General features: G+C 47.3%; 8 protein-coding genes across 17 annotated transcripts; 1 reads left to right on the forward strand and 7 right to left on the reverse strand.

The window, feature by feature from the left end:
* Positions 1-4,964: 4,964 nt before the first annotated feature.
* Eif3i (eukaryotic translation initiation factor 3 subunit I) lies at positions 4,965-13,495 on the reverse strand. The gene is made up of 11 exons (XM_075944943.1): positions 13,357-13,495; positions 13,157-13,249; positions 11,238-11,325; positions 9,707-9,772; positions 8,875-9,024; positions 8,668-8,795; positions 6,546-6,656; positions 6,351-6,440; positions 6,005-6,078; positions 5,247-5,339; positions 4,965-5,127 (listed from the first exon to the last, which is right to left on the reverse strand). Exons 1-11 carry the CDS (start codon positions 13,357-13,359, stop codon positions 5,046-5,048), a joined length of 978 nt encoding a protein of 325 aa, XP_075801058.1. The 5' UTR covers positions 13,360-13,495; the 3' UTR covers positions 4,965-5,045.
* On the forward strand, positions 13,434-18,966 carry Tmem234 (transmembrane protein 234). Of its 3 annotated transcripts, none has more exons than XM_075944945.1 (5): positions 13,434-13,492; positions 13,741-13,892; positions 15,660-15,726; positions 17,883-17,975; positions 18,172-18,966. In XM_075944945.1, the coding sequence occupies exons 1-5, from the start codon at positions 13,477-13,479 to the stop codon at positions 18,255-18,257; spliced, it is 414 nt and encodes a 137-aa protein (XP_075801060.1). In that variant the 5' UTR covers positions 13,434-13,476; the 3' UTR covers positions 18,258-18,966. The 3 variants fall into 3 exon arrangements, with proteins under 3 accessions (XP_075801060.1, XP_075801061.1, XP_075801062.1); XM_075944946.1 differs by lacking the exon at positions 13,434-13,492 and adding an exon at positions 17,181-17,379 and having other exon boundaries at positions 13,499-13,892; XM_075944947.1 differs by lacking the exons at positions 13,434-13,492; positions 13,741-13,892 and adding exons at positions 13,980-14,014; positions 17,181-17,379.
* Positions 18,967-19,000: 34 nt separating this feature from the next.
* Dcdc2b (doublecortin domain containing 2B) lies at positions 19,001-24,777 on the reverse strand. The gene is given in 7 exon segments (XM_075944944.1): positions 19,001-19,635; positions 20,021-20,156; positions 20,604-20,643; positions 20,753-20,899; positions 21,171-21,338; positions 22,633-22,637; positions 24,277-24,777. Coding segments are annotated over 7 exon segments (888 nt in total). The 5' UTR covers positions 24,532-24,777; the 3' UTR covers positions 19,001-19,498.
* Positions 24,778-25,054: 277 nt separating this feature from the next.
* Positions 25,055-28,292, reverse strand: Iqcc (IQ motif containing C). 3 transcript variants are annotated; one of them, XM_075947036.1, is made up of 5 exons: positions 28,191-28,292; positions 27,319-27,462; positions 26,861-27,110; positions 26,202-26,311; positions 25,055-26,106 (listed from the first exon to the last, which is right to left on the reverse strand). In XM_075947036.1, exons 1-5 carry the CDS (start codon positions 28,230-28,232, stop codon positions 25,381-25,383), a joined length of 1,272 nt encoding a protein of 423 aa, XP_075803151.1. In that variant the 5' UTR covers positions 28,233-28,292; the 3' UTR covers positions 25,055-25,380. The 3 variants fall into 3 exon arrangements, with proteins under 3 accessions (XP_075803151.1, XP_075803153.1, XP_075803152.1); XM_075947038.1 differs by having other exon boundaries at positions 27,319-27,497; positions 27,682-28,257; XM_075947037.1 differs by lacking the exon at positions 27,319-27,462 and having other exon boundaries at positions 25,235-26,106; positions 28,191-28,277.
* A 173-nt stretch (positions 28,293-28,465) lies between these two features.
* On the reverse strand, positions 28,466-32,762 carry Ccdc28b (coiled-coil domain containing 28B). 3 transcript variants are annotated; one of them, XM_075947043.1, is made up of 7 exons: positions 32,627-32,712; positions 32,286-32,352; positions 31,491-31,678; positions 29,612-29,778; positions 29,311-29,504; positions 29,082-29,104; positions 28,466-28,656 (listed from the first exon to the last, which is right to left on the reverse strand). In XM_075947043.1, the coding sequence occupies exons 3-7, from the start codon at positions 31,652-31,654 to the stop codon at positions 28,602-28,604; spliced, it is 603 nt and encodes a 200-aa protein (XP_075803158.1). In that variant the 5' UTR covers positions 31,655-31,678; positions 32,286-32,352; positions 32,627-32,712; the 3' UTR covers positions 28,466-28,601. The 3 variants fall into 3 exon arrangements, with proteins under 3 accessions (XP_075803158.1, XP_075803155.1, XP_075803156.1); XM_075947040.1 differs by lacking the exon at positions 32,286-32,352 and having other exon boundaries at positions 32,627-32,762; XM_075947041.1 differs by lacking the exons at positions 32,286-32,352; positions 32,627-32,712 and adding an exon at positions 32,118-32,241.
* A 2,496-nt stretch (positions 32,763-35,258) lies between these two features.
* Txlna (taxilin alpha) lies at positions 35,259-53,024 on the reverse strand. The gene is made up of 12 exons (XM_075947039.1): positions 52,950-53,024; positions 52,209-52,380; positions 50,805-51,143; positions 48,942-49,033; positions 46,128-46,298; positions 42,309-42,503; positions 41,810-41,929; positions 41,496-41,570; positions 40,164-40,256; positions 39,152-39,247; positions 37,552-38,669; positions 35,259-37,355 (listed from the first exon to the last, which is right to left on the reverse strand). Exons 2-11 carry the CDS (start codon positions 52,372-52,374, stop codon positions 38,343-38,345), a joined length of 1,674 nt encoding a protein of 557 aa, XP_075803154.1. The 5' UTR covers positions 52,375-52,380; positions 52,950-53,024; the 3' UTR covers positions 35,259-37,355; positions 37,552-38,342.
* Positions 53,025-62,378: 9,354 nt separating this feature from the next.
* Positions 62,379-93,652, reverse strand: Kpna6 (karyopherin subunit alpha 6). Of its 3 annotated transcripts, none has more exons than XM_075947034.1 (14): positions 93,472-93,652; positions 80,006-80,139; positions 77,204-77,296; positions 76,761-76,860; positions 74,799-74,893; positions 73,499-73,630; positions 71,495-71,583; positions 70,778-70,877; positions 70,331-70,494; positions 69,939-70,017; positions 68,098-68,223; positions 67,533-67,660; positions 65,819-65,997; positions 62,379-64,178 (listed from the first exon to the last, which is right to left on the reverse strand). In XM_075947034.1, exons 1-14 carry the CDS (start codon positions 93,473-93,475, stop codon positions 63,991-63,993), a joined length of 1,611 nt encoding a protein of 536 aa, XP_075803149.1. In that variant the 5' UTR covers positions 93,476-93,652; the 3' UTR covers positions 62,379-63,990. The 3 variants fall into 3 exon arrangements, with proteins under 3 accessions (XP_075803149.1, XP_075803147.1, XP_075803150.1); XM_075947032.1 differs by lacking the exon at positions 93,472-93,652 and adding an exon at positions 93,345-93,463; XM_075947035.1 differs by lacking the exon at positions 93,472-93,652 and adding an exon at positions 92,702-93,230.
* Positions 93,653-97,066: 3,414 nt separating this feature from the next.
* Tmem39b (transmembrane protein 39B) lies at positions 97,067-120,079 on the reverse strand. Of its 2 annotated transcripts, XM_075945398.1 has the most exons (10): positions 119,945-120,079; positions 116,216-116,342; positions 115,506-115,725; positions 115,042-115,124; positions 114,841-114,924; positions 114,371-114,525; positions 106,104-106,440; positions 103,387-103,574; positions 99,111-99,231; positions 97,067-97,516 (listed from the first exon to the last, which is right to left on the reverse strand). In XM_075945398.1, exons 4-10 carry the CDS (start codon positions 115,045-115,047, stop codon positions 97,274-97,276), a joined length of 1,134 nt encoding a protein of 377 aa, XP_075801513.1. In that variant the 5' UTR covers positions 115,048-115,124; positions 115,506-115,725; positions 116,216-116,342; positions 119,945-120,079; the 3' UTR covers positions 97,067-97,273. The 2 variants fall into 2 exon arrangements, with proteins under 2 accessions (XP_075801513.1, XP_075801512.1); XM_075945397.1 differs by lacking the exon at positions 115,042-115,124 and having other exon boundaries at positions 119,945-120,065.
* Positions 120,080-134,776: the final 14,697 nt, after the last annotated feature.

A 134,776-nucleotide genomic window follows, 5' to 3' on the forward strand; every position in this document is an offset into this window, starting at 1 on the left:
TCCTGCAATAAACCTCTTTCTCTACTGCACGTGGTGTGTTTGCTTAGTGGCATAGCTTGGCAGGGCCCGCCGAAAGGTACCCACTTCGCCTTCCTTTTTTTATCTTTACACCTAGGATATCCTAGGTGTATCCATGGAGCCCTGAACCCAGCTGCAAACTGGGAGTGGTCTTGGGGACCTCTGAGGAACAAAAGGACAGAGAGACGCAGAACAGAGCACTCAGTAAGGTGCCCTAGACCTGAGACCTGGCTTTGATTCTCTCCGAATGAGGCAGAGAGAGAATGAAGTCAGGTGAGGCAGAACTTCGGCTTGTGCCTCCAGTACCCTGAGCGTTGCCCAGGCAACTCTCAGTCCCACCCCGCCCCAGCACACCACTCCCCAGTTTCCAGTCCCTAGGTCTTTATTATTGGCCCTTTTTAATCCTTGCTTGGCTAATTCCTGCTTGACCTCGTCCGTGTCATCCTCCCCGCCTCCCGAAATTTTGTCCCTTTGTCAACCCAAGGCAGATGCTTGGTCTACTCACTGTGGCTTTTTGATTCCCACCACAATCCTCCCTTACAGACGCTATTTCCAATCCTCACCTGCCAATCTCTGCCAGTTCCTCTGTGTAGACCTAAGACCTCTCCAAGCCCAGTTCTTGAAACCAGGCCTAGGGCCCTGTCCTCAAGTTCTACAACTTTAGACAGCCTGCTTAGAGCTGTTGCTGGCCGAGCTCACCTTGGAATCCAGGACTTCATGGATACATGATTGGCCTAGTGTAAGGATAAAAAAAGACAGGCGAAGTGGGTACCTTTTGACGGTCCCTGCCAAGGTATGCCACTAAGCAAACACACCATGTGGAATAGAGCAAGAGGTTTATCGGGGGATAGGGAGGCTGAAAGGCCGCGTCTGAGTGGGGACATGAGAGAAGCAGACAGGCAGACAGATAAATGGAGGGAACAGGGAAGAGATGAGAAGAGAGGCGAGAGGGGAGAAAGGGGCAAGAGGATAAGGGGTGCACATTCACATAGCTGATGATGGAAAGGCACCTGGCCACAGGTGATGACGTTACTGCTTTGGCGGCAGAGGTAGGCTGCCGCTGGGCGGAGCTAACACTAGGTACTAATCATGCCTGAATCAATGCTTCCTGTCCTGTCTGAAAGTGGTTGGACCAGCTCTTTGCTGTAAGACCCTTCGTGGATGAATGAGGAGGGAGGAAAGGCCTGCCAGGATGCCCGCTTCCAAACTCTGTACATTGCACCCCTGCACGGAGAGGAAAAGCATCTTCACGCTCAACTGAAGTTGATCTTCTGTCAGGTCACACACACACCCCTCTGAATGCCTGGCCCGACCAGATAGATGTGTGCTTGCTCCCTGTCTTCATTCAGGTCAAGTCGGTGCCAAGAAAAGGTCCAGAGGGAGGTTCTGTGCTTGGGGGAGAGTAAGATGCTTTCCTATCCAACACACAAACCTCTACTTACTTATTTATCCGTGAGCACTGAAGCTGCCTTGGTAGACGGCTCAGTTTGACAGGGGCTGAGAGGCAGGTGAGGCTAGCACACATCACTTTCCTCTTGCCATTCAAAGGAAGTTTCCCAGGGAAATGGGGTGATTTCTAAGACCCAAAGAAGGAAAAGGAAGTAACTAGGAGGATGATGGATGTCACCAGGGAGCTGGGGACTGCAGACCCTCAGACCCTGAATTCTCTATGACCCCTTCCCTGCCGGAGTAAACAACTTGTTTTTCCGTGTTTGCAGCTGCTCTGAGCATGAGATTTATGAGTTCCTGATGGCAGGGGACTGGTTTCTGGTGGGCTTGCAGCTGAAAAGATCTGAGAGCTAGGGTGTGGCCATTAGTCAAGGAGAAGCCCTATATAAGCTGCCCTGGAACGCAATAAAAGGGGCATTCTTGTTTCAAGGATGACCCGTGTCTGTGTGTTTCAATCTCCAGCCCCTTGCCCAACTCGCAAACCATCCCATGGTAGGCAGGCAGGACTGTACACCAGGGGAACAGCAGACGCAGGTGCAGAGGGAGCCTGGCTTTAGTCTTGTCTGGAGAACTGCAGTGATTCTGGGAGGTAGGAAAGCAGGTGAGAATAAAGGAAAGAAAACAGAAGTGTTGGGTGGTCTTCACTGTAAGCCTTAACTTTTCCTGACAGACTGAAGTCACTGAGGGTGGCCCAAAGTCCTGGCAGACACTGGTGACCTGGAGCAGGGTAGTTCCTAGAAAGTAGGAGCAGATGCTGACCCCAAAGACATTGTTCCTTCTAGCAGATTGGGGCTTTTAGGACATTCTATGTCCCATGGAACCAAGGTACCCCTTCCCCAAAAGGAAGATCACCCCAGGGTGTTTCTTATCAGAATGAGGAGTCCCCAAGGAAACTGAGTTATTCTCATCACTTGGGGGTTCCTTTTTTTTTTTTTTTTGGAGGGCTCTTTGGGATGGGCTCACCAGGGAAAGAACAGGTTTTTATTTGACTAGGATGTGTAGGATAGGACACTTCCAGGAGGCCGCTGTGTGCCTAGGGGAGGTTAGAGACAAAAGTGGCGCACAGAAAGCTGTCTTAGTTGACTAAACTTAGTTGACTGCCTAGCAGCCCAAATCTATGAGATAAGGTTCCTATCTTCTGAGACTGAGGGTTGGGTGTGGCTTTCGGCCCTGGCACAAAACCGTGACTTGGTACAAACACACACACACGTATTTATATCTAAGTATATATATAGTCTAGAACTCAGCCTATTTTATTTTTGACCTGGCCACCCAGGCCAGGGAAGACTCCACTGTTGATGAGCCTTGGGCACACAGGGGAGGGGCCTGTGTCCTGGCACACGAGGCTAACAGTAGACAGTGGCTTGCTTGTGACTTTACTGAATCAGCTCATCTCGGGCCCCTTGAGCCAAACCAGGGCAGGGTTCCAGTTAAGAGGGCAGAATGGATCCAGGTCACTGGGCAACTATCCAGAAACCCTTTCCTGGTCCCAGTAGCTTCTCCCTGGGCCTAGACTGGCCACCCCTTCCAGCTCTTATGCCTACTTGGCCGTCTCCCATGCCCACTGCAAATACAGGGCAACCATCTTTCTCTTAACTGCAGGGGGCAGTTCGGTTTCCAGTTCCTGTGGCTGGTAGTGTAGGGAGGGGCTACTGTGGGCACTGCCTGAACACACCCATTGTTCCTCCTTTGGCACCCTCCTCTTCAACAGTGGAGACGCCAGCTTGGAGGAGGGGACCAGGGAAAAGCAGGAAATGACAGATGCCCACTATCCGCGCCTCACTTTCCTTTCCCAAGAGCTCCCTGTGTCATGTCAGAAAGACGGTCCAAAGCGTACTCTACCTAGCCAAGAACAAGTCACCTTAGAAATACTGAGCACAGCCGGGCAGTGGTGGCACACGCCTTTAATCCCAGCACTCGGGAGGCAGAGGCAGGTGGATCTCTGTGAGTTCGAGACCAGCCTGGTCTAGGAGAACTAGTTCCAGGACAGGCTCCAAAGCCACAGAGAAACCCTGTCTCGAAAAACCAAAAAAAAAAAAAAAAAAAAAAAAAGAAAGAAAGAAATACTGAGCACAGGGCTGGGAGGCAGCCAACAGGTGTGCTAGTTTGAATGGGGACCCCACAGGCTCATACATTTGGATGCTTTGTCACCCGGGAATGGCACTATTTAAAGATTAGGTGTGACTGTGCTGGAGTTAGTGTCACTGCGAGTGGGCTTTGAAAAAGGGCTTTCAAAAAGCTTACTGCTTGCGTCTGTGTCTGTCTGCATGCCACCATGCCATGATAATGGGCTAAACCTCTGAAGCTGTACGCAATTAATGCTTTCTTTTCTAGAAATTACTGTGTTCGTGTTTAGCACTACAACTCTGGTACAGGCTAGAGGGCTCGCCTAGCACAAAGCTCAGACTCCATCTCCAGGACCACAATAAAACCATTTTTAGTCAGATGCGGTAATGTACACTCCCACCACTTGGGGGGCAGAGGCAGGCAGAGCTTGAGGCCAGACTGGTCTACATAGTGAGTTCCAGGATAGCCTGGGCTACATAGAGACCCTGTCTCGAAACAAACACCCAAGGAAATAACATTTAGGGATTGCGGAGAGTCCAGTGTTTGAGCAGTTCCTGCTCTTGCAGAAGACCTGGGTTTGGTTTTCAGAACCCACAACTGTCTGTGACTCAAGTTCCAAGACATCTGATACCCTCTCTGGCCTTCATAGGCACCATGCATGAACACATCATAGTGTGTGGTGTGTGTACAGACGCACATGTCATGGGACGTGAGGGTCAGTACAGCTGCTCTCCCCACCCTCCAAGACAGGTTTCTCTAGAAACAGTCCTGGCTGTCCTGGAACGGGCTCTGTGGACCTGGCTGGCCTCGAACTCCCGAGTGCTAGAATGAAAGGTATGTGCCACCACATAGACAGCTTTAAGGTATGATACCTGTGTACTGTACAGGCACACGTACATGGCATGCGAGGGTCAGCAGATAGCTCTCAGGTGCTGGTTCTCTTCCACACTGTGAGTCCAGGGATTAAACTCAGGTTACCAGGCTCATGTGGTTATAGGCAGTTCTGAGCTGCCCAACATGGGTGCTGGAACTGAGAGTCACCTACTCTGTATCCTTAATTCCTTAGCCATGTAGCTTGTGGATCTCCAGAACCCGAGCCTATCGTGAGGTAATCCCCAACTATTTCCCCAGAATTCTTTCCCTGTGGGGGGCTTCCTTATCTTTCTGTCTGGGTTTTCCATGCTGGCCCTGCCCACCTACCTGAGGCATCAAATAGAAAAGGAAGAGGAAAGGTTCTGGACCACAGCATCAGCCTGAGCCCCTCTAAGCCCTGGCTTCTTGAATGTGGTGGAGTGGTTCTAAAGCCAGAGCAAAGCCAAGTCTGAGTGCAGAGAGAAGGCCTCAAGAACAAAGTACTCATGACTATCAGCCTGCCGGGGCCAGCAAAGGGGGAGAACCAAACAGGCTGTATAAAATCTCTGACCAGGAACTATTTTTAACAAACTAATTTATTTCTCAGAGTCTAAAACCCTCTTGAGCAGCTTCCCTGGTGTGCACTGAGATCCAGCTTCTTATGCTTCAAACTCAAACTCAAAGTACTGTGGGTCGAAGTAATGGATGCGGACGTAACCGTCTTCACCACCGCTGCTGTAGCTGGAAAGAGACGGACAGGGACGGTCAGATGCTGCTGAGGGGACACCTGGGCAGCCAGACACAGCAAATGGGCAGAGACCCTCTGGCCGCTGAGCGCATGCTCTCCAGTGGGGCCATACCTCTTGCCATCAGGATGGAAGGCAACACTGTTGATAGGTCCAAAGTGTCCCTTGACTCGCCCAAACTCCTCTTCAAAAGCCAGATGGAAGAACCTGGAGGGGAGGGGAGGTAGGAGACCAGCTATTCAGTCTCCATCTCCTTCCAAAACACACCTGAAGCAGCAGTCTACACAATGAAGGCTGCTGAGGCAGTATTCTGTGTAACAAAGTCAATGAAGTAATAGGATACAGGGAAGAAAAAAGTGAAGTCATAGGGAGACCACCTAAATGTCTGCTTCAGCATACAGCAAATACCAGGCACTACCATGAGCTGTGCGGTGCTCTAAAGTGAAATATTAATGCATTTACTTAATCTGCACACATCTCTGAGGTGCGGATACTACCCTTGTCCTGTTAAACCGTCTAAAGTCCCAGGCACAGAGGGAAATACAGCATCACCTAGGCCCTTGGAGATGGCTGTAGAGACGAGGCCCTGCATAGCCCAGAGGAACTAGGAGGTGGCTGAGGCCAAGGATGACCTTGAACTCATGGTCTTTCACCTCTGGAGTAACTGGAACTGTATTACAGACTTGGGGCTACCACCCATTGGTAGTGCCAGGGACACAACCTAGAGTGCTGGCAGGCACGTTAGCCAGCTCTCTGCCCAGCTGACCTCTGACCTCATCTGCTGTACCAGACACCTGTCAGTCACACTCCCTGTGATCCTTTGTGTTCATGTCTGTGTGGTTTCAATGTAGAAGGGCTTGTTTCCACTTTACCTGGCTTCAAACTTGCCAATCCTGGTGGAGGTTGTGGTTACATCCATGGCTTCCTGGCCACCTCCCAGCACCACCTAAAGAAAAGAAAGTGGAGGTGCAGCCAAGACTTACTTACCAGCCTCCGTGCTCTGCTAAGGCCTCCCACCTACAGTGGGAGGATCCTCAGGGAGGGGATCAGCAGCCGGTACAGGTACCCCTACATACTTCCCATCCATCACTCAGAAGTGTTACAACGCCAGGAGTCCCCTCCCTGTATGAAGCCATTTCCCCCAACATTTACAGCGTAATTGTTGGGAAAACATGCAGACTCCAAAAGCAGGAAGCCCGAGTGGGGTGAATGACTTACGTGGTCATAGTTGGGAGAGAGGGCAGCTGAGTTGACAGGACGTTCTGTTCGGAAAGTCTTCTGATGTTCAAGACTCGTGGAATCAAAGAGCTGGGGCGAGAAAGGGCGGGCAGAATTTGTGATTGGGCAGGTCAGACTGGTTGACCGTGCATCAGAAGCCTGCAAAGCTCCACCAGACTCCTCCCCCAGGCTCACCTTAGCTGTGTTGTCCTTGGATGCAGTGACAAACATGGTCATGTCTCTAGACAACTGGATGTCATTGATCTGCCGGGAGTGTTCCTTAACATTCACCAACACCTCCCCAGACTGGAAAAGGAGGAAGAGTTAGACTGACTTGCTGGAGTCCCAAGCCACTGCTCCTCAGAAACCTGAGAGAAGCTGGACAATTTTAATAATTAGTTAATTAATTTTTTTTGAGACAGGGTTCCTCTGTGTAGCTTTAGAGCCTGCCCTAGAACCCACTCTGTAGACCAGGCTGGCCTTGACCTAACAGAGATCAGCCTGCCTCTGCTGGGATTAAAAGTATGTACCACCACTGCCTAGTATCAAGGTAGACTTTTTCCTTTAAACCTTCCTTACCTCCTCAATCTAATCTCTCACCCCTAACCTCCTCCCCCAAGTCTTATTTTTGGTACTGGATGGACTGACTGACCCTAAGTACTCTATCATTGAGCAGTGATAGCACATGCCTTTAACCCCAGTACTCAGGAGGCAGAGGCAGGTGGATCTCTTGAGTTCAAGGCCAGCCTGGTCTACAGAGTGAGTTCCACAACAGCCAAGGCTACACAGAGAAACCCTGTCTCAAAAAAAAAAAGCCCAAATAGAAACAAAACAAAAATTTATGTGTACGGCTATGTGCCTTCTTACGCATATGTCAGTGCCCATAAGTCAGAGGACATCTAATCTCCCTAGAACCCGAGTCACAGCAGCTGTGAACTGCCTGATGTGGGTGCTGGGAGCTCAGGTCCTCTGCAAGAGCAGCAAGTATTCTTAACCACTGAGCCATTCTCCCCACTGAGTTGTCTAAGGTTGGCCCTGAACTCACTCTGTAGCCCGGGCACACCTGAAACCTTTGATTTCTTTTTTGAGACAACTTTTTTCTTTTTTTCACCATATATGGCCGGCCCGAAACTGGTTCTGTAGACCCCAAACTTAGATCTACCTGCCTTTGCCTCCCAAGTAAAGGTGTGTGCCACTTCAGCTTGTTCAAGCCTGGAACTTTTGATCCTCCTGTTTCACTGGTCCCATCTGTCACTAGGTGGATATAGGTCTAGACTACCACACCTACCTGGAAATATATTATTTTTTCCTTTTCATTATCACATCTCCCATTCTTTTTGTTTTATTTTCAAGACAGGGTTGCTCTGTGCAGCTCTGGCTGTCCTAGAACTAGCTCTGTAGACCAGGCTGGCCTCGAACTCACAGAGATCCACCTGCATCTGCCTCCTGAGAGCTTGTTTTAAGGGCAAGTACCACCACCGCCCAGCTGTCCAGTTCTTTTTATTCAGGATCACTCTACCTTAGCTTCCCAAGAAACTGACCTACAGGTGCATACCCCTCTGCCTATCACCTAGGCATTGTGGGATGTCTAGAACTCCACATCCTCATGCACACCAACTTGTTCAGCTCCATAAGCCTTCTAAATGGCAAATATAATAAACAACCCACTGCCCAGAGAAGAACGGCTCCTCACCTGACATACAAAGACGTTTACTCTCTAGCGCCCTCCACTTTCCAGAGGCCACAGTCAGGCTTCTGCTGTACCTCCAGTCCCCAATACTGGGGATTGAACTCAGAGCCTCATGCTGGGCAACTGCCCTTCCCCTGGGCTACACTATAGACCTTTGCTTCCGCTATTCCTCTTAACTATGGAAAACTATCTTGCTAGAAGCTTTTTTAAAAAACATTTATTCATTTTTATTTTATGTGTCATGAGTATTTTGTGTACGCGTGCATGTGTGTTTTTACCATGTTCATGCCCAGTAGTCAAGGAGACAGAAGATATCAGATTCCCTGGACCTGGAATTAAGGACAGCTGGGAGCTTTTTCATGAGTCCACACACACGCCACCTCCTCTGTGACAAGAGTACACTCTGGATTTAGCTGAAATCCAGCGTGGCGTAAATACAGCATGATCCAGGTACTGGCGATTTTGAAGTTGGTCTCTGATTCTCATTGTTTTTCTAGGACTCTCACCCAGGGCCTAACACTCTCTAGTGACAGGGAAAAGCTTATCTGTGACCACCGTAACTTGCCCTGAGTAGCTGGTGACACTCTTCCCAACACCTAATGTCACCTGGTAACACCGGCCCCTTACCTTGGCACTGTACTGGTTGAGCTCTCCACTCTCATGGCCTGCGATGATGCACTCCCCCAAGGGTCCCCAAACGGCACTGGTGATCTTGGAGTCGTTGCAGGGGATCTTCATGTAGGGCTCGTTGCTGTCTGTGCACAGCAGCACAGGTCAGGCCCTGGGGTCTGAAGCCATATCCTCCACCTCTGCCCCCCTGGTCCTAGCCCTCACCGATCTGGCTTGGATCCCGTAGATCAAAGAAGCTCACGAAACACTGGTACCCCATCTGCTTGTCTGTGGAGAACATGATGATGTTGCCCCCAAAGTCAAAGCCACAGGTGCGCACAGCTGAGTTGGTCTTCAGTAGAGCCAGCTGCTTCCCTGGGGAGAGGCGGGGTCTAGGTTACTCTGGGCTAACATAGCAGGGAGCAGGACTGCAGGCCAGAACTCCCCCTCCCCACTGCTGCTCCCCAGCCCCACCCTGCAGCACTTCCTCCCATCCCCACCACCACCACTTATATCCCCATCAATCCATCTCCCAGGTCTGTGACTCCTACTTTTGTTTTGTGACCCAGTTTAAGCAGGGCCACCCGTGTGACCACTAGAACCTGTTGGGATCACAAGTGAAGGCAATGACTTCCGTGCTCCCTGAATCTGGAACTAAGTTCTCTGCTTCCACAATAAAGGCTTCTCTGGCCTCAGCCTTCAGTTTCATCTAAACTTTCCATTCTCCTGCCTCAGCGTCTGTGTGCTGTCACACACAGCTTGTCCCAGCCCTTTACCTGGACACTCCTTGCTTTCCCTCCAGCTTGTGCCTCCCTGCTCACACCTTCCAAGGCCACGCACTCCCACTCCAGAGGTCCACTGTCCCTCTCTGGCCTTCCTGAACATGTCCTACTATCTAATGTGACGTTTCTTCCCCAGCTAACTCCTTGCTGTTTGTCTGTTGTCTCTTCATCAGCAGACTGGAAACCATCTAGCTCTAGTCCTTCAGAACACATTTGCTTGGACAGGTACATGAAGTTGGTAACTTCTTGCTGAAAAGCGAATGGCCCAGGCTTACCTGTTTCACAATCCCAGAGACGACAGCTGTTGTCAGCTGAGCCAGTGAGGACATGCTTGGTGTCCCCTGAACAAGGCGTTAAGAAACATGATTCGTGCTCAAGAAATGGCCCAGAAGTTAGGGGCACTGGCTGATCCAGAGGTCCCAGGCTAGATTCCCAGGACCTATATGGTGGCTCACGATTCCAATTCCAGGGAATTTAAGGCCCTCTTATGGCCTCTAGGGACACCACACACACACACACACACACACACACACACACACACACACACACACACACACACACACGTAGGAAAATCATTCTTAGGGTTGGAGAGACAATTCACTGGAAGAAGTCCTTGCTATGCAACCATGAGGAGCTCAGTTAGAATCCCAGGTGTGCCAGCAGTCCAGTGCTGAGAGGTAAAGTCAGAAAGTTCAGTGATTAGAGAGCCATGCCTACCTACCTAATCCGTGAATTCCAGATTTAGTGACAGGTCCGATTTTTGCCTCAAAAAAGAGCAGCAGTGGTGGTACACACCTTTAATCACAGCGTTCAAGAGGCAGAGGCAGGCATATCTCTGAATTCAAGGCCAACCTGGTCTATAGAGCAAGTTTCAGGACAACCAGTACATAGGGGTAGTTGGCGGGATTGGGAGGCTGAAGAGATGGCTCGGTGATCGCTCTTCTAGAAGACCCAAGTTAGTCTTCCAGCACCTACAGGGTGGCTAAAGCCATGTGTAATTCCTGTTCTAAGGAATTACCCTCTGCTGACACTGCATACGAGGTACACAGGAAGACACACATGTAGGATACTGCACACAAGAAGACACACATACAGGATACTGCACACAAGAAGACATACATGCAGGAAAAACATCCTTATAAATAAAACTACATCCTTCAGAAAGGAAGGAAGGTTGAAGAGCAACTAAGGAGAACAGCTGATGCTGACTTCTGGTCTGCATACACAGATTCACCACAGACACAGATATGCATACACCTGGCCTGCACACACAGATTCACCACAGGAATGGATATACATACACCTGGTCCACATACACAGATACACCACAGGCATAGATATACATACACCTGGTCCGCACACACAGATACACCACAGGCATGGATATACATACACCTGGTCCGCACACACATTCATCACAGACACAGATATGCATACACCTGGTCCACATACACAGATTCACCACAGTCACAGATATACATACTCCTGATCCACATACACAGATTCACCACAGACACAGATATGCATACACCTGGCCTGCACACACAGATTCACCACAGACAAAGATATACATACACACAACCTGAGCCCATGTTCTCTTGGAAGTCATCCAAAGCGTCTTCCAGTTTAGTCCCAAAGAGCCTACCTCACTCTCTTACCTCAGAGTGTTCCAACCTTCTTCTGTCTCCCCCACCGATGAAGCGACTGGGAGTAGGGGACCCTATTCTCCAGAGCGCCATAGCTTGTCAAACTCCCAACCTCATAGCCAGCATCTCAGGGCTGACTGACTCACAGCCAAAAGGATACAGTCAGCATCCACACACCACACAGCGCCAGTGTGGCCCATGTAGGTGCCCAGCCTCTCGCCATTCACCGAGTACCACACATTGACGATCTGGAAGAGTAGAATGACAGGCTGGGTCACATCCCAGAAAAAGCAACAGCTTACTTGGCCCAACAAACCCTCTGTAGACTCTAGCCAAGCCCAGTCTGCCTTCTGCTCCTTTATTAGAGGAGCACTATAAAAGCAGACCAGCTCCTGGGTTTTCTTCTTCCTAAAGGTAAGCACTATTGAAACAGTCAAAGGGCAAGGTGAGTTCCAGTCTGGGGAAAAAAACAACAACAAAAAACATTTGGTGTAGCGGGGTGGTGGTGGCACACGCCTTTAATCCCAGCACTCGGAAGGCAGAGACAGGCGGATCTCTGTGAGTTCGAGGCCAGCCTGGTCTATAAGAGCTAGTTCCATCCAGGACAGGAACCAAAAAGCAACGGAGAAACCCTGTCTCGAAAAAAAAAAAAAATCCAAAAAAACCATTTGGTGTCCTGTCTAACTGGGACAGATGGCAGTAAGGACGTATGGGCTCCAGTGCTACTTTGTCACCTCCCTCTGAACTTTGTCCTTTTTTTTTTTTTGAAACTGGGTTTCCCTGTGTAGCCCTAGCTCTCCTGAAATTCACTCTGTAGACCAGGCTGCCCTCAAATTCAAAAATTCGCCTGCCTCTGCCTCCCAAGTGTTAGGATTAAAAGCGCGTGCCACCACTGCCCAGCTAACTCTGTCATCTTTAAAAGGGCTAGAGAGATGGCTCAGAGGTCAAAGAGCACAGGCGGCTCTTCCAGATGACCTGGGTTTGATTCCCAGTACCCATGTGATAGCTCCAACCGTCTGTAAATCCAGTTCCAGGGGATCTGATAACCTCTTCTGGCCACCTCAGGCACCAGGTATACACATGCACATACAATGCAGGCAAAACACGCATGCCCATAAAATCAACAAACTCATTATATATAAATATACATATTAAACAGCAAGCTGTGTGTGGTAGCACACACCTATATTCCCAGCACTGGGAGGCTGAGGCAGGAGGATGGGGAGGCACAGGTCAGCTTGGAAAGACAACCCATCCTTGCCAACATCTTTCCTCAAAGGGCGGCTGTGAAGTTCCAATAAAATAAATGTCTGAGAAACATAAAATGGAAGTGACTCCCATACGCTGGGTGCAGTGAGAAAGCATTTAATGACCTCATTTTGTTGAGAGAGGTACTTGAAGTTCCATGTTTTATTAAAAGGGAAAATTGTAATTTAGAAAGGCATAATGTCAGGTTCCAAGTCACGCTGCTAGCAGGTGCAGAGGTTAGGACTCACGTCAAGCTCTGACTTCAGACTACCCACTGATAGCATCAGTTAACTGTCTCTTCGTACAAATGCCTCAAAAGGCAGTACCCAAAGAGACGGAGCACTGAGTATCAACACGGACTGAACAGACTAAGCTATGGACAGCCTCACTAAATTCCACGTCTCTTTCCTCTTTCCCTTTCTGGTGCTAGGGATCCAACCCAGAGCTAGGTGCACACGTTAATCACTGGAGTCTGAACTACAACCCCAAGACCCCCATAATGGCACGGCTCACGGATCAACTTTATCCTCCAGATTGTAGAGGCTGCGCGTTCTGGTTCTTCCCATCCTCGAGCCACTAGGGCTGATCCCCTCCCTCCAGACCCCCCACCACACAGTCTTATTTCTCTTCTTCCTGGGTACTCGTTCCTACCGACCATCAACTTATCTTAGGTCTCCCAAGTAGAATGCTGTTGCTAGCCTACCTGCTTTTCAAAAGAATTCCCCTCAGAAGGCAAGGCTTGTTCACCCACCACCCGAGGGTGCGAATTCGTCCCTCCGGGTGCCCCGCCCTCCCGCGCTCTCTCCCTCCCTCCCTCCCGCCGCCGCTCACAGGGTCTTTGGCCACGGTGAAGAGGAGGTCTCCTTCGCGGTTGTACTTGATTTGAGTGATGGACCGCTCATGGCCCTGCAGCAGGATGGGCTTCTGCGGGGACAGAGCGGGAGTGTCAGCGCCAGGAATCCCGTCCCATCCCGACTGCGGCCCCACAACCACAGCACCCCACGCGGCAGCACCATATGCCCGGCACTCACCATCCCGGCGCTGACGCGAGGAGAGGCAATGTGAGTAGGACCGGACGTGGACTAGAGGCAACTTCCTGCTGCGGGGACTCCGCCCCTTGACTCCCGGAAGTAGAAGGGCCTGGCGTTACCATGGCGGCGTCTCTGGGTGGGTAGCTGGCCCCGCCCCTCCGCGGACACTGACTCCGGCTTGGGTCTCCTATCTCACTCCCCCCGGCACCCGTGAACCCCAGCCCTGCTAAGCCCGGGACGGACTCACTTCCCCCCACTGTCGGTGCGGGACCTCCCGGCCTAGCGCAGCCCAGCGCGGAGAGCTCGGGAGGAAGATGGAGCCGGTCAGCGGAGCCGGAGGAGGACGGGGAGGACCTGGGTGACTCTCTGCTCCTTTGCTTTCAGGGCAGGTCCTCGCTCTGGTGCTGGTGGCCGCCCTGTGGGGTGGCACGCAGCCGCTGCTGAAGCGGGCCTCCGCCGGCCTGCAGCAAGTGCATGAGCAGACGTGGGCCCGGCAGCTGCTGCAGGAGATGAAGACTCTCTTCTTGAATACTGAGGTGCGTCTGTGGACTGGCGCTCCCTCGCAGGAGCCGCTGAGCCAGCATCCCAGCCCACCTCCTCCTCACTAGAAGCTCCGGGAGGAGTCACTTATTCCTTGTGATCCTCGGCGTTATCTTTGGTAAAAATGGAAACTATATGATGACCAATGTGTAGGGCAGATGTGATAGTTGAGGGAACGGGGCGGTGGTGGTAGTGCATGCCTTCGGGAAGCAAAGGCGATCTCTGAAAGTTCGCAGCTAGCCTGGTCTACATAGCAAGTTTCAGACAGTCAGGACTACACAGAGAAACCTTGTCTCGAAAAACTAAACAACAACAACAAAAGAATTGAGGTAAGACACATAAAACACTTAGCATTGGGCCTATTACAGCATATATATTCTGTCCATGGCTGGCATTATTGTTATTGCTACTTCACCAATTATAGAACTACTGTGAGCCTTTTCAAAAGCTTTCTTTGGGCTCAGTTTGCCCTGGCGAAGAACATAAGGAAGGGCATCGAGGAATTGCCTCCAGCTCAGGGCTGCCCAGGTATGCAGCCAGCTAGATCTGCAGGACTCTCTGGGCCAAGGGGAAGAAGGGAAGAAGAGATGGAGTCCTGTGAGTTCCGAGGAGAGGGATGGAGCTGCAGGACCGGGAGTGGACTTCTTGGAAGTAGTGAACTGGCACTCAAGGCCATACAGGCTTAGGGAAGATGGGAACTGGCCAAGTTGAGGGAGAGGGCATTTACAGCAAGAGTATACATTGAATTTTTTTTCTCTGTGCCCTAAAAGGGTCCTCAAGTAGGTGAGTCTTTCTGGGAATTTATTTATAAATGTAATTATTTGTATTAGATATGTTGTTGAAATAAAAATTGTTTATTATATATAATAATAAACATGGGCATTTATTTATCCCTCCCCTTTTGGGGAAAAGCCTGTGTAAGAACAGCAGTTCTAGCCGGGCGGTGGTGGCGCATACCTTTAATCCCAGCACTCGGGAGGCAGAGGCAGGCGGATCTCTGTGAGTTCGAGACCAGCCTGGTCTACAGAGCTAGTTCCAGGACAGGCTCCAAAACCACAGAGAAACCCTGTCTCGAAAAAAAAAAAAAAAAAGAACAGCAGTTCTCAACCTGTGAGTCATGACACCTTAGGATTGGATATCAGATATTTACATTACAATTAATAGTGGAGGCACTGGGGAGATGGGTCTGCCATTAACAGCATTAGCTGCTCTCATGGAAGACTCAGGTTCAATTCCCAGCACCCACATGGCAGCTCACAACTGTCTGTAAATCCAGTTGTTCCAGGGACTCTGACACCATCTTCTGGCCTTAGAAGGTACTGTCTGCACTTGGTGCATAGCCGGTTATGCAGAGAATAAAATAAGTAAAATGAGGGGGCTGGAGAGATGGCTCACTGGTTAAGAACACACTGGCTGTTCTTCCAGAGATACTGAGTTCAATTCCTAGCAACCACATGGTGGCTCACAACCATCTGTAACAAGATCTGGTGCCTTCTTTTGGCATGCGAGCATACGTGGAAGCAGAATGTTGTATACATAATAAATAAATAAATCTTTAAAAAAATAAGTAAAATGATTTAGAACAGCGACAAAAATACAGTTATGAAGTAGCAATGAACCAATTGTATGCCTGGGGGTCTCCAGGATACGAGGAACTGTGTTAAGGAGTTGCAGCGCTGGGAAGGCTGAGAACCACTGTGCTAGCAGGTCAGATGATGATGTTGCGTGAGCAGGCAATATTGACAGACTTTTCCTCTTTCCAGTATCTGATGCCCTTTCTCCTCAACCAGAGTGGCTCCCTTCTCTACTACCTGACCTTGGCATCAACAGGTGGGTCTCTGGCTTGAAAGTCCTCCGCGGTGGAGGCCATATTTTATGAAGGGAACCAGAAATACCTTGTGCCTATCAGTGAGGGAGAACATCTATTTCTAATCCCCCTCCGGGTCCCAGGGGCAGTGAGGTGGGTGTGAATGTGGCCAGGCACTAAGGCTGGCCTGGCCGTCTCGTGCAGCAGCAGGAGAGGGAAGGTTCATTTTTCTGTCGTAAGTGCTGACTTGTTTTCTTTATTTTGGGAGGGGGGACTTATTGTGTGGGAGATAGTTTTTCTTTTTGCTCGGTACTTTTATTTTTTCATTGCATTTATTTTCTCTCTGTGTGTGTACACGTGCGTGCATGCGTGTGTGTGTGTGTCGAGGACAAGATTTGGGAAGAGGCTCTCTCCTTTTACCTTGTAGGTGCTCTGATGAGCTCAGATCCTCAGTCTCGATGGCAGGTGCCTTCACCACTGAGCATCCTCCTGGCCCTTGTTGGCTGTTTTTGAGACAGAGTCGCACTGTGTAACTCAGTCTAGTTCCAAAATCATGATCTTCATGCCTCTGTATCCCGAGTGCTAGGATTAGAGGTGTGTTCACCAGTCACCCGTGTAAGCGAGGCTCTGATGACTTTGATTCCACTGTGCACTGCTTTCTTAGCCTAAAATAAGCCCCTTATTTAAATCTTGGTTTTAGATAGTGGGCCTCATAGCATTGTGAAGAAGATTGATTCAGTGTGTCTAACAGAGTGCCTGACATACAGTAGAGGCTCAATAAATATAAATTTTCTTTCTCCAAATGTTTCTTAACTGTTCCTAATACATCAGATTACATATTCATATCATGACCTTCGGAGACAAACATGCTTAACTTCATAAATTATAATATTGGGGAATTTACCATGCTTGCCTTAATCCCAACAGAATGCTAGTGCAAAGGGATTTGAAATTGTATATTAATGGCTATAAGCTGCGCCAGGGATGTAGCTCATTTGGTAGAGAGCTTACCCAGCCTGCACAAAGCTCTGGGTCCATCCTCAGCACCAAATAAACCCTTAGTGGTGGTTAACCACCCTAATTCTAGTACTTAGGAGGTGGAAGCAGGAGGAGCAGAAATTTAGGGTCATCCTCAGAAAATCTTCCTTGTAACCCTTGCTGGCCTGGGTAGGATTCAGTATATAGACCAGGTTGTCCTTGAACCTGAAGCAGTCCGCTTTTCTCCTGTATGCTAGGAGCACAGCTGTGCACACGCTGCGTGGCCTTGTTTCTAGTCATGTGTGTGGCTTACAGGGGTGCATGCTTGTGCTTGGGTGTGGAAGCTGAGTTGATGCTGGGTGTCTTTCAGAATCACCCTCCACTGTGGTGTTTGAGACAGGGTCTCTGTCTGGCGCCAGAGCTCACTGGTTGCCCATCTGAGCTGGCCAGCTGGCTCAGGGCCCCACCCATCTCTGCCCATCCTGTCTCCCCCACTCAGGTTACAGACACAGTCCACCTGGCCCAGCTTTTCAGAGCTGGAATGATCCAGACTCAGACCTCTGTGCTTTCATGGCAGGCACTGACTGACTGGGCATCTCCCCGACCACCCCCACCTTTAATAGAGTTGTGCTGTGTGCCCCAAGCTGGCCTCGAACTGGATATCCTCCTGCCTCAGCCTCCTGGTCACTGGGATCATGGTATGTTCCCAGTATCTGCCTCATGATGCTCAGTTTTCTTTATTTTTGAGACAGAATCTTATTGTGTAGCCCAAACTGTCCTGAAACTCCCATGAACTCACAGAGCTCCGCCTGCTTCTGCCTGAGCTCTCAGCTGTGCTGTGTAGTCACTGGTGTCAGCTTTCTGCATTTTCTCTATGTGGCGCTTAGTGCTATGACATTTCCCTTAGAACTGCTTTCACAGTGCTGTTTTTGTTTTTCTTTCTTTGTTTTTGCCTGTTTTTTTTTTTTTTTGAGGTAGCCTGTATCCCTGGTTGTCCTGGAACTCAGAGATCCTCCTGCCTCTGTCTCCTAAATACTGGGATTAAAGGTGTGGCCCCCAGAGTGATTAAGTTTACTACCATGTCTGTGTTGTGCTACTTTTGTAAAGGTGGTGATGGTGGTGATGGTGGTGATGATGATAGGACTTTGTCTCTAGAAAGGCATCTTTGCCTCTAGGGATTTTTCTTGTTCTCACTTCCCAGATCTGACTTTAGCTGTACCCATCTGTAACTCTCTGGCCATGGTCTTCACGCTGATTGTTGGGAAGATCCTTGGAGAAGATGTTGGTGGAAAACGTAAGTCAGGCTGCTGCCTGTAAGGATAGCTGCTTGGACCTTGACGTATGTGAGCATTTCCCCCGAGTCTGTCTCCCGTGGGTGGGAGAGGAGAGGCCTTCCCTGATCTTGCCCTGGGGTAGGAATCGGGACCAGGCCCCGTCAGTCTTCCTTGGCCCAGCTCACCCCCAGCCCCTTGATGTTTTCTTTATCTCAGAGGCAGTGGCTGGCATGGTACTCGCCATCACGGGGGTCACGCTTTGCATCACAAGCTCGGTGACCAAGACCCAGGGCCAGCCCTGACCTTCAGTTCTGCTGTGCTCTGCTGTGTTCAGCAGACTCCAGGCACCAAGGTGCACCGGGGGATACACCAGCTTGGCTCACTAAGCTTAGCCTCCTCATCTCTCGGATCACATCTACCTCAGGGTCCAGAATTCCACGACAGCCAAGGAAGGCTACATGGAGAAACCCTGTCTCAAAAAACCAAAAAGAAAAAAAAAAAAGAAAAGAAAAAATATAAGAAAAAAGGAAAAAGGACCAAGGACCAGCCCTGGGATGGTTTTGTAATCTCTGGTGGGTTCAGCTATTGAGATTTAGCACTGGAGCCAGGAGTAGTGGCATGTGCCTTTAATCCCATCACTCAGAAGGCAGCTACACAGAGAAGCCTTGCATGAGAGAGAAGGAGAAGAGATTTCACACTGGAGACTTTTACACACATACCCCCAGCAGCCCTGCCCAGCAGCCCCTGCCCAGCAGCTGTCTGTTACTGGCCTGCTGGCCTGCTCCAGTCCACATATCCTCGACTGTGTAAAGGGTTGGCTGCAGTCTCTGAACCGCAGCTCCACAGCCTCATCACTGGGCATTACTCAGGGAGAGTGGTTACATGGCAGATGGAAGAAAAATGAGCTCAACTTCCAGTTCCTCGAGTAAGGAGACAGCTGTGCCCGAGCAGCACCTCGCCGCTGCAAACACCTGGCCAGCAGCAGCTTTTAATAAATCTGCAGCAAACAAAGCTTAGCAAGTATTACTTTATTGTGACAAGCCTGCTCCTAAACCCAGTCTGCGGTGCCTTTATCTGTCAGGGAATCACACAAGGAAGTGGCCTCCACAGAATTTGTGGGCTTATGAATGGGGAGGGGCTGAGGAGGCCATACCTACTGCGAGCCCAGTGAGGCCCGGCTTCTCGGGAGCAGGCTGCTGAAAGCTGGGGTGGTTTGGAGTGGTTGTCCTCAGCTTCTGACTGGCGTTCCTGGCACTTAAGATGGTGGCACACGCATTGGCTGAACATGAGGCTGTCTCTCCCGGGCCAGGCAGATGTTGAGGGACAAGGCCTCTTCCCCTGTCTCTGCTGCCCTCTGGTGGACATGTGGAAACATACAGAGCCATACAGATGTCCAGCTTGCCTCCACTGCCAGAAGTCCCCATCCCAGGAAAGGAGACTGGGAATGAGAAAGCCTCAGTAATTAAGAAACAGGAGGGCAGGCTTTCGGTCACCAGGAAGATGTGTCCTGGGAGCCCAGACTTTGGCTCAGACCTCTGCCATCTCAGGGTAAGGCTTCCCAATCTGATGGGCTCACCTGACCCACAGGCTCCTCTATGCAGGTGTTCTCGTCTTCATCCACTTCCTGAGCCCCAGCTGTCTCCTTCCTTGGGTAGGAAGCTCCATAAACTCCCTTAACTCCTAATAAGGAGGCAACATTGGTTGACGCCCAGGCTAAGAGGGTCCTACGCCTTCACTGCCTTCACCTGCTACACCAGTTCCTTCCCCTGAGCCTGGTCCCACGTTCTCCAGTGCCTCCTAGGAGGGCAGGGAAGTTGGAGGCTTGCCTTTAGCTCCCAGCTGCCATTCTACCTCTGGACCTCTTGACTTTAAGCAATGTCTTTTCTGTGTGGTTTTTACATATGTCCCTATGAAAGAATCAGTGACTTGGAGGTGGAAGACTGGCACTCAGCTCTGCTGAAGTCCCCTGCAGACACCTCCAGCATGTGGTGGACCTGACCTGAGCTGGCCTGCTTCCCAGAGTGGAAGCAGGAGGGAATGATGTGAAGGGCCCGCCCCTCCTCACCTGATGGAAGTGAGAGGGGAGAGAGCCTGTTTCCTGGCCTAGTGGACTGCTGGGATCTGGCATAGAAAGCAGATGGCTCAGTTTGTCTCGGTTCCTCTGGAGAAGGCCGAGCCGCCTGAGCCTGGTGGCCCTGGGCCTACAGGAGGGACACCGAGTTAGAATCCATTTGTTGACTGTTCTTACCTCCCCTGCTGCCCAGCGTTCCCTGCTGCCTACAGGCTTGTGAGGGCCATGTCCCATAGAGTCTGCGTCCTTCCCGCCCGCATTTGCCCCTCTCTGGCTGTCCACCCAGGAATAGTGCGCTTGATACCAGCATCCAAAGATGCCCAGGGAAAACAGGCTGCTTTCTACTCTGGTACCACATGCTCACTGGTTCATCTGGGAGGATGGAGGCCTGGAATGGGGTGGTGAGTGGAGGTTCCATTGGGCCCTGCTATGCCAAGTAGCCAGTTCCAACAGCCAGCCTAGGGGGAGGCATTTGGCATGCCATGTGCCACTCTATAACTCCTAGCCCAAGGAGGGGGAATCACTACTTCATAGGAACCCTCAGCCAGTCATTCCCCTGCGTCCCACTCTTGCCTACCCCCTGCCTGTGGGACTTCTGCTTCCGGCCTGGAGGATACCTGCAGTGAGAGACAGGTTTGTAGTGGACAGAGGAGCACAGTCGTAGCTCCCAGGCAGGGGGCACTTCCTCTGCTGTGACCTGTGACCCTCCACCTCAAACAAGCATACCAGCAGCCCTTGGACAGAGAGGGGCTGGGCACCAACAGCTCCATGTAGGGGAGGGCTTTGAACTCCTCTTCTCCGACAGCCACGTAGTGACGGCCACTCACCAGAGCTGTGCCTGCTGACAGTGGGATCCCCCTGAGGGTGCAGAGTCTGGGGGGAGAAGTGATGAGGGCTGCTGGGTAACAGGCTACTCTCCGCCAGCAGATGCTGAGGTAGGGACAGCTCCTGGGGGATCCTCTGACTTTGGTCCTCTGGGCAGTGTTAACCTAGGTTCTGGCCTGATTTGAAGGGCTGGGTTAGGGAGCTCGTCCCGAGGCACAAAAGAAAGCCCTGCTGGAGAGAACATGCCTTTCCATGCCCTTCCCAACTTAAGAGCAGCAGGGCTCTTGGGAGCCTGCCCCCCCCCAGTCCCCATACTCACTGGTGCACAGCCCCATTCTGTAACCTGGCCTTCTCCGTCAGCAGCTTCAGTACCGTTTCCCAGTCCTGGACGGCAGTCTGGGACAGCTTCAGACCAAAGGGGGGACTTAGGAGGTCCCCATTCCTGAACACACTGAGACAAAGAACAGCCAGGTAAGGGGATGTGTCCCTGAGACGCCACATGTGAAAGGGGCACAGGAACCAAGTGACCCAAGAAGCACTTTACATGTTCCAGTTTTAATTTCCCCATGTGTAATGGGGCTCCTGGAAAAACCTACTGACACAGAAATCCAAACCCCCAGCCCCAGGGCCGGCACTCACAGGATATAGCAGGGGGTGTCTGCTGGCAGCCACTGTCCAGAGGCCCCGTCACATGGGGGGTGAGACATGAGAGGCTCCTGAAACCCAAGCCAGGGAAAGTCCAAGACTTCGCTTGGGACTGGATGGTTCTAAGAACATGGGGTGAGCAGGCAGGAAGCAAAATTGTGCAGAAGAGCGAGTGAGTAGGGACAAGTGCTCACACCTTTCTGAGAGGTGCACCTGTAGTCCCTGAGTCACATGACTCCTGCCCTTGCCGTGGGTTTTACAACTGACTCGTTCTTTGGCGTGGCCTGGAGATTAGGTAAAAGGCAGGGACTGAGCAGGGGCTGGAGTGAGCATGGCACATTTGTCCCCTGGACTGGACACCTCCTGCTGTTTCCAGGACTTCCACCCACCAAACTGGAGCAGTCCTAGGAGGAGGGATGGGACGAGAAAGGCTGCAGTCTCCCTGGACTTACGTGTTGTCGGCCGCTTTTCCCGCCTGGGTGTTTCCTTCCAGGAGGCAAAGAGCTGAAAGGACAAGTAGGCAGAGGCAGGTGGATCTCAATGAGTTCAGTACCAATCTGGAATATAGAGTGATTCCAGGACAGCCAGGGCTAGGAGCCAATACAGATCTAGTACTCCAAAGTAGACTGAGACGGGAGGATGGAGTCCCTCAAGTGGGTCAGTCTACTCTGTGTGACTCAAGATGAGTTTCAACTTCTGAGCCTCCGACTACCACCTCCCAGGTGGTTACTAGTCTGACTCCAAAATCTCTCATTTGATCTCCTGCCCCTCCCCCAATCATCTCTCCTTTCTTTCTCCTGCTGTAGCTAAGCATCTCAGACTCTCCCTTAGGCTAGGATGAGGCCATCTTTCAGTAGCTGCCCAGCACCCTAAGTGTCCCTCCTCACTGGAGCACTCTGCCTTTTCTGGGCCAGGAACATGTGGACATTTGAACTTGCTGCAGGATCCCAGAGAACTGAGTCAGGCTATAAATCCATGTGGCTTTTAGGTGTTGAAGGCTGGGGGAAGCCATAAGTATCTTACTGTAGTCCAGAAATTCCCCACTCATGAGGTGACAGTCAAAGATGTGGCTTGTTCAGAATTCCACAGGAAGTGTCCAGACACCATGTTCCTTCCCTATAATAAACTTAAACTACCCCAGCTCAGTGTTCAGAGCAGGGTTAGGAGCTAGGCCTGCGTGGGAAGCTCAAGTCATTTGTGTGTGTGTGTGTGTGTGTGTGTGTGTGTGTGTGTGTGTGTGTATGTGTGTGTGTAGTTTTTGAGACAAGGTTTCTCTGTGTAGTCCTGTCCTGGCTGTCCTAGAACTAGCACTGTAGACTAGACTGGCCTTGAATTCACAGAGATCCGCCTGCCTCTGCCTCCTGAGTGCTGGGATTATTATCTACCACCTGACCCTCATCTTGCTGAAAGAGATGTCCCTACTCTAGCAGGAGTTTCAGACGCTTAAGCGCAGCAGGGAGGAAGTGGACAGTTTTAGGGTTTGGTGGTGATGGCATGGATTTAATCAACAGCTCTTAGGAGTAGAGAAATGTCTTAGCAAGCAAAGGCATTTTGCTGCCAAAGTCCTTAGAGCCCACATGGAGGAAGGAAAGAACTGGCAAGTTGTTCCCTGACCTGCATGACAAACACGCAAGATGAAAAAGGCTGGAGAAAGCCGGGCAGTGGTGGCGCACACCTTTAATCCCAGCACTCAGGAGGCAAAGGCAGGTGGATCTCTGTAAGTTTGAGGCCAGCCTGATCTACAGAGTGAGTTCCAGGACAGGCTCCAAAGCTACACAGAAAATCCTGTCTCAAAAAACAAAAAGCTGGAGAGAGGGCTCAGCAGTCCAGAGCCCTCTGCTTTTACTGAGGACCTGGGTTGAGCTCCTGGTACTCACACAGTGGCTCACAACCATCCTTAAGTCTAGGTCCAGGGGATTTGGCATCCCACTTCTGTCCTCTGAGGGCACCAGGCATAACAAAGAATTTATATGCAGGCAAAACCCTCGGACAGAAAATAAATCCTTGGCCAGGTATGGCAACCAGGTCTTTAATCCCTGCACTTGGGATGCAGAGGCAGGCAGATCTCTTAGTTTGAGGCCATCTTGATCTGGAAAGTGATTTCCAGCTGGGTGGTTGTGGCGCAGGCCTTTAATCCCAGCACTCAGATGACAGAGGGCACAGGTAGATCTCTGTGAGTTTGAGGCCAACCTGGTCTATAGAGCAAGTTCCAGGACAGGCTCCAAAGCTATAGAGAAACCCTGTCTTTTTTTTTTTTTTTTGGTTTTTCGAGACAAGATTTCTCTGTGGTTTTGGAGCCTGTCCTGGAACTAGCTCTTGTAGACCAGGCTGGTCTCGAACTCACAGAGATCCGCCTGCCTCTGCCTCCCGAGTGCTGGGATTAAAGGTGTGTGCCACCACCGCCCACCGAGAAACCCTGTCTTAAACAACAACAACCACAAAAAGTTCCAGGACAGCCAGGGCTACACAGAGAAACCATCTCAGAAGGCAGGCAGCAGTTGGGGGGAAAGTAATTCCTAAACAAAGTTCCACTTGAGAATTGTCCCCATGGGCTGGTCCTGGTTGTGGCGGGCACTAGCTTTAGTAACAGAATGCAATCTGAGTCACAGCTCACTTATTAGTTGATCATGTAGACTCATGCCGGGTTCTCTCACCGCGCTGCTCTTCCAGCACAGCCTGCCCCAGGCTCCAGGAGAACCAGCCGGCTGACTTGGAGCTGAGTACTGGACACACTGCTGCTCCCATGGCCCTCCCCAGGCACTTGGCCAGCCCCCACCCACTCACTGGAGCTTGTGGAATCCTTCAAGGCCAGCAGCCACGTACTGTCCTCCATTCTGCAAGTCAGCCAGCTCCGTGACGGGGTGGCCATCGCAAAGTCTGTAGAGGGCACGGATAGCCAGTGGGGCCTGCACCACTGACGTCACCTCAGAGAGGAAAGCCTCCATGGTGGGGTAGCGGCGTTGGGTCACCACCAGCTGGCGGCCTGGGAAAAAGGGGTCCCCGTTGCGATACACCAGTACTCTCTTGGCTGCCATAGTATGTCCTCGCTCACAGACACAGAGCGGTGACCAAGCAACTAAGCCAGGGCTGGGAGCTATGCCAAAGGTGGAGTCCTGCCTTCTTATTCAGGAAGGCTTCAGGCACCTTGGACAAGTGCATTCTTCTGAATGCAGGGTCTCAGATCTGCCCTTGATGGGCCTCACATGTGCAGGGTAGATACGATCATATTTTTTCATTTGCTTGCAGAGCTGGGACCAAACCCTGGCCCTTCTATGCTAGGTGAACACTAGTACTGAGCTGTCTTGTACAGCCCAGTCTGCTCACATTACAAAAGGAAGACCTGGGGCTCAGCGGGAGGAAGACAGAGATTCCCACACACATCCAATCTTCTCCAGGGCTTGGGCTCCTTCAAATTGAGATCAAGCGTAATCAGTCTGGGGGCTGCTCCCCAAGGAGGATGCTAGCTGGCTTTGGGGATGCTGTGCTGTGTGAGTGGGAGATGACCCAGGTGGCCCAGAATCAGTCCTGGTCAGATGCATGAGATAAAAGCAGACAAGCTTATAACCAAGAAAAACTTTTATTCTCCACAATCCTCCCACCTTCCTTACCCCAAGGGAAGGTAAAATTTGGATGAAGTCACAGGCAGAGGCTAAAAGGGCATGCCCTTCTTTCCCCTACTGTGCCAGCACAATCCTGCAGCTTGGCCTGACAGCTACGAATGGCCAGGAGCAAGGGCAGAAGACAGAGGTGGAACCAGGTCCCTTAACGCCTTTTCATAGCATCCTCTTTGGGAACCTACTCTCCTGGATCCTCGGGTCTTGCCTGATGGTCCTGTTTTCGTGGACTGCTCGTCCACTGATCCTCTCTTGGGGAAGACAAGATCTTCATCTCCACAGCAGAGTCCTCTGGTTTTCCCACCCTTCCTCACTGGTAGTTCCATGGCTGGAACTCCTAGCACTGGGGTGCTGGCTCTTGCGTGGCTTAGTTCTTCTGAGATCCAGGCTACTATGTTCCAGCTCTGCCGATGTCCCATCCCAAATCATGTGACCTTCTGAGGTGCTCAAATCATGTGGCCTAGCTCTTTGGCAGTCAGCCTCTCTGTAGCTTGGCTTTCCGGGGTATGTGTCCACAGTATTTGGATGTCCACAGAGGGGGGGCAGCTGTGTCATGGCCTTTGCAGAACAAGGACTCCAAGACTTGGGGTCCCCAAGGGTCTGATCCTCTAGGCAGGTTTCATGAAAGGCCTGTCCTCTATGATCTGGCCCTTTGGTGGCCCTGTCCCCTCCGGCCTGGCTGTCTATTGCTGCAGGCAGCTGTGGTCCAGCCTTCCTGTAGCACAGTTCCCTGCCCTTAGCCCCCACTGTGTCTTTGCCTGTACTGGCTAGTCTGTACAGGGGTTTCTGGGGCTGCGATCTGCCCTTGCGGCAGGAGTCATCTGCAGAGTGTGGCTCTCCTACGGTCCTGTCTCTACACAACTGGTCCTTAAGGAGGCAGCTGGATTGCAGCCAGGTCTTCCCACAGGTCTGTCCCCTGTGGTCCAGGCACACGTCAGGCTTGTCTCTGGTCTGGCTTGCTTCTGGGGATCTCAGTGTTTGCTTGAGAATGAGGTACTGTTCGGAAAGAACAGGAACAAGCTTGCTCAGGAATGGCAGAAGGCCCCTCCCCACCCTTGACCTGTTTAGAAAGGTTCTCAGTTAGTGCCTACCTCCTTCCGGCTGTTGATGGCCTGTTGCAGCCACAGCAGCTCCATGGCCAAATGGTTGCGCTGGTCCTGGAGCTCATGTTGTCTCTGGGACAGTCTCAGATCTGTGACTTCTTTGAAGAAAGGAGGAAAAGAAGAATGCCTTGAGGGGTAGACACTGGGAACTAGTCCAGTCCTAGATCCTGGCAGCCTCCATGTTCATCAGGCAGGGGGAAGGGGTGAGGAAGGGCAGCAACAGCCCTCCATGTTCATCAGGCAGGGGGAAGGGGTGAGGAAGGGCGGTAACAGCCCTCCATGTTCATCAGGCAGGGGGAAGGGGTGAGGAAGGGAGGTAACAGCCCTCCATGTTCATCAGGCAGGCAGGGGGAAGGGGTGAGGAAGGGCGGTAACAGCCCTCCATGTTCATCAGGCAGGGGGAAGGGGTGAGGAAGGGAGGTAACAGCCCTCCATGTTCATCAGGCAGGCAGGGGGAAGGGGTGAGGAAGGGCAGCAACAGCCCTCCATGTTCATTAGTTCATTAGTCAGGGGGAAGGGGTGAGGAAGGGCGGTAACAGCCCTTCATGTTCATCAGGCAGGCAGGGGGAAGGGGTGAGGAAGGGCAGCAACTTATCCTGCACTCCTGTGTTTCCGCTGGGAGGCAGAGGCGGCAAAGCGGTACTTACCTGCATTGTCCACCTCGGACACGGAGATATCTCTGGTCTTCTCCTGGCTGGCTCTCCTGCCCTGCTCAGTTTGAAGCCAGGAGCCGTCATCTTGGCAAAGACTTCCTGGTTTTGCTGGGCTCCCTCCTGTCTTCAACACCATCTCCTCCAAGATGACATCTTTCTCAGAGTCTTTACATGAGAAATGGCTCCAGAGTTTCTGCTCTGGGTTTGGTATTTTCTCTGCTTTCCAGGAGCAATGAGATTTTGCCTTGTGAAAAATCAGAGAGGTATGAGAATCAAAGGGTTAAACCCCCTCAGATGTCTGGAAACCAGTCTAGTAGGCTAAGAGGTAGGGCGAAGGATTGAAGTGTGAGTGATTCTGGCCTTGGGGGCACAAGGCAGACACATAGTATAGACCATTTCCCAGAACCCTGTACCAGGTTCTCCTTCTCTCTTACCCCTGGGGTATATACTACCTCTGGGAGAAATATGGGCTTGGGAATCCAGCCCCCAGTCCACCGAAGTGTGCTGAGGTCACCCTCGATCTCCTGTACAGTTGCTTCATACTCAGCTCGAAGGCTCTGGAATTGACGCCGGACCAAGAAGCCCCGGATACAAGCCTAATGTGGAGAAGCGGGGAAAATGCCTCTGAACACTTTTACAGGCCGGGCGATGGTGGCGCACGCCTTTAATCCCAGCACTTGGGAGGCAGAGGCAGGCGGATCTCTGTGAGTTTGAGACCAGCCTGGTCTACAGAGCGAGTTCCAGGACAGGCTCCAAAGCCACAGAGAAACCCTGTCTCAAAAAACCAAAAAACAAAACCAAAAAAAAAAAAACACTTTTACAAAAGGGGCATCTTGAGCCGGGCGGTGGTGGCGCAAGCCTTTAACCCCAGCACACACACACAAAAGAAAGAAAAGAAAGGAGAAAGAGAAAGAAAAGAAGGAAGGAAGGAAAAGAAAAAAGGTATCTTGGCAAACACGCTCGATTTTGTGGTTATTGGCGGCTGGAGAATCGAACCCAGGACCTTGAACATGCTAGTCAAGCGCTCTACTTCTGAACTACACCCCTAGCTCAAAAGAGAGATGTTTCTTGGAGAGGTCATGGCGGGGCGGGGCGCCAGAGAAAACACAGTTATGGGGAAGGGACAGGCAATCACGGTTTGGAGCTCTGGGAGGCGGAAAGTGCTGGGCTGGACCCTCCCCCTCGTTTTAAGGTTCTTCTAGATCTTCCGACCCCGCCCCTGCAGGGCATTCTTCAGTGCCGCGCGGTAAGGGACGCCACGTGACAGCTTCATCTTGCCGAAGGTCCCGGTCCCTGACCCGAGGTGCACTTGCTCTATCACGACCTGCAGTGCCGACACCTTCTGAAGAATCAGGCCGGAGTCCATTTCGTCTCCAACCGCCCTGTGCTGTGCATCCTCCGCATGCGTGCGCTTGCGCAGTGCACCTTTAGGCTACGCCCCTCTTGAGCAGGCGCACACACAGGGCCCCGCCCGTCGTTTCCAGGGTCACGCACACGGCTTCTTCCGACCCAACTATGCACCCCTTCCGGTCCCGCCCCGAGCCTTTCTTCTCAACCCAGTGTGCGGCACGGTAAAAGCAAGAAGGACACCGAAAAGGAGCGGCTTTTCCGTTTGTTTAATTCCATCCAGTGCCCCCCACTTCATAGCACCTGGGGGGCTGTGGAACCCTCCCGAGTCCGTAAAAAGTCACAGTTTGAAGGGAAGGAGAGAAGCAGCTAGGCCTGGGTCCAACACCTACGACGCTGGCTGCTCCTCAGGCTCAGGGTTCTCTGCCAAGTGCAGCTTCTGTCTGTGCCCGTCAAGGACTGTAACGCTTTGGACCCCAGTGTTTCCACCTACCTTCCTCCCCATCCTGCACAGGCTGTGTGTGTGTCCAGTGCCACCACACCAGGCCACAGGCTAAGTAAGGATGATTATGAAAAGCTTCAAGGGGAGGAGAACGTCAGTTTCCGAGATTGTAATCGTGCCAGGGCTTGCCTCTGCTTTCTGAAGGAGGGCTAGGTTAGTTTTGTGCACCACCCGTGATGTCATTTTCTCTTAGCAGTCAGGAAATTCTACATTCCTTCTCTCAAATGCGGAGAGTTTGTGGCTAACTCTGAGCCAGGATTGCAGGAGATGGGAACATTTGCTATGTGTGCATACGCCGAGAGGGAGGCAGGATTTCTCCCTCTGCTGAGAGACACACGACCCTACCAAGCCCCTTGGAAAGGATACATGGAATTGCTAAGATCTTCTAGCTGTCAATAGAGAGAAAAGGAGGTTTCTGTCAGGAGGGGACCCAGAACAAACTCGGATACTCAGGGGAAGCCCTATTAGTGGATCTGGAGGAACTCACAGATCTTGGGTTCATGTACCCCCAGACTTTCACTGGGAGAGTTGGGAACCTGTGCCCTCTCCACCCTTGGTACCCCCAGGATCCCAAACAGTCAGTTTTATGACCCACATTGCTAAGCAGCTGGTCCAGGTTTCGGTCAGCCATTGTCTTCTTCTGCTCCTCAGGCAAGCCCTCTGTGACCCCATCGTCTTCCTCTTCCTCGTCCTCCTCCTCCCCACACACGTCCAGGCTGAAGTGTAGTCTGGCCAACTTCTCCTGCATCTCCCGCACGTGCTCCAGCTGCTCGAAGGAGCATTCCTTCCCTGGACAACTCCTGAGTTTAGGAGCCAGCCTGGGACCCTAGCCCCAGGAGGTCCCCAGACTAGGACCTCCAGCCCCATCCACAGAACTCCCCTGCCCCTGGACTTACCAAAGGCCTGCAGGCGACCCGAATGAAAGTCGTTGAGCAGGTTCAGCAGCCCCCCCTCCATCTCGTAGACATCAGTCACTTCAGTCAGGAAGGAGTGCTGCAGGGGCGTGCCTGCAGAGCCGCCCCCACCTCCAGCCAGCACCGGGCGGCATTTCTCCTTGCCTACTCTGGGTGAAGTGGACATGACCATGGTCATGGGTGTTGGGAACGGCCAGGCACGCCCAGATCTCTGGTGCCATGTCTCTCTGTACTACTTCATCTGCCCAGCCCACTCACCAACACAAATGGATGTTTGTTCTGAGGTCTTGCCCTGAGCAGTGGGATGGGGAGAGGGAAAGGAGCTAAGGAAGGGGAGGAAGGAAGAGGACAGAAAGTCTGTTTCCATGGTGCTGCAGCAGGAGCTGTGCCTGCAAGGAGATGGACCCAGCCTCCTGTCTGAGAACCCACTTAGCTCCTAGGACTCTGGGTGGGTCACTCGGCCTTGGCCTTCCTTTTTTACTGCCAGCAAAGCACCTCCCACCAAAAGGTTTTCCTGCTCTCGTTCCAAAAATGTTGTGAATTTTCCATCTCCTTGCAGGCGTGGCTCTGGCTGCAGCAGGGTAATACATTCTGCTCCCCAGAGTAACAGTGAACACTCCAGTCAGCCAGGCCTGCCTTCCTCTCCTGCTGCATCCCCTACTATTCAAGTAGCCCTGAGCTTCAGCTACAGCTTTGATAGCCACCCTGGCCCATGCTGGACGGGCAGATGGTACAGACGTCCACAGGAGCACGGCTTTTATAGAATGCTAGGGAAAGGAACACACCACACCGTATTCACGGGAACAAACGGGGACAACTATACTGTAGGATCCAAATTCTTTTTTTGTTTTGTTCTTTTCAGTCAGGGTCTCACTATGCAGCCTTGGCTGGTCGGGAATTCACTGTGTGGACCAGGCTGTCCTCATAGAGATCTACCAGCATCTGCCACCCAGTGCGAGGATTCAAGGTATGTGCCACCATGACGGGTGTGGTGGCACATGCTTTTAATTCTCGCACTTGGGAGGCAGAAGCCAGATCTCTCTGAGTTTGAGGCCAGACTGGACTACAAAGCAAGTTCCAGGACAGCCAGGGCTACAAAAAGAAACCTTGTCTCAAAAAGAATAATAATAGCTGGGTGATGGTGGCGCATGCCTTTAATCCCAGCACTCGAGAGGCAGAGGCAGGTGGATCTCTGTGAGTTCGAGACCAGCCTGGTCTACAAGAGCTAGTTCCAGGACAGGCTCCAAAACCACAGAGAAACCCTGTCTCGAAAAACCAAAAAAAAAAAAAAAAAAAAGAATAATAATAATAACATAAAAAGAATTGAGCAGAAAACTTAAATAGGCTAGGGAGGTCGCTCCATGGTAGAGTGCTTGCTTCGCATGCCCAATATCTTGAGGTCAATTCCCCAGCATCGCTAAGATGAAATAAAAGGGGACAAATGGCCAGGCAGTGGTGGTGCACGCCTTTAGTCCCAGCACTTGGGAGGCAGAGGCAGGTGGATCTCTGTGAGTTTGAGGCCGATAGGGGGACAAATCTTTGCGGAGGGGAGGCGTTTATTCAGCACTCCTGGAGCCTTCCAGCAATGTCTTTGTTTTCATGCCCTGCAAGCTTTTCAGCTCTGAATGTTCTTCCCTGTCAGGGAGTCCAGCAACTTCCTCTGCAGAGATACAGCCCCACTCTGTGTGGTCCAGTGTCTCCTGCTTTCTGTGCATCCCCACCCCACCCCCGGGAACGTGGAGCCAGTACACACGAAGGCATCAATTACCGCGTGGCAGCTAATGTCTGGGGTCCTCCTTCCCATAGTGCTCAGCCCATAGCCGAGGTCCTGCATTCTTGGCGAACACCCTCTTGTACTCACCTCTTGAACTTGGTTCGCTGCTTGGGTGATGGCAGATGAGGGAGTCCCAGGGCTAAGGAGCCACTGTGGCTGGTGGGCACAGGAACTCTCCGCAGTGTGCCTGAGGCCTGGGCTGGTTGGGCCAGGCAAGGCTTAGGACTCCTCTTCTTCTTTTTGTCGTCCATTGGGTGCTTGATTGGACCTCAGGCCTGGGAAGGAAGATAAGGAGAGGGCCAAACCGCCCCTTCACTCAGCAGCTCTTCAGAACTGACAAGAACTTGTTCCTGTCCAGCAGTCAGGAGCTCTGTCCTTTTGTCTGTACAGGGCCCAATGCCAGCCTATTGCTGGACAGTGGCTATGCATCTGAAGGACCTTCCAAGGCTACTCAACGCCCTTTCCTTCCCAAGAACCCCATGGGCCTGCCTGAGAGGGCTGGAGTGGACCCCTCTTGCTGTTTTCCTGCCACTGCAGCGTACAAGCCTGGGGCTGGAGAGGTGGCCGTGACTAGGGGAGCCAACTGAGGATCGGGTGTCTTAACGAGGCCCCGCTCTGTAGGAGATATGACCAAGGTAAGGTGGGGCACCGGGGAAGGCTCCAGTGTCAACCTGTCCACCACAGTGACTAGGAATGACTGACTCACAGCCTCACCTCCCTTAGATACCGGCATTTCTCTTCCACTTCAACTGCCTAGGAGGTCCCTGGGACAGCTTCTAGCCTTTTCCAGTGAGAGTCTCTGGGGCTGGCTCTCCACCGATGTCTCCAACTATGGCCGGCACAGTTTAGCCTCGCTCTCATGCAGCCCTACCGCCTAGGCACCTGGTCTGCTGGGGCCTCTCCATGGGGTCCCGGTCCAAGATGCTGTCAAAAAGCTGTTGCTTCACTCCTGAGATGGCGATGATGGAGTAGGAGCATACACATTTACGTCAGCAGCATAGAATAGCTGGGTAGCATCAGTGGGGCTGGGGCGGGGCAGAAGGGAGACAACTTCTGTCTCCCCATGCAACAGTGTGAGCCAGTAAGTGACCACGCTCAGCTTGGGAGGCTGTGTCCAAGGAATCATGCAATTCTGAACCTTGGCTTCAAAAGAGAGCATCAGGTGCGTTACCCTACCCCCTTCTGCATCACTCCCTTCCCACATCCCTTGGGGAGCCACTGACCTGGAGGCTTGGGGTCTGGAGTGGGGGAACGGTGTTTCTCTGTAATCTCCCTCTTCGCGGCCGGGAACTAGAGCTGGTGGGAGCTAAGCTGGCTGGCTGGAGGTGATTTGCATTTAAAGAGAAAGTAGCCCTCTTCGGTTCACTGGGAGATGAACCGGGAGGAGTCCCCATGTTGACTCTCACCGTATGAACTAAGCATACTCTCTTAGATATGTATTTAAAATACTGTTTCTCGTCACGTTTGGAGGGAACCCCTTACAAAATGGTGGTGGCTTTGTGTGCAGGATGGGGGTGATGGGAATAAATGAATGCGTGGGTATAGGCAACATATAAAAATTAGGCAGCAGCCTCCAGAAGAAATAAAGACAGCCAAGTATCCAAGTGCCCTGTTGACTTTTATGTACATTTAATCTTTATAGTTCTAAAATATAATTGCTATTCCAACTTTATTGAAAATAACTAATCGTCACTCATTCCTGGGCCACATAGCATCCAGACAGTCCTAGCTGGTAAGTGTTGAAGAACCAACGGGGTCTCTTCTCACCTATGTAGGGAGAACCAGACAAGTAGGAGACTTGGCCACCTGAGCTCCTGAAAGAGCCTGACCCAGAAGTGTTGATTGATCGTAGTGCTGGCCAGGAGGGAGGCTCCATCACTGCGGCGCTATTTATAGAACTGGCAGAGGTCCTGGCTCAGTCCTCCAGAGCAGCATCCAACGCCACAGGAGAGTAGCATCCTAGCCAGGCTGCCCAAACCTAGGAAACACATCCATCTTCCCCTTTTCCTGAGATAACAGCAGGCTGTCCTGACCTGGGCCACTGGCTGCTGGGGACCCAGGCATGTTGTTTCTGCCAACACTGATATAGAAATGTTTCCCAGGTAATTTAGACACCCAAACCACTTTAGGAAGGGACAGTATTTCCAGACTTCTGAACACCGAGGGCAAGAGAGAGAGGGACAATGGAGATGGAGAGGTTTCAGGCCCCTCACAGTGGCAGAGGATCAGAAGCACCTCTGCGGTCCCCACCTTCAGCCCCCTCCCGAGGGGCCAGAAGCTTCAGCCGAGCTGCTTTGCTTGGAAGAACGGGAGGATCTTTGGGATCAATGGGGCGTACACGGAGTATTACCCATGTACTGGCTAACGAAGCCCCTATAGTGCCAGGATGCTGAGCATCTCCATCTTTTCTGCCTAAACCTAGAGAGGAAAGATGCTGGGTGATGCCACATATAGGTTCTCTCCTACAGGAAAGCAGCTGAATTTAGGAACCCAGAAGCCCTTATGCATTCCCCTGATGAAGGCCAATGTCACAGTAGGCAGTCAATGGTATAGACCTTACTCAGCTGTTTTAAACCTTCCTTCAGTAGGCCTGGTTCAAACTTCCTAAGGTGACACCTAAACCCCAGGCATAAAGCTCACCTCTTCCCCCATCCTCTTGAGCACCTTGGAAAACATTCACAGGGAATCCTTTTTACTTTTTTTTTTTTTTGGTTTTTCGAGACAGGGTTTCTCTTTAGCTTTTTGTGCCTGTCCCAGAACTAGCTCTTGTAGACCAGGCTGGCCGCGAACTCAGAGATCCGCCTGCCTCTGCCTCCTGAGTGCTGGGATTAAAGGCGTGCGCCACCACCACCCGGCTCCCTTTTTACTTTTCTGAGACAAGGTCTCATTAGCCGGGGCTGGGCTGAAACTTAGTATCCGTAGACCAAGTTGGCCTTGAACTCAACAAGATTTATCTGCCTGCCCCTTCTCTGGGATTAAAGACACAACTAACAATTTTTTTTTTTTGGTTTTTTGAGACAGGGGTTTCAAAAAAAACAGACAGCCCTGGCTATTCTGGAACTCATTTTGTAGACCAGGCTAGCCTTGAACTCAGATCTGCCTGCCTCTGTCTCCCAAGTGCTGGGATTAAAGTTATGCACCACCATTGCCCAGTTTTTCTTTTGGGGTTCAACTGTTATAAATATGGTCATTAAACCTGTCCTTTTCAATGCTTTCCCTACTTAAAAAAACCCCACCCCTTTACTACCAATTACTTAAAAAAAGTGACATGTATGCATTATATGCAAGCATGTGTGAAGCTGTGCTTTGGGAGCAAAGGATATCGTGAAGAACTTTCTCTCCGTGTGGGTCCTAGTGAGCCATCCGGCACCTATCCCTCACCCCTTTTTCTGTGAGACAAGGTATCCTGTGAGAGATATCTGTGAGACATGGCACCCTGAAATACTGCATAGACACTCCTGCCTTTCCCTTCAAAGTGTTGTGACTAAGGGCACACCCATCTCTTGAGACAGTTTCAGTATATAACCCTAAGTGATGTAGCCCAAGGTAGCTTGGAATTCACAGCAATCATGCCTTTTCCATGATGGGCTTACAGGTGTGCACCAAACCTTATTGAAATTTTTTTTTTTTTTTACTTAAAAGTCCTTTGATGTTCTTTCTATGCCAAGAGCAAACACAGTTCAAGCAATCTGTCAGGGTCCTAAACTTGTGGCCAGTAGAAGACAGGACATTCTGGAATATGCAGGATGCCAGGACACTGTTATGGCCACTTGGCTGATCCAGACAAGTCCATAACAACAGAGAGGACTAGGTGGATCCAGAAACATCAAATGATCCAATCAGCAGAGATACAAATAAGGCAACAGACTATTTAATGTGGTGTAAAATACATCAATATCAAGTCCCTGGCTGTTGTGAATACGAAAAGTAGACTTGGAAGGAAAAAAAATCTACGAAAAAAAGAAAAACCTGTCAGCACAACCTCAAACAAGTGTGGGTAGCAGAGGAAAGCAATTATGGGGACAGAGGTGGCCCTCTTATCCCAAGCTGGTCAAGAGGGGCAACCAGGTGCCTGGTGACCCACCCATGCTAAGGCGGGAGGGCTGGGGCAGCACTCAGCAGGCCTCAGCCTCCCTGCAGACACCCAGGCAGCTCCACTGGCCTCTGGTCAGCCCTCAGTAGAGCTAACAAGGTGGGGACCAGGGAGAGTTAAATAACCATCTTTACAGAAACAACATTCTCACACAAAGTGCCTGAGCTCTGCCCATGGTCCAAAAACCAAATGGAAAACAAAGATTAAAAAAAAAAAAGTGCTTCTGACATGGCATACATGAAGATCTCAGCTGGACAAGGACCTAAATATCGGCATAGCCAAGGGCCCTGGGCTCTAAGTCTTACCCGCTGTGGTCCTCTAGAAAAAAGCTAACAATCTTATAAACCAACACAGATCTTGGTCCTAAAATGAGGTCACGTGCACGGGACTCACCCACGTGAGGAGGTACTGGCCTCACTCACAGACAGGCCACCTCCCTGCAGCTGGCCCAGGCTCCTGGGCTGACTTTGGAAAGCAGAGCAGCTGTAGTGACTGTTAAGGTTTGGTCAGCGGAGGGGAGGGAAGAAGTGATTACCATCTAGATATTGTCCTGGGTGCCTAGAAATGGAGCCAACAGCCAAGGTTCTACAGACACATTATGGCCTCTTAGCCTACCACGCTGAGACCCGACAGCTGGAACCCCTGCATGGGCTGTAAGAGGTAGCTGAAGTGAGGCAGGCCAATTCTATGGGCCACAGGAAGGAGGCTGGGCAAGCCCCATGGACCAACAGCTCAGATCTTGGCCTGACACAAGAGCTGTGAGGCCTTACAGGTGCAGGGAGAATACTGATTTCCAAGGGGAAAAATCCTTGGGAAAATCTCACCACCATCAGACCTCAGCTGGAGATGGCACAGCCTCAACACTCCCACAGCTGCTGGGCACCCTGCATGAATAATGTGCCAGGGTGGTGAGTCTTGAAGTGGTAGTGCCTGGCGTGGGGAAAGGGGCACTGATTTGCCACTTCTGGTCTTGAACACATGATTATAAGCAGTAATATTTTAGGTACTTTTGGTTTCTGACGAGGAGTCCTGCTTCTTAGCCCAGAATGGTCTGAAGTTGAGCCTCTTGTCGAGCTCTGGGATTACAGACACACCGACACACCCAACTCAATTCTGAATGTGTACGTGTGGGCTGAGCGGCTGCTAGTCATGAAAGATGAAGGAACTTACAGGATAATGCAATAGTTGAAACACAACAAGAAGCAAAACTCATCCCATCTTGGCCTATGGCTCACTTAGCTCACAGAAGCTGTTAGGTTCCAAGCACTGTTGATCCAGGGAACTGCTGTGTAACCTGGCTAACAGACTGGCAGGTGTGCAACAAGAACCTCAGCACAGAGCGCCACTTGAACACAGGTGTGAGCGGCATTAGGAGGGAAGGCAAACACAACTCCCTGCAGCTAGTTTGGTTCCTGGGATCAGTCTGCTGTTAGAAGTAACTCTTGACCTGCTAGACACCTGAAGATCTGGTAGCAAGAGGTGAAATCCCAAGGACTTTTTGGCCAAGAGGTGCTAGGAATGGCATCAGACTGTCCTCAAAAATCGCTCATCTGAGCTGGGGTGAGGGGGCGGGAGAAAAAAAAAAGCCCATAAGCCAAGGGCCATCTGGATCTGGGGTCCAGCAACGGCCGCATGGAGATGGTGATGAATTAGTGGTAGCCTCCCAGGCTGAAAGCCATAGGCAAGTTTGTGGCAAGGCCATCATCCTTTCTCTTAATGACCTTAACTTCCCAACAGGACACCTCAACACTAACATGGCAAAGGACCCTGATAGGGTTGCTCCAAATGGGGCACTGGAGGCCAGGCACCTGGGACCATCGCTAGTGTATCCCTTACCCTTTGAAGATCTTTAATACAAACTCTTTTTTTTTTTTTTTTTTTTTTTTTTTTTTCTTTTTTTTTTTATTTTTCGAGACAAGGTTTCTCTGTGGTTTTGGAGCCTGTCCTGGAACTAGCTCTTGTAGACCAGGCTGGTCTCGAACTCACAGAGATCCTCCTGCCTCTGCCTCCCGAGTGCTGGGATTAAAGGCGTGCGCCACCACCGCCCGGCAATACAAACTCTTATGCAAAACAAAACTACAATAAAACCTCCAAAAAGAATCCTTTGGGTGACCTTATGTCAATCTTTTGTGCAGGCTAGAGGCACCTGTGAATGATAAGGCTACTGAGAACTGAGAAGCAACATTGGCCTGGACGTGGCACTACCAGAGGGCAGGGAACTGGTAGCCTGAAGGGGCTCCTTCCCACACAGTCACCCCCTGCCCCACCAGTTTTCTTGTCTTAGGCAGGAGGAAGCTCAAGGACCAGTTGTTTCCTACAAAGGCTCTGCCCAGGAACACCATTCCCAGGTCAAGAGAAGCAACAGAACCTCTAGGGGAGTGACAAGAGCCCAGACTGCCCAAGTTCTGCTTACAAAAGAGAAGAGTCCAGGCCTGGGTATTTCCACTCGTCATGAGCTCTGCAAAGGGCTGAAAGGTCTGAGCCTCAAAATCAGGCAGGAAAATGTTCAAGTCGTCGGACCTGCTGGCTTACAGGGATGGCAGCTTCAGATGAAATCTCTAAGACTCTTCAGTGTAGAGCCACCAGCTTCATCTGCAAACCCCACCCTTGATGAAAGCCCACTGTACACCTATAGGTGTTAACTATGGAACTGCATGAGGTCTCGCACATCTGCTTCATCCACATAAGTAAGACTAACTCACAATTTAAAAATTGCAAAGTGTCCAATGCCCTCCAGATCAGAACACCTTGGCTTCAGCACTGAGCCGCTCAGTGTGGGAGCCTTGTATAGACCAGGCCTGACCGGGCTGCTGCTCCCTTCCCAGCACGCCCAAGCACCATGAGCTCTAGGCGGTGGCAGAGGTGGGCTGCCGGGACCCTGTCTGGCCTGCTATTTCTGTGCTTGGTGCTCCAGGGCAGCCAGGAACTTCTGTGGCCCTTGGGGAGCTGGATGGTTGAGCCCCAGAACTCTCAACACCCTGTTCCTTAGAGGTAGTGGCAGCCTCCGGCCTCCGCTCAGTGCCAATGTCAGTGAGGGAGCTCTGGGCACCAGCAGTCAGGTCCTGTACCCTCTTGTTCAGGTCATTGCGTTCTGTCTGCAGTGCTCGGCACAGCTTCTCCAGTCGTTGGATTTTCATCTGCAGACCTTCTAGCTCTTTGTCCCGGAGAGTTTTCTAGGTAGAGAAATGGAGCACCCAGTAAGATACTCATTTCACGTTTAGGCAACTGAAAATCAAGAGCTGGCCCCTGCAGTAAACAGCCCTAACTTAGTGTCAGACAATGTATCCCTTCACCTACCTACCAGATGACCTAGGCAAAGCACTTGTATAGTGAAACTGTATCATCTGTTAAACAATGCTGACCAACATCAGGTCTCAAACCTGGTTTGCAGCTGCTGCACCAAGTCAGTGTCTGTCTTATAGATTGCAAGCCACAGTCACAACCCTGGGATTCTCGGCATGTGAACCACATCAACCATTAAACAGTACCCACTATTTGCTGATTCTCCAGCTGTCTGTACTGGGAGCTAGCCTGGGTGCCCGCTGCTAAGGGCAGAAGCCAGCATTATCACTGCACTTGGATGAATACGACTGGAAATGCAATTCCAGTTCGTGTGTACAGTGTCACTGCCCCCAGCCCATCGCCCTCCACCAACCTCTTCAGCCATCTCAAGCAGGGCCTTATTGCTGCTCTCCCACCGGGATCGATACATGGTGGTTTCTTTCTCTAGCTTCTTGATCTTCTTTGTCATCTGTTACATGACAGATGGAAGGAAAAGGTCAGAGTTGAGCTGTCTGGACATCTGAAGGAAACATTACATCTGTGCCAACTGGGAGCCTCAAGTTAAGCCACTGAGGGGCTGATAAGAATGCTTAAGAAGTAAAGGAGGAGCCAGCTGTCAAACCTGATGATCTGAGTTCCATGCCTGAAACCCACAGAATCTGCAAATTGTCCTTGGACCTCCATATGTATTCTATGATGTATGCATACAACATACGTATACATACCCACCCATAATTTAATTCATATACATGCAGGGTGGATCTAAGTCCAAGACCAGCCTGGTCTAAATAAGAAGAAATACAGGGCAACCAGTGGTACAAAGAGACCATGTCTCTAAAGAAAAATACATAAACATAAAAAGTACAAGAATACATACTCTCTACTACTTTTAAATTCCAGCATTAATGCTGGGTGGTGGTGGCATACACATTTAATCCCAGCATTCGGGAGGCAGAGGCAGGTAGAATCTGGGAGTTCGAGGCCAGCCGAGTCTACAAGAGGTAGTTCCAGGATAGGCTCTAAAGCTACAGAGAAACCCTGTCTCAAAAACCAACCAACCGGCTGGAGAGATGGCTCAGAGGTTAGGAGCATTGCCTGCTCTTCCAAAGGTCCTGAGTTCAATTCCCGGCAACCACATGGTGGCTCACAACCATCTGTAATGGGGTCTGGTGCCCTCTTCTGGCCTGCGAGCATATACACTGACAGAATATTGTATACATAATAAATAAATAATCCTTAAAAAAAAAAAAACCAACCAACCAACCACCACCACCAACAACAAAATTCCAACATTAATGGAACAGCCTCTGTGAGGTGCCCAAAGGTAGTTCTGAACGAAGTGGCTTGGGTCTCCAGTTGGGGAGGCCTGAACCCTCCATGATTACCTTTTCCATTTCCTGTTTGAAGGTGGTGAACACTTCGCTGCTTTTGGAAAGTGTATTCTGGAACTCTTCAAACTTCTCTGTGTACAGTGCGAGCTGGGTGAAGGAGCAGAGCTCATGTGAGCCTAGACTTCTCTGAAGGCACCTCTAGGCAACATTTATTTAATTCAAGTATTTCTTTGGTCCACTGACAAAGCCGTTCTACTGAGATACCATTTCCTAGTAAAACACCAAAGCCATGCACAGCAAGGATGTGTTCCAACGTGTGAAACTGAAAAATGCCAGGTAGTGGCAGCACACACCTTTAATCCCAGCACTTGGGAGGCAGAGGCAGGTAGATCTCTTGTGAGTTCAAGTCCAGCCTGGTCTACAGAGTGAGTTTGAGGACAGACAGAGCTACATAGAGAGACCCTGTCTTGAAAAAACAAAACAAATAAACAGTCAACATAACAACAACAACAAAACAAAATAAAAAACTGACGGAGCTGGAGGGATGGCTCATCAATTAAGAGCATTAGCTGTTCTTTCATAGGAGCCCGGTTCAATTACCAGCACCCACATGGAGACCCTAACGCTTAACTCCAGTTCCAGAAGATCTGGCATCCTCTTCCAGCCTGAGGGCACCAGGCACACAAGTGGGGCACAGACATACAGGTATGCAAAACACCCATACACACAATAATAAAGTAAAATAAAAACAAACAGAAACAGAGCCAGGCATAGTAGTTAATACCTCATGCATATGGGAGGCAGAGGACTGCCACAAGTTCAAAACCAGCCTGGTCTACAAGGTGAGTTCTGGGTAAGCCAGAGCTAAACTCAGAGATGTTTTTTCTTTTTCTTTTTTTTAAAGACAGGGTTTTGCTGTGCAGCCTTGGCTGTCCTGTAACTCACTCTATAGAATAGGATGGCCGGAACTTAGAGATCTGTCTGCCTCTGCCTTCCAAGTTGAAGGATGAAAGGCATGTAAAACCACCATTCAGCAGCAACCTTTTATTAAAATAAATAAAAGGTGGGGCTAAAGAGATGGCTCAGAGATTAAGAGCACTAGATGTTCTTCCAGAGGTCCTGAGTTCAATTCTCAGCAAACAGAGGGTGGCTCACAACCATCCATATTGACATCTGTTTCCCACTTCTGGTGTACATGCATACATGCAGGCAGAACACGGCAAACATAATAAATAAATAAATAAATAAATAAATCTTTAAAAAAATAAATAAAAGGCTTGGTTGAGACTAACATAGCAGTTGGCTCAGAACCAGCCTAAGACGAGGTCTTGTTTTTCACTCCCCTGAAGACAGCACCTGTGACTGCAAGTCAGATTCTGGTCTCACCTGCTGCTTCAAGTGGGTCTCCTGCTGCTTCATCAGCTCGCACATCCTCTGGGACTCCACCGCTTCTTTCAGGAGCTATTTCCAAGACAGGACCCCAGAACCTGTCAGAAGCCCCTGGGAGGTATGTTTGGCCTTCTTTAGCCATAAGCACTGGACCCACTAAGGCTACCTGCTTTCAGACTGCTGTCTGGACAAGCAGTTACTGGACTGGGCAGGTAAAACCTCTCCCATCCATATGAACTAGACTCTGAGCTAAGCCAGAACCCAGCCCCTTCCTTGTAGTCCCCACCGCAGCCCTGGGGTCTGAGCCTCACAAACTCCTTCTCCCGCTGGTGCCGGTCCTCTGCCTCCTTCAGCATCTCCTGGGCCTGTTGGAGCTTGGCATCTACCAGCTGCTGCTGCAGGTCCTTATGTTTGAAGACTTTGTCGATGTGCTGTAGGAAAGGTGTCAATGGGGTCTGCTTGCCAGGAATTCCCTTGTAAGGAAGCCCCAACTCTAGAAAACACGGTACTTCTCTAGTCTTATCTTGGTATGAAGATATTGGCATTTGGACATTTCCTTTCCTAACCTCAATCTGATCTGCAGATAGGACAGTATACACCTCTACTCTAGAACTGAGTACTTCTCTGGATCCCTGGTCCAGGACCAGAGATAAGGCACGTGGGTCAACTCTCTTCTCTCCATTTCAGTTCCTTATCTATGAATAACATCATCTTCTAAAGGAAGAGCAAAACCAGGCAGGTCTGCAGAGTGCTACCCCAGTCCCTGGCACTCACTACAGCCTCACTAGCTGCTGGCCATAATCACCTTACCTCTTCACGAAGTTCATATTGCTCAATCAGCTTCTTGAGCCTCTCAGCCAGTTCCATATTCTCTTGGCGCAGCTTGGAGTTTCGCTCATTGTGCTGTTCCATCTGCAGCTGAATGTCGTTCAGTGTCACCTGGAAGTGTGAAGTCACCTCTTTGCGTTTCTCCTCCTCCTCACGGGCTCGCTGCACACCTTCTTCCTAAAAAGAGAAACCAACTCTGGAACTATCATCCATAGCTCTAAGTCCTGTACAAAGCTCCCGAACTAGTCAACAGTCTCTGCCAACAGAGCTACTGGCCCCAAATGAGAAAGAAGCACCTGGGATCCAGGATGGCATACAATGGAGCTTCCTAATGTGACTCTAAGTCAAGTGACATCAACTGAGTCTCTCCCTAGAAATACTCCGCATACATGAGAAGTGGCACTCTGAAGCAACTTGGATCTTCTGAATTCTTATTCCCAGATTCTAGATTAAATTCTCTCCTGTTCCCCACAGAAAACAAGAAGCAAAAAGCTGCAGGGCATAGTGATGCAAGCTTTTAATTCCACCACTCAGGAGGCCTTGGTCCAGACTCCACCACTGGAAAAGTCAGCCAAGCACGCTGACGACCCCTTCCCAGGGAGAGTCAGGACCACTCCCTTAGGCTATTTAGGCTGCCGCCCCTAAGAAAAAGAACACGTGGTCTTGGATTTTGCGTGCCCCCCCCCCAACACACTCATGCTCTCCTGGCCACCCGGAAGCGCTGCAGTAAATGTGGGCATTGATTTGGTCTAATTTGGTCTGATTGGAATTTTTTGCGTTGGCAGAGAGGTTTATCTTAAGATCATTCCTGACATGTATGACCTCAAGATGTGATATATCATGTCTTAACGTTGTTCATGTTTAGTGTTTCTTTCTTTTTACTCTTTTTTCCCCTTTCTTTTTTCGAGACAGTAGCTAAGGAGCCAGACCTGGAACTTGCTTTGTAGACCAGGCTGGCCCCGAACTCAGAGATCCACCTGCCTCTACCTGAGTGTTGGGATTAAAGGCGTGCACCACCGGGCTGGAGAGATGGCTCAGTGGTTAAGAGCATTGCCTGTTCTTCCAAAGGTCCTGAGTTCAATTCCCAGCAACCACATGGTGGCTCACAACCATCTGTAATGAGGTCTGGTGCCCTCTTCTGGCCTACAGACATACACACGGACAGAATATTGTATACATAATAAATAAATAAATACTTTTAAAAAAAAGGCGTGCACCACCATTGCCTGGCTTAGTGTTTCTCTCTCTCTCTCTCTCTTTTTTAAAATATTTATTTATTTATTATGTATACAATATTCTGTCTGTGTATATGTCTGCAGGCCAGAAGAGGGCATCAGACCTCATTACAGATGGTTGTGAGCCACCATGTGGTTGCCGGGAATTGAACTCAGGACCTTTGGAAGAGCATGCAATGCTCTTAACCACTGAGCCATCTCTCTAGCCCAGTGTTTCTCTTTTTAATATGTGAGGCTGAGGCAGAAAGATCGTAAGTTCTTTCTGGGTGGGCAATTTAGCAAGATCTTACCCCAGAATACTGGGTAAAGGGGGCACTGGGACACATCTGAGATAAAGTACTTGCCTAGCACTACCAGCATCCTGGCTTTAATCCTTATTAACATAAGAAAAAAATAATAGTAAAATGAATTGGAGACCAGCAAGATTGCTTACCCAGTGAAGGTAATTACTGCTAAACCTGATAACCTGTGTCCAATTCCTGAGGTTCACATAGTCAGAGAAGAAAACCCAGTCCTACAGGTCTCCTCTGACCTCCACGCATGGACCATAGCATGCATGTACACACATAAAGCAGTGAATGTAATCTAACAAAAAATTGCTTTAACTTGACAGAATGGTTTTTTTTTTTTTTAAAGAGAGGTTTTTGTTTAAGGTATGCACTACAATGTTTGACTTTATTTCTTGTGGCGTTTTGCTTGCATATGTTTGTGTGAGGGCATTGGATCCTCTGGAACTGGAGTTAGAGGCAGTTGTGAGTTGCCATGTGGGTGCTGGGAGTTGAACCTGAGTTCTGGAAGAACAGCCATCCCTCTAAGCCTACACAGAATGTTAAAAGTGGTAGCCAGGTAGTGGTGACAAATGCCTTTAATCCCAGCACTTGGAATTAAGGGAGGCGGATCTTGGTGAGTTAGAGGCTAGACTTGTCTACAAAGTGAGTTCCAGGACAGACATAACAGAGAAAAACCCAGTCTCAAAACAAAACAAAAAAAACAACAACAACAAAAAACAACTTAAAAAACAAAAGACTAAAAAGAAAAGATTAAATGTGATAGTCACCTACTCTCTTCAATACTAGTACCTAGCATAAAGATAGATACTTAGACTAATTTATACCCATTTCCTTTTGCTTACCAACATCTTATGTGTAGCCCTGCCTGTCTTGGAACTTGTTCCGTAGACCTGAGTCACACACAATTGAGAGCTACCAAATGCGTGGTGGTGAGTGAACATGTGTCCTCTGGAAGAGCAGCCTGTGCTTTAGCCACTGCTCCATCTGTCCAGCCCATCCTTGGTATTTGTTTTTAAGATTTATTTTTATTTATGTACCTCTGTGAATATATGCCACATATATGCAGGTGCCCATAGGTCAGAAGAGGGTATCAGATCCCCTTGAGATTGTTCCAATGTGGGTAGAAACAGAAACTGGGTCCTTTGGAAGACTAGGTGAGTGCTGTTAACCACTCAACCGTCTCTCTAGCCTTCTCTACCTTCTTCTCAAAGACATCTCTCATCAAACCCAGAACTTACTGATTCAGCCAGACTGGCTAGACATCATGGGCCAGGGATCCTCCTGCCTCTACTTCCCAAGCACTGCAGGTACAGAGACACACTACCCAGCTTTGTACATGGGTGAGGGGATCCAAATTCTGGCTCTTATGCTTGTAACAAGCACTTTTCTGACTGATCCTAAAGTCCTCAAAGGTTTATTTTGTAGAGGACTCTGGAACCTTTGGTGATGCTACCAGGGGATGGAACTTTCAAGGTTGGCTGAAATGGCTTTAGGTTTTCTGGAGGCGTCCTCTGGAGCAATTTTGTTCTACCCGATATTCCCGCCATATCCTGTTCCTGTCTAACCCACAACAGATCTCAAAGCAGGGATAGAGTTAGGGCAGGGATGTCCCACCAGTCACAGACTAGAACTTCCAAAAGTGTGAGTCAAGACAATCTTTCTGCCGGGTGGTGGTGGCGCACGCCTTTAATCCCAGCACTCGGGAGGCAGAGGCAGGCGGATCTCTGTGAGTTCGAGACCAGCCTGGTCTACAGAGCTAGTTCCAGGACAGGTTCCAAAGCCACAGAGAAACCCTGTCTCGAAAAACCAAAAAAAAAAAAAAAAAAAAAAAGACAATCTTTCTTTGTGCATTTTAAAAAGTTGAGCCAGCTGTGGTGGCACCTGGGAGGCAGAGGCAGGTGGATCATCTCTGTGCGTTTGAGTCCAGAACACCCAAGACTGTTACACAGAGAAACTCTGTCTCAAAAAACAAAACAAAAGTTGATTAGCTCAGGATTTGCAGAGGGAAGCTGACTAGTGCAGTAGGGAGCTGCTATCTGAGAAAGATTCTGGCTGCTGTATCTAGTGCTCGTGGGTCGTTGGTCAGTCATACACACAGGTGGTCACAGTTGTTCTTTGGCGGAACTGGGACAGAGCTATACTGTACTGAAGCTTTTTTGTTTTTTGTTTGTTTTAAATAAAGCCTTCCAAGCTGGCCTAGAACTCACTGCATACCACAGCCTCAGTGCTTTTTAAGGAGAAAGCCCACAAAACCCAGTACATACGAATACGCCTACCTTGAGGGAGCGGTTGTGTCGCTGCAGCTCCCGGCACAGGCTCTCAAGCTTGCTTCGGGCAAGGACAGCCTTGCTATGCTCACCACGGAGATGGTCCTTCTCTTGGACAAGCTGGCTTTGCTTCTTCTGCAGGAGCTTCATCTGCTTCTGCGAGTTTCGGTGCTCTTCCAGCTGAGAACAGGAGGGTAGGAGTGTCTAGAGCGGGTACCATTACATGGCTCTAGAAATTCCTAAGCTCTAGAGATTCCCACTCCTTCCACTCCAGTCACAACAGCTAAGACAAAGGCACGCTCCTCCCAGGAACATCTCAGACTAACCCAGCCTATCCTAGGGAAAGAATAATCATGGAGCAGTGAGGGAAGAGCCAGCAGACTTCAGCTTCTGCTCCTGAGTCCACAGACACTGCAGACCATCATGCCACCAGACTACAACTAATCCACCTCCAGACAACTCAGCAGAGCTCATCGGCACCTCATTTCTCAGACCTGAACTCATTCAAAACACAGCTCCCCACCACCACCACGACTCTTATTTGTGGCTATTTTATTGCTGACAGAAAGGCCTTCTAATTCTCCCGACTACACAGTCCTGAACCCCTTCCACAGACCTACGCCTTCCCAGCTCAGCTCTTCTCCCATGATGACATCCAGCCTTGGATAGCACAAATGCAACCCGTATAAATGATTACAATCTTCTAGTAGACACACCAAAAAAGGAAAAAGGTGAAATTTAAGCTGTTTTTGTGAGACAAGCTCATGCCAAGTGACCCATACTGTCCTTGAATTCACTAAATAGACCAGCGCTGACCTCAAATCATGATGATTCTCCAGCCTCAGCCTCCCAAGTACATTTTTTACCTTAGTTTTAAAATCTGACCCAGTTCTCACATCTCAGCAGATCTAAGTCAGATTACTGAGAGGGTGTTGTTTTGGGCAGCAAAGGCCTAGACTTGGCCACTCCAGGTCAGGGTCATGACAACTTCCTTAGGTGATCCCTATCTGTATCTACTAGACTTCAACCAACCTAACCTAACCAACCTTTCACTCTATTCCCCTACCTGACTCACCCTCTTCCCTGGCTTAGGTTTAACAGTCTACTGTCTTGGTCCCCTTTAACCTAGGCAAAGCCCCTTCCTGCTTATGTGGCAATAGTACTGAAGCGACCGTACTTGAAGAGTCTCAGTTTAAACTAAGATACAACCTTGGAAGACTCTCCACAACTGCCCCCACTTTCTCCTGTGATCTATATCCTTATCCAAGACAACCATTTGTCTCCTCTTCATAGCGTTTCCTTAGATACGGTCATGGTTCTCATTTCCCTGGAAACACACAAGAAACCAGGGGACCACCAGGACATGTTTCCCGCCCATCGCCTGACTGTACCTGTCTTCTTCTTTAGAAGACTGTAAACGAAGAGACAGGTATAATAAGCTCCCTCAGTGGTGGAGTCCTCTCCTTGTGGGCTGGGCCTCAGTTCCCTGCTACACTCAGAATATCACCCCAGTAGCTCAATACTCTTCCCTTGCAGTATCAATATTTCCCTAGCTAAATCCTTCCAAAATCAATTTTATCCTTTCTATATTTCTTTCCCTTTTTTGGGGGTTTTTAGAGACAGGTCTTTCTATATAACCCAGGCTGTCCTGGAACTCATTAGACCAGGCTGGCCTTGAACTCAAGAGATCTGCCTACCTCTCCCTTCTGAGTGCTGGGATTAAAAGCATACACCACTATACCAGCCTCTGTGCTTCTTACAGTTTTATTTAATGTGTGTGTGGGTATTTCGTTTGCATCTATGTCTATGCTATATACTTGTGTGCCTGGTACCTTAAGAATCTAGAAGAGGGCATCAGATCATCTGGATCCAGAGTTACAGATGGTTGTGAACTCCATGTAGGTGCTTGGAATCAAACCCAGGTCTTCTGGAAAAGCAGCCAGTGTTCTTAACCACTGAACCACCTCTCCAGCCCCATCTCTATACTTCTCTCTCTCCATACACACACACACACACACACACACACACACACACACACACACACACACTCCACTCAACACTTTCACAGCGAGACAGATGGCAAGACTTGACATTTCTTTCTTTAAGACAAGGTCCCGTAGCCCAGCAGGCCTTGAATTCTTGCTCCTCCAGCCTCAAGGGATTAAGGTATGCACCTCCATGCCTCGCTCACACTTGGTATATCCCATGACTCAACACAGAGTCTAAGAATTCCTGTCCCAAGAGTTGAACAAGAATTGGATCAGCTCTTAGAGAAAAAGAACTAATGTGGGAATGGACAAAGACGAGAAAGCTGAGGCGAGACACCGCAGAGATACATGTAGAAACACACAGATGTGAGCACACAGAACTCGGGACCAGAGCCAGGGTTCTACACTTGGGAATCACTCTGGAGAAATTTACTTTTGAAGTTTCTTCTCTTTATATATACTCTCAGTCCTTAGGTAGCTGACTGGAAATAACTTCTCATTTAAGAGATAGGGGTGAGCCGGGCAGTGGTGGCGCACGCCTTTAATCCCAGCACTCGGGAGGCAGAGGCAGGCGGATCTCTGTGAGTTCGAGACCAGCCTGGTCTACAAGAGCTAGTTCCAGGACAGGCTCCAAAACCACAGAGAAACCCTGTCTCGAAAACCCAAAAAAAAAAAAAAAAAAAAAAAAAAAAAAAAAAAAAAAAAAAGAGAGATAGGGGTATGAAAATTCAAAAAAGGTTAACGGGATTAAGATACCTGTTCCTGTACCCCCACCCTTACCCCAGGGAGCCTGCTGACTTTCCAAAGGCAGAGAAAGAGATAAGGAGGCACTAACCAGTTCCGCATACTTCTTGCACAGCGCAGCCAGCTTCTCCTCTGGAGTACTGAGCGTGTTCAGTGTCTGCATCAGCAACGTGATCTCCTTCCCTGTAAAGCACAGGGAGTAAAGGCATGCACCCCTCCTTGGGGGTTCCCTCTACCCCAGGCCTACACCCGAGTGCTAAGGCGGTTTTCTCTGTAACACTGGTCCTGCAGCTCCACTGCACATCACCGCTGCAACGTAAGTAGCGTCACTAACATACACTCAGCAAATGAACAGCTCCAACTCTTTGGTAAGCACCACCGAGAGGAAAACCTATTTTAAGACATATCAATAGGCAAATAATAATCCACTAGTAAATTCTATTAATAAAAAAAAAGCAAACAAAAAACTGGTCTGTGATCCTTTGAGTCAAACTCCTGTAAACACTCATAGCTACGGCTATGTTTAAAATGAATGTTTCATGCTGGACATGGTGGTACACGCCTTTGATCCCAGCACTCAGGAGGAGAAGGGGCATCTTTGAATTTGAGGCCAGCCTGGTCTACAGAGCAAGTTCAAGGATAGTCAGGGCTACAGAGAAACCTGTCTTGAAAAACTCAAAATAAATAAGTAAAACAAAATAAAGCCAGGCAGTAGTGGTGCATGCCCTTAATCCCAGCACTCAAAAGGCAGGGTCAGGTGGATCTCTTTGAGTTTGAGGCCAGCTTTTTCTATAGAGTGAATTCCAGGACAGGCTCCAACACTACAGAAAAGCCCTGGGGGCGGGGGAAAGCAAGAAGTCTCTCATCTCTCTCTTTAAGTTAGAACAGGTAACAAATATGGAGGGAACAGGGACTATGATATGGTTATAGTGTTACCTAACATAAATTTTCTTTTTTCTTTGACAGAGGGTCTTCTACGTAGCCCAGGCTGGTACTAAACTCACCATCTTCTTGCCTGTTTCTCCTGGTCCCCATTAGAGGTATATACTATGACATCCAGTTCAGCCCAGATTCTAAATTCATGTTCATTCACTTACCCCCATCAAAGAACTGACTGCCAATGCCCTCCCTATTTTTATTTGTTTCAGATAAGGTCTCATCATGTAGCCGGTTGGCCCTACGAGATCTACTTGCCACTGCTTCGCAAGTGCTAGAATTAAAGGTGTATGCTACCAAGCCTGGCTGCCACTGACTCCTGTATCTCGGGAAGCCCCGCAACTGTCTCCCTTGGTTTCCCCTGTTCCTAGCACAGACCAAGTTCCTGAACGGTCAGTTGGGGGAGGGGGGGAGAAGATTGGTACAGAGACTGTAAATCAGTAACATACAGACCAAATCCAACCCAGGGATGGCTTTAGCTTAGTCTAGTTTCTATTATCAAGCTGCCAATTATTCAGCAAGTCAGCTGAGAGAGAGTGGGGGACTTACCAGGTAGAAGTCAATTTTTCATATAAAGTAAGCCCTTTCTCAAGTCTCAAGAGGTCTGTGGCTTACAGGGTCAACGTCAACATTTGAGATCTCTACCTTGATGTAGCTCAATTTTGTTGCTGTAGAAATAGGGAAACTAAGATCCAGGAGTGGAGAATGAACATGCCCAAGGTCAAACAGCAGGTGGTGCTGGTTGGCTCAAGAGTCTACCTACTCAGGCCTCCTGTGACCCATATCCTCAATGAGAAAGCTGGATGGATTCCAGCCTTCACTTGCTCCCAAGGTCAAGAGCCTTGCCCAAGGAAGTCATCTGAACAGTACAATGCTGTGACCCTATAATCCTGGCTTGATTAAACTGGGAAACATTCTGTCTTGACAGGGAGATTGCTTGGAGTCCTGGCACAGCAGGCTAGCCCACGAGACGACAGGTCTTAACTCCCTCCCCTCAACAGCAGCTGCCCTCTCTCACCCAGACCCTTGGCTTTCTTCTTTTCTTGCGGTCTTCGGTGGTCTCGGTCCCCAACCTCATCACTTGTTCGGCTCTCTTCTGTGCCTGGCTCCCCCTTGGAGGTCTCCTTCTCGCCATTGACTACTGGAATCCCTGGTTCGGGCTCCCCATTCCTTGCTGCGTAGGTTCGGGACTTCTCTGCATCTTCTGGCTCAGTGGGCTCACCCTGTGCGCCCTCCTCACCGGGGCCTCCCTGACTGTTGTCCACACAGTATGTACTCAGAATGTCTTCCAACTGCCGGCTTAGCTCCTCAGAGACATCACAGAGAGGCCCAGACTTAGCTGCTTTAGCTTGAGCCCCTACGGCAAGAAAGATTAAGATACAGAATGAAAATAAGATGGTTACACCACTGGCTTAGAAACTCTTTTTTCTTTAAATCCACTCAAGTACACTAGTTTAGGTTAAATGTTGTTTTACTTATTTGGTTGAGACAGGATCTCTCTACAGAGTCTTAGCTGTCCTAGAACTCACTATGCATACCAGGCTGACCGCAAAGTCTCAGAGATCTACCTGCCTCTGCCTCTCAAGTGTTGTGACTGAAGGCAAGGTCACTATGCCTGATCTCAGTTTAATTGTTTTTAAACCCTAAGTTTACTTACTTATAAAATTACACATTTTTTTTTTTTTTGGTTTTTCGAGACAGGGTTTCTCTGTGGCTTTGGAGCCTGTCCTGGAACTAGCTCTGTAGACCAGGCTGGCCTCGAACTCACAGAGATCCGCCTGCCTCTGCCTCCCAAGTGCTGGGATTAAAGGCGTGCGCCACCATCGCCCGACATCACAATTATTTTTTTTTTACTCCCTCCCAAACATACTCAAAAGACAATTAAGCCTGGGCAGTAATGGCACGTGCCTTTAATCCCAGCATTTGGGAGGCAGAGGCAGGTGGATCTTTCTAAATTCGAGGCCAGGCTGATCTACAGAGCCAGTTCCAGGACAGTCAGAGATACACAAAGAAACTCTATCTTGACAAAACAAAAAAGAACTACATAAAGCACCGCGCGTCAGGGATGGTTGGCATGTAGCAGAAGCTCCAACTCTAAGCCATCTTTTCCCCATTCAAAACTCGTTTTTGGTTCTTTTTATAGTTCCAGAAATGCCTCATGTGCGAAGGACAATTACTTCCCGCTGGCAAGTGTTTTCTGGGAACATGACTTGGCTTGTGGGGTGCCTCATTTTGACTGTCACTTAGTTTAAACCAGTCAGAGCATGCTTCCAAGGTTCCATTCCAGGGCTAAGAGTGAGAACCTGAGAATCACACAGAATGGGCATTGTTCCTCCTTCCTGGGTAAACAGTGGCCTCAGCAGCAAGGCCAATCCCAGAAACTCCTCCCTCTGCCCACAGTTAGAGCTGAGCAGGCACACACCCTCGGGCTTCCCAGGAGTCTGGCTAGTGGAACCTTCAGCTTCCGCCGCAGGAGCTGTCTGTCTGGGCCGTCCCTGGGCTCCCTCTGCTCCTGCTTCCCGTTGCCCAGGGCTGCTCTTCGGGGTGGAGTGTTTGGCAGGCCCATTCTTTTTGTCTTGGTTCTTCATTGTGATCTGCAAAGGCAGAAAACGGGCAGGTCCTTTTAAGGAGGACACAGCTGCTATTTTCCACACTTGAAAAATTTTCACACCCTAGATCAGAAATCCCAACACCAGGCGCCCCAGGCTTCAAACAAACGGGCCGGCCTTGGCCTCGGCCGGAGACCCCAGGGTCCCCTGCAGAGTTTCCGAGGAGCTGCTCCTGAGCAGGTGAGGGAAGAGGCCTCCTTTCTCCGGAAAGCCACTTCCCAGCAGCACCGCACGGTTCCCTCTCGGCGTCCTGGGCGCGGGATTGGCTCCGCGCCGCGGACTGACGTGGCGGGGATGCTCCAGTTCTAACTGGTCCCCCCTCCGCCCCTCCAGGTCCCACGTGGGCCCTCCCCTGCCCGGGCGGGCGCGCGCGCGGAAGCCACCTTCTCCCCGCGCGCCCTCTAGCCCCACGGCACGCATGCGCAACGCGGGGACATCGCCACAGACCACCCCTAGCCTCCCCATACACGAAATCAGTTCTACCTCTGTGAGTCACTCATCTTGGGCCACAGACCCTCTAAGGAGCTCGTTCCACCTACGGTCAATGGACATACCTGACCATGGACGTCCGACGGCGTCCCCCCCTGGCACTGGCCGAGCACCGGAAACCCGGGTAACCGCTGCCAGCAGGACCGCCCGCTCCTGCCGCAGCCAATCAGCAGCTAACGCTAGCGCGGAGCTTGCTGGGAAAGACGAGGCCAAGGTGGCTTTGGAGTCGGGAGTAAGAAAGAACTACGAGTCCCTTCGTGCATCGCGGCGGGGCACAATTCCCGAGATGCAATGGAAAAGGCTTTCGTTTTAGGGGCCGTATATCCTGCAGGTCCGAAATTATGGAGAACAGTCGAGAGATTTGCGTCTGCCACCTTTCTAGTGAAGAAGCTGTGATTGGCCCTTAAGCCTTGGCGCGAGGCTATTTTTTTTTTATATACATTCCTCCATTAGTCCCGTGTGTGCATGATGATTGTTTCTAAGATCTCTGAAGACTGAACTGGGAGTTAGGAGATCTTTATTCCACTTCTAAACCAGTAATTTGTTATGTGCCTAGCATCCTTTGCTCCCTCTCTTGCAATAGAGGATTTACAATAATTCAAACACTTACTATGCTCTTTCTTTCCTTGTATCTAATAACTTGGTCCATACAATTACTCGGAGAAAGTACAGAATACTTTGTGATCTGGTTATTATAGGACAGACAGCATGGAAAAGACTAGATTTTTTTTTTAATTGTTTATTGTTATTTGTTTGAGACAACGTTTCATTATGTGTAGCCTTGGCAGGCCTGGAACTCCTTATGTAGATGAAACTGGTTGAACTAAAGTCAAAAGCCACGGTGCCCAGCTAAAGGCTAAATAATTTAAAGCTGAGTCAATATTGGGTGGTTGTAGCAGATTCCGAATCAGATGCATTAATTAGTTACACCAGCACCCATTGAGACAGGGTTTCTCTGTGCAGCCTTGACTGTCCTAAACCTCATTCTGTAGACCAGGCTGGCCTCGAACTGAGAGATCTGCCTGCCCGCACTCATCTACACAGCTCTCTACCCAGAAGAAATAACCACCTTCACAGGCTTTCTCTGGGACAGTTACTTGCAGTAACTCCCTCAGGAAGAGACTGTAGCTGAGGCAGAGGGAGTTTGGCTGCAGGCAAATCAGTGAACTCCCACCCCGCCACCCCGCCACACTTTCTGCAGGCTCCTGGGCTTGCTTGCACAGGGGCTAAAGTTTTAAAAAGTTAGATTTTTCTTGTCTTTGTTTTTCATTACAATTAGGAATGCCAACTTGGGCACTGATTGTTCAGAAACAAACACAATAGTGATTTCAATTCTTTGTTGTGTGGCTTTTGTTTGATAAGGTCTTGCTTTATACTGCTGGCTAGCCTGGAACTCTATGTAGATCAGGCTGTTCTCAGACTCACAAAGATCTGCCTTCTAAGACCAGCGGTGCCCTGTTATTAAAGGCGTGTCACCGCACCTGCAGGCAAAGCATTTCAACACAGGGTACTTTGGGAACCTGCAGTTTGCCCTAGTATCCTAGGCCTGCCTAGACTTCTGTTACAGCATTTTGCCATGAAATTGAAGCTACTGTTGTCTAAATGCTGCAGTCTCAGGGGCTAGAGTCAGGCTGTTGCAAAGTTTGCTAATTGCACATTATTTTAGGGTCCTTAGATGTTGGCCATTTTCTATAATAACTCTGTCAGACAGACTATGAGTAGTGTTTTGTCTGTTCAGATGCAACTGTGAGAGGCAAGCTATATATATTATATAATAGGCTCAGTGGGAGACTATTTACCTAGAATGATCAAAGCTCAAACCAGAAAACATTGCAACCTTGCTAGTTTACTGGGGGAACTGAGGCTCAGAAAGTTGAGGATTAAAGGTGTCTGGAGCCCTGCAGTGGTGGCACACATGCTTTTAATCCCAGAGCTAGACAGAGGCAGGAGGATCTCTGTGAGTTCAAGGCCAGCCTGGAATCCAGAGTGAGTTCCAGAAACCCAGTGGTGGTGGTGGTGGGGTGGTAAACAAACAACAACAAAAAACAAACAAGAAAAGAAAGAAAAGTTAAAGGTGTCGAGAAACCCTAGAAGCCCCGATTCTGTCCCAATAACACATAGGCAATTTCTGAAGAGGCAGCATATATATATAGATCAAGTTTCTACAAAATCCCTTACAAAGGGGATTCTCTAGATCGGAGGTTCTTAACCTTCCTAATGCTGTTTATTACAGTTTCATATGTTGTGATGATCCCAGCCATAAATTTATTTTTGTTGCTATTTCATAATTATAATTCTGCTGTTACAAATCTGTTACAATGTAAACACCTGTGTTTTCTGATGATCTTAGATGACCCCGTGAAAAGGTCATTCAACCTTCAAAGGGATTGAAACCCACAGGTTGAGAACTGTTGCTCTAGCAATTAAGAATTTTAGGGGACGTTGGACATATGGTGCACTTCTTCAGCCCCAGCACAGAGGCAGATGATGGACCTCTGTGTGTTGAAGGTCAGCCGGGTCTACATAGTGAGACCCTGTTGCGAAACCACAACAGGAACAACAGAATCTTAAAGGAGCTGGAGAGATGGCCACTGTTCAAGGGTGCTTGCCGATCTCGCAGAGGACCAGGATTTAATTCCAAGAACCCTCATGGTGGTCATTGAGGGTCTATGGACTCTAAATTCCAGGGCATCCAGCGCCCTCTGCTGGTCACCAGGCATGCACACAGTGCACTTGCATACACATGCAGGAAAACACAATTTTTCATAAAGGGTCTTGGGGCTAAAGAGAGGGCTTAGTTGTTAAGAGCGCTTGATGTGCGATAAACAGGACTGGAGTTCGAATCCCAGCGTCCGTGTGACAAGGTAGAGGCTATCCCACGCTTACCTGCAACTCTACCTCCCTGAGGCTGTGGGGCAGCACAGAGAGCAGAGAACTGCAGGGCTTTCTGGCTTCTAGCTTAGCCAGGAAAACCTAAAGCCCAGGGTGCAGGGAGAGGCCCTGTTTCAAAGGAATAGGTAGAGAGCAACAGAGGAGGACATTAAGTCCTCTTTTGGCTTCCATACAACCATACGTGTGTGTATACTCATACGGACAAATATATCTGGACATAAGGAAATAAATGGGGAAGGGGGAGAATTCACTAAGTGGGCCACCATGGGGCCTCACACCTTTGGAAGAAGGATGGCAAATTCAAGGTCAATCTGGGCAACCTGGTGAGTTTGAGGCCAGCCAGGGCAATTTAGTGAGACTGTCTACAACTAAAAAAGCATTTTTTAAAAAGCTTTTTTTGAGATAGGGTTTCTCTGTGTATCCCTGGCTGTCCTGGAACTTGATTTGTAGACTAGGCTGGCCTCAAATTCAGAGATCTGCCTGCTTCTGCTTCCCGAGTGCTGGGATTAAAGGTGTGCGCCACCTGCAAAATAAAGGCAAACTGGCAACAGATGGCAGCTTCGACCTCAGTTCTAGTCCACCTAGAACAGCTCTTAGTTGATTACAAGACTAAATCAAACAAGTCATCTATTTCCTCCTTGGTTGGCCCCAAAGGGTGAGACACTGCTCTGTACACCTTCAATAAAAGAACAAGGAAGTGTTGGGTATGTACGGCTCAGTGTTTAAGAGCACTTACTGCTCTTATGGAATTTCAGCTTTGGTTCACAGCACCCACACAAGATAGCTCAGAACCGTCTATAATTCCCGCTCCAAGAGATCTCATAGCCTTCACAGGCCCCAGGGACACACATAACATACAGATACACTCGCAGCCAAAACACCCATATGCATAAAATTAAAAGAACAAAAAACCAAGGGATGGAGGAGCTGCATTAGTGGTTAAGATCCCTTACTTTGAGGATTCCAAGTTCAGCTCCCAGCACCCAGATCAGGTGACTCACAGCCATCTATAAGTTTAGTTCTAAGGCCATAGTTTTCATCCTGTAGGTCTGGATCATGACCCCTTTGAGGGGTCAAAGGATCTTTCACAGGGGTCACATACCAGATATCCTGCATATCAGGTATTTACACTATGGTTCATAGCAGTAGCAATATTGCAGTTATGAAGTAACAATGAAAATAATTTGGGCTGGAGAGATGACTCAGCGGTTAAGAGCACTGGCTGCTCTTCCAAAGATCCGGAGTTCAATTCCCAGCAACCATATGGTGGCTCACAACCATCTGTAATGACATTTGGCACCCTCTTCTGGTGTGCGGGCATACATGGAGGCAGAATGTTGTATACATAATAAATAAATCTTAAAAAAAAATAATTTTATGGTTGGGGTCCCCACAAAAGGGGAAACTGTATTAAAGGGTCACAGCATTAAGAAGGCTGAAAGCCAGTGTTCTAAGGGATGTGACGCTGTCTGGCTTCTGTGAACACCTGCACAAATGTGGTGCACATAAACTCACACAGAGCCGGGCAGTGGTGGCGCATGCCTTTAATCCCAGCACTCGGGAGGCAGAGGCAGGCGGATCTCTGTGAGTTCTAGGGCAGCCTGGTCTACAAAGGGAGTTCCAGGACAGGCTCCAAAGCTACAGAGAAACCCTGTCTCGAAAAACCAAAAAAAAAAAAAAAAAAAACCTCACACAGATACACATAAATGAAAATTATTTTTTAACTACAGGGAACAAAGACTCCTGTTACAAGATCTTCAGTGTGTTCCCTGTTCTCTAAGTTGTATCCCCCTTTCTTTTTCATATCCTTCCTACCAACTCCCACAACCTCCAGCTTGCCCATTCTCGTTTTTCTCCCTCAAATTCTATTAAAATGGTTATTTCTTGTTCACTCCATATTGAAGCTTAGATATAAGGCTATAAGAACCTCCAAGAGGAGGCAGAGGCAGGAGGATCTCTGTGAGTTCAAGGCCAGCCTGGTCTACAGAGCTAGTTCCAGGACAGTTAGGGCTGTTACACAGAAAAAAACCTAAATCGAAATTCCCCCTCTCCCCCCAAAAAAAGGAAAGAGAAGAAAAAAATTCTCTGTTGGCTTAGTGGCTCAGGGTTCCTCTTGGAGGAAGTACCCAAAAACAGAAAAAGAAAATGTTAAATGCTCCAGGCAGTGGTGGTGTACGTCTTTAATCCCAGCACTAGGGAGGCCAGGCTGATCTACAGAGCGAGTTCCAGGACAGGATCCAAAGCTACAGAGAAAGAGAAAAAACAAACAACAAACAAAAACAAAACAAAAAATAAGAAAAAAAAAGTTAAATGTCTGTCTGCCAGGGTATTCCCAACAACTAATCATGTCATTTGTCTCCAGGGTAACTGGCATATTGATGTTCCTGTTTCAAATGATACCTCGCAAGTAGATGGCATCTGGGGCCCTGCCTAGTATCTGTGAAGCCTTGGACTTAATACCCAGTACATAGAAAGAGAAAAGTAAATAAAATTAACTAAAACTGCACACTGTCTTCCAACCAAAACCTTCCTTGGGTTTAGTCAGATTCGGTTTAATCAGGCTTGACTAACATCCGACTTTCATGGGGTTTTTGGGCATGAAGTAAGAGGCCGAGACAGTAAAATGGGAATGCATCAGGAAGGGCGCCCAGGGGCGCATGGACACCTAGGGAGGTGATGGATGTTCACAATCTTGACTGTAGTGATGGTTTCACGGGTGTGTATCAACTTAGCAAAATTAACGTTCTAAACATACAATTTATCTTTTTATTTTTTTTAAAGATTTATTATGTATACAGTATACTGCCTACATATATATTAGCCAGTAGAGGGCACCAGATCTCATTACAGGTGGTTGTGAGCCACCACGTGGTTGCTGGGAATTGATGGTTCAGTTGGTAAAGTGCCTATCATACGGTTATGAGGAGCTGGTGGTGGCAGGGCGAGAACATTAGGGTTCCTCCTACATGCTGGGATTAACGGTGTATACCACCATGCCTAGCAACTTTTGTTTTGGTTTTTGACGTAGGGACGCTAGGCAGTCAATCTTGAGCACTCGACCTTCCTGGCACTGTCCTCCCCTACCAGGTACTGGGATTATAGGCGTGTGCCACTATTCTGGTCAAAGCTTAATCTCACACAGCCAAATCTTATCTAGTATTCAAGAGCAGCACCGATACTGGCTTCAAAATTACGAGTGATGATTGTGACTGGGAGTTTCTCTTGATGGAAATGCTGGACCTCCCAGTCCCACGGCAGTCGACGTGAGAAGGCCTGTTGGTGGCTGGGTGTGGTCCAGTGCTTTATGAGTTACTTCAGCTTTGGGGAAATTATCAAGAAGAAACTTTAAAAATACTCCATAGCCGGGCGGTGGTGGCGCACGCCTTTAATCCCAGCACTCGGGAGGCAGAGGCAGGCGGAGCTCTGGGAGTTCGAGGCCAGCCTGGTCTACAAGAGCTAGTTCCGGGACAGGCACCAAAGCTACAGAGAAACCCTGTCTCAAAAAACCAAAAAATAAAATAAAATAATAAAAATACTCCATATAATGTAATTACAAGCACATGGCTTCCTCCCTTAGCTGCTTAGAGTCTTGATGGTCCCTTTTGGTTTGGAGACAGACAGGGTTTCACATAGCCAAGCTGGTCCTCCTGCCTCTACAGGCCAGTGTCTGGCTTCCACGGTGCTGAGTGCTGGACCCAGGTCAGGCACTCTATACTATCCACATCCCAAGGCTTCCTGCATGCTAGACAGGAACTCTACCATCGACATTCCGGGTCTGCTTACTTCCCAGTAAGGGTCACTCCAAACCAAAGAAGACAAGTTAGAACTTTGCAACTTTTTATTTCTGCTTTGTATCTATTACAGTGTTTGAAACCTAAAGAAATACATTTTCTCTTCAAATTTGGATGTGTATATAAATATTAGTCTGGACTCAGCACACTCAACGCCATGTTTTCTTGGCCTATTTCTGCTCTGAAATCAAGCTTTGTTTGTCTACCCAGGGGCCCTGAGAACATGAAAAAATAGAGTTTACAGTTCTTAGAAAAATAAAAGCAAATGAATTTAGAAAGCAAAACCTGTGAGGATTAAATTCATCTTTCTAGGGCTCTTACCTGGAAACCCAAGCTGTCCTTGGGTGATGGTTCTGTCTGCTGAGACCTCATACCCACTTAGTTTATTTAATAGGTCAAAAAAAGCAATTTCCCAAAAAAGCTGACTACAACAGCCAATACCCACCCAAGCTTCTGAGGTTTCAAGGCTTCAGGCAGACTCAGGACCCTCGAGCTGAGACTTCCTGCACATAGTATGCCATGGTCTTTTTCTAAAGCTAAACAATGGCGTCAGAACCAGAGGAGCACAGGGCTCATGGGCATCATTGGCATGTGCTGGTGTGAGCAGCAGCAGTCAGGCTGGCTTAGAAATAGGTAGGTAAGCCCAAGCCTTTGAAGACACATCACACAAGCCTTTTCCCCTCTGCTGTTCAGGTTCCCCAGTTATGGCTGCTTTCCTCACAGCCAGCTTTGGTCCTGCACGTAGTTCTGGCTTCAAACAAGATGCTCTTTCAAAAGAAAAAAATAAGGGGCTGGAGAGGTGGCTCAGAGGTTAAGAGTACTGGCTGCTCATCCAGAGGTCCCGAGTTCAATTCCCAGCAACCACATGGTGGCTCACAACCATCTGTACTGAGATCTGATGCCCTCTTCTGCCCTGTGGGCAAACATGCAAGCAAACACTATGTACATAATAAAAAAGAAAAAAAAAAGAAAAATAAGTTTTCATACAGATTGGGTTGGAATTGACCTCAAATTCTTCCACTGCCATGCATGTCTTATTCTGGGGTGGGACTAGGGGCTACACTGGAAACTCAAATCGGTTATGACAGCCTTTGGCTAAAGAGCAGCTTGTGGATCCCCAGAGGGGCAAATTATCGGTTTTGCTGGCCTAACAAAAGAATACAAGAGGTAAAACAGAAAAAATACTGGATGAGGTTGGTCTAGAATGTGCCAGAAGTCTATCCCTTACGGCCTCGCCATCTGAGGCTGCTGCTGCTGTTGCTGCTCAGGATCTGCCCTGGTTCAGTACACTGAGCCTTGAACACCTCCTTCCCCAGCCTGCTAGGGAAGCTTGCCAACATCCTGTCACCCTCCTGGGTCTGCAGGGACCTGGGGAAACTGGCTTTTTGCCTTCGAGAAGTTAGACCTTGAGCCGGAATAATACCCAAGAGGATGACACCAAACTGAGTGAAGCTGGGGAAGAGATGAGGTCAGAACAGAAAGAGCAGAAGCCTCCACAGGAGGGCATGGAGTGAAGAAGTGCTATGTGACCCGCAGATGGGAGGAGAAACAGTTCCTCCACGCAGGAAGTTTCTCTTTTTACTGGGTTGGTTTCAGGTAAGTAAAAAGACCACATTTAAGAAACTTCTTTTTGCCATGGCTCCAGGCAGTGGTGGTGCAGGCCTTCAATCCAAGCACTTGGGAGGCATAGGCAGGAGGATCTCTGAGTTCAAGGCCAGCTTGGTCTACAGAGTGAGTTCCAGGACAGCCAGAGCTGCACAGAAAACCCAAAAGAACAAAAAAGAACCTTCTTTTCATCTCTTGTAGCAGAAGACAATAGCAGCTGTAACCTGTGGTTGGCTTCAGCACAGGCTGGAGATGACTTCCAGGTACAGAGGGAGAATCAGTAGATATAGGGTCCCAGGGTAAAGGGGAATACCAGAGCTCTCCCAAAAAAGGCCACCAATACTAGCTTCTTGGAAGTGCGAATGTGTGCACAGACCCAAGGAATAATTGTGCCAACAGGACAGAACTCATAGGGTTATGCCAGAAGGCTTCAGCCAACATCAAGGCCTGTGGTCACTGGGGAGAGATGGAGACTGAAGACAGCATCTAGGAATGACCACTCTATCAGTCACTTAAGAACATCTCAGTGTGGGATGCCTAAAACAGCTAGGTAACCAGCCTTTCATCTGGTACTGGATCCAAGTCTGAAGGCAAAGCAATACTGGAGAAAGGATAGGGAAAGCAGACATTCATGGCTCATATTGAGACTCTGGCTCCAACGCAGGGGCTTAACTGTTGCTTGAGATGTTTAGAGTAGACCCCACTACAGTGTTCTGCTCTTCCGACAAGGGTGATTGATGATGGCAGTCATGGAGGGATTTTGAACTAGGAGCAGAGTTTGTAATAAAGCTGCGGGCCAGGTTAAAAAAAAAAAAGGCTCTGCCTATTGCCTTCCCAGAAGGCCAGAGAGTAGAGGAGGAGTAGTTGACTCGCCAATGTGGCCCAACGTTGGTCAAGGTTTCCAGTATAAACTGCCAGCCCTGAACTACTTTTCTTAGGAGCAGGGTCAATCTGAAAGCCAATGGCCAACAGCAAGAACCTGAACTTCAGATCTGCATGTGTGGGAGCCAAAGGGAAATCTGTGGGAACAGGAATAAGAAGAATGCTGTTTCTGGAGAAAGAGAAGTGTACACGAGGATGGATACCCCCATTTCACCACAATGGGGTTTCACAGGTGGTCTGCACCTCAGTGACAGCACACCCCACTCCCTGCCCCCAGAGCTCAGTTTTAGTGTAACGTGTAACCCACTAAAACACAGGCCAGCCTGAGGTATTGAACCAGCTTTACTCAGAAGAAAATGTGTCTGTGTAACTGTCACAAGAAGGGGAAATCCAATCCAGGTACAAGGACCTTCAGAAGGGAGATGCCAACAGCTCTCAAAGTATCCAGGTCGCCAAGGTTCTCTGATGACAGGAGAGGCAGCTGTGTCGCGACTTATCTGGGTAACAGGACTGGCACTGAGTTAGAGAAGGCAGGCTGCTTTCTGCTCAGAAGCAAGGACCAGAGCAGCAGACTTCACCAGGCCCTGAGGCCCTCTTTGCTCCCTTCAGGTACTGGGACAATCAGCCCAGGCCGATTGACTTGAAGGCTCCAGAGGTGAGAGTTGGTCCCAAGCGGTGGCCCAGAATCCAAGCAGAGAAGAAAAGGACCAAGTTCAGTCCTCTGAGTGGGAAGCTTCTACACCTCTTTCTGGTCTTCCTCACAGTATCCCACTCACAGGCGGTTTTTGTCCTCCTAAGACCTTTAAGACTGACTTACTTAATATATAGACTATAAAAAAAAAATACAGAACTTTGACATTCTCTCCTTTGGAAGTAAAATATACATGATCCAACTATGGCAGAAGGAAGAAGAAAGGCCAAAGGCAGGGATTCCTGACTATCCCAATACACGACCCTAACTCCAACCTCCTCTGCAACTTATGGGTCATCAGAGCAAGGACTTTCTCCTCAGGAGAAGGAAGGACCACAGCCCACCATCTCAAGCTCAGGAGAAAACACAGCCACCTCAGAGGTTCATTCAACTCTGAGGTGAATTTTCAAGTAAACAAATGAAGTTGGGTCGCACCATTTAGGAGGTGGGTAGGATACAGGGTCAGTAGCTACAAAAGGGAAGCCCTGTCTGAAGGCCTGTGCTCCTCCCTTACACTCACACTGGTGATGTGTCCCAGGAGAGTGAGGGGGAGGGCTTAGGCATAGGGTCAGGAGGGAGGGACTTTTGTCTCATGGGGGCCTCCCTAATTAGCCTCTATTTCCAGACAGTGCTGGCAGCTGGGTTCTTAAAACCAGCTTTTTGGGCAAAGCAACCTTAATACAAGAAAAATGTGCAAAAGAAAAAAATTAAATAACCAATCCAAGCATACAAGATTAATATTCAGTCAGAGCAAGAACACTTTGTTTTGGACTTCTCCCCTCCCCTCCCCCCCCACCTCTGGAATATTCCATCTGCTCAAGTACCCGAGATAAGAGTTACACACATCAGGGCAGAGGACTGGGATGGATGAAGCAAGATAAATGGGAAGGAAGTCACCACTAAAGAAAAGAAAAAAAAATTTTAAAGGTGCAAATTGATTACCTCAGTCCTCCTTTGTCTACCCCTGGGCTCCTGGGTTAAAGACATGTGTGCAGCCAAAATAAAGTGTAAGGAAGAAAACCCACACGCCCCCTTCTTGTCACAAAACCCAGTGTGAGCCTCAGATGCTTCTGTCTGTCCAGAGGGTGCCCTCCAGGGAAGGGGATGAGCAGGTAAGAGCACAGTCTCCAGGGCAGCAGGTGTATGGTGGCTGCTGGTGGGGTGGCTGTTTCCCTGCCCACCAGAGGGCTGCTCTTCCGCTGGCTGGTGGTGCTTCCCATGCCCTCCCCTCCCCGGAGGCAGACATTATAGCTGGAAGCCCTCCATGGGGGCCTCGGGCTGTTGGAAGATGAACTGCTGTTGCGTCTCATCCACCTGAGGAGCCAGGCTGCTATCGTCATCTTCTACACCGAAGTAGTGCTCAATGAGGTCAAAGGCCTTCTGGTAGATTTCCTGGTTCTCGTGGCTCTGGAGAAACTCGATTTTATCCAAGCCTAAGGTGGTAAGAAGAAATATATATATGAAATTTTCCTTTCCAGAGGGACAAATTTCTAAATAAAAGTAGTAAGATCATATCATTTCTTGACTTGAAAAAGGAGACAAGATCGCTTCCTCAAATTATAGAATTGCAGAAGAAAATCGAAATGTCAGCTGATAGTAGAGGTCTAGGGAGCTAGAATAAACCTCAGTTGTAAAGTGCTTGCCCTGAAGCATGAGTTTGCTCCCAGGAACCCACAGCTAGATAGAAAAGGTGGCAGGTACTTATAACCCTAGTAGGGGTGGGGAGGACAGCATTGGGACAAACTGCTTGGCTTGTCAACAGGCTTCCTCAGTGAGCCCTAGGTCTGAGGGAGCAGTCCTCTCTCTCAAAAACAAAAAAACAAGCAACCAACCAAAAAACAAAACAAGGTGTTTAGCTCTTGAGGAAGGACACCTGAGGTTGACCTCTGACTTGGACACAACACATGGTGCACACACACAAATTAGAGGTTTGAGCCCAAATTCTGTTTTAAGCTAACTCTGGGCAAATCATGATTTTGCCTCTTCTGACAAGGGTTGGTAGAGGCAATTCAGTATTTTTTTTTTTCTTTTTTGGCTGTCCTGGAACTTGCTGTGTAGACCAGGCTGGCCTAGAACTCAAGAGATCCACCTGCCTCTGCCTCATAAATGCAGGGATTAAAAGACTGAGCCATCACTGTCTGGCTACAATTCATTATTTTTACAGAAGAGATTGCTGTCTTTTTATTTTTTATTTTTTTTTGGTTTTTCGAGACAGGGTTTCTCTGTGGCTTTGGAGCCTGTCCTGGAACTAGCTCTGTAGACCAGGCTGGTCTCGAACTCACAGAGATCCGCCTGCCTCTGCCTCCCGAGTGCTGGGATTAAAGGCGTGCGCCACCACCGCCCGGCGAGATTGCTGTCTTTTAGCTCCTGGTGGTAGTATCAAATTTTTGACTTCCTTCTTACACCTGTATCATATCTACTTTTGCTTTTAGCTTTTCGAGACACAGTTTCTCTGTGTAACAGCCAAGGCTATATTGGAACTTGCTTGATAGATCAGGTTGGCCTAGAACTGACTGAGATCCGCCTGCCTGTGCCTCCCGAGTACTGGGATTAAAGGCGTGCGCCACCACTGCCTGGCCATATCTACCTTGTAGGCAGGTAGACCCTGTGAGAATAACAATGACCTATTGCTGCTCAGAGAAAGAAGGGTCTGGTGGAACAAGAAAAGTAACACTAATTAGTTCTAGCTACCTGGCTAGTCAGTACATGTCAGGTATTCCCAAGGAAAGGTCTGTAAGCATGCATGGTATAGCTTGGCTAGAACAGAAACTCATCATTGGTCTAGAAGTGGGTGTAAAGGTGTTTGTTGCCAAACTTGACAATCTTCACAACCCACATGATGCAACTGACTCCTGCAGGTTGTCCTCCGACTTCCATATCCAAATGTGACAGATCATGTGCGCTCACACTCACATGTACACACACACACACACACACACACACACACACACACACAAATGAGTGGATAAATAAATGTAGTAAAAAATACAAAATAATCAGACTAAAGTATGTGTGGATGTGCTCCAACATCTCCCCACAGATGGACATATGTGCAGTCAGGGAGAGAACTTACCATAGGCCTCCTCAATGAGGCCACAGTAGGGATTGACCCCTGAGCCACTACGCTTGCCCTCTTGCTCTCCAAGCCGCAAGATGTTCTCTAGTCCATTGAGGGCTACTTGCACAATCTTTGAATCCATTACAGTTAGCAAGTCACACAACGGTTTAATGCAGCCCAGCGACACCAGGTACCTGGGGACCAGAGATGAAGTAAGCTCCAAATTAATGCAGAACAAGTAAAGCTCTAGGCAGGGGCTTTGCTTCTCTCATAGAAAACAATGAATTCTTCCTGAGTTTTGATAATCTCCTATTTTCAACTTAATCTCTATACTCTGGCTCTGCCACACATCTAGTTCCCTGATGAACAAATACACCAGAGTCCTAACGTCACACCGGCCACAATATTAATCACTGTAGACACATTGGGAAATTCTTTGGGGAGATGAAGAGATGGCTCAGGTTAGGAACACTGGCTGCTCTTCCAGAGAACCTGAGTTCAATTCCCAGCAACCACATGGTGGCTCACAAACATCTATATAGTGAGAACTGACTGGTACCCTCTTCTGGAATACAGGCTATGTAGGCAGAATACTGTATTCATAATAAATCCTTTTTTTTTTTTTTAAAGAAATTTTTCTGGGGGCTGGAGGGATGGCTCAGTAGTTAAGAGCATTGCCTGCTCTTCCAAAGGTCCTGAGTTCAATTCCCAGCAACCACATGGTGGTTCACAACCATCTGTAATGAGGTCTGGTGCTCTCTTCTGGCCTGCAGACATACACACAGACAGAATATTGTATGCATAATAAATAAATAAATATTTATTTAAAAAAAAAGAAAATTTTCTGGTTCTTTATTTCCCTGAACACAACCTCTATTGTTTGTTAATACAGATAGCCTACAATCTGGTTCCCATCTCTTTAGCTCTACTCAATATTCCTTTTACACAAATGTAGTCAAATTTGTGAAGCTCTCCAAATTCTTAGACCTTTTTGTATACTGATTTCTCATCTAACAAGCATACTATATAATGCTGTATTTAATACCCCCCCTTTTTGTTTTTTTGAGACAGGGTTTCTCTAGTTTTGGAGACTGTACTGGAACTTAATTCTGTAGACCAGGCTGGCCTTAAACCCAGAGATCTGTCTGTCTCTGCCTCCGAGTGCTGGGATTAAAGCTGTGCACCACCGCCCGGCTCCCCTCTGAGTGCTTTTTAAGCCTGGTTTCTTTATGTAGCCCTTGCTGGCCTGGGATTCGCTATGTAGATCATGCTGGCTTCAAATTCACAGAGATCTGCTTGTCTCTGCCTCCAGAGATCCTAGATCTAAGTCATATACCATCATGTCCAGCTTCTATTTTCTAATGAGTTTTCCTTTCTCCAGTGACCCCTTCAGTAGGTTATAGACCCTTATCAGTTTCCACCATTCCTATTGTTTAGATGATACTAACTAGAATAAAGGAGCATATATACAAACTGGGTGGGTATGGAGGCATGGAGTACAGAGGTGTGTGTGCATAATCCAAATATTTGGGAGGCAGAGTTAGGAGAGGTCGGCCTATCTCACACAGGAATCTAGACCGGCGCCCTGTATCATTTAGCAGCTTTCCAGTTAAGCCTTATTACAGTTAGACTAGGGCAGACCTTTCCCATCAAAAGCCATTTAGCTATTTGAAAACCATGAACAAAGAAAGGAGACCACACATTTAAGATGTTGGGAAAGGAATCATACCTGATTTGTTCTGGAGTTCCTCCTGATGTGGCATTAGTGATGGCCCAGGCAGCTTCTTTCCTGGTACGAAACTCTGCTTTCTGAAGGATTTCGATCAACACAGGGAAGATATTTGCATCTATGACAGCCTGAAAGACAAATGAGGAAGGAGGATGGAGGCAGAAAGATAGTTTAAGGAGAAAAAGCAGAAGGGTCAGGTATGATGACACGCTTGTGTAATCCCAATACTTGGGATAATGAAGGCAGGAAATCAGGAATTCAAGGTCATCAGAGGCTAACCTGGACTCCATGAGACACTTGAGGCAGAGGTAGAATAGGATAGGTCTCAGAGGAAAAGATGAAGAAATGGCAAACATAGTACAAAAATCACTTTCAACTTAGGTTTAGGTTTCTCTCCGTTAACCTACCTGAAAGTTCTTTGACCCCAGCTGACAAAGCGTGGGGAAACCTAGCTTCCACTATGTAGAGCCACTGACCAACTGGCCATGCTGACCCCAGTTGTTTTGGTGGTGATGGGAAAATATTCTACCACTGAGCTACACTGTTTCTGTGGAAGCAAATCTACCTGTATCTGAGCCCTGTTGCCAGCAGTGATGTTTGAAATGGTCCAGCAAGCTTCCTTCCGGATTGACTCCTTAGAGCTGCTCAGCAGGTGGAGGAGGCATGGGAGGGCTGAACAGTTAAGAATAACCTGGACAAAAGCACAGAAATACAAAAAATTAGATATTGAGTTACCCATACTTCAAAACACCATAAACAGTGCAAACCAACCCACAGAATAGGAGAGAATACTTGGAAAACATATTGGCAAGGGTTAATATCCAGAATATATAAATGACTCCTAAAATCATAAAAACACCCTAAGCAACCAAACTAAAAATGAACAAAGGGCTTCAAAAGACATTTCTTCAAATAATGATATATAGATTGTCAATTAGCACACAAAATAGGCTCAACACCACTATCAACAGAGGAAAAAAAAATCAAACCATGAGACAGCACTTTTTTCTCTTTAGGATAGCTGTTATAAGAGAGGGAGAATCTGGTGCTGGTAGAGATATAAAACAACACAGCAGTTAAACTCGTAAAATTAGCATAAATTACCATGTTATCTAATCTCTTTTGCATATACAAGACCAAAAAGAAAAGTAAGCAGAGACTGGCAGCTGTATACCAGGGTCCATAGCAGCATTATGTATAATAGGGAAGAAGTAAAAGCAACAGAAATGTCCAAGATGGATGAAGGGGATTTAAAAATACAGTATACGCAAACACTGGACTATCATTTAGCCTTACTAGGAAAATTCTGACACTTGCTACAACATATATGAACCTTACAGACATTATGCTAAGCAAGCCAGACGTAAGGGATATTGTGTGACTCCACTTATAATGGAGTGTCTATAGCAATCCAATGGAATAAGCTACACAGCAACAGCAAGAAAAACGAGAGCACATGCTAACTCATGGAGTTTAAACCACAACTACTAACTGAAGAAATCAAAAAGGAAATCAGCAGAGTCCTTACTTTTTTTTTTGAACAAGGGAAACTTACTGTGCCCTCATGGCAGGGAACATTCCTTTCATTTTACATTTCTGTGCTCAAGTGTGTACAGAGTGCACAGTATTTTACTTTTCTGTGCCAGGACTTTGTTATATTGCTCAGGCTGGCCTCAAAATACTGGGCTCATGTAATCCTTTCTACTTCAGCCTCCCCAGTGGATGCACCATTCTGCTGTTGGTTTGTAGGAATTTTCATATTTTTGAGCTTTTGAGATAGGGTTTCATATAGTTGAGGATAGGCTTGAACTAGTTGACCCTTAAGGGCTAGGATTACAGGTGCGAGCCACACATGGGTCAAAAGTTTAACGAGGTTAACACAAGGTGATATCTTATGGGATCCTAAAGGTCTAGAAAGCATTGGTGAAGACAACAGCTTTCTGTAAGGATTACAGATCAGATGTAACTCTCTCATCATGACCAATTAAATTTAGTCATTCCATTGAGCTTTCTTTTCACAAGCACTACCTGGATGATCTGTTCTAATTTAAGAGAAGAAGAAACTCTGAAAACCAGAGAGTGACAATGCTAAAGCCTTTGTTCTCTGCTAGACCACGCGGCCTCGCCTTTGTTCTCTGCTAGACCACGCGGCCTCCCATCACCGAAGACTTTTGTCCACAGGTTTGTTCTCCCATAGTTAGTCTGAGTTAAGATCCTATCTCCTGGCCGGGTGGTGGTGCACGCCTTTAATCCCAGCACTCGGGAGGCAGAGGCAGGCGGATCTCTGTGAGTTTGAGACCAGCCTGGTCTAAAAGAGCTAGTTCCAGGACAGGCTCCAAAACCAAAGAGAAACCCTGTCTTGAACCCCCCCCCCAAAAAAAATCCTATCTCCCTCTTCTTCCTTACCTGGGTCTGGATGTCATCACCAGTGACGATATTACCCACAGCTCTCAAGGCAGGAGACGCGACTTTGTAATCATTGTGCCTACAAAGGAAGAACAGCTCCTCAGTAGTGAAGCAACACTTCATATTCAGCCCTGCTGAAGACCAAGGCTGGCAGCATTCCTTACAGCTCCAGACACCGAGAGGTCAGCAATCTGCTGTTCATAGCTTTTTTCTTTTGTTTATGAGACAGTTTCACTCTGAAGCCCAGGTTGTCCTTGAATTTGTGATTCTCCTGCCTCAGACTCCAAATGCTGGGTTTACAGGCATGCACCACCCTGCCCATCTTAAGCTAGAACTTTTTGAACTTGGTGAAGCTAGGGAAACTTTTACCCTCTTAAACTGAAACAACTCACATCAGAAGTTCTACCAGTCTTCGGCAAACTCCAGAGTCTATGACTGCCTGGATCTTCTCATTGGGACCATCAGACAGGTACGAGAGGGCCCAGCAAGCATCTGCCAGCAAGTCTGAGTCGCTGCTGAAGAGTAGGCGAGACAATACAGGCAAACAAGGAGAGACCTGTTGGAAGCAGAGTGAGGAGGACTGAGAGCAAGGCTACGTCAGCACAATCACTGAGTCCATCACTGCCGCTCCTTCCCTACACGCAATTCTAGAGCCTGGGAATGTCATCAAACCTGCAGGCCCACCTTTGCGTTCTCCTACCAAGGCACACAAGACGGCCTGCTACACTGGCAAGTGCCTTTTAGTTTCACATGATTTGAGACTCTCAGGGATCTTCCCAAAACTTAAAAACTTCCTATAACGAAACCTGGAATCACTATGGCTAGCAAGTAGTCCTTACCTTTGCAAATTCTGGAGGCGGGTTCTTCCCTCTGCAGAGGTTTGACAGGGCCCAGACTGCATTCCTTGTCATTGTCAGTCGTGTGGACTTAGTAAGGAGTCTGAAGGAAACAACAAAGCCACTGATGTTCTAGCATAGGGCTGTTACCAAAAACCCTAGAGGCAAACCCAGACCCCTAAGACTCTTTTGTTCTTGAAAAAGGGTCACTGTGTAGTCCTGGCTGTTCTTAAACATGCTATGGAGACCAGGCTGGACTCCCAGATGATAGGACTAAAGGTGTGTATGTATATATGTACGCATGTATTTATTTTTTAGGTTTATTTATTTATTATGTATACAGTGTTCTTCTGTCTGTATGTGTGCCTGCAGGCAGGAAGAGGGCAAGATCTCATTACAGATGGTTGTGAGTCACCATGTGGTTGCTTGGAATTGAACTCAGGACCTTTGAAAGAACAGCCAGTGCTCTTAACCTCTGAGCCATCTCTCCACCCCCCACCCCCCTATTTATTTTTTGAGATAAGGTTTTTTTCTGGTTAGCCTTAGCTGTCCTGAAACTCAGATGTGCCTGCTTCTACTTCTGAGTGTTAGGATTAAAGGCGTGTGCCACTACACCCCAGCCCAGGGTTTTACTATCTTAAGTAATAAGTTACCCCCAAAATGTACTGCTATTCAGCCGCCCTACAGATGCCTCAGGTGCAAATGATCATAATTACTCACGTTAACAAAGGATTAAGGATGGAACAATTCAAGACGTAATCTCTGCAAACCGAACTGTCTCCAGCTATGTTTCCCAGAGCCCAGACTGCCTGAAAAGGGATGATGGAACTGTCACTCAGAACTTGGTAGCTTCTATGACTACTAGTTGCTCACCCCTGCCCCCCAAACACACTTCAGGTTTTTTTTATATTTATTTATTATGTATACGATATTCTGTCTGTGTGTGTGCCTGCAGGCCAGAAGAGGGCACCAGACCCCATTACAGATGGTTGTGAGCCACCATGTGGTTGCTGGGAATTGAACTCAGGACCTTTGTAAGAGCAGGCAATGCTCTTAACTGCTGAGCCATCTCTTGAGACAAGGCGTCTTTGTGTAGCTCTGGCTGTCCTCGAAGCAGTTCTGTAGACTAGGAAGGCCTCTGCACACCACACCAGAACCCCCATGCTGGGATCAAAGATGCGTACCACCACTGCCTGGCTTCTGTGACTAGACAGTGTTAGGGCTTGACAGCAAGCTCCAGTGATCTCCCTCCTGGAAGCCTTGCTCTAAGATCTTTTCCCCAGGAGGCCCTAGTTTTGTGGGAGAAGATAGGCTGCCATCTGAACTGAAGCCAGAGATACCAAACTATACCTCACCCTTCCTTTAGAAAAAGAAAAAGTGGCTGGGTGGTGACACACGCCTTTAATCCCTACATTCTGGAGGCAGAGACAGGCAGATCTCTGTGAGTTCGAGGGCAGCCTGGTCTACAGAGTGAGTTACAGGACAGGGTCCAAAGCTACACAAAGAAACCCTGTTTCGAAAAACCAAAAAAGGAGAAAGTGATCAAAAAGATTGGATGCTTCCTTTACCACAGACCTGATCTACACCAGGAAAAGAAGATCCTACCACAGTTTTCCATTTTTGTGGAACTCATCTTCATAACTGGAGAATCAAGCATTTATTTACTAATTTCATTCATGCATTCATTCTTTCATTTATTTTGTAGTCCCTGGTTAGTCTGGAACTCATTATGTAGCCTCGAATCCAGAGATTATAAGCGTCTGCCACCATGCCTACCCGGCTACCTCTTCTCCATTTCTGTGAAATGATCAAGAATTCATAGAAGAAATTGAAGTTGTGTCTTCACATCAACGGTGTGGCTTCTTTTCCAACAGCACCTTTGATACTAAAATTATAAAATTTACCTCACACTAACAACTAATCCTCTGACACCAATCGTGTGTCTGATAGTGTAATCCAATTCCAACACTAACTGTGGATTTAGCACAGATGCCACAGGTCAAGTGTGGAGAACTGGACTCACTTTTTATTTGTGTTTACTCAGTTTATCATCAAGGATGTGACTCGGGAAAGGCCAAATAGAACAGACACACAGGATAGCGGGGAGGGAGTGGTGATATGATAGCACATAGCTTTTATGACCTCCGCCACCTTCCCAATGCACAGATATGCTTACCATCTGCCAAATTTCCATTGTTCAAGTGTACTGATTTATATTTATTTTTAAATGGGCTGGCCTTAAGTGTGCTATGTACCCAAAGATAACCTTGAACCCCTGATTCTTACAGGTTTGCTGGGGTTTTTTGGTATTGGGGATTACACCCAGGAGTTATTCATACATACTAAGCAAGAACTCTACCAACTGAACTACATTCTCTAGCCCCGCACTGTTCAAGTGTTTTCATAATCCAATCTCCAAAGTAATACTTTATCACACAGACTGAGGCAGTTCCTCTGGGCTCTGTAAGTAACAAGCGATACTCTGAAACTGACCTGTAGAGCACCACTGGAAGACATGGGATAAAACCTGAAGACACACTTTTTATTTTTTGTTTTTGAGATAGGGTCTCTCTGTGAAGCCTTGGCTGTGTCTTCAAACTCAGACATCTGATTGCCCGACTCCCAAGTGCTGAGATTAAAAGCATGCACCAATGAACCTGCCTCCAAATATAAATAATTATATAGTCAATACCATCAAAACCTTAATCGAATCTTGAACATTACCTGTTCTTGTACATCTTCAAAGTCTGAGTTAAGCAGCTCTATAAAAATGGGGACAGCTCCTGCTTCAATGACAATTTTGGTCTGCTGAGAGGTTCCAGAGGCAATGTTTGTCAGAGCCCAGGCAGCTTCAAACTGAAAGTAAGATTAGGCCACAACTGAGGTCATTCCAGACTGAACAACATACCTACCACCTGCCCCAAAACAGTCAATAAAGAAACCAAAACCAAACAAGTCTTTGCCCACCATCCTTTAAGTAGTGCTTTGAAGAGCAGCAATGTGCATAACGAGTCCTCAACAAAGACCCGGAGAGGCTGAGTGACTTGTATCAGGTCACTAAGTTAGAGGAGCACTAGACCCTCTGATATATAATAAATACCACAAACAGTGTATCACATTTTGAAATCTCTGAAATCAAAAACTTCCTTCATGGGTTTTCTTTCTCTCTCTCTTTCCTTCAAGACAGGGTTTCTCTGTAACTCTCTTGAGAAAGGGTCTTGCTATGTAGCCAGGCTGGTATCAAACTTGTGGCAATCCTTATGCCCTGCCCACTACATAGTGAAAATATTTAGGTGTGCTGTCACGTCTGGCTTAAAGCAATTTTTTTTTTTAGCATGTACATGTTTTGGCATATATACATTGTGGAAACTTAGCCAGGTTCACAAATTACCTCAATTATTTTTTTTTCTTTTCTTTTTTTTCTCTTTACCTCAATTATTGAGATCTTTTTTCCTTTAATTTTATTTATCTATGTGTATTCCTATGTGCCATGGCATGTTTGGAGTTCAGAGGACAAATTGCAGGAGCCAGTTCTCTCCTTCCACAATTTGTGTCCAAGGCCACACTGTCAGGTCTGGTGGAGGTGCCTTAATCTAAAGAGCCATTATTTTACTGGCCCCGAGATTGATCGATCTCTTTTTCTTTCTCTCTCTCTCCCTCTCTCTCTTTTAGACTTAGGTGGCCTCAAAATCAGAGATTTGTTTTCCTTTGCTGGTTGCAAAGATTGTGCTATCACACCTGGCCCTAAAACTTTTTTTTTTTTTGTTTTTCGAGACAGGGTTTCTCTGTGGTTTTGGAGCCTGTCCTGGAACTAGCTCTGTAGACCAGGCTGGTCTCAAACTCAGAGATCTGCCTGCCTCTCTCTGCCTCCCGAGTGCTGGGATTATCTAAAACTTTTTTTGAGGAAGATACTTCAACTGATAGTTTCCCTTTATTACTCTTCCATTCCCGTAAGATATGCCTGCAAAAGCCCACTGTCAGTCCATGAGGAAACCCACCCAGCATCTCTGCCCGAAAGCTTTACCTGTAATGTACAGTTCTCACTCCTCTTCAGAAACTCCACAAACCGGTCAACTACTCCTGGAGTGTTAATAACTTCATCTATTGGAGGACTTGGCTCTAGAGGGAGACAGGAAAGACACAAAGTCAGAGAAGCTTTGCTGATCCATTTGCAGTCCTGGATGGTTCTGACTACTCTGTCGTTTTTGTTCCATTTGTAACAGTCCTGGAACTAGCTCTGTAGACCAGGCTGGTCTCGAACTCACTGAGATCCACCTGCCTCTGCCTCCCAAGTGTTGGGATTAAAGGCGTGTGCCATCACACTTGGCAATTTATTATGTATACAATACAATATTCTGTCTGTGTGTATGCCTGCAGGCCAGAAGAGGGCACCATATCTCATTACAGATGGTTGTGAACTCAGGACTTTTTGAAGAGCAGGCAATGTTCTTAACCGCTGAGCCATCTCTCCAGTCCCCGGCAATTTTTTTTTTAAGTTTTTTTTTTTTTTGGAGGGGGGGGGGTTCGAGACAGGGTTTCTCTGTACCTTTGGAGCCTGTCCTGGAACTCCCTTTGTAGACCAGGCTGGCCTCGAACTCACAGAGATCTGCCTGCCTCTCTCTGCCTCCCGAGTGCTGGGATTAAAGGCGTGCGCCACCACCGCCCGGCTTTTAAAGTTTTTTTGAGAGAGGGGTTTCTCTGTGTAACCGTTCTAGCTGTCCTAGAACTCTCTCTCTGTAGACTACACTGGCCTCTGATCCCTGAGTGCTGGGATTAATGGTGTGAGCCACCACTGCCCACTGACTACTCTTACAAACATTTTATAACTGCCTTTTGCTCATCTACAAACTGCATAATACCCTTGTCATGTCACAAGCATAAAGGCAATCTAATCCTAAATTAGGTATGCTCAGCTGTCGCTTACCAAATGGAAAGACAATGAAAAACGAGTGAGAAAAGGCCAAGGAGTATCCTGACCTACATATTTCTTTTCTAAGGAAGATCATTGCTCTTTTCTTGGTATCATATACTAAAAACCAAGGGCAGAGCCTTGCACATCTGATACATTGATTGATGTTTATAGAGCAATTCTGTGTACTAGGTACTGATGATAGAGTATGAACAAAGCCAAAGTCCATGACTCACAGAACTTTCACAGAACTTAACGTGCCAGTGAAAGGTAGGCTGTCAGAAAGCAGTACTAAGGACTTTATCGTGACAGGGTTTCACTGTATAACCCAGGTTGGCCTGGAACTCACAGAGATCTACAGGCATTTGAATCCTCAGTGCTGGGATTAAAGGTGTTCGCCATCAATGCCAGGCTGTAAACCCAGACCTGAGGAGATTGAGGCAGAGGATCTTGAGTTCAAGGCTAACAAGACTATCATTAAAAAAAAAAAAGGATGAAAGGAAGAAAGCTTTATCTGTGGAGTCTTCTCCAATACATTCTAGTGGAGTCAGAGGTCAGGATAGCTTCATTAAGAAGGTATTAAGAGGGCTGGAGAGATGGCTCAGCGGTTAAGAGCATTGCTTGCTATTCCAAAGGTCCTGAGTTCAATTCCCAGCAACTACATGGTGGCTCACAACCATCTGTAATGAGGTCTGGTGCCCTCTTCTGGCCTGCAGGCATATATTGTATACATAATAAATAAATAAATATTTAAAAAAAAAAAAAAAAGAAGGTATTAAGAGGGGCTGGAGACAGTGCTCAGAGTTAAGAGCAGACACTGCTTCTGCACAGTTCTGTTCTTGGCTCCTAACCGATTGTAACTCCAGCTCCAGAGGATGTGACGTCCTCTTCTAGTCTCTGTGAGCACATATACTCATGTGGCATACACACTGGCTTATTCAAAGGAAATCTGGCCAGGAAGGCTACAGTGAGCAATAGGTAGTAGTTAAGAAAAAAAAAAAAAAAAAAAACAAAACACAAAAAAACAAAGGAGGCCAAATCACACAGTATTTCTCTGAGGCAGACTCGGCTTTATACCTTTGGAGAGGAGTTTCCGGAATTTCTGTGTGGTTGCTAACTGCAAGTCAGAATCATCAGAAAAGAGCATCTCCACCATCTCTCTTGTGATCACACTCTCCTAGAATATAAAACAGGTATACGACCTTGTGGTTAATACTAATACAAGATGAGAGCATAGAATCCTACATGGCTTCCTGCTTTTTAAGATCCTAAAGTAAGACCAGGAGAAGGGTCTATTTCATCCAAGTCTGCTTTAAGATACAACATTTTAAAATGATTCTAATCTGTGATATACCCAATGACTTCCCTGAATGTCTCAGGTATTTGTATCCTTGTTGAGTGTTTAAACTGACTGACCACAAAAAGGAAGAGATTAACACGATTGCAAAGATACGTAATGACACGGCCACCTGATTCTATTCTGAGAACAGCTGTGCCCATGCCTTGAAGGGCTTACTTACCCCAGTTGTAGAGCTCACGTAGGAGTCCATCAGCAGACTATCAAACATGGCGGCCTCTTCATTAATCAGCTCCACATTTCTCCGTTTAAAAAGCTGAAAAGGAAAATGAGGAGACAGAGCTAGCACTGCTCACAAACTGGAGAAAGAATAACAAGAAGCAAGATTATGATACAGAGACAAAAAATAACAGCATGAGAAAATAAGGCCAAACTTAAGCAGATATAAAAGATATTCACAAGTTTTACTTTTTTCTTTGGGGATTTTCGAGACAGGGTTTCTCTGTGTAGCCCTGGCTGTGCTAAAACTCACTCTGTAGACCATGCTGGCCTCAAACTCAAAAAAGTTACGTAATGAAACCTAAAAGCTGAGTGAGATCTGGCCCTGCGAGTGTGGGATTGCCATAGGGACACCTCAGTCTTTGTCCAAGGCACATGCAACACAGAGCAGTCTCCAGAGAGCAGAAGGCTGGAGACACGGTGGTACAGGATTTCTCTGTGTAGCTCTGGAATTAAAGTCCTGTGCCACCATCACCTGGCTGATTCTACTTCTAACAGATCTGATGCGTTCCTCTGGCCTCTCTGGGCTCCTCCGTGCAGGTGATATACCTTAACTCACTTGTACACACTCATACAGTTTTTTTTTTCAATCTAAATGCTTTTTAAAAAATTTATTCTTAGCCAGGCAGTGGTGGCGCACGCCTTTAATCCCAGCACTCGGGAGGCAGAGGCAGGCAGATCTTGCACTCGGGAGGCAGAGGCAGGCGGATCTTTGTGAATTCGAGGCCAGCCTGGTCTACAAGAGCTAGTTCCAGGACAGGAACCAAAAGCTACAGAGAAACCCTGTCTCGAAAAAAAAAAAATTATTCTTGGGAGCTGGAGAGATGGCTCACAACCATCTGTAATGAGATCTGGCACTAAGTAATTTTATCTATCTATCTATTTATCTATCTATCTATCTATCTATCTATCTATCTATCTATCTATCTATTAATTATGTATACAACATTCTGCCTCCATGTAAGCCCATAAGCCAGAGGAGGGCGCCAGACCTCATTACAGATGGTTGTGAGCCACCATGTGGTTGCTGGGAATTGAACTCAGGACCTTTGGAAGAGCAGCCAGTGCTCTTAACCACTGAGCCATCTCTCCAGCCCACTAAGTAATTTTTTTAATTTTTATTCATGTCAGTTATGTTGGCGCACACCTTTAATCCAGCACTCAGGAGGCAGAGGAAGGTGGATCTCTTGAGTTTGAGACCAATTTGGTCTACAGAGCAAGTTCCTGGGCAGCTAGAGCTAAACAGAGAAACCCTTCACAAAAAATAAAAACAAAACAATAACAACAAAACCCCAAAACCAACCAAAGAACAAAGAAACTAGAGTTACACATGTTTATAAACTGCCATATAGGTGCTAGAAACCGAACCTGGGTTCTTTGCAGGACCAGTAATTGCTCTTAAACAGCTAACCCATCTCTTCAGTCCTAAATTTTTGTTAAAGATAAACAAAAGAGGTGCTTAAAAGATGGTTCAGTGGGTAAAGCACTTGCTGAACAAATGAGGGCTGAGTTTGAATCCCCAGCACCCATATAAAGGTAGCTGTAATTCCAGAGCTATTACAGTAAGATGGGAGACAGAGATGGGCTGGCATATACATCAGTGAACACAAAGCAAAACTCTGAATCTCCTTTAGACTCAGAGAAAGTGGAAGGTGAGGGCAGATATTAAAGGCTGCCTTTTGACTTCTTTTTTTTGTTTTTGTTTTTTTTTGAGACAGGGTTTCTCTATGGTTTTGGAGCCTGTCCTGGAACTAGCTCTTGTAGACCAGGCTGGTCTCGAACTCACAGAGATCCACCTGCCTCCGCCTCCCGAGTGCTGGGATTAAAGGCGTGCGCCACCACAGCCCGGCTGTCTTTTGACTTCTAAATGCATGCCAAAGCATATACACAATCGGCAAACCTAAAAGACCAAATAAAACCACATGGGACAATAAGCTAGAGCTACAATGTTAGATAAAAAACGATGCTTGAAGGCTGGAGGCATTATTGCACACCTTTAATCTCAGCACTTGGGATGCAGAGACAGGCAGGTTTCTGTGAATTTGAGGCCAGCCTGGTCTACAGAGCGAGTTCCAGGACAGTCAGTGCTCCACAGAGAAACCCTGTCTCAAAAAACCAAAAGGGGCTAAGAAATTAGATTTCTGTAAATTTTCAATAATTCTTTACAAAAGAAACATGGAGGGCTCGTTAATCAATGAAGTGCTAGCAAAACAAACATGAAAGACCAGAGCTCAGACCCAAGCAACCATGTGAGTTAGGGTAGCAGTGCACACCTATAATCCCAGCATTTAGGAGGAGGCAGGATCTCTGGAGCTCACAGGCTAGTCAAGCCAATCAGTGGGTTCCAGGATCATGACAGGCCCTGACAAAAAAGGCTAAGGTGGAGAGCAATCTCTGACCACCATGCGCAGATGCACACACACTTTACACACGCACACCTACCTTACAAAACAAACTGAGCGACTAGCCTGTTAAATCAATAAGCTACATTTCCCTAGGCCAGTGGTTTTCAATCTTTGGGTCATGACTCATTCAAGGATTGACTGACCCTTTCACAGTGGTTGCTTAAGACCACTGAAAACCACAGATATTATGATCCGTAACAGTAGCACCATTACAGTTATGAGGTAGCAAAGGAAGTTTTATGGCTGGGGTGGGTGGCAGCATTAGGAAGTGGAGAGAGGCCAACTACAGAACCAGCTGGCTTTCCTGATAGGTGTGTTGGAGAACACTCCAGTCAACTTACTTGTTGTTCCCGCTTCTGTTTCCGAAGTTGAATGCCCTCTTCCTCCCTCCTTCGTCTCATTTCCTCAGGGTTTAAGGCGTTGTTCTTATAGCTCTTCATTCGGTAATTGTCTTTCCCTGGGCTTGCCATGGTCTCTAGAAGGGAAGATATTGTCAGAGTTGTGAGACAGTAGCATTTCCTTTCCACACATGAACAAAATGAGAACTTCAATAAAGAGAAATAAGAAGATGGCAAACAGGTGGTGATGTTGTACATCTTTAATCCCAGCACTTGAGGCAGAGGTAGGTGGATCTGTCAGCCCACGGCCAGCCTGGTCTACACAAAGTGAGTTCCAAGACAGTCAGGACTGTTCACACAGAAACCCTGCCTCAAAAAACAAACAACAAACAAACAACAACAACAACAACAAAAACCCAACAAAAACGTAAAGGCGGTGGTGGCACACAACTTTAATCCCAGCACTCGGGAGGCCAAGGCAGGTGTATCTCTCTGAGTTCGAGGCTAGCCTGATCTACAAGAGCTAGTTCCAAAGCTCCAAAGCTACAGAAAAACCAAAAAACAAAACAAAAACAAACAAAGAAATGTAAACAAGTTCTGGGTCTGGAAAAAAAAAAGGCAGAGGCATCTCTGGTTTATTCTAGCCACTCGGTGGGCTGGAAAGATGGCTCAAAAGTTAAGTAAGAACACTCTTGAGTTCAATTCCCAGCAACCACATGGTGGCTTACATCTGTAATGAGATCTGGTTCCCTCTTCAGGCCCCCAGGCTGCAGGCAAGCAGACCACTATATACTTAATAGAATAAATCTAAAAAAAAAAAAAAGAAAAAAAAAAAGAAACTCACTCAGCAAAGTCCATAGAGATTTCTTATCTTCAAAGAGGAGGATGGGGGTATCCAGCAGCCCTGGAGAGTCAGCTCAATGGTTAAGAGCATTTGTTGCTCTTGCAGAGGACCCAGGATCAATTCCCAGAACCTATATGTTGGCTGACAACCATCTGTAACTCCAGGGAATCCAGTGTCATAATTTAACCTCTGGATGTACCAGGCACACATGCAGGCCAAACACTCATACATACTAAGTCACACATAACAAACAAACCCCCAAAACTACGTGGGAGAGATAATTAGTGGTTAAGAGTATGTGCTGCGGGCTGGAGAGATGGCTCAGAGGTTAAGAGCACTTGACTGCTCTTCCAGAGGTCCTGAGTTCAATTTCCAGTAACCACATGGTGGCTCACAACCATCTGTAATGAGATCTGGTGCCCTCTTCTGGTCTGTAGGCACACATGCAGACAGAACACTGTATACTTAATAAATAAGTAAATCTTTAAAAAAGATAAAAAACCAATTAAAAGAAAGAGGATGTGCTGCTCTTGCGATGGAACCAGGTTCAGTTCTCAGCACTCATAATGGCTCATAATTATCTGAAGCCCCTTCTGACCTCTCCAGGCTTCTGCACATGAGGGGCATTAGGTACAAACATATACACACTAAAAATAAAAAAGGCCGGGTGGTGGTGCATGCCTTTAATTCCAGCACTTGGGAGGCAGAGGCCAGCCTGGTTTACAGAGTGAGTTCCGGAACAGCTAGGACTACACAGAGAAACCCTGCCCCCCCCCCCAATAATTTAAAAAACAAACAAACAAAAAAGAAAGCAACAAGAAAATGGTTCTTGCCACCAAGCCTGGTGAGCTAAATTCCATCACCAGGATCCACTCATTTGAAGGAGAGAATCAACTCCTGTTGTCCTCTGACCTCCACGTAAACACTATGCCATGTGTCACACACACACACACACACACACACACACACACACACACACACACACACACCTGCAGTGGCTTCTCCTATGGGTCACTAAACAGGCAGAAGCAAGACTACTAAAGGCAAAGCCCTATGGAAGGCTGTCCTCTATTACCTGATATATAGTTTTTCATGACTGAGCCTGTGCTGTCCCAGAGGCTGTCCTCTCCTTTGAGCACAGTTGACAGTTAAACTGAAAATAGGAACCACATTGCTTCTTTAGTTACCATGGTGATAAGTAACTATCACAAATATCTGCTTATGACTTCACTGGAGAAGCAGGCAAGAAAGAATAGAAGGATGAACATCTGTAGAGGTGCATGAGAAAACTTGTTTGTTTATACCTCAAAGAAGATACTTTATTTGTTCTCCCCTACTTACGAATGTCCACTTTAGCCGGGCGTTGGCAGCTCAGGAGTTAATCCCAGCGCTAGGAAGGCAGAGGCAGGCAAATCTGTGAGTTCAAGGCCAGCCTGGTCTACAGGAGCTACTAAGTTCCAGGACAGAGAAACCCTGACTTAAAAAATCAAAAACCATCCACTTTGGGGCTGGAGAGATGGTTCAGAGGTTAAGAGCACTAGTTGTTCTTCCAGAGGTCCTGAGTTCAATGTTCAATTATCAGCAACCATATGGTGGCTCACAGCCATCTATAATGGGATCCGGCGGCCTCTTCTGGTGTGCCTGAAGATAGAGCACTCAAGCACATAAATAAATAAATGAACCAGAAAGAAAAAAATGAAAAGAATATCCACTTTGCCGTGTGATGGTGGCGCACGCCTTTAATCCCAGCACTCGGGAGGCAGAGGCAGGCGGATCTCTGTGAGTTCGAGACCAGCCTGGTCTACAGAGCTAGTTCCAGGACAGGCTCCAAAGCCACAGAGAAACCCTGTCTCGAAAAACCAAAAAAAAAAAAAAAATATCCATTTTATCACCAGGTGATGCTGGTGCACACCTTTAATCCTAGCACTCGGGAGGCCGATCTCTGTGAATTTGAGAGTCCAACCTGGTCTATAGAAAACGGGTTACATGACAGGCTCCAAGCTATGGAGAAACCCGTCTCAAAAAAGAAAAAAAAAAAAAAATATATATATATACATACATACACACACAAGTTAATGGTCAGTCATGCTATATACAAAAAAAAATTTATTTGCAGAGACAAGCTTATCTCCCATCATCTAAGTTGTCAAAGTTAAGCCTGAAACAAGTCAAAACAAGTTGAATAAATTTTGTTTAATATAAAATAACATCAAAAATCAGATATATAAAAATAGTAGATTAAAAAAATAAATAAAAAGCCGGGCGATGGTGGCGCACGCCTTTAATCCCAGCACTCGGGAGGCAGAGGCAGGCGGATCTCTGTGAGTTCGAGACCAGCCTGGTCTACAGAGCGAGTTCCAGGACAGGCTCCAAAGCTACAGAGAAACCCTGTCTCGAAAAACCAAAAAAAAAAAATAATAATAAATAAATAAATAAAAAGAAGAAGGGTACAGACTACTCTGAGGACCCAAGTTTAATTCCCAGTACATGGTAACTCTAGTCACAGGGGATTTGACAAGTTCTCGTCTCCACAGGTACCTGGCTTGGTGCATAGACATACACATAGGGAAAAACACTTTTGTAGAGGACCCTGGCTTAGTTTCCATCACCTAAACGAAGTGACTCACAACACGTACACACTGAGCATGATCTCACAAGAAACCCAAGACAAGGCCAGGTGTTTTATATGAATAAGACTTCATGTATGATATATTTGGGAGCTGGATGATGGGCCCTTAAAGAGCCCAAAAAAGCCAGAGTTAGACAAAACAATACAAAAAGCTAACAATATACCTTTCTACAACATTGATACTCACTAGACACCAGAGTTTATTCCTGAAAGAAACTTGTTTTTTTCTTTTGTCCTCTTCAATGTGGCAAACCTTTCATTACAAGTTCAAGTACCAACGGACATATACTATAGAAAGTCCCTGAGAAAGAGCTGTGTAACTGTTTTAACTAGAATGATGTAGCAGACATTTTTTCCAAGTCTCATAAGCCTGATGACCTCAGAGTTTGATTTCCAGAACCCATATAAGGGCACAAGAGTTGACTCCACAGTTGTTCTCTTACCTCAACCTACAGACATAACCATAATTAAAACAAGAGAAAAAGACTGGGGATATGTATTTGTCCAGCATTTATGAGGGTCCCAGTTCTCCAACAAACATCCAAAGCAAAAAAGAGGAGAAACACTAATATAAGGTGTTTAGGAATCTGTGTTGATATAGTCTTAGCTTTTCAGGCCAGGAAGTTGAATAACATCCTTGGCAACTTCAATTCAGTTATGACTATTCTCACACGAAATCACTAGGAGTGGCTGGCTTTCATTCCTAGTGCTGTCTAGATTCCTGTCTCTTTTTCCATTCCTATGCCACTCTAATGCAGACATTCATAATCTCTACTCTGAATATTACAAGAGCTTCAACTTCCTCATCTCTCCTAACATCCAAATTTCTTTTCTTTCTTTCCCTTTAAGATTTATGTATACAGCCAGGTGGTGGTGGCGCACGCCTTTAATCCCAGCACTTGGGAGGCAGAGGCAGGCGGACCTCTGGGAGTTCGAGACCAGCCTGGTCTACAAGAGCTAGTTCCAGGACAAGCTCCAAAACCACAGAGAAACCCTGTCTCGAAAAAAACCAAAAAAAAAAAAAGATTTATGTATACAGTGTTCTGCCTGCATATATGCCTGCATGCCAGAAGACGGCACCAGATCTCATTACAGATGGCTGTGAGGCACCATGTGGTTGCTGGGAATTGAACTCAGGACCTCTGGAAGAGCAGTCAAGTGCTCTTAACTTCTGAGCCATCTCTCCAGGCCCCCAGCAAATGCTCTTAATCGCTGAGCCATTTCTCCAGCACTCTCTCAAATTTCTGAAAACAGCCTGGTTCATTTTTAGCTCCCTCCCATTTGTTCTCACGCCATCACTTTTTGTAAAGGCCATTGATCAAGATCAAGCACATAATGCTAAATTCAACAAACATTTTCTTTTTTCTTTTTAGAGACAGAGTTTCTCTATGTAACCCCAGCTGTCTTGGAACTAGCTCCAGTAGACCAGGCTGACCTTGAACTCAGAGAACCACCTGCCTCTGCCTACCCAGCACTGGGATTAAAGGTGTACACCACCATGCCTGGCTGTTTATTTTCTTTCTTTTAATCCTCTAGATATCATTAAGGACCATTTTGTCTTAGCCACCCACCACTCCTTCTCTTCTCGCTAATTCTGGCTACTGTTTCTTTTGTTCCTCCACATTAACCTCATTTGCTTCTCTTTTGTATGTTTCTGGAAGTCTGTACAAGCCACGTACATGCTCTAACCTTGGAGTTGTACTCCTGGCCTCAGAGGGAGGCATTTCTTTTTGAGATACGGTCCTTCTGAGTAGTTCAGTCCTGGCTTTCCCAGAACTCACTTGGTAGGCTGGGCTGGCCTTGAACTCAGATCCAGTCTTTTTTTTTGTTTTGTTTTTCGAGACTGAGTTTCTCCGTAGCTTTTGGTTCCCGTCCTGGAACTAGCTCTTTTAGACCAGACTGGCCTCAAAATCACAGAGATCCACCTGCCTCTTTTCCACTACTGGACCACCATGCCCAGACCCCATTCTTTTTAGTCTAATCTCTACTGTTTCAGGATCTACTTGTTTCTATGGTTACTAGCTATCTAGAGATAAATATCGATAATGAAACCGCATTCCCAGACTTCACCCTCAGAGCTCTTTGCTTCTATATTGGCTTTTCTTTTGGATGCCTTCCCTTGGAAATCAGAGATATCCCAAACTGTCTAAATTTAAACGCATCTCAGTATCACCATCCATTCTGCTGCTCAAGTCAACGGGCCCAGCACACTTGATCCTCAGCACCACTCAGCTTCAGCCACCACATGAAACCAAAAGCCAAGCCCGGTGACTCAGATTCTTAACTTTTGTTCCTATTTGCCACCCCAATCACCGCTATCATCATCATCTCTTTAAAGAACTACCATAGTACCTAAAGAATCCCCAAGTGACAGGCCACTGAAAGCACAGGTCAAGGTGCTTACAACCAAGCCTGATACCCCAAGCTGACTTGAGTTCAATCCCTAAAAACCTACACAATGGAATGGGGAACAAACTCTATTGTAAGCTGTCTTTCTGACAGCCACAGCTGTTCCATGGAGCACCTATACTCACACCCATAAGTAAATAAACATAGGAAGGTCTAGAATTTTATTACACACGACCAGAAATGTTTACAGATTAGGAGGAAATGAGCCAGGCGGTTGTGGCGCATGCCTTTAATCCTAGTACTTGGGAGGCAGAAACAGGCGGATCTGAGTTTGAGGCCCGCTTGGTCTACAAAGTGAGTTCTAGGACAGCCAGAGCTGTTACACAGAAAAACCCTGTCTGGAAAAACCAAAAAAATCAAACCAAAACGAAACAAAAAGGAGGAAATGAGTAGACTGCAGGATATACAGATAAATGTAAATGTCATAAAACTGGAAAAATCAATAGGAAGTCTTGCACGCTGATCTTCGGATTAGGATTTTTTTAAGATTTTATTTTTTATTATGTATAGTGTTCTGCCTGCATGTATGCCTGAGGGCGAGAAGAGGGCGCCAGATCTCCTTACAGATGGTTGTGAGCCACCACGTGGTTGCTGGGAAATGAACTTCAGAACCTCTGGAAGAGCAGCCAGTGCTCTTAACCACTGAGCCATGTCTCCAGCCCCCATTAGGATTTTAGAAGTGGATGAAGTCCCTGAGGAAAAGTACTGACAAGATCAGGTATGTGTCGCAAAAAAAAACAAAAACCCAACATTTAGCTATTTTGGCAGTTCAAAACATTATGGAGAGAGTTTCTCTACATTTGTTTCCTATAGCTAATTCTGGGTATAATTCTAGGCTGTCCTTGAGGTTCTGATCTTCCTGCCCTCATACACTGCTGGGATTACAGGTATTTGCCAACATGTCTGGCTTATGACAGTCTAAGGATCAGCTTAGGTCTTTGTATACGAAGCTACATCCATGAGCTAACATCCGCTCGGACATCTTGCTGGCTCTACACTCCACTTTTAAAACTGCTTATTATTATTTTTTTAAATATTTATTTATTTATTATGTATACAATATTCTGTCTGTGTGTACGTCTGCAGGCCAGAAGAGGGCACCAGACCTCATTACAGAAGGTTGTGAGCCACCATGTGGTTGCCGGGAATTGAACTCAGAACCTTTGGAAGAGCAGGCAATGCTCTTAACCACTGAGCCATCTCTCCAGCCCCAAAACTACTTATTATTTACAAATTTATTATGCCTCATAATCTCAGCCTTGCTAATAGCAATTTCAGAGTCAGAAACGGGCTTTTTCCAGAACACTGCCCTTAACAGCCCATATTCTAGTAACAACTATACTGTGTCTACTAATAGTCTATTAATAGTCATAGCAATGGGATATTTCTGAGAACTGTATCCTCAACAGATTTCACCACTGTGAACATCATAGAGTCTACCTTACATGATCTTATTAAGCTGATTATTTTAATATACGCTTAGGTTATACGGTATAGCCTATTTCTAATAGGATACAAAGCATGTTACGGTAGTGAAGAAACAAAATGATTATTTGTGCATCTAAAAACAGAAACAGTAACTACCAGCAGGGATCCAGACAAGATGGAAGAGCCTGCAGATATTCAGGGCACAGCCACAGTGCGTTCAATTCCCAAACTCAACCTCAGGCTCAAAGATCCTTGCCGTGATGATCAGGCCATAAGATGCTGGGGGTAGAACTGAAGAGACCCTGCTTGACGCTCATGGCCCTGCTGCACTCCAGACTCTGGTCAAGGCTTAGTAGCTGAAAGACCAGACTTATGCATCAGAGGATGAATGGCCAGCCACCGAGGAAGCGCCTGTTCCTGCCACAGCCGTAGCCGGAGTCTTTAATTCAACTTCTGAGTTACCTCAGTCAGTGGATACCAGAGGATCTGGACACATGGACTTCTAGGCACAGAATTCAATTCTGAGCCCACAACTCCTGTCAATACGGCACAGTCCAAGCCCTTAATCTCAGCATTTTGGAGACTGATGATGCAGGCTAATCTGCATTAGTGTCAGAACACTCTGTCCATATACTTAGACTGTTTCTAAACAAAACATTGATTTAGTATTGTTGTGCTATAAAAAACAACAACACACACAAAACCCAGAAAACAGTACAGCAAAAAATAACACAGCACACAGAAGGCCCACTGCATAAGACCCAGTAAGACTGGACACTGGCGCTAGAAGTTGCTTCAGGTGAATGGTGCATCAAAGTGCGAAAGCCTAGGATGCTGTGTTCACTTCTGCAGGTAACAAAATACTGTACCTAAACTTAATTAAGACTTTTTCTTCTTATTAAAAATAAATCAGCCAGGCATTGTGGTATATACCTGAAGCACAATTAATAAAAACTCAGTGACAGAAATTGGGGTTCAACCTGATGTACAGAAAAGCAAAACAGCCAGTCACTGGCTCTTACCTCTACTTCAGTCCAAAATGGCAATCCTATCTCCAGGGATCTCTCTCTGAATGAGACTGAGTGTGAGAGCTGTCTCTTCCCATTTTATACTCCTCTTCAGTTCTGGGATTGAAGGCGTGCACCACTGAGATTAAAGACGTGCACTGCCAGGTGTGTAAGACAACTAGTGTGGCTACTGGGATTAAAGGTGTGTGTTATCACTGCCTGGTCTGCAAGGCTGACCAGAGGGGATTGTTTTATTCTCTGATCTTCAGGCGATTTTTATTAAAATACAAATGAAATGCCACTGCACATGCCTTTAATCCCAGAAATCAGGAGGCAGAAGCAGGTGGATCTGAGTTCAAGCCAACCTAGGATGTTATACAGAGAAAGTCTGTTTCAAAAAAGCAAAACAAATAATTTTTTCCCTTCATTTTTACACTATAAACTTTAAAATTTTAAACAACTTTTCAACTAGTTTGCATTACCATCTTAAAATGCAAACAAAAAATATAACTGTATAAAATTGATTTCTTTATAACCTCTTTCTCTTTTTGAGACATGGTTTCACTGTCTAATCCAGGCCACCCTTAAACTCATGGCAATCCTTCAGCTACCAAAAACTGGGATTGTGGGAGAAAAAAAAAAAGAATTTATTTATTTTTTGGTTTTCCAGGACAGGGTTTCTCTGAAGCTTTGGAGCCTGTCCTGGAACTAGCTCTTGTAGACCAGGCTGGCCTTGAACTCACAGAGATCCACCTGCCTCTGGCTCCCAAGTGCTGGGATTAAAGGTGTGCTCTACCACCTCCTGGTGAAATTTATTTTTCATCTGTTTGTGTGACCACAGATGCCTACAGATGTGGTCACAGGCCATTGTGAGCTGCCTGATGTGGAGTCTGGGAGTTATAACTGAACCTAGATCCTGTGTAAGAATAAACACGGAGTCATCTCTCCAGCCCTAAAATGTTTTTTGTTTTTTTCAACCAAGTATGGTGGAGCACAGTGAAAGCTAAGGTAGGAAGACTGAGCTCCAGGCTACCTGGTGCTACACAGTAAAGCCCTACCTCAAAGCAAAACAAAACCCAAAACACACTGTTAATTCCACCACTCAGGAGGCAGAAGCCAGCAGGATCTCTGTGAGTCTAGTACATTCTTGGCAACCATATACGATAAGCAATGTCCTTATTTTATTTATTTTTTTTCTTTTTTCGAGACAAGGTTTCTCTGTAGCTTTGGTGCCTGTCCTGGAACTCACTCTGTAGACCAGGCTGGTCTCGAACTCAAAGAGATCCACTTGCCTCTGCCTCCTGAGTGCTGGGATTAAAAGCTTGCCCATCACTGCCCGGCTGTCCTTGGATTTTTTTTTTTTTTTGTCCTTGGATTTTTGAGATAGTCTTGCTATATATAGTTTAGGTTGCCCCAAAGACACTCTTACGTGTTAGGATATCACAGGCCAGTACTGCCACACCCAGCTGAAACTTTATTACATCTTTATCTGTTTATTTACCTATGCATTTTTTTGTTAGGTGTGCAGGCGTTTTGTCTGGGCTTCTGACTCCCTGGGTCTGGAGTTGTGAGCGGTGGATTTTACATTGTTTTAAGTTGCTATGTGGGTGCTGGCAATCAAACCCCAGTCCTCTTAAAAGAGCAGCTTGTGCTCTTACCTGCTAAGGTGTAACTCTAGTCCCATTTTCATTTATTTATTCTGTGTTCGTGAAGAGGGAAGTGTATGCACATGTGGTGGTAACAGACAATTTGTGGGGCCCAAGGATTAACTCAAGACATTAGGATTGGCAGCAATCGCCTTTGTTTTCTGTTTCTTTTTTCTTTCTTTCTTTTGGATTTTTGAGACAGGGTTTCTCCATAGCTTTTTGGTTCCTGTCCTGGAACTAGCTCTCGTAGACCAGGCTGGCCTCGAACTCACAGAGATCTGCCTGCCTCTGCCTCCGGAGTGCTGGGATTAAAGGCATGCACCACCACCGCCCAGCTAAGCCCTTTGTTTTCTGAGGCATTTCACCACCCAGCTCAAACTTCTTTGAGACAGTCTTGTGTTACCCAGGCTCCTTCAATCATTGGGCTCAAACAACCCTTGCTTCACCCTCTGAGTGGCTGGAACAAATGATGTAAGCCACCATGCCGGGCTAACAACTTCACTTTTAAAGAAATCATTAAGATCGACAAAAGACTCTTCAGCTATATGTTCTCTACACCAGTGAGATTCTTAGCTTCGTTACGATCTTACAGACTTAATCTTTCCACTGAAGTTCTGTGGTACATGGCTATTTAGGACAATTCTATGACTCTGCTTGGGTTCAATACCCAGACTTCCCACAAAACAAGAACACAAAAACCAAACAACCTTCCCCCACCCCACCCCCAGAAAATAAAGACACAGATATACAAGAGGTCACAAGAGGTCTGCTAAGACAGGGAGCAGAGCTCAGCAATAGCATTCCGGAGAACCTGAGAGTTAAGTGAGTTAGTAGGCAAAGTACCTGGAAGGGTGCTGGTCACCTAGCGCGCTCCACAGAGGCAGTTTTCCTTGGTCTTTTCTGAAACTCTCATTCTTTGGTAAAAACCAGTTTAAAATACAAATTTGCAAATCTTTTTTTTTTTAATGCCAGGAAGTCAGCTTTAAATAAGAAAGGTTCAGTTGGGTGGTGGCGGGGCATGCCTTTAATTCCAGCACTTGGGAGGTAGAGGCAGGGGAATCTCTGGGACTTTGAGGCTAGCCAGGTCTACGGAGCTAGTTTCAGGACAGCTAGGACTGTTACACAGAGAAATCTTGTCTCGGAAAAAAGGTTCTTCCAGAAGTCCTTAGACTTCTCTTCAGATCTAAGCAGCTCAAATCAACCACTGCCTAGGATAACAAAATGACAACGACTGGTTTCGAGGTCACATTTTCAAGACCCACTTCCTGGATGTTGGGAGAGAATGCCAAATTCCCAGTTAGCAGGACAGTGGGAAAGGTGATTAGTTACTAGCACCCACTGGAATTCAAGTGGAGATCTTTGCTAGGGATGACCAAGGGCAAAGCTGTGTCTATAGCTTCACCAGCACAGGCCCTGGGAGAGCACGCACGCACGCACGCGTAAGAGGCACTAGAGCAGACTCCGGCTGTATTATAACCAGTACCCAAAGGGCCTCGCTCATTAGCTTTCACTACTTACCTAATCGTCTCAAAGCATCAATTCACTGCTGTAATGGGGATTACCCAAACTACCTAGGATTACACACTGTGATTAAATATATCCTTACTTTAGTCTGATCACTGAAGTTAAACTAGAAGCCACCTCCTGACTCAGTACTAAAAACTCTTTCTGGGACCATGGTCAGGTCTTCTTGCACCGAAGAACTTTCGCCTCACATTCTAACATAGAAAATACTAACTTAACACCTTTCTTTCTTTTTTTCTTCTATGAAGCCCAGGCTGGCTCTGAACTCAGAGATCCTCCTGCCTCGGCCTCTCAAGTGCTGGGATTAAAAGTGCCTGCCACTCCACCTTAAACCCTGGAGGCTGCTGTGCAGTAAAGTGTGGAAGACTCACGCTCCTGGCTGCTGCTCACTAGCTTCATCATCTTCTTTGCTGTTGTTTTTCAATCTGTAAAACTGAACCTCACAGATCACCCTTGTCCTTCCAGGGCTCCAGGTGGGCTCCTAAATCATTCTCAGACTCTCCAGAGGGCTCTGGAGGGGAAAAGTCCTTTCTATTACTGAAGGTGGGGAAGAGCACATGCTATCTACAGAGCGGGCGAGGCTCCAGACACACTCTTTTCCTAGCGACGAGAACGCGCAGAACACGGGCCTTTTGCAGACAGCTAGATACCTTCCCTATGCGATTGGGTTTGTGCCTTAAGTCACTGGATGAGATGTGGGAAGTGGGAGGCCAGATCTGATTGGAAAATCACAGGCAGGAAAAATAATGTATGTTTCCCTAGGATCAGAGAGCATACGAAGTTTCAGAAATGCATGTAGGTGCCACTCTTAAAATTGGCGCCGGTCAGCCATTCACCCTTCGCCTTTTCAGTTTCATTCAGACTGAAGATTTCCACCTGCACCCATAACAAAACACCTTCACAACTTTATGTAGGGTTAAAACCGTCTCTTCCTTCCTCCAGCCCACCACTAGGGGGCCAGGCCACAAAAAAGCAGCATTTAAAGCCTAGATCAGGACTGAGAGAACAGCCAGTTTTAATCACTGTGTGACCTTGGATAAGTTACTTTACCACTCTAAGCCTCAGTTTCCCCAATCCGTAAAACAGGAACAACGCAGCAACTATCCCACTAGACTGAAATTAGGTTAAACACGACACGTTAAGCGCAGACAACAGTGCCTGAACATACATATTAGCAAATTTAAGCAGATTTTACTGACAGCAATAAATTACCATGCTGGTTTTGTTTCTGAATTCAAAGACTTCACCATCGACTCTTTTGGGCAACGGCCTTCGTATCCAGAGTCTTCTTTTACAAAAGATCAACAGGTCTCTCTTTCCTCCTAACCAGAGTTGGCCCAGAAACCTCAAGTCTCTGGCTTGTCTATGCCAAGAAATCTTGGCTTTGGGCTTTCTAAACACTACGAAGCCTGACACCGAGTCTAGCCGAACCAGCCCATTTCTGCGCCGACTGGGACATTTTCCTGGCCTTCAAAGGCCCAAGCTGTGGTGGACCCGGCCTGCCCTTGGTTACCGGTCCGGAGCTGGCCTGCCCTGCGTCTCCTCTCCAGAGGACTCTCCCCTCTACGTAGGCCAGGTAAGATTTCACCTCGCTCCGAAGCGCCGCGGCCAAACGCCCAGCGGAGCAGGCTCCCCGTGGTGGCGTCCAGGCCCGCCGCCCTGAGCCCGCTCCCCAGCTCCACAGCAAGCGCGGGGCGAGCGGGCTGGACCCTGCCTACCGCCGGGAGGCACGAGCTCCGGCCCGAGGCCACCACGTGGGGACACTGGGGGCGCCAGGCATCCGGAACCCGTCCCGGGGGCTGCTCCCCGTGCGGCCCTACGCCGGCCCGAAACTGGCCTGAGGGGCACTCCCGACCTGATTTCTCCTCCCATATCCATCCGGACGCTCCCGACATTTGCTTCAGACTGGACACAGGCCCTCGCCAGACCCCGCTCCCCAAGACCTCAGCCCGAGCACCCGTCTGCCGAGCTGCCTCACTCACCCATCGCGGCTCCGCTCGCTCAGACTTGGCGGCGGCCGCAGCTGTAGCTTCAGCGGCAGCTTCGGCAGACAATATGGCGGACCTGCGGGACGGCGGCCTGATGGGGACAAACATTTTACTCCGTACTAAAACGCGTTCTTAACCCTCACGCCCCTTCCCTCCTGGAGATGGGCGGCTGTTTAAAGCGAACCGCAGCCACTAAAGGCGTCAACTGGGGACAGAACAGACAAGGCTAGAGGAAGACTAGAAGGGATAGATTCTGAACAATGTGTCAAGCTCTCAGCTGTTGGTTTTTATTTCTTCTTTATGGGGAGGCTTCCTTTCCCAGAAAGATATTCCTTCTTTTTATAAATAAGCCCATATAGAACTGAATATAGAATCTTCTAGAAAGGGGAAGTGATTTGTTCAAGGCTATGGAGATAAGGAAAATAAGTCAAGATTAGATTGGAGTTTGTTTCTCGTTTTTGTTCAGTGGAGACAGGGTCTCTCTCTACGTCTCTGGTTCGCCTGTAACTCTCAAAATAGACCATGCAGACATCGAATTCAGAGATTCACCTACCTGTTCCTTCCTAGAGCTGGGATGAAAGGCTCCAGGCCTTTTTTTGTTTGTTGAGACAGGGTTTCGAGTATCCCAGAGTATCCTCTGGTGAGAAGAGTAAGAAGATAAGGATGAGTTTGAACTCTAGAGGCCCTCCGTCCACCTCCCCAGCGCTGAGGTTACAGGTGTGTACTATCACACCAAGAGGAGCTTAAAAGATTCTCCAGTGAGTGTGTGTGTGTGTGTGTGTGTGTGTGTGTGTGTGTGTGTGTGTGTGTCAGAGCCCACAAACCTCATTAAGAGTAGAGGTCAGAGCCGGGCGATGGTGGCGCACGCCTTTAATCCCAGCACTCGGGAGGCAGAGGCAGGCGGATCTCTGTGAGTTTGAGACCAGCCTGGTCTACAGAGCTAGTTCCAGGACAGGCTCCAAAGCCACAGGGAAACCCTGTCTCGAAAAACCAAAAAAAAAAAAAAAAAGAGTAGAGGTCAGTTCTGTATTGCTTCAACACCAGGGAGCCACCAGTGTCTGGCTTATGGTTACTGAATAAAGAAACAACAATAACAAAAATTAATAGGCTAGTAAACTCCCTTTCCTAGTAATGAGGAAATTAAAGCTTTTGCCTTTTGAATCAAGGAATGTTGGGCTGATGCCTAAGCTCAACAGAGCTGGGGTTATGTGCAATCTTTAATCTCCATCTTTTGGAAGGAAATGAAGGCTCTTGTATCTGGTCCTCAGGGGCCTATCACAACAAATTGCCAAGTCTACCCACATGCCCGGCCAATTAAGGATAAAAACTCAAAAGGTCGAAGTTCTATGCCTCAACTTGAGGAAAAGGAAAACTGTGTCTACCTTCAAGCAGAACTTGCCATGCTAATTTGCCTCATCTCACAGATCTCCAGGCCCAGTTCTTCTCACCCATCTGCTGACCCGTCTGACATTAAGGACCAGAGAGAGGGCTCGGCAGGGAAAAGTGCCGATGGCCTAAGCCTGACGACTGGAGCTGCACCCCTGGGCTTTCTGGGGCGCAAAAGTTTCCAACTTCTGAAACTCGCTCACTAGCTCTACACACTTTCTGTAACAAAATCACACCCGCTTGTGCGCATGCACACACAAATACTTATAAACAAAACCATTAGTGTTTGGGTTAGAACCGTAGCTCACTGGTAGAGTACCTGCCTAGCAAGCAAAAGGCCCTGGGTTCAGTCCTGAGTTCTGGAAGAAGAAAATTATATATATATATATATATATATATATATATATATATATATATGAAAAAGATCAGCACACACACACACACACACAAAAGAAAGGTAACTGAATACATTAGTGTCACTCTTTTGCCTAGCAATTTCCCACGGTCTGATTTCAGGAATGTCCAAACATCTGGTGCACAAGCTCCTAGCTTCTCTGTGTAGGCAGATGCAGCTCCCGCCACAGGAACACAGCACCGTCCCTTGTCTTGTTTGACCATATAGTAAACCTTCCGAGATCCAATTCTATGATCACCGCTGCCTGTCTTCCCGGTCAGGGTATCTGTCCTCTGCTCTGGCAGCAGTATTCTGCTTTTCTATAGCTTTGCCCACTGATCGGGTCCCAAGGTATATTCCCGTCTTCCCATCATCTAAGGGAGGAAAGAGATCTTCCCCGTCTTTGTTGTCCTAATGTCCGGGACAGTACATGCTAAACTGTCAAACCTCTGTCCTGTCCAGTCCACCAGGGTGCATCTGCATACCCTGCGGCCAAAAGTAGAAGGGCTAAGGTGTAGGCATCCCTGCATGCCTTCTCCTCGGAGTGTTCTAAACTATGCCTAGTGACCACAGCTGTTTCTAGGACACAGCCTGTTCACAGTAACATCTCCCCCCTCATCCAGCCTCTGACCTTCCCGGAGACCTCTCGTTTCCTTCACTTCCATGTGGTAGGAACTACACTCTGCTTGTCCTCTCCCAACACTGGAGTGTCTCAAACCCCCTAGCCTTTCCTCTCGCTGGGGTGTTTTCCTCCTCATGCCCACTAGTGGCCAGTGTAACCCCAACTGCCACCTCAGAAGGCGGAGAGCACAACAGCCTCCCCACTGGGCTGCTTTTTTCTGGTTTTTCAAGACAGGGTCTCACTATGTAGCTCAGGTTATCCTGGAACTGGCTCTGCAGACCAGGCTGACCTCAAACTCAGAGATCCACCTGCTGCTGCCTCCCGAGTGCCGGGATTAAAGACATGTGCTACTACACCTGGCTTAAAACAAGATTTAAAATTACATTGATTGGGTGGAGAGTTGACTCAGCAGTTCAGAACCTTGCTTCTCTTGCGAGCACCAGGGTTTGAGTACTGGCAAACATTTGGTGGCTCCCAAACCATCTGTAATTCCAATCTCAGGGGGTTCAATGTCGTCTGGTAACTTCCAGTGGCACTAGGTACACATGTGCAGACCATATAGGCAAAGCACTCATATACATAAAAAATAAATCTGAAAATAAGTAAAAATTGCATTTAGTGTGTGTGTGTGTGTGTAGGGGCTAGAGGACAACTCACAGGAGCCAGTTCTCTCCTTCCATCACATTGAGTCCAGGGACTGCACTCTGGTTGTCAGGGTTGCTGAGAAAGACCTTGACCCTGTGAACCACCTACCGGCATTCCCTCCCCACCGTGAAACAGTGTCCTGCGTGGCACTAGGCACAGTGCAGGGTTGCAGTGACTGCGTGCTGGGAGAATCAAGACATGTCCCACTGGGACAACAGGGGCACACCTTTCGGAGATTTTTATACCCAGCTCTATCACTCCACAGCTGATCACCACGGCAACTCATTAGAGCTCTGAGTTTCAGTTCACCTGTGGGAGCGACAGCACACATCTCCCTAGGGCTGTCCAAACGATGACAAGGCTGACGAGTGTCCGCAGAAGCATCTGCACACAACTGACCTTCAGTTAGCAAAGCAATCTCAGTTACCACAGCCTCTGGGATCCATAGAAGCCATGAGGAGCTTCCCGGCGCAGAAGCCCACACCTCTGACTGTGCCTGACAGGCAGAAACAAAAGAAAGAACCACAGGACACAGGCTTGTTGGGAATATAAAAATAAGACTTCTTTTCTTCTTATCACATCAATTATCAAAGAAAGAAACATTACGTAACAAAAATACAAAGCTCTGGTGGATTTTTTTTGTTTTTTTTTGTTTTTTCCCCCCACCCTCCCCAAACCAAACCCAACAGCCCTTAGCCAGGACGCCCTTGGGTGAAGCCTGGCTGCTGTGTCGAGGATCACCCTGGAGCTCAGGAGAACCGGTGGTCCAGGTCTCTCTGGGGACTGGCTGAGTATGAGTAGGCTTTGCCCAATACCAGGCGGTCCCGGAGCAGCTTGAAGAAGGCGTAGTAGTTGCTGAAGAGGATGAGGGCCAGTGAAATGGTCTGGTGCCACTTCTCCGAGGACATTAAGGAGTACAGCTGGTAGACAATGACGGCGCCCTCCAGCAGCAAGAGGATGTTAAGGATCCTCAGTGGGTTGCTGAAAAAGAACTACCCAGGGAAGGGTAGGCAGAGGCCAGAGGGCATGCTCCAAAACCTGTTCCTTGGATGAGGGGGTCTAGGCGCATGGTAAAGGGGACAAGCCTTTGGGGTCCCATGTGTACTTGGGTGGGGGAAGACTGTGCAAGGTCGGGGTGAACTCTGCCACCTCATCTGTCTTTGCTTATAGTGTACTGCTGCTTTCGCATAAGCTGTTAAAGATTCTTCTGGAAAGCCTTCTCTGAGAAAGAGGTCTTGCTTGCTATTTCAAACTCTTTATGGCCTAAAATCAACTTCTTTTTACTTATTTGTTATCAGACTGGCCTCCGGAGTGCTGTGATTAGATACAAGCACCACCATACCCCGCTCAACTGTTTTTTTTTGTTTGTTTGTTTTTTGTTTTTGTTTTTTCAAGACAGGGTTTCTCTGTGGTTTTTGGTTCCTGTCCTGGAACTAGCTTTTGTAGTCCAGGCTGGTCTCGAACTCACAGAGATCCGCCTGCCTCTGCCTCCCGAGTACTGGGATTAAAGGCATACGCCACCACTGCCCGGCTCCGCTCAACTGTTTTTAATGTCAACCTCTGCGGTATTGTTGGACTTGAACAAATCAGAATCCCCTGCCCTTTCTTTTTTAACAGTGCTAGGGACTGAACCCGGGCTTTGTATGTGCAACAGACTTTAGCTCAGCAAATCTTGTATCATCAGCATGGAAAGGCATTCCTTTATTTTTCGTTGCTAGGCATCACAAGTATGGGAAGTCTGCGCACTACAGCATCTACTGCAAGCATGGAGGACATGGTGACACCTCTTACAAGGTGTCTGGAAGGAAAACAGAAGGTAGAATTCAAGAAAAAAATGTCCAGGGATCTCAGTCTGCAAGGAAAAGAACCTCCAACTTGTACTGGGAGTGGGGGAGCTGAAGGGACCAGGATGCTGGGTTCAGGCCTGGGCAGTGAGTCTAGGAACAAGACTCTTCTCTCTCTGAGATATGAAGATAACTGCCCAGATTAATGGTCTCCCAAGCTATGACCCTTAGTGCCCTGGCTCCACAGGGTCCTCCAGCTCCAGTAGAGGTCACTAGGAAATAAGGGAATTCTAGGCCCTTCAAATAGAGAAGTGTCATGAAGTTTGTGTTGGAAAAGGGGATTGGAGGCCAGCAGCCTTACTGAGTCAGGCCAAGCAAGCCTTTTCCCTCTGCTGACTCAGGCCATTTGCATGAGTTCCCAAGTTGCTCAGTAAGTTTCTCTTGACTATGTTAAACATGCATGGATACAGGAAGGAATCAGCAGTATTCCCTCCACTGCTAAGATCTTTCTGCCTTCCCCCCTTGCCCCCCCCCTTCTCAGTTGTAGGCTTAAAGGCATAAGCCACCAGGACCCGCAGAAGCCTTTCTTTGATTATATGAGCATCTCTCCCTCTAGCCAGTGCTCGGCAGCAAGGGAGCTGCAGCTATGCTCATCTGCGTGAGCACCCTTTGGCTGCATGTGTGCACCGTCCTCCTCTGGGTTTTGAAAACAATGAGAACAGCCATCATCATCCTGTTAAACCCACCCACTCCCTGCCCTGAAGATCAGGTACCACCCTCCTGCCCAGAAAAGAGCACTCACGTGGAACCGGAAGTGGGAGACATCGGAGGGGATGGCGACATTGTAGTGGCCCACGGCTTTGTAGACATTCTTACTGTGCTTCACCAGCACACCCTGTGGCCACATGCACTCTTCAGTCCACCTGGAGGCACAGTCCAAGAGTACACTTTGTCCCCAGCTCATCCATGAAAACGGGTACTAGAGGATCGGGCACAGGGTGGTCACTAGGGCTCTACTTCCATTTCTATCACGCTGACACTGGGACTCCGCCTCTGGTCCCAGCTGCCTCCTCTATAAAATGGGATGACAACCCTAAGTAGTTCGCTGCACTGAGATGTCTAGGGGTAAGGGGTTAGGAAGAAAACCCTTTTCCCTTCCTACTTGCCTCACTTGTAACCTCCTAGGGGTCCCCAGAACCAGGAATAAATGTTTAAAATGTTCTGAAGGGGGGGGGCTGGAGAGATGGCTCAGCCGTTAAGAGCACTGGCTGCTCTTCCAAAGGTCCTGAGTTCAATTCCCAGCAACCATATGGTGGATCACAACCATTTGTAATGAGATTTGGCGCCCTCTTCTGGCGTGCGGGCATACATGGAGGCAGAATGTTGTATACATAATAAATAAATCTTTAAAAAAAAATTCTTAAAATGTTCTGAAGGTTCTCCAAGATCCCAGGGATTTGACATGGCTTCTTGAGCTCCTATGCAGCATCCTTGACGTCCACTGCACTGCTCATATCCCTGCCTAAGTCACTCCCTCCAAACAGACTGACCTTCCCGATGCCGAGCTGAAAGGTTCTTTCTCATCTTTCCAAATCTATTATCCTCCAGAAAGCCTTTCTCAAACTCTACAAAACTGAGTATCTTTTATTGTTCCTTGAAGTTCCTGCTACTTCCTGGTCTACATTCCCCAGGGTTTGCCATTACTTTGCTTCCTAGTCTGTATCATTCCTTTAGGAAGTAGACAGCATCTACTTCCTGCCTGTATCCTCAGAGCATGCCACAAAACCTGGCACCTCCAGCTATCCGCATCTCTCGTGCACCCTATACTCCTGCTGCAGTGATTCATTCCCTTAAATACACGGCCACAAGGTAGAACACTGACTGGAAGAAGCTGGACACAGAGCCGGGCGGTGGTGGCGCATGCCTTTAATCCCAGCACTCGGGAGGCAGAGGCAGGCGGATCTCTGTGAGTTTGAGGCCAGCCTGGTCTACAAGAGCTAGTTCCAGGACAGGAACCAAAAGCTATGGAGAAACCCTGTCTCGAAAAATCAAAAAAAAAAAAAAAAAAAGAAGAAGCTGGTCACAGGAGTGATTACTTAGGCCTGCGGTGGTATACGCCTTTAATCCCAGCACTTGGGAGGCAGAGGCAGGTGGATCACTGCGTTTGAGGACAGAACAAGTTCCAGGACAGCTGGGCTATTCAGAGAAATCCCGTCTTGATTAAAAAAAAAAACAAAACAAACAAACAAACAAAAAAAACCCCAACCAACCACACAGGAGTGTCTACTTATGATTACATTTATATAAAGTTCTGGAATATGCAAACTAAATTTTATATACAATTTCATTTATATAAGGCTCTAGAACAGAAAAATCCAACCTATGGTGAAAGAAATGGTAGGTAGCTAGGTGTAGGTATGTGTGTGTGTGTGTGTGTTGGGGGAGGTTTATCCTGGGAAGGACCATGAAGATTATTTTCTATGGAGCTAGAAATTTACTATACTTTGATGTAGGTAGTAGGTTAAATGAATGTTTATGCCTTTGTCAAAACTTTAAAAGAGCTGGGAATGGTGGCACACACCTTTACTCCAAGCACTCAGGAGGCAGAGGCAGGCAAATCTCTGAGCTTGAAGCCAGCCTGGTCTATATAGTAAGTTCCAGGAAAGCCAGGGCTACACAGAAAACCCTGTCTCAAAAAAAAAAAAAAAAAAAAAAAAAAGAGAGAGAGAGAGAGAGAGAGAGAGAGAGAGAGAGAGAGAGAGAGAGAGAAAACCAAAAAATTAAAACCAAAGAATTGTAAAATTTGTAGTTTAGTTGCTGGGCGTTGGTGGCGCACGCCTTTAATCCCAGCACTCAGGAGGCAGAGGCAGGCGGATCTCTGGGAGTTCGAGACCAGCCTGGTCTACAGAGCTAGTTCCAGGACAGGCTCCAAAGCCACAGAGAAACCCTGTCTCGAAAAAACAAAAAATAAATAAATAAATAAAAAATAAAAATTGTAGTTTATATAGTATATTTCACTCTATGTAAATTTTACATTAAAAAAATAGGGCTAGAGCAATGGCTCAGCAGTTAAGAGCACTAGCTGCTCTTGAAACTGGGTTAAATTCCCAGCACCCATACAGTGGCTCACAACCATGTGTACTTCCAGTTCCAGGGAATCCAACACCCTCTGCTGACCTCTGTGGTCACCAGGCATGCAGGCAAAACACTCATATCCATAAATGAATCTAACAATTAGAAAAAATAAAAATAAACACGAAATCTAGCCAGGCACTGCGATGGGAGAGAGGAGACAGCTGCATGTTACATGGGCAAGAGCCATGGTCTCCAGAAGCTTGTAGTCCTGCAATGAGTGGTAGGAGACAAAGGAACAGAAGGTAGTGAGCGAAAGGAGTATGTTGCAGGGCACTGGAAGGAGAGGTCCTTTACGGAGGAGGGCACCTGGGGTTATCTGGGTGGCCGGGAAATAAGGAAAGATAGAAAGAACATTCCAAGCAAAAGCTATCACGGGGAAAGCTACCACAGGGACAGGCTGGATGTGGAAGGGCATAAAACATGAGAACCAAGCGGTCTGGTTGGCTAGAGGCAAGTGTGCGTTAGTATACAGGACGAAAGACTGTATCATCAGCCCCAGCCAAGCAGCCTGGAAGCTGTGCAAGGATCTTTTTTTTTTTTTTTTTTTTTTTTTGGTTTTTCGAGTCAAGTTTCTCTGTGGCTTTGGAGCCTGTCCTGGAACTAGCTCTTGTAGACCAGGCTGGTCTTGAACTCACAAAGATCCGCCTGCCTCCGCCTCCCAAGTGCTGGGATTAAAGGCATGCGCCACCACCGCCCGGCCTGTGCAAGGATCTTGATCTTAGTCGGGTCCCCGGTTAGATACAGACAGGTAGCATGCTTGCTTTCTTTTTTTCTTTTTCTGGTTTTTCAAGACAGGATTTCTCTGTAGAGCCCTAACTGTCCTGGAACTCACTCTATAGACCAGATTGGCCTCAAACTCAGAGGCTGCCTCTGCCTCCCAAGTGCTGGGATTAAAGACATGCGTCATTACATCTGGCTACATTCTCTCCTTCTATTCCTTCTTCTCTCCAGCATAGGTGGGTAAGCCAAGCCCTCTTATGGAGCATTCCAGTAAGGTCACTTCTCTCTGAACCTCCTAAACCCAGCAGGAAAGGATCCTGATTGACAGGAGCATTAATACAAGGCACTTGGCCTTGGAGCTCTCGGTTTGTGCGTCTACCTTAGCTGGCCTCCCTCTACAAAGCTGTCCTAGAAGCCTCCTCTCGGCTGGCATCAGTTGCAGGTATGAGAACCATCAATGAGAGAGGATTAGTATAATTGTGACAGGGACTCGGCTGAAGGAAGGTTAGCTCAGCACCCCAGGGCTCCTGTGCAGGGAGACATGAACTTCCGCTCTGGGAACAGTGTTAACCTGCAGCTAGACCTTTTGCTCACAATCTTAGCTAATTTTCATGTGGTTATCCTCCTGCATCAGTCTGGGAACTTCTTAGAGATTTCATGTATTGTTTCACCCCTACAGCTCTCCCTCCCTGGCCAGGCTTTGCCATGAGCTAACAGAACGGCTTCTTGTCCTCACTGAGGTTTTGAAAAGAACACATTGGAGAGGTTCTTTCTACTGTGCAAAGTCCTCTATAGCTCCCCTTAGCTTACAGGTCAAAAAGCAAGCTCCTCTGCCAGATGCAGAGCCCCAGGCCTGGGATGGCGTAGGTAGAAGCGAATGACCACTGAAGGAGCAGACAATGCAATGGGTAGGGGACGAGTGGGCAGGAGTAAAGAATGACTGCATGCAGGAGCAGGAAGTCAGAAAGTGAATGAGAGAGAAGTCAGCGCGTCCCTGCATTAGCACCTGTGCCCTCCCACATGCAGCACAGCTGCAAGCTCCCCACAAAGAACAGGTCTGTCTAGAGCTCCACCATACGCTAGATACAAGTTCTAATATATAAGACAAGTTTAATACCCATTTGCTGGCCAACTGAACGAGTCAATGAGAAGATGGGAAGTAGCTTCATACTATGACCAGGAGAACTAGGGTAGTTGGCCAGGGCAGGGTGGGGGCAACTCACGGGTGCTGCAGCACGTTGGAGCAAAGAGCTGGGTCCACCTTTTGCCAGCAGCCCAGATGGGCGGCAGCCTTGTGCAGCAGGTCGCAGTAGCTGGCGGGAAGCAGGTGCTGCATGAGGATCACAGAGGTGCTGATGGACACCAGCAGGAAGAGCTCGCAGGACCAACGCTTGTCATAGTAATGTGTATTCTGGGGAGAGCAGGAGGTGGGTGAGGCTCAAAATGTCCACGACGGCCCCACGCCCTCGTCCTTCCCTGTTTCGACCTAGAAGCCAGGGTTGACCTTGGAGATTTCAGGATGGCCTGAAATCAACAATTACACACGTTGGAAGGGCAGCTCAGATCCTATGTCCACCAGCTTTCTATGATGGAACATTGCTCTGCCACCCACTCGGCAGGTACCCAAAGGAAAGAGTGGAGCAGTCTCGGCTCTGCTGCACATGAACAACTCTGGGACTTCTGGCAAATAATTTAACTCGTCTATGCTCTCCTTTCTTCTTTAGTTAGATGAGAGTAAGGGGAATCACCACCAACCCAGGCATCAAGAGAGTCTGTACATAGCAAAGTTCTCTGCCGGCAGAGTCCTCAACACATCCAATTTAAAAAAAAAAAATGATGTCATGTGGGGCTAGAGATGTGTCTCAATAGTTAAGAGCATTGACGGCTGTTCTTCCAGAGGACCTGGATTCCCATAACTGACATGGTGACTCATAACTATTTCTAACTCCAGTTTCAGGGAATCTAATACCCTCTTCCGGCCTCTGAGAGCACCAGGCACATAAGTGGTACATAGACCTATACATGCAGGCAAAAACACCCACACATACAAATTAGAAGACAAATTATTTTATGTGATGTGCACGAGTATTTTGCCTCCATGCGTGTCTGTGTACCACGTGCATGCAGTATCCGCAGAGAACAGCTTTCACCGCCAATCTTTTTTTTTTTTTTAATTCGATTTGTTTTTTGAGACAGGGTTTCTCTGTGTAGCTCTGGCTGGCCTGGAACTAGCTCTGTAGACCATGCTGACCTCAAACTCACAGAGATCCACCTGCCTCAGCCTCCCAAGTGCTGGGATTAAAGGTGTGCACCAACACCACCTGGCTTCTAACTCCAATCTTTGAAGTTTATCCTGTGGCCAGAGAGCTGGTTCAGGAGGTGAAGGCACCTACTTCCAGAACTCACAACCTGAGTTCAATCTCCAGCACCCAGATTGTGGAAGCGGAGAACCAACTCCCACAAGCTGCCCACTGACACACACACACACACACACACACACACACACACACACACACACGTTACCACACTGCATCCCAGAGCAAGATTTCCAGTCTATTACAGCCAAGGAGGTGCCTTCCCAGAAGCTGAGAAGAGAGGGGACACCTTTGAGGTCACTAAGATCTGATGACTCTTGGTTTCTTTCTTTCAAGATTTATTTCTTGCCGAGTGGTGGTGGTGCACACCTTTAATCCCAGCACTCAGGAGGCAAAGGCAGGTGGATCACTGTGAGTTCGAGGCCAGTCTGGTCTACAAGAGCTAGTTCCAGGGCAGGCTCCAAAGCCACAGAGAAACCCTGTCTCGAAAAACCAAAAAAAAAATTATTTCTTTTATGTGTATGAATATTCTGCCAGCATGTACGTACGTATACCACATGCAGCAGTATCTGCAAAGGCCAGAAGAGGGTAGCAGAACCCATGGAACTAAAGTTACAATTGTGAAACACTGCTGGGCTGTGGTGGCACATACCTTTAATCCCAGCACTCGGGAGGCAGAGGCAAGTGGATCTCTGTGAGTTCGAGGCCAGTCTGGTCTACAGAGCTAGTTCCAGGACAGCCAGGGCTGTTACACAGAGACACCCTATTTCGAAAAAACAAAAACAAACAAAAAAGGACATCAACAATTATGAGGCACCATGTGGGTGGGCACTGGGAACTGAACCCTGCTCGTGAACTGCTGAGTCATCACTCCTGCCCTAGCTCCTGACTTCTTTATTCAATGGCAAAATGACCCATGCCAAAGCAGCCACTGACTTACCAAGTCTCTTCCATTAATCAGGAGTTCTTGGATAGGTCACTCCCTTTAAGGGAACCTTATTCTCTTTATTCCAGATCTCCAGAGGAGATATCCAATCAAAACTGGTGGAGATGAGCCTGGGAAGACGGCTCAATAGGTAAAGCATTTGGTGCACAAGCAGGAGTAACTGACTTCCGGTTTCAAAACCTATGCTCGGTATGGTGGCTCAGCATCTGTATATCCAACACTGGGAAAGCAGAGACAGGACGATCTCTGGGTCTAGCCAAAACAGCAAGCTCCGGATTCAGTGAGAGACCATCTCAAGAAATAAGGTGGATGGGGCTGGAGAGATGGCTCAGAGGTTAAGAGCACTGTTCTTCCAGAGGTCCTGAGTTCAATTCCCAGCAGCCACATGGTGGCTCACAACCATCTGTAATGAGGTCTGGCGCCCTCTTCTGGCCTACAGGCATACATGCAGACAGAATGCTGTATGCTTGATAAATTTAAAAAAAATATATGGTGGAAAGTTACTGAGAAAGACACCCAATAACAATCTCTGGCTTCACCTACATACATGCACAAATGCACTCTCACATGTGCGCGCACACACAAATAGAAAACAAATAACAAAACCCCAGGAGAGTTACTTATACAAGAGGGCTCAGGGGAGGGCGGCAAGCCACTTTGCTGGTGTTGAGCTAAGTACCTTGACAAACCAAACAGGAACAAAGGCCACGTAATAGGCGCTCAGCATGGAGCTGACAAGCACTTCCTTCATGCGCCAATTGAAGTCCATTTTGAGGAACTCCACCTCATTGCGGATGAGGCTCGGTGACAAGCAGCAGGCATGGGTAGGCATGGCTTCTGGGCCATACAGCTGTCGAGTGTGCTGCTTCCACGTCTCCCGCAGTGTCAGCAGGTAGTCCCGACTCCTTGCCAGGCCACTGACCGCCTCTCGGGGCCCCACAGAAGCCACATGGCTGAAGAGGTTCGTCTTGCGAAGATCATAGTTCAGCTGCAGGAACGGAATGTACATCCCAAACCTGCTGCAGAAGACAGTGATGAGGCCAGGACTGTCCAAGGGTCAGAATCCCGACTCTCAACCTGGGGGTAGCGGGGTGGGCACACAACTCTGCTTTTCCCTCTGGGCCTCAGATCTCCTGGATACTCGGAGAGGAAAATCTACTCATTCTCCTATACCTCCGTCTTTCCATCCAAGTCAATGAAAACACATCTCAGCATCAAGCACATGCTGGAACTGAGGATATGGTAGGAAGCAAGAAGGAAGGTCTTTCCTGCATGGTGATAACTAACAATCACCATAGCAACCCACATTCATTGAGCACAGTCTATGATTCAGCCTAAGTCTTTTTTTTCCTTTTTCCTTTTTTTCCCCCCAAGACAAGAGTTTCTCTGTGTAGTTCTAGCTGTCCTGGAACTCACGCTGAAAACTAGGCTGGCCTCAAACTCAAGAGATCTCTCTGTTTCTGCCTTCTGAGTGCTGGGATTAAAGACATGCTCCTCCACCACCTGGCTCAGACTAAGTATTCTACATGAAGCCTCTTCTTATAAGAATAACAAGCCAGTGGTGGAGGCGCAAACCTTTAATCCCAGCACTCAGGAGGCAAAGAGAAGTAGATCTCTGCGAGTCTGAGGCCAGCCTGGTCTACAGAGCGTGTTCCAGGATGGCTGTTACACAGAGAAACCCTGTCTCGAAAAATCAAAACAAAACAAAACCAAAGAATAAGGGTGAGAAAGCTGGGGTGTTAACTCAATAGTTAAGAGTGCTTACACCTCTTCAAGCCAGGTTCGGTTCCCATCACCCATACATCCTGCAGCACACATAATAAATTTATAGGCTCAAACACATACATATAGATAAATGGAGAAAAAGACCAAAACAAAAAAGACTCTGAAAGACAAAACAGAGTAAAGGTAGAATAAAGATATTTTGGACATATAAGGACATAAAACACATATTTCCCAAACAGTCATTGCTAAGGCCATTACCTGACAATGCACTTAGCAAAATAAGGGAGAAACCCAAGAAGGCATGGGATTTAAGAAAGCATGCAATTCAGGAGGGCAGCAAGGGAAGTCCCAGGCTGAGCTACACAGCAAACCTACAAAGCAAGCCTTCATTCTAGAGCAGGAGGACGGAGGACTAAGATGGGAGACCTCTGGGAGGGAGAGAATGGGCGCCAGGTAACAGGTGGCATGCTGGAGGGGCTGGGTAAATATGAGGGTATGGTAACAGGCCATCTTTCTTTTGTCACCAAGAAACAAGGCAATTACAAACTCCACTGAAGGGTGCTATTATTTAAATACGAAGCACACTAACTACAGCAGGAGCTTAAGGACTGACAGACTCGGGGAGAAACCATCTGACTCTTACACTCGCAAGTCTTTTCACGAGGCCCAAGACCACAGCCTAGGAACTACAATGAATGTTATTTTTGCACTCTTCCTAAGGAAACAAACTTAGCGGTGCTTAACTTTTATAATTAGCTTCAGACAAAGATGGAGAGCTTAGATGTGGTTATATAAGAGAAGGAGAATACCAGCCTTGACACATAAATGCCTACAGTCGCCAGGAAGTGAGAGGAGGAAAGGGAAAAGAACGGGGGGTGGTGGTGGCTAGAGTCCTAATATTTTTTTTCTAAAATAAAAGAAAATCTAATCATGTGCATACGGTAGTGTGTACATGTGAATATGTGCATTGTGACGCAGGCACTCCCAGAGTCCAGAAACGGGATTGTGTCCCCTGGAGCTAGAGTTACAGACAGCTGTCAGCTACAAACACGGGTACTGAGAACTGAACTCCTGTCCCCAGGTAGAATATGTGCTCCTAACCACTGAGCTGAGCTCCAATTGTAGGGAGTCAGCGTGCATGTGCTTGCACCTGTGTGTGGTATGCTTGCGGATGCGCTCATCTCCCATCCAGGGTATATAAGAAACCAGAAACAGCGCTGATTACTCCTTAGAAGGGAAATGAGATGACTGGGAGGTAGCAGCAGTCAAGGCAGGCTTTTAAAATTTACACTATTATATCTTTTTTTTGTTTGTTTGGTTTTTGTTTTGTTTTTCGAGACAGGGTTTCTCTGTAACTTTGTTTCCTGTCCTGGAACTAGCTCCTGCAAACCAGGCTGGCCTCAAACTCACAAAGATCCACCTGACTCTGCCTCCCGAGTGCTGGGATTAAAGGTGTGTACCACCACCACCCAACTTACACTATTATATTTTCACTTAAAAAATTATTTACTTTTAGGGCCGGGCAGTGATGCTCAAGGATGCCAGAAGAGTGTGTCTGGATCTTTTGCAACTGAAGCTGCAGTTGTCAGTACCATGTGAGTGCTGGGAATGGAACCCAGAGCCTCTGAATGAGCAGCCAGAGCATCTAACTGGCTACAGAGGAAAATCCTGTCTCAACACACGGCCCCCACAAAACCCCAAACATTAAATAAACAAGACAAACAAACAAAAAAATAAGCCAGGCTGTGGTGGTGCATACCTTTAATCCCAGCACTTGAGAGGCAGAGGCAAGTAATCTCTCTGAGTTCCAGGCCAGCCTGGTCTACAGAGTGAGTTCAAGGACAGCCAGAGCTACACAGAGAAACTCTGTCTCAAAAAAAACCAAAAAAAAAAAAAAAAAAAAAAAAAAAAAAGAAAAAGGAAAAGAAAAAAAGAAAGGAAAAAAAATCAACCAAAAAAAACCAAAAAAAAATAAATCCCACAAACAACTTAAATTATATGAATATATTAGCTAATTATAAAATTAATAAGAGTTTTAAGTGACAAACAAAGGTATAGATAAAATAATTTAAGTAGTAAGACGTGGAGGAACATGCCTTTAGTCCCATTAGAGAATCAGAGACAGGCAGAGCACTGTAAGTTTGATGCCAGCTTGGGCTACATAATGAATTAGTTCTGGGTAGGCTAGGGTTATACAACGAGACCCTATTTCAAACAAAAAATAAAGCAAAAACCTAAAAAACACTGTAAGTAAAAGTTTTTATTTATTTATTTTGGGTTTCTATTTTTACTTTGTAAAATATTTTTATGGTTTATTTAACTTTTACTTTATGTGCATTGGTGTGAAGGTGTGAAGATCCCTTACAACTGGATCTTCAGACAGCTGTGAGCTGCCATGTGAGTGCTGGGACTTGAACCCAGGTCCTCTGGAAGAGCAGTCAGTGCTCTTAACCACTGAGCCATCTCTCCAGCCCATATTTTGGGTTTTTAGAGTCAGGGGTTTCTCTGTAATGGAGCCTGTTCTGGAACTAGCTCTTGTAGACCAGGCTGGCCCCAAAAGTACCTGCCTCTGCCTCCTACCACCTGGCTGACTGTTGATTTTTTTTGAGATAGAGTTTCTCTGTGTCCCAGAACCCACTTTATAAACCTGGCTAGCATTGAAGTCAGAGATCTGCCTGCCTCTGTCTCTGGGACGAAAAGTGTGCACTATCACTGCCTGGCTTTTTAATTATTTACTTCTATTGTGAGGGTGTCAGGTCCCCTGGAACCGGAGTTACAAACAGTTATGAGTTGTCACGTGGGTGCTGGGAACTGAACCCAGGCATCTGGCAGGGCAGTCATCTCCCTAACCCCCAACTCTCCTTTTTAAGACAGGGTCTTGTTTGGCAGTTCTGGCTGTCCTTCAACTACATAGATACGGCTGGCCTCAAACTCTGCCTGCCAGCCAAGTGTTGTGATTAAAGGCCTACACCACTATACCCAGCTTTTGGGGGTGGGGTGGAAGGTCTCATGTAACCTCAACTTTGCTATGCAGCTGGTAAAAACTCCCCTGCTTCCTGAGTGCAGGGATTATATGACTGTACCATGACTCCCAGCTAAGAGACTTATTTTACCAGGCAGTGGTAGCCCACGCCTTTAGCCCCAACACTCCAGGAGGCAGAGGCAAGCTGATCTCTGAGTTCAAGGCCAGCCTAGTTTACAGAGCAAGTTCCAGGACGGCCAGGGCTACATAGTGAAATAGTGAAATCCTATAGCAGGGAACTAGAAACCTGGATAGTGGGATTGGAGGCTGTTTTATCTTTTTAACTATATAAATTTACTTTTTATATTGATTTAACTTTTTAACTATGTTAACTTATTTACTGTTTCGTTTTGTTTTCTTTTGTTAGAGACAGGATTTCACTGTTTAGCTCTGGCTGTCCTGGAACTTGTTCTGTAGACCAGGCTGGCCTCAAACTCAGTGATCCACCTGCCTCTGCCTCTGGAGTGCTGGGACTAAAGATGTGTGCCTCCATGGCCCGAATTAATTTAGTTACTGGAAGCAAGGGGTGAGCAAGGAAGGGAGACACGCCACAGCACACCTGTCTATGTCAGAGGACACCCTGAAGGAGCTGGTTCTCTTCTTAGCCATGTGGGTCCCAGGGTGTCAGGGGAGCACCTTTCCTCACCGAGCCATCTCATTGGCCCAGTGTGTTAAAACTCATAACAAATGTAGGGGAAATACTCTGTGCAGTGGTTCTAATCGCATTGATATTGAAGGGGTACAAAAATGTGTGTACTTGGTGGCGCACGCCTTTAATCCCAGCCCTCGGGAGGCAGAGGCAGGCGGATCTCTGTGAGTTCAAGGCCAGCCTGGTCTACAAGAGCTAGTTCCAGGACAGGCTCCAAAGCCACAGAGAAACCCTGTCTCGAAAAACCAAAAAAAAAAAAAAAAAAAATGTGTGTACTTGTTACAAGGAAAAGACAGAATCTCACAAATGCAGACAAATCCAAGTGTGGAAACGCGAGGGCCAGTAAGACGGCTCAGCAGGCAAGGGGCTTGCGGCCAAGTCTGACATCCTGAGTTTGGTCCGGGAAGCCCCAGGGTGAAAGGAGAACCTACTCTTGCAACTTAACCTCTAGCACTGCAGCACACACACCACTCTACACACACAAATAGATAAAATCCTCTATTTCTTTTTTTACAAACAGGATTTCTCCTGCCAAGTGGTGGTGGTGCACACCTTTAGTCCCAGCACTTAGGAGGCAGAGCCTGGAAGATCTGAGTTCAAGGCCAGTCTGGTTTACAGAGCCTAGGACACACAGGGCTACAGAGTAACCCCATTTCGCAAAACCTTATAAATAAAATGAAATAAATATAAAGGAAGGAAGGAAGGAAGGAAGGAAGGAAGGAAGGAAGGAAGGAAATAGGGTGTAAACTGTATAGTTGTGACTAGCCTGATCCTCAATATACAGACCAGGCTAGTCTCAAACTCAAAGAATTCCACCTTCCTCTACCTCCAGCATGCTGGGATTAAAGGCATGAACCTCCACATTCAGCAAATAAAATAAGAATTAAAAAAAAAAGCGGCAGTGGTGGAACGGTGGAACACACCTTTAATCCCAGCACTTGGGAGGCAGAGGCAGGTGGATCTCAATGAGTTTGAGGCCAGCCTGGTCTACAGAGCGAGTTCCAGGACAGGTTCCACAGAAAAACCCTGTCTGGGGTGAAAAAATTCCAATAAGCACAGTGTATATCCATTACAGGTATTTTCTTCCCCATAAATTCACCTACCCATAAAATGTTAGCCCAACACAGAAGTGCTTCAAGGAAAGACTGGAAGAAACAAACGGACTAGACAAGGCGAACCCTGCCTGCTTACCAAAATATCAGCCATCTACCATCACCCGTAGTATGATATGATGATTAAAAAAGTCCAGTGATGGCATGGTTGCATACACTGGTCACCTCAGCACCCCAGAGACACAAGTAAGAGCATCAAGAGTTCAGAGTCACAGCTTGAACTCAGCTACACAGCAAGCTGGAGCCAGCAAGGACTACACAAAATCCTGTCCAAAAAACCCAAAACCAAACCAAATCAATACAGCTTCTGTAGAGGGCCAGGGATGTAGCTCAGCCGCAGGGTGCTTGTTTGAAATGCACGAGCTAGTAGGGTTCATTTCTAGTACCGCAAGACTAAGAAACAAAAAAATTTGGTTTCTCTATGTAACAGTCTCAGCTGTCCTGAAACTCACTTTGTAGACCAGGCTGGCCTCAAACTCTGCCTCTCAAGTGCTGGGATTAAAGGTGTACATCACCACCACCTGGTACAAAAAAGGCTTTTAAAAGACAGATGTCGAGGGCTGGAGAGATGGCTCAGTGGTTAAAAGCATTGCCTGCTCTTCCAAGGTCCTGAGTTCAATTCCCGGCAACCACATGGTGGCTCACAACCATCTGTAATAAGGTCTGGTGCCCTCTTCTGGCCTGCAGGCATACATACAGATATAATATTGTATACATAACAAACAAATAAATATTTTTTTTAAAAAAAAGACAGATGTCAGTCACATAATTAAAATCTAAAAGTGATGGAGAAGAGTGCTTGCCTAGCATACAGGAAGTTCCGGGCTGGGATCCCCAGCACCACGGATACTGAGCAGGATGGCAAAAACCTCCTGAGGTGGAGGCTGGAGGGTCAGCCTCAAGGTTAGCCCTCAAAATTCAAGGTCAGGCTAGTATATAAAAACCTCTCTCGGGGGTGATAGCTCAGTGGTTAAGACACTTGTTGCTCTTTGCAGAAGACTTGGGTTCAGCTTCTAGCACCCACATGGCAGTTCATAACTGTCCTAACTCCAAACCTGAGGGATCTGACACCACCTTGCTGCCTGCCTCCAAAGGCACTTCATACACATATAGACACGCAACCAAAATATTCATATACTTAAAGACTGGTGTGTGCGTGTGTATTTTCGTTTCTCTGTAGAGCCCTGGCGGTTGTGGACTATTCCTTTATAATGTGTGAAGATGTGTCACTGTGATTGTTCAATAAAAAGCTAAACGGCTAATAGCTAGGCAGGAGGCATAAGCAGGACTTCTGGACAGCGCTGGGAAGAAGAAAGACAGAGTCACCAGCTGTATGCAGAGAGGTAAAAGCCATGACTTATGTGGCAGCACACAGATGAATAGAAACGGGTTGATTTAAGTTCTAAGAGCTAGGGGGACAAGCCCAGGCTATAGGCTGAGCTTTCATAATAAGTCTCTGTCTCATTTCTGTGAGCTGGCAGCCCAAAGAAAAATCCATCTAAATCTAGCTATTCTGGAACTCACTGTGTAGACCAGGTTGCCCTTGAACTCAGAGATCCAGCCGTCTTTATCTCCTGAAAGCTGGGATTAAAGGTGTGTGCCACCACCACCTGGCTTATAAATACCTTTTAAACTCACAAAAAACCCCTGCTTACAGTACAGCGGGTGTGACAGGCACCTAAACCAGCACGTTCTTAGTCCTGTAGCGTAAGGAACCGGAGGACCCAGCTCTGTGGCTTTCCAAGACCCAGAAAGGACAAGGTCAGGAAGTAACTGTTAATGCCCTGGTAGCCAGAAGACTGTTGGAGTCTGGATCGGAAAAGGGCAGTTCTGGGCCCTTCCCAGATACCATCTCTCCATCTTGAACAATTGAATTTCCGGTGGGGCAGGCAATGAGCTAAGCAGACACCGAGACAAACATACATGTGCTTATGCAGACAATATACACACAGGTCTATTTCACACACAGACATGCATAGAGACATGTAAACAAAGACATGGAGAAGCATCAGATTTCATAAACACTGAGGGGGGAGGGAGAGAGGTGAAAGGGGAGGAGGATGTGAGGGATACAGTGAGAACAGAACCCTGCCCCCACAGGAAAAAAAAGAGAGAGAAAGGAAAGGAAGACAGAGAGACAAAGAAAGCCCAATCATTTCCATCTGCAAATGTTCCCGTGGGTATTCATTAGATCTGAATCCGATTCCAACCTCCCATCAGTAGAGATGGAATAGCTTATACCACTTCAATTTCTTCTGCAAAAGAAAAAACCTAATCACCCTGATCTCAGGAGATGTCACTAGACATCGTGAGAGGTCACTGCTGCTGCCTGCCTGCGAGTCCGCCAGATATGGAGGGAGGCCTGATTACCCAGCCATACGAAGGACAGAGTCAAGCGTCTGGTGCTAGGCAGTGAGGGCTGAGGTGAGGGTACTCACGGATAGCAGAGGAACAGGAGGTTCAGGAAGGAGTAGGTCCTGAAGAGGTGGATGAGGGACCGGCACAGACTCCAGCCTGTTGCCGTGAGAACGGTGAAGCGGGTGAGGAACAGCAGGATGGAGCGAAAGAGGGAGACCTTCCCCCTCTGAGAAGCCTGGGTCGGGGTGAGATATGACAGGATGGGGCCTTGGATGGAGGCCACAGGAGTCATGCCCAAACCCCACTGGACATGGCCTATAATCCCACCCAGGGAAAGGTGCACAGCAGGCTGGGAGGAGCCTGGTACAGTCAGTCTTCCTGATGCCCAGTGGGTTGGGAGAGCCAATGGACACCATTAACATTCTTCAAATAAGTCCATGAGGACCTCAAAGAAATGCCTTAGGGTTAAGGGTTGGTTAGGTGTCTTCTTGGCATCCCAGGGGAAAAGGGGAGTCCCAAAGTCCCTGGCCAGCCTCTAGGACCCAATCACCTCCTTCACGATGGACCCAATGAAGCGGCGGCCCAGCACAATGGTGGTCACCATCAGCAAGTTGAAGTCGATCAGGTGGAAGTTCTGTCGGGGCAGAGGCCTGGGGGTCACATGGGCTGCTTCTCCACACACAGGTTTTTCTCATACCCATTACCTCCCACTGCCCAGTCCTTTCCACAGAGACTGTCCCCATTCTCTGACCTTCATTGGCCTCCAGCTGACTCAGGCCAGGAAATTACCTAGAGGAGTAGAACAGGACCCAGAGAAGGGAAGTGGGACAGTCCCTGGGGATAAGAGAGTGGTGTGTGAGCACTCTTGCTCTAACACCATGTCCCTGAACCTCCTCTTCTGTCCAGAGTTCTTTCCACCCCTGGAACATTCATACAGTCCCATGACTCATCTCTCAGACAGGCCTTAAGACCCAGTCTGTGTCAGATTCAAATCTGCTAGCCTCACAGTGCCCAGCATAGTCCTAAGCACACCAGAAATAGTTAAGAACCATCAGTTCTGTTCCCTCTACCTTCATCAGGCCCAGTATGGAGCCAGGTATACAGTGGTGCTTGGTAAGCTATGCTAAATTTAAACCAAGCAACACGCACACATGCATGCGTGCACATGTGCGCGCGCACACACACACACACACGGGACCGTGATTGAGCACATACCAGGGAGGTGTGGGAGGGTGGGTGGGAGGGTGGGTACCACCAGACTGTCTTATAGATGTTGATGTAGTGCACGAACAAGGCTATGAGCTGGCAGAAGAAGAGCTGGAGCTCAAACAGAATGCTGGCCTGGACTGGCAGCTCGGGAATCTTGCAGTGCTGCAGAGGCACAACTGTCTGGGCGGCCAATGGAGGGCTGGAGAGGCCAGTCCCAGAACTGGTCCTGGAGAGAGAAAATAGTAACATTAGGAGTGAACCTGAGGACCAGATGGGAAAAGCTTCTGGAGCACAGGCCTAAGGATTCCATCAGCTCACGGGGATGGAGTCCTCCTTAGCTTGCCTGAGAGACAAAGGACATGAGAAAAGAGCCTTTCCTCCCGATTTGACTCCAGTCACCCCACTTCCCAGGAGGGAGTTATTAGGCTTGCTTTACAGATAGGAAAAGGAAGTCCAGAGGCAGATGGCAACCCGTGCAAGCCAGCAGTAAATCAGGACTAGAACTCAACTGGAACCAAGGGCTGAGGTCTGTCTGCTTTACCCAGTCTCATGGCATCTTTCCAAGTGAACACCCTCGAAGCTTGCTCTGGTTTTTGCGGCTGCTCAGACCCCTCTAACTCTACCTGATATGTAGGACACAGTGCATCCTAACATCCAGTAAGGGACCCTGGCCTCCACACTGCCACAGGAAGGAATGAGATGCAGAGGGGTCTTACCTGGCTCGAGAACGGACGCTGGTCACGGATGCACTGGAAGTATGGCCTCCACCAGAGGCCCCTGAAGATCCTGGCTCACAGAGTGGATTTCGACAGTAAGATGTCCTGTTGGGACCTCTTCGTCCTCCTGTAGGGCGTATGTCAAGGATGACAACAATACTATCTTGGTTAACTGGAATTTCATTGCCTTCCTTTCTTCTGTTTGATTTTTGAAACAGTGTCTCTTTATATAAGCCTGGCTTTTCTGGAACTTGCTATGTTGGGGAGGCCAGCCCTGAGTTCATGCACTTCACTTTCTTACTCAAACCTCATAGGGGCCTATAAAGCACATCTCACCTGTTGTTCTCTGCCGTGCGCCCCATCCCACCCTGTGCTCTAGCTAGCCCACTTCTCTCCCCTCTAAGTCATCCTTGTATGTCCTGTACCTTTGGTCAGGAGAGCACTTTCTGGAGGCCCTTTTTTATTTATTTTTCTTCTTCTAGTGGAAATTTTCCATTTGTATTTTACTTGATATTACCCCATGTGAGAGTGCCCACCACATCATGCACAGAGAGGTCAGAAGTAACTTTTCGGAGCTGGGTTCCAGGGACCAAACTCAGGTCCGCATGTCTGCACAGGTCTCTACCTTGTTCTTGGTACTTTTAAAATCAGGACCGTTCATTGGTCTGGGACCTGCCAAATAGGTTAGGCCAGCTGGCCAGGGCACACTGGTATTAGTCTCCACAGTACATGGGTTCTGGGGATCAAACTCAGGTCGTCATGTTCGAATGGCAACTACATTACACACTAAGCTATCTTCTTTTTTTAAAAATTCATTTCTTTCTTAAACATGCTAACCACATGCTCTGCCACTAAGATTCACCACCAGCAAATGTCACCTTACTGACATTTGTTTGTGCTCATGCATGTGTACCTATGTATGTTTGTGTGGGTGGGGGGGGGGGGCTGAAGGCCAAACATTTATGGCCAGTATCTTTTTCATTTTGTTTTGTTTTGTTGGTAGTGATTTTTGGTTGTTGTTGTTGTTTTTGTTTTTTAGGGTTTTTGTTGTTGTTGTTTGGGTTTTAAAGGAAAGGTCTCTCTGTGTAGCCCTGGTTATCCTGGAACTTACTCTGTAGACCAGGCTGGCCTCAAACTCGAGGATTTACCTGTCTCTGCCCAGGGATCAAAGGTGTTCGCCAGCACTGCCCAGCCAGTGACTTTTTGACTGTGCTCCACTTCGTTTACTGAGATGGGTCTCTTGTTGAGCTCAGAGCTCATTGTTTCACTAACCAGTCTGCCCCAGGGATCCATTTCTGCCTCCCAAGTGCAGGGACTGATTACAGGTGGGTTGCCACACCCGCCCAGGCAACTTCAGATGGGCACTGGGGAACCCAACTCTGCTCCTCGAGCTTGCACAGCAAGTACTTCATCCACTAGCCCCCCAACCCCATTTTTGAGGGGTTGCCCCCATTACTCTCTTTTACTTCTATTTTTTCCTACAATTCAATCCCTGAAATTGTCTTTTTTGTTGTTGTTTGTTTTTCGAGATAGAGTTTCTCTGTAGCTTTGGAGCCTGTCCTGGAACTCACTCTGCAGACCAGACTGGCCTCAAACTCAAATGTGTGTGCCACCACTGCCTGGCTGAAATTGTCTCTCTCTCTTTTTTAAGTTTTTTAAAAATTTATTTTATGCATGGGATAAAACCGGATTCGCTGAACATAGTGGACAATGAGGCCTACTGAGAACTCAAGAACAATGGCAGTAAGTTTTTGATCCTACTGCATGTACTGGCTTTGGGGGAGCCTAGGCAGTTTGGATGCTCACCTTACTAGACCTGGATGGAGGTGGGCGGTCCTTGGACTTCCCACAAGTCAGGGAACCCTGATTGCTCCTCCAGCTGATGAGGGAGGAGGACTTGATGGGGGGGGAGGGGGAGGGAAATGGGAGGCAGTGGCGGGGAGGAGGCAGAAATCCTTAATAAATAAATAAATTTTAAAAAATAAAATAAAATAAAAATTTATTTTATGTGTATGAATGTTTTGCATGCATGTATGCATGTGCACCACATGTGTACCCAGTGGGAGCAGAAGTCAGAAGAGGGTTTCAGATCCCTGGAGCCGGAACTCGAGATGGCTGTGAGTCATAATGTGGGTGCCAGGAAATTGAACCTAGGCTCTCTGCAAAGAGTAACAAACACTCTTAACTGCCGAGCAATCTCTCCAGGACTTCTGAAATTATCTTATTTGTTAACATGTTTACTGTCTCGGCTGGGCAGTGGTGGTGCACGCCTTTAATCCCAGCATTCAAGAGGCAGAGGCAGGCGGATCTCTGTGAGTTTGAAGACCCCTTGGTCTACAAGAGTTAGTTCCAAGACAGGCTCCAAAGCTACAGAGAAACCCTGTCTTGAAAAACAAACAAACAAAAACATGTTTACTGTCTCTTCCACTAAAATGGAAGGTCAGTAAATTAATTTTTTAAAAACAATTCACTATGTAGCACAGGGTAGCCTAAAACTCACAATCCACCTGCCTCAGCCTCCCAAGTGCTAGGATTTCAGGCATGTGCTACCAGACCGTGTACGTCTTTGTCACTGCTGTTTCTTTATTCCAGTTTACTGGGGAATATATCGATAAGTGGATAGGAGCAGTGAGGTAGTATTTTCAGATTAGTAAATTGAGTTTCCAGGATGCAAGAGGCAGTAAGTAGGAGGCTCTGAGTCATGAGCTTCTCAGCTCTGGTATCTGCCGCACTTCATCTGGATATGAGTCTCCAGCAATTTTCGATCTAGTCGTTTTTCCTCCAGGGCTTTGAGATCTAACTCAATGATCCAAGGCCTGAGCTTAAGGTCGGCATGGCCTCAGAGGCAGCGCCGTGGTAGTGAATCCAAAACTTAAGATTTTACAAAGCCATATCCTTAAGCTTAGTGGTCTAGCCTAAGATGCCGGGCAGCAACCAGCACACAACTCCCACACCCTTAATCGAAGTTATAACTTGTTCATCTTCCTCATGGCAACACGGTAGCCTCCATTCATACATAGTGTGCCCATGCTTCCCTGGCTCTGAGGGTTCTCTGACAGGTCTTCAAAATGTGCATGTCCAAAGCTCTGAGCTCACCAAGCCCCCACGCCGGAAGCTTTGTTCATACACTGTTATATTTGGCTTGGAAAACCCCACACAGCCCAAGAACTCTGCCCACGCCCACTCTTTTAGAAGCTTAGCACCCACATAAAGTCCTCAGTCCAGGAACCCCCATCACACAGAACTGTCACCCCAAAGACCGCGCCCACATGCCAGTCAAAGCTCTCTAGGACTAGAAGCCTTGCTCAGAATGGGCTATCTTCGGGGGCTGTATCTCCCTACAGTCCCATCGCACGCAGCGTAAGCCCATTTAGTCCAGAAGGTTCTCTGTCACACCGGCGACCACCCGTATCCTTAGCTCGCAGCCATTCCCCATTTCCAGCCCGGAGAAGTGTGTCTCACCCCCGTCAACCCCCGTGGAAGCCCAAGTGTGTCCCGTCCACGTCCCCCTCCCTACCCCCCCACCGCCCCACCGCCCGGGCCTCCTTGTTTTGGAAGCTCCACCCACCACGCAGTGGCCCGCCCCCTCAAGACCGGAGGGGCGGGGTCCCGTCTGCGCCGCGTCCCTTCCCCTCCCCCTCCCCGCGGCTCCGGTCCGCGTGGGGCGACGGCTAGCAGCCGAGCCGCCCCTATCCCGCGGCCCCGGCGAGCCCAGCCAGCTCTGCTCACCCATCTCCTTCCCCCGGCGCTCTCCGTCGCCGCCGCAGCTCCAGCGGGCAATATGTCGGGGGCGACGGCGGCCGGGAGAGGACTAACCGCCGCAGCCTAGGCCGGGTATCAGCCGCGCGCTCCCGCCAGCTGCTCAATTTGCATACTAGGCGGGCTGGGACGGGGAGCGCGCTTCTTAAAGGGGCCGTCTGATCAAAGGCTGTGCTTGCGCTCTTTGTCTAGCCTTCCCCACGCCTTTCCTGCAACATCTGCTGAAGAGATTCTGAGAGCCACGGACCCGCCTCCTGTGTTTCTCCCCATTTCTTTTCAGGCGGTCTTCCGCCGCTCCTGAAATCCTATCCTTGAGCACCACAGTCACCTCAAATTTAGCGCGTCCCAAACTGGGTTCCCCTTACTCTCTCCTTTTATTGTACTTAGGTCAACCCCAGTGAAAACCTAGAAGTCACTTCCCTTTTCCTCCAAAATTCTATCTCCATCTAGTCTTTGACCTCGTCTTGCTAACTAAGCTCTAAGCATCACGTTTATTCCATTGTTTACTTCACTGCCACTACCTTAGCTTATGGCCTGTGCCATCCATTTTCAAGCTTTGAACTTATATTCTTGGTTACCAATAATAACCACCTGTTAGGGTTCGGGCTTGCTTTTTCAGCAGTTTAAAATTTGGCGTGCGGGGGCGGCATGTAGCAGTAGAGGTTGGAGGACAACTTGCAGGAGTTTCTTCTGGCTTGGTGGTAAAAATCTTTACTTGCTGAGCCATCTCAACAGCCCTTTGATTTTGGGTTTTGAGACAAGGACTCTAGTCCAGGCTGACCTTCAACTTGCTAAGGATTGGAGGATGACCCTGAATCTCTGACCTTCCACCTCCTCCTCCAGAGTGTCCGGATTATTACACTACGATAGGCTTATGCAGAGTTGGAAATCAAACCTAATGTAAGCACTCTCTGACAGGCGTTGAAGAGTAAATGAGGTAATCCACATAGTACCAGTTTTAATCAGTGTTAGCAATCGTTTTGCTTGGCAAACATTTAACAGGGGAAAAAAAGTCTATAAAGTAGTGACAGCTACCGTTACTGTGATTTCTTCCCTTGCAAGACTGATAGGCAATCTATGGGGTGGGGGTGAAGGGGATTGAAACTTGGGCCTCACACATCCTAGACAAGTGTTCTACCACTGAGCTACCTTCCCAGCCTCATAAGCAATTTTAATCATCTTGTGACATCATTGCTTAGCACAGATTAATCAAACAATTGGAAGATATTAATAGATTTCTACATTTTAGATTATGGAGGCAGGTAGACATAAAGTTAGTAGATTCTGTAGTATGTTTGAAGGGAACGTTGGAAGAAAGGAAAAACAGGAAAGAGCTTTGGGGTGCCAGTTCAAATAGGATGGGCAAAGCAGGCTTCCCTGAAATGTGAGCCATCATTATATTTGGGGAAGCACTTAACAGGGGAAGGAAGTCTATAAAACAAAGTTCTGGGGAGAGGGGAAGATTCTAGATAGAGTGCAAGGGCACTCTGTTATGTTTAAGAAGTAACAACTGGCTAGGCAGTGGTGGCACATGCCTTTAATCCCAGCACTCGGGAAGCAGAGGCAGGCAGGACATGCCTTTAATCCCAGCACTCGGGAAGCAGAGGCAGGCAGGACAGCTAGGGTTGTTACACCCTGTGTCAGGATAAAAGCAAGACAACAACAAAAAATAACAAGAGGGCTTGAGAGATGGCTCAGGGACTAAGAGCACTGGCTGCCCTTCCAGAGGTTCTTAAAAAAAATAGTAAGAAGGGGGATGGAGAAATGGCTCAGTGGGTTAAGAGTATATATTGTTTTTACAGAAGACCCTAACTCCAGCATCTCAGTGTACACTTGTCAACTTGACACAAGCCAGGGACATCTATGAGAGACTGATAATTGCATCCATCAAATTGGCCAATAGGCAAGTATATGGGGTGTTTTCTTGATTAATGATTGATGTGGGAGGGTCCAGCCCACTGTGGGTGATACCACAGGTGGTCCTGGGATTGTATAAGAATGCAAATTGATCAAACCATCAGGGACACACCAGTAATTATTCCTTCGTGACCTCTGCTTCAGTTCCTGTCTCCAAGTTCCTGCTCTGACTTCCCTTCACGGACCACAGCTCTAAGCTGAAATACACCCTTTCCTCTCCACACTCCTTTTGCTCACGGTGCTTATCATAGCAACGGAAACCCAACTACAATACAGGAGAGCCTGTCTCTGAGGGTACCAGCACTCATGCTCACACTCCCCCCAGTCTCCAAGTTAACCTTTAATAAAAGAGGAGCCAGAGAGATGGCTCACCGGCTAGCACAACTTGCTGTTCTGGAGGACCCAGACTCAATTCCCAGCACCTACATGGCAGCTCTCAACTGTCTGTACTCGTTCTAAAGGCTCTGATCCTATCCTCATGCATGCATACACTGAAGCCAGGCCATATCTGGAAACATAGGTGAAGCACCTGGCAACATTTTTAGTTATATCCTGAGGACACGGAGATGACAATTTGCTACTCCCTAATTGGGGAAACAAGCTCTTGTAGACCAGGCTGGCCTCAGAGATCCACCAGCCACTTCCTCCCAAGTGCTGGGATTAAAGGTATGTGCCGCCATCACCTCGCTGAGGAATACACTTGCTATTTCTCAAGGGTTTTTGTTCAATGGTCTAGTGTCTGCCTGTTGTACATAAGGCCCTGAAATTCATCTCTACAACTACCATTTTTGTTTTAAAGTGTGCTTCATCCCATGGGGGATGAAGCAATTGCTTGAATTTGGTAACTGCCTGTGAAGTTGGTAGGAAAATGTCTATGAATGTGTAATATAGATGCCCCTGCAGAAGTGAATTCTCAGGAACTATTTACTGAATTGACTTGGCATACATACAACTCAGTTCCAACCCACTTTGTATGACTGCCTTCTCCACATCCATCCTATCTCCCAATAAAACCAATTCTCCTTGGGGAGTTAGCCTTCCTCACTCCTTCCATTTGTGATTGAGTCAATATGCTTGCAGTTCCAGTGGGCAAGTGCCTGGCAACCAAAGCATCCCAGCATCCCTACTTGAGAATTGTGATTTGTCAACTTGACACACCATCTGGAATAACTGGGGAAGAGTCTCAATGAAGCATTTTCTAGATTAGGTTGGCCTGCAGTGATTGTATTATGTTATCTAAAGTGGGAGGACTCATTCCCTGGATTTGGGGTCCTGAACTGAAGAGAAAATGGATGTGAGCACCCATGTTCTCTGTTCTTGACTGGATAAAATCAGCTGCTTTAGCATCCTGATGCTTTGACTTCCCAGTAGCCTACAATCTGGAACGGAGAGAAAATTGACCCGTTCCCTCCCAAGTTGCTTTTGTCAGGATATTTTTACAGCAACGGAAAACAAAGAAATTGAAGCTAGGAAAACATTGATAGAAGATGCTAAATGCTGTAAGGAATTTCAGTTTAAGTCCATGTCTTTGAACCTGTCTTAATTGGAAAGTCAGGATTAATTCCTAGTCACTCTTGTGAAATTTAAAGGAGAGCAGATAGTTGAGACATAGTATATGAGGAATGCAGTGGCTGTCATCAAGCTCAGATTTTCTACCCTAGCTTGGTCCCTTCAGAATGGTCCGAATGTCAGTCTCATAGCTGACCTTACTTCCCCACCATGAACATCCCACCAGAGGGAGCCAAGTACAAAGAAATAGTTTGCAAAGCAACAGGGAAGAAAAACAGTTCTGACCCAAGTGCTGTCTTGCTTCCTTCTGGGACAGATGCTGAGGGGTTGGGAAATGTTACAGTGTGACAACCAGGAAGATGTAAGGCGTAAAAACTATGTCTGTGGGAGATATGTGGAGGGGGGGGGGTAGATTTTTGTATCATAAGCCCCAATGCCCATGAGCTCTGCTTCTAAATTACTAGGCACAACAAGGATACCCTGTGCCGTCCAAACAGTCTACATATCCAGAGGATAAGGCTCAGAATTTCAAACAACTTGCCCAAAGTAAATGATTCTTGACTTCCCTTAGCATGTTACACAGGTAGGGACTATTTTTCCTGGGAGTCCTCTGGAAATGTCTAAGGACTCCCAGGCTGAAGGTTCCCACCTGAGAACCTTCAAAAAAGGAGCTTGGGAAGACCATGGGGCAGATGCAGACCAATCTCTTGAGTTTAAGATCTAAGGCAGGCCAGGCCTACATAAGGAGACCCTGTCTCAAAATACTAGATTATTAGTAAGTAAAAAGCTGGAGCCAGAGCCAGGATTCAAGGCCAGCCTGAACCCTGTTTTCAACATAAAACACAGAGAGCTGAGATTACTGTGTGAAGGGGAGAGAAAAAATACCACCATGGGGGAACAGTATCCGAGGCATTAGGGTTCCAGCCTCTAGATCAGAAAGGGCAATGGGAGACAGGTGTGGTAATGTATGCCAGAAATTCCATGGCTGTGGCAAGTCTGAAGCCAGACTGGACTAGTTAGACGTCTTCCCTTCCTCACCACACAAATCAAAAAGCAGCAATGTGGTTTAGTTTCTCCGCATGATTTACTAGCAAAGCACAGCATTAGACTTAGAATACTTCTAATTTGTTTTTAACTTACCTGCACTAAGACAGAGATCTCCTATCCCCAGAAATGTAAAAACAAAGGCCCAAGAAAATTCAACTTACCAAAGCTTAAACAGCATCCAAGACCAGGAAGGGCCTGGAAGATACACCACGACTAAAGCACTCAAGAAAGAGGCACTTGCAGGCAGAGCAGGGGCCTTTGGAGCCCAGTCCTGGCTCTTGGCCAGGCCTCGTACCCACCCTTCCAGAGTCAGTCCAAACCCAACACTCCCACCCCAGACCCTGGAGAGTCCATCACCCTGACAACAGCTAGAGAAAGGCCCTTCTAAAATATTTATGGCTCAGAGCATCCAGAGGCTTGGGGAAAGCTGATGTCATCCTTCTCAGCTTGCAGGTGCCTGAAGAGCATGGCAGCTGGGTGGGTGAGCCCAACTCCCTAAGTCAGAGCTCTCAAAAAAGATCCCTAGGGCGCTAAGTGGTAATGGGAGAAAGGTGGAAGCTGTGTGACTGGACTTCTAAGAATAAACCTGGAAGAAAGGAAGACAGAATCTTAAGTGCGAGCAGTGTTCTGTACAGACCCAGTACTGGGCATTATAAATGCTTCTCAGATTCTATGAAGTGGGGAAGAATTACTGATGGAATTAACAGGCCCTGAATAATACACAAGTGATGAGCTGAAATCTGAATCCAGATGTTTGACTTCAGTTCTGAACTTTGCTTTGTACAGACCCAGTACTGGGCATTATAAATGCTTCTCAGATTCTATGAAGTGGGGAAGAATTACTGATGGAATTAACAGGCCCTGAATAATACACAAGTGATGAGCTGAAATCTGAATCCAGATGTTTGACTTCAGTTCTGAACTTTGCTGTAAAATTCTGTGACTTCCAAGTGGCTATCTTGGTACCTGGAGATTGTGGATGACCTGACAATCTCTCTAGAGAAAACATTAGGACAAAACACTTGCCCAGGAGAAGGGGCCTTGGCTCTCCCAAAGCTGATCAGAACCATTCACCAATCATCACTTGACCAAACCTTTATTGAACTCCTCATGCAGGGACAGATACTTGAGAAATGTCATACAAAGGTGAAGCAGAACAGCCCCATCCTTCAAGAACTTTTTGGACAAGTTCTAACAACAAAGGACAGATAACGCTCAGAATTTGAACAATTTGCCCAAAGTAAATGATTATTGACTTTCCTTAGAATGTTTCAGAGGCAGCGACTATCTTTCCTAGGAGTCCTCTGGAAATGTCTAAGGGCTCCCAGGCTGAAGGTTCCAACAAACCTGTGTGGTGTGTATGTGTGTATGAGGAGTGGCGGGGGGGGGGGGGGATGACACGGGACAGGACAGGGACACACGAAGCAGTAAGGTGCATAGGTGGCATAAGGAGCCGAGTGTGTTTTGACCTGGAGGGACATGTCAGAGATTCAGTCCTTTTTTGTTGTTTCCCACCCTATGTGTTTTTCTATGTAGTCCTGGCTATCTTGTAACTTGCTCTGCAGACCAGGCTGGCTTCAGGGATGTGCCTGCCTTTGCCTCCTGAGTTTGGGAATTAAAGGTGTATGCCACCATGCCTGGCTCCATCTCAATTCTTTAAAAGCCTTTTAAAAATGTTTTTGAGGTGATGAAAAATGAACCTAGGTCTTCCATATATGCTAGTGAAATATTCAACTACTGAGTTCAGCCCCAGCCCCTCTTACTAAAATGTTTTGAGTAGGAGGAATTGTTAGCAATGAGTCTTCAGAAGCCCTGAGGACTCCATTCTGGGCCTAAAGACACCTAAGATCCTGGCTTGTTTTCTGTGAGTAAATCAGATCAAGAGGTAGGGTGAAACAATTGTTGATCTCCTCTCTTGAGTTTCTATGTTTCAGCAAATGCCCAGGCCAGCCTTGATACAGCGGGTAGCTCCTGGTATTCAGGGTCCTCTGACACTGCAAAGACAAAAAGTGAAAAATTAAGAAACTTGAGGCGATGGGGTTTTTTCTCAGCCTTCATCTGGTCTGGCTTCGTCCCTTACAATCATCCATTTCCGTAGCTCAATTCCAGTTGTTGCATTCAGCAGGTAGGTTCCTAGGTGCACACAGATGGGCAGAAGACAAAAATACACAGTCCCTGTGAGCTCTCTTTCTTAAGATTTATCTATTTATGTATATGAGTGATTTGTCTAAATACATATTTGCACATCAGATGAGGGCATCGGATCCCATGGGACTACAGTTACAGATGATTGTGAGCTGCCATGTGGGTGCTGGAAATTGAACTCACGATCTCTGGAAGTGCTCTTAACAGGTAAGCATCAGGTGAGCATCCCTCCAGCCAGTCAGGTAATGTCTTAAGCCTTGAATATGAGTAAGCAGAGTGATCTGGAGAAAAATGAACTAAACCTCTGAGGCCTTAACTTTGCTTTCATGTTTATTTATTTTTGACAGAGTCCCCAACTGGGACCTCACTATGTAGAACAGGCTTGGCCTTGAACTCAGAGATATGTATGTTTCTATCTCCATAGTGCTGAGATTTAGGTTATACATGCTCTACCACACTCCAACATTTCCAGCTTTTTTTTTAAAAGATTATTTATTTATTTATTGTATACACAGTGTTCAGCCTCCATGTATGCCCGCAGGCCAGAAGAGGGCACCAGATCTCATTACAGGTGGTTGTGGTTGTGAGCCACCATGTGGTTGCTGGGATTTGAATTCAGGACCTCTGGAAGAGCAGTCAGTGCTCTTAACCTCTGAGCCATCTCTCCAGCCCCATTTCCAGCTTTCTAAATAGGAAAATGCTTTGGTTCCCCTGACATGAAAAAGCTTGAATTTGGATGGTGGTGGTGCACACCTTTAATCTCAGCACTTGGGAAGCAGAGGCAGGCGGATCTCTGAGTTTGAAGCCAGCCTGGTCTACAGAGCAAGTTCCAAGATAAGTCCAAAGCAAAAGAGAAACCCTGTCTTAACTCACCCCCACACCCCTCAAAAAGAAAAAGCTGAGTTTAAAAACTCTTGGAAGAAAAAGAGAAAGTTCAACTTTAGGTCCAAGAGTCCATCTCATCTGCCTCATGGACGAGTTCATCCCTGTACCTGAAACCCAGGATCAGCCACAGAGGACACAGGGCAGGGACCTGATGTTATGAAAAAGTCCTCAATATTTTTAAAATTATTATGTATATGTGAGAGTGCACGTGCTCCCGAGAGCAGATGTTTTTGGAGGTCAGAGACATGGAATTCCCCAGTGTCAGAGCTGTAAGTGGCTGCGAGCTGGTGCACACGACTGCTGGAAACCAAAGCTGAGCTACCTCTCCAGCCCAGTTACTGCTTTTTCCTTTTTCTTGTGACAGGGTTTCTTTGTTTAACAGTCCTAGCTGTCCTGGAACTTGCTTTTCAGACTAGAAGCTAAGACTATGGATTTTTCCAGGGGAAAATTAGTTTAAAACAAGGTCTCGGGCTGGAGAGATGGCTCAGTGGTTAAGAGCATTGCCTGTTCTTCCAAAGGTCCTGAGTTCAATTCCCAGCAACCACATGGTGGCTCACAACCATCTATAAAGAGGTCTGGCGCCCTCTTCTGGCCTTCAGGCATACACACAGAGAGAGAATATTGTATATATAATAAATAATATTAAAAAAAAAACAAGGTCTCATTCTGCAGCCTAGGCTGAACTTAAATTAGCTATATAATGAAGGCAACCCTTAACTGTTTGATCTACTGCCTCTACCTCTTGAGTGCTGGGATCACAGGCATGCACAACCATGCCTGGCTATTTATTTACACTCTTCCTACCTATGAAATTCAAGTCTGTTAGTGTATCTGTCTATATATAGACAGGGTCCTGCTATGTAGTAAATGTTGGCCTTTCATCTCTTGCTCTGCCTGCTGAGTGCTAGGGATTACAGCTGTTAAGATAGCACAAAAAGCCTTTCTCCTGTAGGAGAGATGCAGCTAGCAAAGTGCTGGATGAGAATGTATACTTGACCCTAAATATTAAAGAAGACATCATCAGTCCAGGGTATGGAAAATTGTTAATTGGCCCCAACTGGTCCCGAATGCAGTGTTAACCACCACAACACCTTGCTGCTGAACGGCCTAGGAAAGACAGGTTTCTCTATGAGCCTGGAAACAAAAGAATGGGTAATTAGGCAGTACATTGCACGTCCTCCCCTCCCCCCAACAGCTGCTGTCTCATACAGCTGTTTCCAGCCTGTCTGTCAGACGCTATTAAATATTCATCAGATGTGGGCTAGCGTTAGCATGCAATGACTATTAATCTGGCCACGCAAGAGTATTTTTGAGTCTACAGAGGCTGTAAATTTCTAAGAATTCAAATCTTTTAACTTCGGGAATCTAGAAGCAAAGTCAGAAGCATGAATTCTAAACCCCCAAGGTTGGGAGCACCTTTCAGGAAACTGATCGATTTTGTTATTACTCAAATTACAAGAGTCCAGCACACAACAGTGAAGCAGGGGTCTTTCAACTTGGGCTTGGCTTTTAGCTCTTCAATGCTGTCATCCTCTAAACCACTACACTTGGAAGAAGGCTCGACTAGCATCGTATAATGTGGCATGCTATCTATTAGTAACAATCCTAGCCTCACACTGTCAATTGTGAAAACTATATGGATGTTGATATATACTCCCAGCAATTAGCAGAATTGAAAATTTCAAATGGAGGCAGAGGCCAGGCCTAGTGGCATGATTTTAGATCTGTCAGAAGGTGATATAGGTATGAATAATTTGCATTGGTATAGATTTTAAGGTCAATTTTGTTATATGTATATGTATTTCTGATCTTGATTAAGGTATTGTGATTGTGTAGCTCATTTTTAAAATGTAATGTATAATTAGGAAACATAGGTTGCTAATGGATAATCATCGATAATAGTAAAGCTTGTAGTCATGTTAGTTAGATTTTCTATATATATCGAGATGTATTTCAGTTAGATAGACATTCTTCATATCTTTCAAAGACTGCAGAATATGGCATTTAAAATATTTTAATAACTTAGGACTTTTCATGACAATGAGACATACCTGCTCCTGGTGGCACCAATCTACTTCGAGAGGAAGATGGGCATCAAAGAGGATTGTTAGGGAGTTTGATAGCCATTTGGGCAAGAAACTGCTCTTGCCTGGACTGTTGCATAAAATGGACACAGAGAACCCTCAGAGAGAGGACTGCTGAACTTGCCTAAAGGTGAGACGGTCTTTTGGGGTTCATGACTCATGAAAGAGTCTGAGAGACATTCTGCAGGACACAGCAGATAGTGATTGAACTGTCTTTGAAATTGCCTGCTTCATGGAAATGTCTGCTGGATACTATGGGCCTGAAGGCTGAAGATGGATGCCCCAATGGTACAGAGGAACTTTGGGTGACTGTATAGGCAGCGAGATGTCTCTGTCATTTCTAGAGCTTTGGATTTCTTGTTTACTTAGGTAGAATTATATCCTTCTGGAGTCTTTGATGGAGTTGAAGAATGGATAGTTATAGTTTTCCTTAGTTATGATAAAAGATAAAGTAGATACAAATATTGTAACTAATTCTTACTTGATAACTGTTTTGTTGTATGTAATTTTACTATGCTAAAGTTAAAGCCTTTCTTTTTTGTTTAAACAGAAAAAGGGGAAATGATGTGGGAGTGATTTCTTATTAATAAAGAAACTGCCTAGACCCATTTGATAGGCCAACCCTTAGGTAGGCGGAGAAAACAGAACAGAATGCTGGGAGAAAGAAGCTGAGTCGGGGAGTCGCCATGGTTCTCCCACTCCAGACAGACGCAGGTTAAGATCTTTCCTGTAAGTCAGCTCGTGGGCTACACAGATTAATAGAAATGGGTTAGATCAATATGTAAGAGCTAGACAATAAGAAACTGAAACTAATGGGTCAGGCAGTGTTTAAAAGAATACAGTTTCCATGTAATTATTTCGGGGCATTAGCTAGAGCTAGCCATGTGGGCGGCCGGGTGTCAGGGACGCAGCCCTGCCACTCCTAACACAACAAGAAGGCAAGGGCAGGTGGATCTCTGTGAGGCTAGCCTGGTCTACATGAGTTCCAGAACAGCCAGGGCTACATAGTGAGACCTTGTCTCAAAAAAAAATAAAAATAATAATAATGATGATGACGATGATGATAATGAGGCAGAAAACTCTTCTACTCAGTAGCTGAACAAAGCTTTAATAATCTATAGTTTCTATCAGAAGAGACTCAAGAACTCTGACATAAGTGACAGATGTGGTAGCAACTGGGAGGCAGAGGCAGGCAAATCGCTATGAATGAGGCCAGACTGGTTTATTTAATGAGTTCCAGGTCAAGGCTAAATAGCAAAACCCTGGCTCAAAAAAAAAAAAAAAAAAAAAAGATCATTTCAACCTCAGGTCCTTAAAAGAGTTTTAGACAGGAGGTGAGGCTGTAGCTTGGTTGGCAGAGTACCTGCCTAGCATGCATGAGGCCCTGAGTTCAAACACCAGCACCAAATGCCTGGCACTTGGGAGGTTGAAATAGGAGGATCAGAAGTTCAAGGTCAGCCTGGGATACATGAAAATAAAGTTTGGCTTCTCACTCACAAGTAAACAAAAAGCACAGAACACTAGGAGACTACAGACATATGACCAAGTGCAAAGATCCCACCCTTACTCAACACAAATACCTTGTGGGAGAGAAAAGATTCTCCTTGTAAACCGGGAGCAAAAATGACTTCAGGCAAGATGAGGGGAGAGGATCCATCCCTTGTAGTCTCCATTTTTTTTTTTTTGAGACAGGGTTTCTCTAGCTTTGAAGCCTGTCCTGAAACTAGCTCTTGTAGACCAGGCTGACCTCAAACTCACAGAGATCCACCTGCCTCTGCCTCCCAAGTGCTGGAATTAAAGGCCTGCGGCACCATCGCCAGACTAACGTGGTAGCACTTTAAGGCTTCTCCTTCTCCCTACCTTTCTAGCATAACTGTCAAACAGATGTGGCTCTAAATACTCAGTCCTAAAGAAATTAGGGAGCCAGTGAGATGGCTCAGTGGGTAAAGGTGTCTGCAGTGCAAGGCTGGTGACTTGAGTTCAATCCCATGAACCCATGTATAGGTAGGAGAAAGAGCCAACTCTACCAAGTTGTCCTAAAACCTCCATAGACATACATTAGTGAGACGGTCTCTGCTTCACTGGAAAAACCAGGGCAGATAGTGGTGACCAAGGCCTGACTTCAGAAATGTTACATATCACGTAAAGGGACGATTCTGTCACTTACAAAGCAGTTGCTTCTTTGCAGCCCTCCCCTTGCCCCACCAGACAGAGTTTCTCTGCGTAGCCCTGGCTGACCTTGGACTCACCTGCCTTTGCCTCCCAAGGGGTGATATTAAAGGTACGTGCCACCACTGCTTGGCTGTTTGCAGTTTTGAGTTTTTTGGCTGTCCTGGCCCTGGCTCTGAAGCCCAGGCTGGTCTCAAAGAACCACCTGCATTTAAATTTGAATTTTCCAGAGCACGTCTTTAACCCCAGCACTCTGGAGGCAGAGGCAGGAAGATCTCTGTGAATTCAAAACCAACCTGGTCTATACACTGAGTTCTAAGACAAGCCAGGGAACACACAGAAACCCTGTCTCCAGGGAAAAAAAATATAGAACTTCTGGAGAGCTACTGCAACAGAAGTTATCTTCTCCCTTAGCCACACTCACTCACTCTGCTCTTTTCACTTTCCCCTTCTAACTCAGAAAATATTACACCTAACTAGTTATTGTGTTATGTGGATGCTTACAGACTATCACACATATGGAGGTTAAAGGACAACTTGCAAGAGTTTGTTCTCTACTACCATGTGGGTCCTGGGGATTAAATTACTCAGCAGGTTTGGCTGCATCTACCCATTTTGACATTCACCTTTCCTTAATAATTCAGGCTGGCCTGGAATTTGTGATTCTTCTGACGCAGCCTCCCAAGTGTGTGTGCCATCATGCCCATCTCTAATTCCTACTGATGGTACCAGGAGTCAAATCTAGGGCACTCAACTGCTGACTATACCCCAGTTCAAATACAAAGTGTGGGTGTGCACACAGAGTACATGATAACATCAAGGTGTTCTGGAAGTCTACCCGCTATCACCATCATAATCAGAAGCAACTGCAAACACTTGTGAGCACCCTAACTTCAGACTTATTAACAGTCATCCTAAAAGGAGGAGGGGGTGGAAGGTCAGGAGATGCACACCTGAGACCTCAGTCATTCCTTTCAGTGCATTCCTGCCAGCTCTAATTCTTTCCCAGATATACCAATTTAAAGAGTATGAAAAGGAGAATCTTATGCAGCTTTGAGAAAGCCGTTATCTATGCTGGGTTCAGGTTTGGTAATGAGGACAATTTGGGGTCAACCACTACTGTAAGTAACTCTTCAAACATATGCTGTAAAAGAGGTGTTTTGCAAGTTGGCTTTGGTAGAACCATTACCGTCACCAGTGCCCTGTCTGGGTAGACATTTGTTCACATCTGCTCAGGAAGTTTGTGCAACCCAAGTGAAGAAGCACATTCCCACTGTATGCACACTTATCCACAAGTGATCTTTGTACCAAACTTGTGGACCACAGAGCTTCAAAACCTGTAAGCCAAACATTTAATACCACATCTATCTCCCATCAAACCCACTTGCTTGGCTAAGACATTCTCCATTTCTATAAGAAAGCTGAATTTTATCAGGCTGCTGCTGCTCTTTTTGAATCAGAAAATAGTCTGACTTGACTTTATTGTTGGCAACCACAACGGGTTAATGGGGCATCCTTAAATTCATTCTTACCTGGAGCAGTGGGTAGCAACTGAGGGACAGAGCGCAAAACTGAATAAACTCTGACTCTTTGGATAATTGCTGCATGTTTATACTAGAAAAGGTGTGTTCTTAGTATTACTGGTCATCAGGTATATAAACGGTAAACGGGCATGTTTGTGTTTAGCTTTTGAACTTCAGGAGAGCTACAACAGCGTTCTTAGTAGAATGCAGTGTAGTTCACAGGACATTACAATCACCTACCTAGCACCTCACAGCTGTGTTATGTAGATGTACTCAGTGACACTAAAATAACCCAACCAATCGTAACCACCTCATACTTTAATACACACACACACACACAACTTTGTTTTGTTGAGACAGGATTTCTCTGTGTAACCCTGTCTGTCCTGGAACTCACTAGGTAAACAAGGTTTACCACTGCGTCCCAAGTAGCTTTTAGTACATATTTTTAAAAAAGATTTTACCGTGTTTGAGTGATTTACCTACATATACACATGTATACCACGGATATGCCTAGTGCCTGTGGGGGTCAGACGACTATCCTTGAGAGTAAAGTCTTAAAATTTTTAAATTTTATACGCATTTTGGCTACATGTATATATGCACTGATCGTGCTTCTGGTGCCCATGGTGGTAAAGAGAGACTCAGATTCCTTCGAAGTGGAGTTTCAGTTGGCTGTGAACGACCATGGGAACCAGAACCAGACCCTTTCTAAGTCACCCCTCTAGCCCTTGAACTCTTTGAATTAGGGATTCCTCATCTAAATTTCAGGCCAGTCACATAACGAACTTCAAACTTCAGGGTGTTCAGAACAACATTTTGTATTTGTTGCCCTTCGTAAGTATCCAGATATCAGAAAATACCAGCACGGAGATAGAGTTTGGAGGAAACAGCACCAAGAAGCCAAGCTTCACTCTCAAGGATCCAGACATACCTTTGGTTTGCCTAGCTAGAAGCTTTCTTCTCAATGAAACTCTAAGAAATGATTCAGAAGCAAAGGAAAACTATGGTAGCTAGCGCCTCAATGACTTCAAGCAACAGGAAAAGTCCTCAACTCTGCCAATCAGAGTTAAAGCAGAATTAAAAAGGATTCTAAAGAAAAGAACACTAATATTTATTATGTGTAACACTGAATAGGTTGCCACAAATTTTAGTTTCTTTTTTTGCATGTGGAGTTGATTGATACAAGGACTTAGTTATACAAATGCCGGGCATGGTGGTGCATGCCTTTGATCCCCACACTCGGGTGGTTCTGTAGACCAGGCTGGCCTCAAACTCAGAGATCCGCCTGCCTCTGCCTCCAGAAGGCTGGGATTAAAGGTGTGCACCACCGCCTGGACACAGGCTGGTCTTAACTATTACACATACCCATAAGTTCGGTAAGCTGACACAGAAGTGTGATTAGTATGGTAGGAGCAAGTTTAGGAAAGACCGACCTGTTAACCTCCTAGCACTACTGCTTTGCCATCACGACACATCTACCATCCTCAACGAAAACCACCTTAACATACCTGACATGGGTC

The sequence above is a fragment of the Microtus pennsylvanicus genome, chromosome 13, assembly GCF_037038515.1.
Source record: "Microtus pennsylvanicus isolate mMicPen1 chromosome 13, mMicPen1.hap1, whole genome shotgun sequence".
In the NCBI taxonomy this organism is placed as follows: Eukaryota; Metazoa; Chordata; class Mammalia; order Rodentia; family Cricetidae; genus Microtus; species Microtus pennsylvanicus.

Excerpts from the sequence above, each read along its gene's own strand:
- Eif3i (XM_075944943.1), bottom strand. Across the intron at positions 6,657-8,667 it reads TCAACCAGTACAGTGCCAAG|TCTGGGGAGGTGTTGGTGAA; the intron begins GTAAGGGGCCGG and ends CTCCTTTTCCAG. Across the intron at positions 6,079-6,350 it reads TCTCTCCCAACTATGACCAC|GTGGTGCTGGGAGGTGGCCA; the intron begins GTAAGTCATTCA and ends TCTTTTCTTTAG.
- Tmem234 (XM_075944945.1), top strand. Across the intron at positions 15,727-17,882 it reads CCTGACCTTGGCATCAACAG|ATCTGACTTTAGCTGTACCC; the intron begins GTGGGTCTCTGG and ends CTCACTTCCCAG. Across the intron at positions 17,976-18,171 it reads AGAAGATGTTGGTGGAAAAC|AGGCAGTGGCTGGCATGGTA; the intron begins GTAAGTCAGGCT and ends TCTTTATCTCAG.
- Iqcc (XM_075947036.1), bottom strand. The coding sequence starts at position 28,232 with ATGGACTCCGGCCTGATTCTTCAGAAGGTGTCGGCACTGCAG. Across the intron at positions 27,111-27,318 it reads AGCCCATATTTCTCCCAGAG|GCAAAATCTCATTGCTCCTG; the intron begins GTAGTATATACC and ends ATTTTTCACAAG. Across the intron at positions 26,107-26,201 it reads CCATCAACAGCCGGAAGGAG|TACCTCATTCTCAAGCAAAC; the intron begins GTAGGCACTAAC and ends CTTTCCGAACAG.
- Ccdc28b (XM_075947040.1), bottom strand. The coding sequence starts at position 31,654 with ATGGACGACAAAAAGAAGAAGAGGAGTCCTAAGCCTTGCCTGGCCCAA. Across the intron at positions 29,105-29,310 it reads TGGACCAGCTGCTTAGCAAT|CTAGAAGATCTTAGCAATTC; the intron begins GTGGGTCATAAA and ends CTCTATTGACAG. Across the intron at positions 28,657-29,081 it reads GAAGATCTTAGCAATTCCAT|ACAGAAGCTGCACTTGGCAG; the intron begins GTATCCTTTCCA and ends TGACGGGCACAG.
- Txlna (XM_075947039.1), bottom strand. The coding sequence starts at position 52,374 with ATGAAGAACCAAGACAAAAAGAATGGGCCTGCCAAACACTCCACCCCG. Across the intron at positions 41,930-42,308 it reads AATATGAACTTCGTGAAGAG|CACATCGACAAAGTCTTCAA; the intron begins GTAAGGTGATTA and ends CCTTTCCTACAG. Across the intron at positions 39,248-40,163 it reads TCAAACAGGAAATGGAAAAG|ATGACAAAGAAGATCAAGAA; the intron begins GTAATCATGGAG and ends GTCATGTAACAG.
- Kpna6 (XM_075947032.1), bottom strand. The coding sequence starts at position 93,384 with ATGTCGGGAGCGTCCGGATGGATATGGGAGGAGAAATCAG. Across the intron at positions 80,140-93,344 it reads GATATGGGAGGAGAAATCAG|AGACCATGGCAAGCCCAGGG; the intron begins GTCGGGAGTGCC and ends CTTCCCTTCTAG. Across the intron at positions 64,179-65,818 it reads CCTCATTGAGGAGGCCTATG|GCTTGGATAAAATCGAGTTT; the intron begins GTAAGTTCTCTC and ends TTACCACCTTAG.
- Tmem39b (XM_075945397.1), bottom strand. Across the intron at positions 115,726-116,215 it reads AGCGTCCGTTCTCGAGCCAG|GACCAGTTCTGGGACTGGCC; the intron begins GTAAGACCCCTC and ends TTCTCTCTCCAG. Across the intron at positions 106,441-114,370 it reads CTCCTGTTCCTCTGCTATCC|GTTTGGGATGTACATTCCGT; the intron begins GTGAGTACCCTC and ends CTTCTGCAGCAG.